This window comes from Manis javanica, chromosome 5 (assembly GCF_040802235.1).
Source record: "Manis javanica isolate MJ-LG chromosome 5, MJ_LKY, whole genome shotgun sequence".
NCBI lineage: Eukaryota > Metazoa > Chordata > Mammalia > Pholidota > Manidae > Manis > Manis javanica.
In genome coordinates, this window is record NC_133160.1 from 52,791,129 (window position 1) to 52,935,307 (window position 144,179).

Consider the following 144,179-nt stretch of genomic DNA (forward strand, 5'->3'; position numbering starts at 1 on the left):
AAGTATGTATAGGTTTTAAACTACTAACTAATTTGCACACACATATTAACATAATAGGAATACGGTGACATAAACAAAGCAAATCTATAATTACCAGCCATCTCCAGTGAAGCCAAGAAAACCATTTAGGCACCCTAGGCATTTGTGAAAATTTATCTATGATATGATGGATATTGTCCAACTGTACTTGAACCATCAGACAAATTAAAGCAGCCCATTTCTGGGATCTGTTCACATCCCATATGTTCTTTTAACCATAGATAGTCTATAGTCATGAGATTTTGGGGTGCTACAACTTGCACCCCTCCCAACTCCTGGTTGAGTTCCAACAGTACAGATCCAGTCAAATTCGTTGTCTCACTGTATGCATATGCCAGCCTAGACATCTCCCTCCTCCTTCTTATGGCAAGTCCAGGAGACGGTGGGCTGGATGCAGCCACAACCGCAGCATCGTCCGGATCCCTGTGGAGGCTTTTTGATGATCATCCCCCGGCACGAGTCCTCCAGAGAGTGCTGATGCCGGAAGCTCCTCCTCATATCGTATCTTAGTTCATTTTCTGGGTATCCAAGCTAGGCCTTGATCTTCTGCGTAGAAACAAACAGACCCTTTGCCCACACTTTGACATGCCCTCTATACCACTGTGCAGAACTCATTGGAGGTCAGCACACAGTAACTGCTTTTTTTTTTTTTTTTTTAATTAAGAGAAAGGAATATTATCAGAAAAGAGTACCTCCATAGCTGATCATCTGACACCCTTTAAGTGATCAACATTAAGGATATTTAAAGCATGCGTTGATCTTTGATTTACCAATAGTTTTATCCTGTTAAGGAGTAATCCCCCTTTTCTTTCTTTCTTTTTTTTTTTTTTAATTTTTAATCTACACTTACCTGAAGAATACTATGTTTACTATGCTCTCCCCTATATCAGGTCCCCCATAACAACCACATTACGGTTACTGTCCATCAGCTTAGCAAAATGTGGTAGAGTCACTACTTGTCCTCTCTGTGTTGTGCAGCCCACCCTCCCCTTTCTCCCTCCCCCCCATGCATGCTAATCTTAATACCCCCCTTCTTCTTCCCCCCCCTTATCCCTCCCTGCCCACCCATCCTCCCCAGTTCCTTTCCCTTTGGTACCTGTTAGTCCATTTTTGGGTTCTGTAATTCTGCTGCTGTTTTGTTCCTTCAGTTTTTCCTTTGTTCCTATACTCCTCAGATGAGTGAAATCATTTGGTATTTCTCTTTCTCCGCTTGGCTTATTTCACTGAGCATAATACTCTCCAGCTCCATCCATGTTGCTGCAAATGGTTGGATTTTTCCACTTCTTATGGCTGAGTAGTATTCCATTGTGTATATGTACCACATCTTCTTTATCCATTCATCTACAGATGGACATTTAGGTTGCTTCCAATTCTTGGCTATTGTAAATAGTGCTGCGATAAACATAGGAGTGCATCTGTCTTTCTCAAACTTGATTGCTGCGTTCTTAGGGTAAATTCCTAGGAGTGGAATTCCTGGGTCAAATGGTAGGTCTGTTTTGAGCATTTTGATGCACCTCCATACTGCTTTCCACAATGGTTGAACTAATTTACATTCCCACCAGCAGTGTAGGAGGGTTCCCCTTTCTCCACAGCCTCGCCAACATTTGTTGTTGTTTGTCTTTTGGATGGCAGCTATCCTTACTGGTGTGAGGTGATACCTCATTGTAGTTTTAATTTGCATTTCTCTGATAATTAGCGATGTGGAGCATCTTTTCATGTGTCTCTTGGCCATCTGTATTTCTTTTTTGGAGAACTGTCTGTTCAGTTCCTCTGCCCATTTTTTAATTGGGTTATTTGTTTTTTGTTTGTTGAGGCGTGTGAGCTCTTTATATATTCTGGACGTCAAGCCTTTATCAGATCTGTCATTTTCAAATATATTCTCCCATACTGTAGGGTTCCTTTTTGTTCTATTGATGGTGTCTTTCGCTGTACAGAAGCTTTTCAGCTTAATGTAGTCCCACTTGCTCATTTTTGCTGTTGTTTTCCTTGCCCGGGGAGATATGTTCAAGAAGAGATCACTCATGTTTATATCTAAGAGGTTTTTGCCTATGTTTTTTTCCAAGAGTTTAATGGTTTCGTGACTTACATTCAGGTCTTTGATCCATTTTGAGTTTACCTTTGTATATGGGGTTAGACAATGGTCCAGTTTCATTCTCCTACATGTAGCTGTCCAGTTTTGCCAGCACCATCTGTTGAAGAGACTGTCATTTTGCCATTGTATGTCCATGGCTCCTTTATCAAATATTAATTGACCATATATGTTTGGGTTAATTTCTGGGGTCTCTAATCTGTTCCACTGGTCTGTGGCTCTGTTCTTGTGCCAGTACCAAATTGTCTTGATTACTATGGCTTTGTAGTAGAGCTTGAAGTTGGGGAGTGAGATCCCCCCTACTTTATTCTTCTTTTTCAGGATTGCTTTGGCTATTCGGGGTCTTTGGTGTTTCCATATGAATTTTTGAATTATTTGTTCCAATTCATTGAAGAATGTTGCTGGTAATTTGAGAGGGATTGCGTCAAATTTGTATATTGTTTTTGGCAGGATGGCCATTTTGACGATATTAATTCTTCCTAGCCATGAGCATGGGATGAGTTTCCATTTATTAGTGTCCCCTTTAATTTCTCTTAAGAGTGACTTGTAGTTTTCAGAGTATAAGTCTTTCACTTCCTTGGTTAGGTTTATTCCTAGGTATTTTATTCTTTTTGATGCAATGGTGAATGGAATTGTTTTCCTGATTTCTCTTTCTATTGATTCGTTGTTAGTGTATAGGAAAGCTACAGATTTCTGTGTGTTGATTTTGTATCCTGCAACTTTGCTGTATTCCGATATCAGTTCTAGTAGTTTTGGAGTGGAGTCTTTAGGGTTTTTTATGTACAGTATCATATCATCTGCAAATAGTGACAGTTTAACTTCTTCTTTACCAATCTGGATTCCTTGTATTTCTTTGTTTTGTCTGATTGCCGTGGCTAGGACCTCCAGTACTATGTTAAATAACAGTGGGGAGAGTGGGCATCCCTGTCTGGTTCCCGATCTCAGTGGAAATGCTTTCAGCTTCTCGCTGTTCAGTATAATGCTGGCTGTGGGTTTATCATATATGGCCTTTATTATGTTGAGGTACTTGCCCTCTATTCCCATTTTGCTGAGAGTTTTTATCATGAATGGATGTTGAATTTTGTCAAATGCTTTTTCAGCATCTATGGAGATGATCATGTGGTTTTTGTCTTTCTTTTTGTTGATGTGGTGGATGATGTTGATGGATTTTTGAATGTTGTACCATCCTTGCATCCCTGGGATGAACCCCACTTGGTCATGGTGTATGATCCTTTTGATATACTGTTGAATTCTGTTTGCTAATATTTTATTGAGTATTTTTGCATCTACATTCATCAGGGATATTGGTCTGTAATTTTCTTTTTTGGTGGGGTCTTTTCCTGGTTTTGGTATTAGGGTGATGTTGGCTTCATAGAATGAGTTTGGGAGTATTCCCTCTTCTTCTATTTTGTGGAACACTTTAAGGAGAATGGGTATTATGTCTTCTCTGTGTGTCTGATAAAATTCCGAGGTAAATCCGTCCGGCCCCGGGGTTTTGTTCTTGGGTAGTTTTTTGATTACTGTTTCAATTTCTTTGCTTATAATTGGTTTGTTTAACTTTTGTGTTTCTTCCTTGGTCAGTCTTGGGAGGTTGTATTTTTCTAGGAAGTTGTCCATTTCTTCTAGGTTTTCCAGCTTGTTGGCATATAGGTTTTCATAGTAGTCTTTAATAATTCTTTGTATTTCTGTGGAGTCTGTCGTGATTTTTCCATTCTCATTTCTGATTATGTTGATTTGTGTTGACTCTCTTTTTCTCTTAATAAGTTGGGCTAGAGGCTTATCTATTTTGTTTATTTTCTCAAAGAACCAGCTCTTGGTTTCGTTGATTTTTGCTATTGTTTTATTCTTCTCAATTTTGTTTATTTCTTCTCTGATCTTTATTATGTCCCTCCTTCTGCTGACTTTAGGCCTCATTTGTTCTTCTTTTTCCAGTTTTAATAGTTGTGATGTTAGACTATTCATTTGGGATTGTTCTTCCTTCTTCAAGTGTGCCTGGATTGCTATATACTTTCCTCTTAAGACTGCTTTCGCTGCATCCCACAGAAGTTGGGGCTTAGTGTTGTTGTTGTCATTTGTTTCTATATATTCCTTGATCTCTATTTTGATTTGTTCATTGATCCATTGATTATTTAGTAGCATGTTGTTAAGCCTCCATGTGTTTGTGAGCCTTTTTGTTTTCTTTGTAGAATTTATTTCTACTTTCATACCTTTGTGGTCTGAAAAATTGGTTGGTAGAATTTCAATATTGTGGAATTTACTGAGGCTCTTTTTGTGAGCTAGTATGTGGTCTATTCTGGAGAATGTTCCATGTGCACTTGAGAAGAATGTATATCCTGTTGCTTTTGGATGTAAAGTTCTATAGATGTCTATTAGGTCCATCTGTTCTAGTGTGTTGTTCAGTGCCTGTGTGTCTTTACTTATTTTCTGCCCGGTGGATCTATCCTTTGGGGTGAGTGGTGTGTTGAAGTCTCCTACAATGAATGCATTGCAGTCTATTTCCCTCTTTAGTTCTGTTAGTATTTGCTTCACATATGCTGGTGCTCCTGTATTGGGTGCATATATATTTAGAATGGTTATATCCTCTTGTTGGACTAAGCCCTTTATCATTATGTAGTGGCCTTCTTTATCTCTTGTTACTTTCTTTGTTTTGAAGTCTATTTTGTCTGATATTAGTACTGCAACCCCTGCTTTCTTCTCACTGTTGTTTGCCTGAAATATGTTTTTCCATCCCTTGACTTTTAGTCTATGCTTATCTTTGGGTTTAAGGTGAGTTTCTTGTAAGCAGCATATAGATGGGTCTTGCTTTTTTATCCATTCTATTACTCTATGTCTTTTGATTGGTGCATTAAGTCCATTTACATTTAGGGTGACTATTGAAAGATATGTACTTATTGCCATTGCAGGCTTTAGATTCGTGGTTACCAAAGGTTCAAGGTTAGCTTCTTTAGTATCTTACTGCCTAACTTAGCTCGCTTATTGAGCTGTTATATACACTGTCTGGAGAGTCTTTTCTTCTCTCCCTTCTTATTCCTCCTCCTCCATTCTTCATATGTTGTGTGTTTTGTTCTGTGCTCTTTTTAGGGGTGCTCCCATCTAGAGCAGTCCCTGTAGGATGCCCTGTAGAGGTGGTTTGTGGGAAGCAAATTCCCTCAGCTTTTGCTTGTCTGGGAATTGTTTGATCCCACCATCATATTTAAATGATAGTCGTGCTGGATACAGTATCCTTGGTTCAAGGCCCTTCTGTTTCATTGCATTAAGTATATCATGCCATTCTCTTCTGGCCTGTAGGGTTTCTGTTGAGAAGTCTGATGTTAGCCTGATTGGTTTTCCTTTATAGGTGACCTTTTTCTCTCTAGCTGCCTTTAAAACTCTTTCCTTGTCCTTGATCCTTGCCATTTTAATTATTATGTGTCTTGGTGTTGTCCTCCTTGGATCCTTTCTGTTGGGGGTTCTGTATAATTCCATGGTCTGTTCGATTATTTCCTCCCCCAGTTTGGGGAAGTTTTCAGCAATTATTTCTTCAAAGACACTTTCTATCCCTTTTCCTCTTTCTTCCTCTTCTGGTATCCCTATAATACGAATGTTTTTCCTTTTGTATTGGTCACATATTTCTCTTAGTGTTGTTTCATTCCTGGAGATCCTTTTATCTCTCTCTATGTCAGCTTCTATACGTTCCTGTTCTCTGGCTTCTATTCCTTCAATGGCCTCTTGCATCTTATCCATTCTGCTTATAAATCCTTCCAGGGATTGTTTCACTTCTGTGATCTCTTTCCTGACATCTGTGATCTCCTTCCGGACTTCATCCCACTGCTCTTGCATTTTTCTCTGCATCTCATCCCATTGCTCTTGCATTTTTTTCTGCATCTCTGTCAGCATGTTCATGATTTTTATTTTGAATTCTTTTTCAGGAAGACTAGTTAGGTCTGTCTCCTTCTCAGGTGTTGTCTCTGTGATCTTTGTCTGCCTGTAGTTTTGCCTTTTCATGGTGATAGAGATAGTTTGCAGAGCTGGTACAAGTGACCGCTGGAAGAGCTTCCCTTCTTGTTGGTTTGTAGCCTTTTCCTGGGAGAATAGCGACCTCTAGTGGCTTGTGCTGGGCAGCTGTGCGCAGACAGGGCTTCTGCTTCCTGCCCAGTTGCTTTGGGGTTTATCTCCGCTGTTGCTGTGGGCTTGGCCTGGCTGGGGCTGTTCCTCCAAAATGGTGGAGCCCCGTTGGAGGGGGAGCAACCAGGAGACTATTTATCTCCGTAAGGGGCCTCTGTGCTCCCTGCTGCCCAGGGGGTTAGAGTGCCCAGAGATCCCCAGATTCCCTGCTTCTGGTCTAAGTGACCTGTCCTGCCCCTTTAAGATTTCCAAAAAGCACTCTCCAAACCAAAACAACAGCAGCAACAATGAGAGAGGGAACAGAAACAAAGAGAAAAAAAAAAGGAAAAAAAAGGAAAAAACAAGTGATTTTTTTTTTTTTTTTTTTTTTGTCCTCAGGTGCCGGTCCCAGGCACCCGCTCACTGGTCCTGCTGCCCTGTCTCCCTAGCACCGGGGTCCCTGTCCCTTCAAGGCTTCCAAAAAGCACTCGGCAAAAAGAGAGAAAAAAAAGGGGAAAAACGCGCGATTTCTTCCGTCCTCAGGTGCTGGTCTCAGGCACCCACCCACCGGTCCCACAGGGAAAAATGCGGGATATTCTTTGTCCTCAGGTGCCGGTCCCAGGCACCCGCTCACCAGTCCCGCCGCCCTGCCTCCCTAGCACTGGGGTCCCTGTCCCTTTTAGGCTTCCAAAAAGCACTCGCAGAAAAGAGAAAAAAAAAACGGGAAAAACGCGCGATTTCCTCTGTCCTCAAGTGCCGATCTCAGGCACCCGCCCACCGGTCCCGCAGGGAGAAACGCGGGATATTCTTTGTCCTCTGGCGCCGTTCCCAGGCACCTCCTCACCGGTCCCGCCACCCTGCCTCCCCAGCAACGGGGGCCCGTCCCTCTAAGGCTTCCAAAAAGCGCTCGCCAAAAAAAAAAAAAAAAAAAAAACCACTCCGGTTTCTCTCCACCCGCCGGGAGCCGGGGGGAGGGGCGCTCGGGTCCCGCCGGGCCGGGGCTTGTATCTTACCCCCTTCACAAGGCGCTGGGTTCTTGCAGGTGTGGATGTGGTCTGGATGTTGTCCTGTGTCCTGTGGTCTCTATTTTAGGAAGATTTTTCTTTGTTATATTTTCATAGCTCTATGTGTTTTTGGGAGGAGATTTCCACTGCTCTACTCACGCCGCCATCTTGGCTCCGCCCTCAACAGAAACCTTTTTATAAAATGCAATTTTATTAAAAGTTTCCTTTGGACATTATTACAATGAATTTGGTCTGTGTTCCAGAAAGTCTAGGGTGAGTGAGAGAGAAAAAACACATCCTGGATCAGGTCCTCCCAAGCTGTGTGATGCCATGAGGTCTCAGGAGATCTGGTTTCCCCAGCTCCTCCCTATCCCTGAACAGGGAAGCTTCGGAGTGTGTAAACCTAGAAGAGCTATATGAGGGAATGCTCTCCCAGGAGGACCCAGGCCTCGGTTTCACTTGATTCAGGGACTGTGTGTACTCAGCAGGTTGCAGGACTTCCGAGGTGCCACACCTGCAAGGCCTGGACAAAGTTAAGCAGGTGCAGTGATGCACCTAAGGGGATGTGCAGGAGGATGGGTGAGACTGCAGAGAGGAGCTGCAAGCTCCAGAGAAAGATTCTAAATCACCAAAGGATGCTACTTTTTATTACTTCAGAAACCAAGGAGTTTTGTCTTCCAGGCCATCACTCTGGTTGTATTCACCAAGTAATTTCACTAAAGATGAGCTCAGAAATGAAAAATAAAATGGCCATTAAAAGTTTTATTACAAAAAATACATGCCTAGTGGCTATTTTTAAATAAAATCCCTTTGAAATTGTATTCTTTACATTCTTTTTTCCTCAAATGATTGGGACTGCTGATAGAGAAGTGAAATTTCACTCTAGAATTATGTTGCTTTTTAATTGCCCAAAAAATGAGGTATGCATTTTAATTCTTCTCATCCAAAAGGACCATCAAATCGAAGACTGTAGAAAAGAAATTGTGAAAATTTCCTCCTTTTACCGCGACATAATTGCCTAAGACTTTTAAAAAAATCAGTTCAATTATTAACCTACAAGAAATAAAACAGATAATGGAAACTGAGATGGTACCTGAAACTCCTAATCACATGGACAGCAACCCTTGCAGGGAATGTAAATTGACGTTTTATGATAAAATGCACCAAGAGAACAATTTATTTGCATAAACAGAAGAGCTAGTGTCACAATTTCATTATCTCTGTCTTTTATGTATATTGCGTATGAATTACTGTAGTGATGCAGAGTCTAAATCCATATAAAGGGAAAACATAAGCTCAGAGCAGCTTACTCTAAGGAGTATCATTGTGTCAACTTGCCATAACCTAATGACATCAGAGGCATAGGCTCTGGAAACTAAAGTGACAGGGCAGGCCCCTGTGTTGCATATAATACTTAGGAGAACTAAGCAACTGGAAAGAGAACCCTCCCCTTGGGGAATGGGCAGCCAGTGAGAGATTGCTTTGGTGATGTAATGCCTCTGCTCCCTGGAGAGTCTTCGGTTAAATAGAAACAAAGGTAAGAATAATGTGTCCTGGAGTTTGTGAATTCCTTCTGCCTGAACAACTCCTGGCATTTTGCAAACATCTTATTGATCTTGGGAGGTGGGCATGATGGCAAGGATTTCAAACATGACACCAGGCTAGAACCCACCAGGCTAGATGGACCACAGCTGCTCCACAACAGCCACATGGCCGTCTCTGTCCCTACGGTTTGCCAGTCTCCCCGGGTCAGAAGGGCTTTGTGCTGGGGTGGGTGGTCTGCAATGTTTTCCAACACTGCCAAGCAATTCTCCAGTTCTTAGCGGATGATGACTATGTGTCCTACAAATCTAACTCAGTTCTGTTGCTACATGGAGACTGCCTCAAATCACAAGGGGCAAGGGCTGACGTCTCTCACCCCCATCTGTGACACCAGTCACAGTCTAGCTGTCGCTTGTGCCTCAGGGCAACTCGCTCCTGATAAATCAGGTCCCCATGACCCACTCCTCAGGTTTGATTAGTTTGCTGGAGAAGATCTTTTAAGAGATACAGACATACAGTCAGAAGAAGAGGCCCACAGGCAAGGTCCAGAGGGTTTGGAGCACAGGAGCTTCTGCCCCTGTGGCCTTGTGTTCTCTAACAGGAAGCTCCTCAGACCTCACTACTCAAGTGTTTTTATAGAGCTTAACCTGAAGCCCTCCTTCCCCCTTCCCAGAGGTCACTGTGGGTCCCAGCCTTCTAATCGCAGGGTCTTTCTGGTGACCAGCCCCACCATGAGGCTACAGAGGTAGCCCACCTTAAGTCACTTTATCAGCATGAACTCAGGTGTGCTCTTGAGGGTCCTATGCACACCAACAGACTCTCCTGTCACTCAGAAAATGCCAAGGGTTTGAGGAGCTCTGTGCCAGGAGCCAGGGACCAAAATCAATGTACTTCGTGTTATACCCCATAGGGGCATCACTGGCCCTTCACAGTGATGCAGGCAGGGTCCACTCCAGCTACGAGAGGGTGGCGAGGGCTCCTGGGTGCCGCCCCAGCACTTGGTCTCACTATCTCCAGGCTCCTCACCTGGTGTACGCCAGCCTTGTTTTAACAAAGCCTGTGTCTGAGCACATCTCTCTCCTGCTTAAAATAAAGCCCTGGCATCTCTTCAATCTTGTCTTTCCAGGTTATTTCCAATGACTCTCCCCAATTCCAGGCTCCAGCCTAACCCACCTTTTCCCTCACACACACCTGCTGTCCCACCTCTGAGACTTTTTTATACTGTGCTCTCTGCTTGCCATGCTCTTCTCTCTTGTGTATGTTCAAATCCTACCCAGTTTCTAGGGAAACCATCCCAGTGTGTGTCCTGGTCCGGTCTGCTACTCCTTCCTCAGGAGAAACTCTCTTTAAAGATAAAAAGAGGGACAGGACCTGGTGTGGTGGTCCTCAAACATTTTTGCCTGTGTACACCTCAAATAATTTCTTGTAAGACCATGTGTCCCCTCACACCTTGTAAACTGACATAAAAAGACATAAAAAGGTATTCATGATAAGTTTAAATATCTGCAAAGACAATCATTTCTGATGCTGTAATTCTCAAACTTGCAAGTGCATCACAGTCTCCTGGAGGGCCAGTCAAAACACAGACTTCTGGGCCTTCTCTTAGTGTCTCTGGTTCAGTGGGTGTGGGGTGGCTCCTGATAATTTGCTTCTGTAAAGTTCCTGGCTGATCTCAATGCTGCTGGCTCAGGAACCATACTTTGAGAACTGCTCACACTTTGAGAATATTGACATTTAAAAATAAAACCGTCATATCACTCTTTTAAACATATACGGTGGAATCTAAAAGCCATAGCAATTTGACAGCCACCATCATCTACTTTTTTTTTTTTTTACATTTTCTCAATTATTTTACTTAGAACAACAAAATAATGTTCAAGGGACACATACCAGCCTGAAATGACCTCACTGAAAGCTTGGATGTTTGTAGAGATAATCTGTTGGAATCAGTACAAATGGAGGCAAAGACATTTAAAAACATTTAGTTATCAGTGTTCTGGGGACTATGACCTCAGTCGTGATAAGGGCTGGATGTCCTATTATATTTATTATTATTATTATTATTATTATTATTATTACTATTATTGTTATTATTTGGAATCATTAATGTACAATTACATGAGCAACATTATGGTTACTAGACTCGTTCCATTATCAAGTTCCCATCACCTACCCCATTACAGCCACTCTCCATCAGCATAGTAAGATGCTATAGAATCATTTCTTGTCTTCTCTGTATATACTGCCAGGGTCAAATGGTATTTCTATTTTGAGTTTTTTGAGGAACCTCCATACTGCTTTCTACAATGGTTGAACTAGTTTACATTCCCAGCAGCAGTGTGGCAACCTCACTAACATTTGTTGTTGTTTGTCTTTTGGATGGTGGCCATCCTAACTGGTGTGTGGTGCTATCTTATTGGGGCTTTAATTTGCATTTCTCTGGTGATTAGCGATGTGGAGCATCTTTTCATGTGTCTGTTGGCCATCTGAATTTCTTCTTTGGAGAAGTGTCTGTTCAGATCCTCTGCCCATTTCTTAATTGGGTTATTTGCTTTTTGCTTGTTGGGGTGAGTGAGCTCTTTATATAATTTGGATGTCAACCCTTTATTGAATCTGTCATTTATGAATATATTCTCCCATACTGTAGGAATGCTTTTTGTTCTATTGATGGTGTCCTTTGCTGTACAGAAGCTTTTCAGCTTGACATAGTACCATTTGTTCATTTTTGCTTTTGTTTCCCTTGCCCAGGGAGATATGTTCATGAAGAAGATATGTTCATGTTTATGTCCAGGAGATTTTTGCCTATGTTTTTTTCTAGGAGTTTTATGGTTTCATGACTTACATTCAAGTCTTTGATCTATTTTGAGTATACTTTTTTATTTTGATATCATTAATGTACAATTACTTGAACAACATTATGGTTACTAGACTCCCTCTATTATCAAGCGCCCCCCACATACCCCATTACAGTCATTGTATATCAGTGTAGTAAGATGCTATAGAATCATTACTTGTCTTCTCTGTATGTACTGCCTTTCCCATGTCCCCCCGCTGCCACATTATGTGTGCTAATCATAATGCCCCATTTTCCCCCTTATCCCTCCCTTCCCACCCATCCTCCCCAGTCCCTTTCCCTTTGATAACTGTTAGTCCATTCTTAAGTTCTGTGAGTCTGCTGTTGTTTTGTTCCTTTAGTTTTTTCTTTGTTGGTATACTGCACATATGAGTGAAATCATTTGATACTTGTATTCTTCCACCCAGCTTATTTCACTGAGCATAAAACCCTCTAGCTCCAACCATGTTGTTGCATATGGTAGGATTTGTTTTCTTCTCATGGCTGAATAATATTCCCTTGTGTATATGTACCACACCTTCTTTATCCATTCATCTACCGATGGACATTTAGGTTGCTTCCAATTCTTGGCTATTGTAAATAGTGCTGTGATAAACATAGGGGTGCAAATGTTTTTTTCAAACTGGGCTGCTGCATTCTTAGGGTAAATTCCTAGGAGTGGAATTCCTGGGGCAAATGTATTTCTATTTTGAGTTTTTTGAGGAACTTCCATACTGCTTTCCAAAATGGTTGTACTAGTTTACATTCCCACCAGCAGTGTAGGAGGGTTTTGTATCCTGCAACTTTCTCCACATCCTTGCCACATTTCCCCTTTCTCCACATCCTTGCCAACATTTGTTGTTGTTTGTCTTTTGGATGCTGGCTGTCCTAAGTGGTGTGAGCTGATATCTCATTGTGGTTTTAATTTGTTCTGATGACTAGCAATGTGGAGCATCTTTTCATGTGCCTGTTATCCATCTGAATTTCTTCTTTAGAGAACTGTCTGTTCAGATCCTCTGACCATATTTTAATTGGATTATTTGCTTTTTGTTTGTTGAGGTGCATGAGCTCTTTACATATTTTGGATGTCAAGCCTTTATTGGATCTGTCATTTATGAATATGTTCTCCCATACTGTAGGATGCCTTTTTGTTCTATTGATGGTTCATGGGAGTTTTGAATGTTGTGCCACCCTTGCATCCCTGGGATGAATCCCACTTGATCATGGTGTATGATCATCTTGATGTATTTTTCAATTCAGTCTGCTAATATTTTGTTGAGTATTTTTACATCTATGTTCATCAGGGATATTGGTCTGTAATTTTCTTTTTTTTGTGGGATCTTTGCCTGGTTTTGGTTTTAGAGTGATGCTGGCTTTATAGAATCAGTTTGGAAGTATTCCCTCCTCTTTTATTTTTTGGAAAACTTTAAGGAAATGGGTATTATGTCTTCTGTAAATGTCTGATAAAATTCAGCAGTGAATCCATCTGGTCAGGGACTTTCATTCTTCCAGTAGTTTTTTGATTACCGACTCAGTTTCTTTGCTGGTAATTGATAGGTTTAGATTTTCTGTCTCTTCCTGTGCCCATCATAAAAGGTTGTATTTTTCTAGAAATTTGTCCATTTCTTCTAGGTAATCCAGCTTGTTAGCATATAGGTTTTCATAGTATTCTCTAATAATTCTTTGTATTTCTGTCATGTCCATCATGATTTTTACTTTCTTATTTCTGATTCTGTTTATGTGTGCAGATTCTATTTTTCCTCTTAATAAGTCTGGCTAGGGGTTTATCTATTTTGTTTATTTTCTCAAATAACTAGTTCTTGGTTTCATTGATTTTTTTCTACTGATTTATTCTTCTCAATTTTATATATTTCTTCTCTGATCTTTATTATGTCCCTCTTTCTGCTGACTTCAGGCTTCCTTTGTTCTTCTTTTCCCAGTTTCAATAATTGTGACTTTAGACTATTCATTTGGGATTGTTCTTCCTTTTTTAAATTGGCCTGGATGCTATATTCTTCCCTCTTTGAATTGCCTTCGCTGCAACCCACAGAAGTTGGGGTGTTGAACAGCTGTTATTTGTCTCCATATATTCCTTGATCTCTGTTTTAATTTGTTCATTGATCCATTGATTATTTAGGAGCATGTTGTTAAGCCTCCATGTGTTTGTGAGCCTTTTTGCTTTCTTTGTACAATTTATTTCTAGTTTTATACCTTTGTGATGTGAGAAGTTGGTTGGTAGAATTTCAATCATTTTTAATTTACTGAGGCTCTTTTTGTGGCCTAGTATGTGATCTATTCTTAAAAATGTTCCACGTGCACTTGAGAAGAACATGCATCCTGCTGCTTTTGGGTGTATAGTTCTGTAAATGTCTGTTAGGTACATCTGTTCTATTGTGTTGTTCAGTGCCTCTGTGTCCTTACTTATTTCTGTCTGTTGGAGTGAGTGGAGTGTTGAAGTCTCCTAAAAATGAATGCATTGCATTCTATTTCCTCCTTTAATTTTGTTAGTATTTGTTTCACATATGTAGGTGCTCCTGTGTTGGGTTCATAGATATTTATAATGGTTATATCCTCTTGTTGGACTGACCCTTTTATCATTATGTAATGTCCATCTTTATCTTTTGTTACTTTCTTCGTTTTGAAGTCTGTTTTATCTGTTAGAAGTACTTCAACACCTGCTTTTTTCTTCCTATTGTTTGCATGAAACATCTTTTTCCATCCCTTCACTTTTAGTCTGTATGTCTTTGGGTTTGAGGTGAGTCTCTTGTAAGAAGCATATAGATAGGTCTTGCTTTTTTATCCATTCTATTACTTTGTGTCATTTTTTTTTTGAGAGGGCATCTCTCATATTTATTGATCAAATGGTTGTTAACAACAATAAAATTCAGTATAGGGGGGTCAATGCTCAATGTACAATCATTAATCCATCTCAAGCCTAATTCTCGTCAGTCTCCAATCTTCTGAAGCATAATGAACAAGTTGTTACATGGTGAACGAATTCTTACATAGTGAATAAATTCTTACATGGTGAACAGTACAAGGGCATTCATCACAGAAACTTCCGGTTTTGTTCATGCATTATGACCTATAAACAATCAGGTCAAATATGAATATTCATTTGATTTTTGTACTTGATTTATATGTTGATCCCACATTTCTCCCTCTATTATTATTATTTTTATTTTTAATAAAATGCTGAAGTGGTAGGTAGATGCAAGATAAAGGTAGAAAACATAGTTTAGTGCTGTAAGAGGGCAAATGTAGATGATCAGGTGTGTGCCTATGGACTAAGTATTAATCCAGGCTAGACAAGGGCAGCAAGACATCCACGGATGCAGAAGATTTCTCTCAAAGCAGGGGGGGTGAGGTTCTGAGCCTCACCTCTGTTGATCCCCAAATTCTCACCTGATGGCCCCCCTGCGACAGTGCCTGTCTTAGGTTGTTCCTCCCTTGAGGAATCTTACCCGTCTCTGGCTAACCAGTCATCTTCCGGGGCCATACAGGGAAATGCAAAGTTGGTAAGTGAGAGAGAAGCCATATTGTTTGAAAAGGTTAGCTTTTTACTTCTTTGCAGATTTATGCCCTGTGGCTTCTGTGCCCAATACTTGTCTCGAGGTATCTTTACCACCTGGAGGAATTATGATACTCGGTAAATTCGATATGAGGCACGAATTCTATTTAAGGGTTGTAATTAGGAAGGAAGAAGAAAAGCTATAGATGTAGCATATGGAAGGAAACATGGGAGGATTGATTATTTCTTTGACATATCTTCTTGTAGAGTACCTTAAGTATATATAGGTTTTAAACTACTAACTAATTTGCACACACATATTAACATAATAGGAATACGGTGACATAAACAAAGCAAATCTATAATTACCATCCATCTCCAGTGAAGCCAAGAAAACCATTTAGGCACCCTAGGCATTTGTGAAAATTTCTCTATGATATGATGGATATTGTCCGATTGTACTTGAACAGTCTGAGAAAAATCAGACAAATTAAAGCAGCCCATTTCTGGAATCTGTTCACATCCCATATGTTCTTTTAACCGTAGATAGTCTATAGTCATGAGATTTTGGAGTGCTACAACTTGCACCCCTCCCAACTCCTGGTTGAGTTCCAACAGTACAGATCCGGTCAAATTCGTTGTCTCACTGTATGCACATGCCAGCCTAGACATCTCCCTCCTCATTCCTATGGCAAGTCCAGGAAACGGTGGGCTGGATGCAGCCACACCCGCAGCATCACCCGGATCCCTGTGGAGGCTTTTTGATGATCATCCCCCGGCACAAGTCCTCCAGAGAGTGCTGATGCCGGAAGATCCTCCTCATATCGTATCTTAGTTCATTTTCTGGGTATCCAAGCTAGGCCTTGATCTTCTGCATAGAAACAAACAGACCTATTGAAACAAACAGACCTGCATAGAAACAAACAAACACTTTGACATGCCCTCTATACCACTGAGCAGAACTCATTGGAGGTCAGCACACAGTAACTGCTTTTTTTTTTTTTTTTTTTATTAAGAGAAAGGAATATTATCAGAAAAGAGTACCTCCATAGCTGATGATCTGACACCCTTTAAGTGATCAACGTTAAGGATATTTAAAGCATGCGTTGATCTTTGATTTACCAATAGTTTTATCCTATCAAGGAGTAATCCCCCTTCTCTTCCTTTCTTCCTTTCTTTCTTTCTTTCTTTCTTTCTTTCTTTCTTTCTTTCTTTCTTTCTTTCTTTCTTTCTTTCTTGCTTGCTTGCTTGCTTGCTTTTTTTAATTTTTAATCTACACTTACATGAAGAATACTATCTTTACTATACTCTCCCCTATATCAGGTCCCCCCTAACAACCTCATTACGGTTACTGTCCATCAGCTTAGCAAAATGTTGTAGAGTCACTACTTGTCCTCTCTGTGTTGTGCAGCCCTCCCTCCCCTTTCTCCCTCCCCCCATGCATGCTAATCTTAATACCCCCCTTCTTCTTCCCCCCCCTTATCCCTCCCTGCCCACCCATCCTCCCCAGTTCCTTTCCCTTTGGTACCTGTTAGTCCATTTTTGGGTTCTGTAATTCTGCTGCTGTTTTGTTCCTTCAGTTTTTCCTTTGTTCCTATACTCCTCAGATGAGTGAAATCATTTGGCATTTCTCCTTCTCCACTTGGCTTATTTCACTGAGCATATTACTCTCCAGCTCCATCCATGTTGCTGCAAATGGTTGGATTTTTCCACTTCTTAAGGCTGAGTAGTATTCCATTGTGTATATGTACCACATCTTCTTTATTCATTCATCTACCAATGGACATTTAGGTTGCTTCCAATTCTTGGCTATTGTAAATAATGCTGCAATAAACATAGGGATGCATCTGTCTTTCTCAAACTTGATTGCTGTGTTCTTAGGGTAAATTCCCAGGAGTGGAATTCCTCGGTCAAATGGTAGGTCTGTTTTGAGCATTTTGATGAACCGCCATACTGCTTTCCACAATGGTTGAACTAATTTACATTCCCACAGCAGTGTAGGAGGGTTCCCCTTTCTCCACAGCCTCGCCAACATTTGTTGTTGCTTGCCTTTTGAATGGCAGCTATCCTTACTGGTGTGAGGTGATACCTCACTGTAGTTTTAATTTGCATTTCTCTGATAATTAGCGATGTGGAGCATCTTTTCATGTGTCTGTTGGCCATCTGTATTTCTTTTTTAGAGAACTGTCTGTTCAGTTCCTCTGCCCATTTTTTGATTGGGTTATTTGTTTTTTGTTTGTTGAGGCGTGTGAGCGCTTTATATATTCTGGACGTCAAGCCTTTATCAGATCTGTCATTTTCAAATGTATTTTCCCATACTGTAGGGTTCCTTTTTGTTCTATTGATGGTGTCTTTCGCTGTACAGAAGCTTTTCAGCTTAATGTAGTCCCACTTGCTCATTTTTGCTGTTGTTTTCCTTGCCCGGGGAGATATGTTCAAGAAGAGGTCACTCATGTTTATGTCTAAGAGGTTTTTGCCTATGTTTTTTTCCAAGAGTTTAATGGTTTCATGACTTACATTCAGGTCTTTGATCCATTTTGAGTTTACCTTTGTATATGGGGTTAGACAATGGTCCAGTTTCATTCTCCTACATGTAGCTGTCCAGTTTTTCCAGCACCATCTGTTGAAGAGACTGTCATTTTGCCATTGTATGTCCATGGCTCCTTTATCAAATATTAATTGACCATGTTTGTTTGGGTTAATTTCTGGAGTCTCTAATCTGTTCCACTGGTCTGTGGCTCTGTTCTTGTGCCAGTACCAAATTGTCTTGATTACTATGGCTTTGCAGTAGAGCTTGAAGTTGGGGAGTGAGATCCCCCCTACTTTATTCTTCTTTTTCAGGATTGCTTTGGCTATTCGGGGTCTTTGGTGTTTCCATATGAATTTTTGAATTATTTGTTCCAATTCATTGAAGAATGTTGCTGGTATTTTGAGAGGGATTGCATCAAATCTGTATATTGCTTTGGGCAGGATGGCCATTTTGACGATATTAATTCTTCCTACCCATGAGCATGGGATGAGTTTCCATTTATTAGTGTCCCCTTTAATTTCTCTTAAGAGTGACTTGTAGTTTTCAGAGTATAAGTCTTTCACTTCTTTGGTTAGGTTTATTCCTAGGTATTTTATTCTATTTGATGCAATGGTGAATGGATTTGTTTTCCTGATTTCTCTTTCTATTGATTCATTGTTAGTGTATAGGAAAGCTACAGATTTCTGTGTGTTAATTTTGTATCCTGCAACTTTGCTGTATTCCGATATCAGTTCTAGTAGTTTTGGAGTGGAGTCTTTAGGGTTTTTTATGTACAGTATCATATCACCTGCAAATAGTGACAGTTTAACTTCTTCTTTACCAATCTGGATTCCTTGTATTTCTTTGTTTTGTCTGATTGCCATGGCTAGGACCTCCAGTACTATGTTAAATAACAGTGGAGAGTGGGCATCCCTGTCTGGTTCCCGACCTCAGAGGAAATGCTTTCAGCTTCTCACTGTTCAGTATAATGCTGGCTGTGGTTTTATCATATATGGCCTTTATTATGTTGAGGTACTTGCCCTCTATTCCCATTTTGCTGAGAGTTTTTATCATGAATGGATGTTGAATTTTGTCAAATGCTTTTTCAGCATCTATGGAGATGATCATGTGGTTTTTGTCTTTCTTTTTGTTGATGTGGTGGATGATGTTGATGGATTTTTGAATGTTGTACCATCCTTGCATCCCTGGGATGAACGCCACTTGGTCATGGTGTATGATCCTTTTGATATACTGTTGAATTCTGTTTGCTAATATTTTATTGAGTATTTTTGCATCTACTTTCATCAGGGATATTGGTCTGTAATTTTCTTTTTTGGTGGGATCTTTGCCTGGTTTTGGTATTATGGTGATGTTGGCTTCATAGAATGAGTTTGGGAGTATTCCCTCTTCTTCTATTTTGTGGAACACTTTAAGGAGAATGGGTATTATGTCTTCTCTGTGAGTCTGATAAAATTCTGAAGTAAATCCGTCCGGCCCTGGGGTTTTGTTCTTGGGTAGTTTTTTGATTACCATTTCAATTTCTTTGCTTGTAATTGGTTTGTTTAACTTTTGTGTTTCTTCCTTGGTCAGTCTTGGGAGGTTGTATTTTTCTAGGAAGTTGTCCATTTCTTCTAGGTTTTCCAGCTTGTTGGCATATAGGTTTTCATAGTAGTCTTTAATAATTCTTTGTATTTCTGTGGAGTCTATCGTGATGTTTCCATTCTCATTTCTGATTATGTTGATTTGTGTTGATTCTCTTTTTCTCTTAATAAGTTGGGCTAGATGCTTATCTATTTTATTTTCTTGAAGAACCAGCTCTTGGTTTCGTTGATTTTTGCTATTGTTTTATTCTTCTCAATTTTGTTTATTTCTTCTCTGATCTTTATTATGTCCCTCCTTCTGCTGACTTTAGGCCTCATTTGTTCTTCTTTTTCCAGTTTTGATAATTGTGATGTTAGACTATTCATTTGGGGTTGTTCTTCCTTCTTCAAGTGTGCCTGGATTGCTATATACTTTCCTCTTAAGACTGCTTTCACTGCGTCCCACAGAAGTTGGGGCTTAGTGTTGTTGTTGTCATTTGTTTCTGTATATTCCTTGATCAATATTTTGATTTGTTCATTGAACCATTGATTATTTAGTAGCATGTTGTTAAGCCTCCATGTGTTTGTGAGCCTTTTTGTTTTCTTTGTAGAATTTATTTCTACTTTCATACCTTTGTGGTCTGAAAAATTGGTTGGTAGAATTTCAATATTGTGGAATTTACTGAGGCTCTTTTTGTGAGCTAGTATGTGGTCTATTCTGGAGATTGTTCCATGTGCACTTGAGAAGAATGTATATCCTCTTGCTTTTGATTGTAGAGTTCTATCTATGTCTATTAGGTACATCTGTTCTAGTATGTTGTTCAGTGCCTCTGTGTCCTTACTTATTTTCTGCCTGGTGGATCTATCCTTTGGGGTGAGTGGTGTGTTGAAGTCTCCTACAATGAATGCATTGCAGTCTATTTCCCTCTTTAGTTCTGTTAGTATTTGCTTCACATATGCTGGTGCTCCTGTATTGGGTGTATATATATTTAGAATGGTTATATCCTCTTGTTGGACTGAGCCCTTTATCATTATGTAGTACCCTTCTTTATCTCTTGTTACTTTCTTTGTTTTGAAGTCTATTTTGTCTGATATTAATACTGCAACCCCTGCTTTCTTCTCTCTGTTGTTTGCCTGAAATATGTTTTTCCATCCCTTGACTTTTAGTCTATGCTTATCTTTGGGTTTAAGGTGAGTTTCTTGTGAGCAGCATATAGATGGGTCTTGCTTTTTTATCCATTCTATTACTCTATGTCTTTTGATTGGTGCATTCAGTCCATTTACATTTAGGGTGACTATTGAGAGATATGTACTTATTGCCATTGCAGGCTTTAGATTTGTGGTTACCAAAGGTTCAAGGTTAGCTTCTTTAGTATCTTACTGCCTAACTTAGCTCACGTATTGAGCTGTTATATACACTGTCTGGAGATTCTTTTCTTCTCTCCCTTCTTATTCCTCCTCCTCCATTCTTCATATGTTGTGTGTTTTGTTCTGTGCTGTTTTTAGGGGTGCTTCCATCTAGAGCAGTCCCTGTAGGATGTCCTGTAGAGGTGGTTTGTGGGAAGCAAATTCCCTCAGCTTTTACTTGTCTGGGAATTGTTTAATCCCGCCATCATATTTAAATGATAGTCGTTCTAGATACAGTATCCTTGGTTCAAGGACCTTCTGTTTCATTGCATTAAGTATATCATGCCATTCTCTTCTGGCCTGTAGGGTTTCTGTTGAGAAGTCTGATGTTAGCCTGATTGGTTTTCCTTTATAGGTGACCTTTTTCTCTCTAGCTGCCTTTAAAACTCTTTCCTTGTCCTTGATCCTTGCCATTTTAATTACTATGTGTCTTGGTGTTGTCCTCCTTGGATCCTTTCTGTTGGGGGTTCTGTGTTATTCCATGGTCTTTTCGATTATTTCCTCCCCCAGTTTGGGGAAGTTTTCAGCAATTATTTCTTCAAAGAGACTTTCTATTCCTTTTCCTCTTTCTTCTTCTTCTGGTATCCCTATAATATGAATGTTATTCCTTTTGTATTGGTCACATAGTTCTCTCAGTGTTGTTTCATTCCTGGAGATCCTTTTATCTCTCTCTATGTCAGCTTCTATACGTTCCTGTTCTCTGGCTTCTAGTCCTTCAATGGCCTCTTGCATATTATCCATTCTGCTTATAAATCCTTCCAGGGATTGTTTCACTTCTGTGATCTCCTTCCTGACATCTGTGATCTCCTTCTGGACTTCATCCCACTGCTCTTGCATTTTTCTCTGCATCTCATCCCATTGCTCTTGCATTTTTCTCTGCATCTCTGTCAGCATGTTCATGATTTTTATTTTGAATTCTTTTTCAGGAGGACTGGTTAGGTCTGTCTCCTTCTCAGGTGTTGTCTCTGTGATCTTTGTCTGCCTGTAGTTTTGCCTTTTCATGGTGATAGTGATAGTTTGCAGAGCTGGTACAAGTGACCGCTGGAAGAGCTTCCCTTCTTGTTGGTTTGTGGCCTTCCTCTACTGGGAGAATAGCGACCTCTAGTGGCTTGTGCTGGGCAGCTGTGTGCAGACAGGGCTTCTGCTTCCTGCCTGGTTGCTATGGGGTTTATCTCCACTGTTGCTGTGCGCGTGGCCTGGCTGGGGCTGCTCCTCCAAATGGTGGAGCCCCGTTGGAGGGGGAGTGGCCAGGAGGCTATTTATCTCCGTAAGGGGCCTCTGTGCTCCCTGCTGCCCAGGTGGTTAGAGTGCCCAGAGATCCCCAGATTCCCTGCCTCTGGTCTAAGTGACCTGTCCTGCCCCTTTAAGACTTCCAAAAAGCACTCTCCAAACCAAAACAACAACAGCAACAATGAGAGAGGGAACAGAAAAAAAAAAAAAAAAAAGGGAAAAACACACGATTTTTTTTTTTTTGTCCTCAGGCGCCGGTCCCAGGCACCCGCTCACTGGTCCTGCTTCCCTGTCTCCCTAGCACCAGGGTCCCTGTCCCTTCAAGGCTTCCAAAAAGCACCCGCCCACCGGTCCCGCAGGGAAAAACGCACAAAATTCTTTGTCCTCAGGCGCTGGTCCCAGGCACCCGCTCACCAGTCCCGCCACCCTGCCTCTCTAGCACCAGTGTCCCTGTCCCTTTAAGGCTTCCAAAAAGCACTCACCAAAAAGAGAAAAAAAAAGGGGAAAAACGCGCGATTTCCTCTCTCCTCAGGTGCCGGTCTCAGGCACCCACCCACCGGTCCCACAGGGAAAAACGCGCGATATTCTTTGTCCTCAGGCACCGGTCCCAGGCACCCGCTCACCGTTCCTCCTGCTCTGCCTCCCTAGCACCAGTGTCCCTGTCCCTTTAAGGCTTCCAAAAAGCGCTCACCAAAAAGAGAAAAAAAAAGGGGGGGGGAGAAACGCGCGATTTCCTCCTTCCTCAAGTGCCGGTCTCAGGCACCCACCCACCGGTCCCGCAGGGAAAAATGCGGGATATTCTTTGTCCTCAGGCGCCGGTCCCAGGCACCTGCTCACTGGTCCCGCCACCCTGCCTCCCTAGCAATGGGGTCCCTGTCCCTTTAAGGCTTCCAAAAAGCAGTTGCCAAAAAAAAAAACCGCTCCGGTTTCTTTCCACCCGCCGGGAGCCAGGGGGAGGGGCACTCTGGTCCCGCCAGGCCGGGGCTTTTATCTTACCCCCTTTGCAAGGTGCTGGGTTCTTGTAGGTGTGGATGTGATCTGGATGTTGTCCTGTGTCCTGTGGTCTCTATTTTAGGAAGATTTTTCTTTGTTATATTTTCATAGCTCTATGTGTTTTTGGGAGATTTCCACTGCTCTACTCATGCTGCCATCCTGGCTCTGCCTCTACTTTGTGTCTTTTGATTGGTGCATTCAGTCCATTTACATTTAGAGTGATTATTGATAGATATGTACTTATTGCCATTGTAGCTTTGGATTTGTGGTTACCAAAGGCTCAAGGGTAGCTTCTTTACTATCTAACCATCTAATTTCAACTCACTTAATACACTATTATAAGCACAGTCTGATGATTCTCTGTCTCTCTCTCTTCTTTTTCTTCCTCCTCCACTCTTTATATGTTAGGTGTTTTATTCTATACTCTTTTGCATTTCCCTTAACTGCTTTTGTGGATAGCTGATTTTATTTTTTGCCTTTAGTTAGTATTTGTTTGGTCTGCTTCTTTGCTGTGATTTTATTTTCTCTGGTGACACCCATTTAGCCTTTAGAGTGCATTCCACCTTTAAAATACACTGTAGAGGTGGTTTGTGGGAGGTAAATTCTCTCAGCTTTTGCTTATCTGGAATTTGTTTAATCCCTCCTTCAAATTTAAATGATAACCTTGCTGGATATAGCATTCTTGGTTCAAGGCCCTTCTGTTCCATTGCATTAAATATATCATGCCATTCTCTTCTGGCCTGTAATGTTTCTATTGAGAAGTCTGATGATACCCTGATGGCTTTTCCTTTGTAGGTGATCTTTTTTTTCTCTCTGGCTGCTTTTAATACCCTGTCCTTGTCTTTGATCTTTGCCATTTTAATTATTATATGTCTTGGTGTTTTTCTCCTTTGGTCCCTTGTGTTGGGAGATCTGTGGGCTTCCATGATCCCAAGTTTGGGAAAGTTTTCAGCAATTATTTCTTTAAAGACACTTTCTATCCCTTTTTCTCTCTCTTCTTCTTCTCGTTCCCCTATAATATGAATATTGTTCTATTTGTATTGGTCACACAGTTCTCTTAATATTCTTTCATTCCTAGAGATCCTTTCATCTCTCCCTGCCTCAGTTCCTCTGTATTCCTGTTCTCTGATTTCTATTCCATTTATATTCTCTTGCACCTCATCCAGTCTGCTCTGAAATCCTTCCATTGTTTGTTTCATTTCTGTTATCTCCCTCCAGAGTTCATCCCTTACCTCTTCAATATTTCTCTGCAGCTCCATCAGCATGGACATGACTTTTATTTTGAATTCTTTTTCAGGAATATTGGTTATATTGGTCCCAACAGGTCCTCTGTCTGGCATTTGAGTGATTTTGGACTGGATCAGGTTCTTCTACCTTTTCATGGCAATGGAGGTGATCACTGGTGAGTGGTGCATATGTCAGCTGGGAAAACAATGTCCCTTCATGCCTTCTGGTCACCTTGCCCTTATCTGCTGCCTGTGCCAGTTAACCACACACAGGGAACATTCTCTGAATTAATCCCCTGAGCTGACATGGATGGGGCTGCCCTCGGGATAGCTTAGGGCACTGCCAGGGGTTGTAGGTGCATTGTGTGTGTTCTTCTGTGCAAATAGCATCTCTTCATACCTTCTGGACTTTGCACCAGCTTCCTCTGCCTGTGTTAGGAAGCTATGTCCAGCAAACAGCCTCTGGGTCTGGCCTGGTTAGCTGTACACTCAGAGAAGACTCTGTGTGTTTGCTGTGGGTGGGGCTGATCCCCAGCTGGTCTGCTGCAATGGTGGTTCAGCTGGTTTGCTTGCAGTGCCAACAGGGAGGAATGAACGGCAGGCTGCTTATCACTGTGAGGTGCTTTGCAGCTGTGTTGCCACCCAGCAGGTTAGGGCACCTGAAGTTCCTTAAAGTTCACAGCCTGCTGGGCTGAGTGTGCCAGGATGATTTTTTCCACCTGTTAAATCCTTGTCCTTTTATGACTTTTAAAGTGCCCATTTTTCTATTGTCCCAGGACAGCCGGCATTGGGAACTTGTTCAGTCTTAGTCTCAGATTTTACTTTTCTGTTCTTCTAATATCCAGTACACCATGCAATGTGTGTCTGTGTTCCCAGTGAAGATTACTAGTGCAGATTACTGGGGCAAATGGTACTAGGGCTTCCCAATGCAGATTACTAGACTACTAACCCTAACCCTAATCCTAACCTCTCTTTCACTTGTTCTGTGCTTCCACTCCTTCCCCACTCTGACTCATTTCCTCCTGCCAGTGAGGTGGTGTGGGGGGACTGCATGGGTCCCGCTGAGTTATGGCTTTGTATCTTACCCTTTTTGTGAGATGTTGAGTTCTCACTGGTATAGATGTAGCCTGGCTGTTGTACCATATCTTGTGGTCTCTCTTTTATGAAGAGTTGTGTTTGCTGTATTTTCAAAATATATATGGTTTTGGGAGGAGATTTCTGCCACCCTGCTCACGCTGCCATCTTGAGAAAACCACCACCATCATCCACTTTTTTTTATATCATTAATCTATAATTGCTTGAGGAACATTATGTTTACTAGGTCCCCCCATTCACTAAGTCTCCCCCAAAAAACCCCATTTCAGTCACCCTCCATCAGCATAGTAAGATGTGGTAGAATCACTACTTGTCTTCTCTGTGTTGCACAGCCCTCCCCATACTCCCCCCTCCCCACATAATACATGCTTTTTCCCCCTTCTCATCCCTCCCTTCCAACCCATCTTGCACAGTCCCTCTTCCTCTGGTAATTGTTAGTCCATTATCAGGTTCTGTGATTCTGCTGCTGTTTTGTTCCTTCAGTTTTTTTCTTTGTTCTTATACTCCACGTATGAGTGAAATCATTTGGTACTTGTCTTTCTCCACTTGGCTTATTTCACTGAGCATAATACCCTCTGGCTCCATCCATGTTGTTGCAAGTGGTAGGATTTGTTTTCTTCTTATGGCTGCATAATATTCCATTCTGTATATGGACTACATCTTCTTTATCCATTCATCTACTGATGTACAATTAGGTTGCTTCCATTTCTTGGCTACTGTAAATTGTGCTGCAATAAACATAGGGGTGCATATGTCTTTTTCAGACTGGGCTCCTGCATTCTTAGGGTAAATTCCTAGGAGTGGAATTCCTGGGGCAAATGATATTTCTATGTTGAATTTTTTGAGGAACCTCCATACTACTTTCCACAATGGTTGAAATAATTTCCATTCCCACCAGCAGTGTAGGAGGGTTCCCCTTTCTCCACATCCTCACCAACATTTGTTGTTGTTTGTCTTTTGGATGTTGGCCATCCTAAGTGGTGTGAGCTGATATCTCATTGTGGTTTTAATTTGCATTTTTCTGATGACTAGCGATGTGGAGCATCTTTTCATGTGTGTGTTGACCATCTGAATTTCTTCTTTGGAGAATTATCTGTTTTCAGCTCCTCTGCCCGTTTTTTAATTGGATTATTTGCTTTTTGTTTGTTGAGGTGCGTGAGCTCTTTATATATTTTGGATGTCACCCATTTATCAGACCTGTCATTTATGAATATATTTTCCCACACTGTAGGATGCCTTTTGGTTCTACTGATGGTGTCCTTTGCTGTACAGAAGATTTTCACTTTGATATAGTCCCACTTGTTCATTTTTGCTTTTGTTTCCCTTGCTCATGGTGATATGTTCATGAAGAAGTCACTCATGTTTATATCCAAGAGATTTTTGCCTATGTTTTTATCTAAGAGTTTTATGATTTCATGCCTTACATTTAGGCCTTGATCCATTTCTAATTTACTTTTGTGTATGGGGTTAGACAGTGATCCCGTTTCATTCTCTTACATGTAGCTGTCCAGTTTTGCCAGCACCATCTATTGAAGAGACTGTCATTTCCCCATTGTATGTCCATGGCTCCTTTATCATATATTAATTGACCATACATGTTTGGGTTAATGTCTGGAGTCTCTATTCTGTTCCACTGGTCTGTGGGTCTGTTCTTGTTCCAGTGTCAAATTGTCTTGATTACTGTGACTTTGTAGTAGAACTTGAAGTTGGGGAGAAAGATCCCCCCATTTTATTCTTCCTTCTCAAGATTGCTTTGGCTATTTGGGGTGTTAGGTGGTTCCATATGAATTTTTGACCTATTTGTTCCAGTTCGTGGAAGAATGCTTGTGGTAATTTGATATGGATTGCATTGAATCTTTAGATTGCTTTGGGCAGGTTGGGAATTTTGACAATATTAATTCTTCCTAGCAAAGAACATGGCATGAGTTTCCATTTGTTAGTGTCCTCTTTAATTTCTCTTAAGAGTGTCTTGTAGTTTTCACTGCCTTGGTTAAGTTTATTCCTAGGTCTTTTATTCTTTTTGATGCAGTTGTGAATGGAATTGTTTTCCTGATTGCTCTATTAGTTCATTGTTAGTGTATAGGAAAGCCACAGATTTCTGTGTGTTAATTTTGTATCCTGCAACTTTGCTGTATTCCGATATCAGTTCTAGTAGTTTTGGAGTGGAGTCTTCGGGGTTTTTTATGTACAATATCATGTCATCTGCAAATAGTGACAGTTTAACTTCTTCTTTACCAATCTGGATTACTTGTATTTCTTTGTTTTGTCTACTTGCCATGGCAAGGACCTCCAGTACTATGTTGAATAACAGTGGTGAGAGTGGGCATCCCTGTCTTGTTCCCAATCTCAGAGGAAAAGCTTTCAGCGTCTTGCTGTTCAGTATGTTCTTGGCTGTTGGTTTATCATATATGGCATTTATTATGTTGAGGTACTTGCCCTCTATACCCATTTTGTTGAGAGTTTTTATCATGAATGGATGTTAAATTTTGTCAAATGCTTTTTCAGCATCAGTGGAGATGATCATGTAGTTTTTGTCCTTCTTTTTGTTGATGTGGTGGATTATGTTAATGGATATTCAAATGTTGTACCATCCTTGCATCCCTGAGATGAATCCCACTTGGTCATGGTGTATGATCCTCTTGATGTATTTTTTAATTCAATTTGTTAATATTTTGTTGAGTGTTTTTGCATCTACGTTCATCAGGGATATTGGTCTGTAATTTTCTTTTTTGGTGGGGTCCTTGCCTGGTTTTGTTATTAGGGTGATGCTAACTTCATAGGATGAGTTTGGGAGTATTCCCCCTTCTTCTATTTTTTGGAAAACTTCAAGGAGAATGGGTATTATGTCTTCTCTGTATGTCTGATCAAACTCCGCACTAAATCCATCTAGTCCAGTAGTTTTGCTCTTGGGTAGTTTTATGGTTACCGATTCAATATCTTTGCAGGTAATTGGTCTGTATAGATTTTGTGTTTCTTCCTTGGTCAGTCTTGGAAGGTTGTATTTTTCTAGGAAGTTGTCCATTTCTTCTTGGTTTTCCACCTTGTTAGCATATAAGTTTTCATAGTATTCCCTAATAATTCTTTGTATTTCTGGGCGTCCGTCATGATTTTTCCTTTCTTGTTTCTGATTCTGCTGATGTGTGTTGATTTTCTTTTTCTCTTAGTAAGTCTGGCTAGAGGCTTATCTATTTGTTTATTTTCTTGAAGAACCACCTCTTGGTTTCATTGATTTTTTCTATTGTTTTATTCTTCTCAATTTTATTTATTTCTTCTCTGTTCTTTATTATGTCCCTCCTTCTGCTGATTTTAGGCCTCATTTGTTCTTCTTTTTCCAATTTCGATAACTGTGACTTTAGACTACTCATTTGGGATTCTTCTTCCTCCTTTAAATATGCCTGTATTGCTATATACTTTCCTCTTAAGACAGCTTTCACTGCGTCCCACAGAAGTTGGGGCTTCATGTTGTTATTGTCATTTGTTTCCATATATTGCCTGATCTCTGTTTTAATTTGGTTATTGATCCATTGATTATTTAGGAGCATTTTGTTAAACCTCCATGTTTGGGGAGCCTTTTTGCTTTCTTTGTACAATTTATTTCTAGTTTTATAGCTTTGTGTTCTGAGAAGTTGGTTGGTAGAATTTCAATCGTTTTGAATTTACTGAGGCTTTTTTTGTGGCCTAGTATGTGGTCTATTCTGGAGAATGCTCCATGTGCACTTGAGAAGAATGTGTATCCTGTTGCTTTTGGGTGTAGAGTTCTATAGATGTCTGTTAGATCCATCTGTTCTAGTGTGTTGTTCAGTGCCTCTGTGTCCTGACTTATTTTCTGTCTTGTGGATCTGTCCTTTGGGGTGAGTGGTGTGTTGAAGTCTCATAGAATGAATGCATTGCATTCTATTTCCTCCTTTAATTCTGTTAGTATTTGTTTCACATATGTTGGTGCGCCTGTATTGGGTGCATACATATTTATAATGGGTATATCCTCTTGTTGGACTGACCCCTTATCATTATGTAATGTCCTTCTTTATCTCTTGTTACTTTCTTTGTTTTGAAGTCTATTTTGTCTGATATTAGTACTACAAAACCTGCTTTTTTCTCTCTCTTGTTTACATGAAACATCTTTTTCCATCTCTTGACTTTTAGTCTTTGCATGTCTTTGCGTGAGTCTCTTATAAGCAGCATATAGATAGGTCTTGCTTTATTATCCATTCTATTACTTTGTGTCTTTTGATTGGTGCATTCAGTCCATTTACATTTAGGGTGATTATTGAAAGATGTGTACTTATTGCCATTGCAGGCTTTAGATTTGTGGTTACCATAGGTTCAAGGTTAACTTCTTTACCATCTTACTGTCTAACTTAACTCACTTATTTAGCTATTATGAACATAGTCTGATGATTCTTTATTTCTCTCCCTTCTTATTCCTCCTCCTCCATTCTTTATATGTTAGGTGTTTTATTCTGTGCTCTTTTGTGTTTCCTTTGACTGCTTTTGTGGGTAGCAGATTTTATTTTTGCCTTTAGTTAGTATTTGATTGGTCTGCTTTCTTTGGTGTGATTTTATTTTCTCTGGTGACATCTGTTTAGCCTTACGAGTGCTTTCATCTAGAGCAGTCCCTCTAAAATACTCTGTAGAAGTGGTTTGTGGGAGAAAAATTCCCTCCACATTTGCTTATCTGGGAATTGTTTAATCCCTCCCTCATATTTAAATGATAATCGTGCTGGATACAGTATTCTTGGTCTAAGGCCCTCTGTTTCATTGCATTAAATATATCATGGCACTCTCTGCTGGCCAGTAAGGTCTCTGCTGAGACGTCTGTTGATAGCCTGATGGGTTTTCCTTTTAAGGTGACCTTTTTTCTCTCTCTGGCTCCCTTTAATATTCTGTCCTTGTCCTTGATTTTTGCCATTTTAATTATTATGTGTCTTGGTGTTGTCCTCCTTGGTTCCCTTGTGTTGGGAGTTCTGTTGGCTTCCTTAATTTGAGAGACTATTTCCTCCCCTAGTTTGGGGTAGATTTTGGTGATTATTTCTTCAAAGATACTTTCTATCGCTTTTTCTCTCTTCTTCTTCTTCTGGTACCCCTATAATGTGGATATTCTTCCATTTTGGTTGGTCACACAGTTCTTTTACTATTCTTTCATTCCTGGAGATCCTTTTATCTCTCTCTGCATCAGCTTCTCTTTATTCCTATTCTCTGATTTCTATTCCATTAATGGTCTGTTGCATCTCTTCCATTCTGCTTTTAAGTCCTTCCAGAGATTGTTTTATTTCTGTATTCTCCCTCCCAACTTTATCCGTTAGCTCTTGCATTTTTCTCTGCAGCTTCATCAGCATGGTTATCACCTTTATTTTGAATTCTTTTGCAGGAAGATTGGTTAAGTCTATCTCCCCAGGCTCCTTCTCAGGGCTTGTCTCTGTGATTTTGCTGTGGGTCAAATTCTTCTGCCTTTTCATGGTGATATAGATAGTCAAAGGCAGTTTGCATGTGTGTCAGCTGGGAAAACAAAGTCCATTCCTGCTTGCCAGTCGCCCTCTTCTTCTCTGAGAATGGCAATCCCTAGTGAGCGTGGCTGGCCTCAGGCTGCTGCTCTGTTATGGTGGGGCTGCACTTGAGGGTGAAAGGGCAGGAGGGTGTTTATCGCTGTCAGGGGCCTCAGAGCTGCACTGTCACCCAAAGGGTTCGGGCGCCCGGAGTTCCCCGGATTCCCATCTTCTGGGCTGTTTTGCCAGGATGCTTCTGTCCAGCTGTGAGGCTCCTGTCCCTTTAAGACTTTCAAAACGCACTTGCTTTTCTTTTGTCCCAGGGGCACTGTCTGTGGGGACCCACTCTCAGATTTTACTGTTCCATTTCCCTAGTATCCAGCACACCACACACTGTGTGTCTGCACTCCCAGTGTGGATGACTAGGGCTGCGTATTTAGCAGTCCTGCACTCCCTCTCCCTCCCTACTCCGAGTCCTCTCCTCCCATCAGGGAGCTGGAGTGAGGGGCATTCAGGTCCCGCCATGTCACGGCTTGTATCTAACCCCCTTCATGAGGTGCTAAGTTATTGCAAGTGTAGATGTAGCCTGGCTGTTTTACTGTATCGTCTGGTCTCTTTTAGGAATAGTTGTATTTGTTGTATTTTCAAAAATATATATGGTTTTGGTAGGAGATTTCTGCTGCCCTACTCATGCCACCATCTTGCTGATCTCCATCATCCACTTTTAAAAATACGAGAATAAGCTCATCTTGAGTATAGGAAATTTTTTATTCTTCCTTATTCTCCTTGAGCTTTCATTTCCATTCTATTTCTTCTGTTGCATTTTGTATTACTATAATATATTTTATTCTTATAAGTATTTTTGATCAGCCTTTCATATATCTCTCTGCTATAAATATATGTATAGTAATTGAAATAGAAATCCATTTAAACTTCCTGTAACTATTAGGCTCTGGGTGTGTAAAATGTTTACTTTGGATTGAGTGTTTTTTACAATTAATAGTATATAATTGAGCAGAACAACACATATATATTTCCTAAAGCTGAAAAGTAAAATTTTACTGGAAATGTATCTCTTAGCGAGATGGAAAAATCTTCAATTAATTATTGAACTTTTTTATTAATACTACAAATTGCTGGAATGATATAAGCTTCTACATAAATCCTATTCCTACTTTTATTTTTTATGGTGTCTTGCCTGAAGGGGATTGCCCCAAGGCAAGTTTGCTCTGGAGCTGGTGAGACAGAATAACAGAACTGTTGGGGTTAAAAGCATTTATGCCAAGCTTTATTCTCACAGTGGCAGGTTAGTGTGAGAATCATGTCTGCCTCTGAGGCATTTGCAATCCATCTCTGTCTTTGCCACTGTGTAGAGCCCTGGGTGGAGTTCTTTATATAGTAACATCAACAATAATGGCTCATTGCCACGGGTGTGGAAGCATTAGTCCATGCAGTAGGCCAATTACATCATCAAGTAGATTAAGGTCAGGTGAAGATCCTGGCCATAGGAACTTCCATCTTCCCTACATATGGACACAAGCATTAAAAATATTGTTTACATGAATAAGTAGGTAAAACAAGATGAAATTTGTAACTGAAATTTTACTTAATTCTATGAATACCTTTCAAGTTACAGATTAAAATCACACAGGGAACTAACAACTAAAATTATTTGCTATGATCTAAAATGTGATTAGGTTCTCCTTCAATACAGTTGAAAGCAATGAATTAGAACACATGTGGCTTGCAAAAGGATTTGTTACCCAAATATATGAGTCATTCTCTTTTTTAGTCTTGACACCATTATTTCAAATTGTCCCTTTCTTTGCTGCACTAAAGGTTTTGTTTTATTTATTTGCTGGGTGTTTTTTGTCTCTTTTTTGGCTTTTTAAAGTATCTAGGACAAGGGATGGCAAACTAAGGCCAGGTGGTGCTGGCCAAATCCTGCCCAGCCTGCTTTTGTACAGCCTCAAGCTTAGAATGGTTTTTACATTTTTAATGGATTGTAAAACACATAACACATACTTGCACACATACACAAATGGAAAGAGATAGTATATAGCCCAAAAATCTGAAATATTTACTATCTGGCCCTTTACAAGTTAACTTTTACAACTCCTGATCAAGGACAGGGCAGCCTGGTAAAAGTTAGAAGGGTGGGTATACACCTTCATTTGTAAAGTGAAAGAATGGCTTTTGTGCAGGGGTGTAGGGAAAATGGAGGTTCGTATGGACAGGACCCTCACCTGACCCTAATCTACTTGATGATGTAATTGGCCTACTACGTGGGCTAATGCTTCCACACCCACTGGCAATGAGTCATTATTGCTGGTGTTACTACATAAAGAGCTACCCCCAGTGCTGTGTCTGGAGGCACAGACTGAGATGGATTGCGAACTTGCAGAGGCAGACGTGATTCCAGCACTCAGCCTGCCATTGTGAGAATAAAGCTTGGTATAAACCCTTTTACCTTCAAGTTTTATTGTTATTTGGTCTCACCAAATCCAGAGTGAATTTGCCTGGGGGCAATCCCCCTCAGGCAAGACAAGGGGGTCTATCTTGATCCAAGGTTCTCAAAATGATCAATTTTAGATAAGTACATATGGAAGATTTGAATCTGGAAAATGATTCCCTATTATTGCTTCATAAAACTAGTAACTTAAAACAATAACAATCATTTACTTTGCTCACAAATCTATAACTTGGGCAGTGCTCAGAGGGGAAAGTTGTTTCTCTTACATATGGCATTAGCAGGAGTGGCTTGACTAAGGTCTGGAAAATGTGTCTCCAAGTTGACTGAGTCCCTCATGTGGATGTCCAGTTGTCAATGGCCACCAACTGGAGCTCAGTCAGGGCAGAGGCCAGAGACTTTAGGTCCTGTGCAGAAAAGAGTTAATTCAACAGGCCTAACGGCTCTCCTTCAGGCCTACTTGCAAGGCTGTGTTTGACTGGCATTTGGGAATTTGGATTTTAGGAGGGTCCCCACCTTGTGCTGGCCTAGATTCTTGGTGCATATTAGGCAAAGGATGTCTACATGACCAACCCACAATAAATACATTGAGCACTGTAAGACTACATTTCACACATGTTGCCACAGCTCATTGCTGGAGGAATTAAGCTTGTCCTGTGAGACTCTTCTGGGAGGAGGCTTTGGAGGCTTGTCCCTTGTTTCCTCTGGACTTACCCCCATCCAACTCTTCCATTTGCTTGCTTTTGCATTGTGTCCTTTCACTATAATCCAGCTTAGCCATGACTATAACCATACGCTGAGTCCAGTAGACCTCATAGTGAATCACCAAACCTGGGGGTGGTCTTCAGCCCCCAACCCAGTTCCTTTTCATATGAGTCTCTCCATGGGAGAGCTTTCTCACAGCATGGTGGCTGGGTTCCAAAAGTAAGCACCCAAAAGAGAGAGCTAGGTGGACCTGGCCTCAGAGGTCATGTAGCATGACTCCTGCCAACTCTGTTAGTTGAGATATTCACAAAGGCCCACCCAGGTTCAAGGGAAAGATACATAGAGTTCTCCTTCTAATGGGGATGTGGCAAGGCTCCAGAAGAGCATGTGGATGGGAAACATTTTTAAGGTATTTTTTGTTTGTTTGTTTGTTTAAGCTATTTTGGAAAATAAAATTAACCATATCCTTAAGACCATCTATATCCACATGACCTTTGCAGTATCTCAGAATACCTCTGGATTAGATTTCCCAGTTTAAAACTACTGACATAATGAATAAAGCATTGGCTTTTGAGTCAGAAAGACTAGATCTGAATCATGACTCTGTCACTTCCTGTGTATCTGGAGAGGGATGCCACTTGCTATCTCTAAGCTTCAGTGATCTCTGTTATAATTTCTATCTCAAAGTTGTTTGAAGAAGTGCATGAAGTTATTTCTGTAAAACTATCAACCACAGGGTTAGGATCAGTGCAGATGTTTCCCTTTCCAGTTGCCCTGCTCCCAACGTTCTGTCTACTGTGGCACTAACAACTTCTACTGCAGCACTTACAGTTTTGAACCATGCTCTGTAGTTATTTACATACAAGTTTACCTCCCCTAGTAAACATAATCTCCTTAAGGGCATCAGCTAGGTCTTCTCTCTTCAGTCCCACCACTTGCTACTCACCCCCACACACATACATGTACACAACTCCTAGCCCAATACCTTAAACACAGCAGTCATTTGGCAAATCTGTGAGGAGTGCCAATTTATGAACATTTTCCACTGAACTTAGTTCAGTGTAATCACAAAGCTTGCTCAATCTATACTTATTGATTGGCTCATTGCTAAAAATCCACATGCCAGCCACCACCTTGAATTTCACCAAGGGCAATGCTAGAGATATGTGCTCCACAGGAGTGCACAAGCATGTGCATGCATGCCACAAATGCCCCCTAAGGGGTTGTGCTAGAAAGGCCTTTTGGTCCCTGGTGTGCCTGTGATTAAGAGGAGGTGGGGTGAGTTGGCACCCCTCTGGCCTGCTAAAGGCTGTATGCATCGTGGTCAAGCCAAGTAGATGGAGTCAGGTGGTACTTCTCTTGATAACCCACCTTTGCTTTTCTTAAACTGTGGTAAAATATGTATAAAATTTATCTTAACCATTTTTTTATTTTAGATTTGCTTTTTTGGGTATCATTAATATACAATTACATGAGCAACATTATGGTCACTACACTCCCCCCACTATCAAGTCCCTACCACATACCCCATTACAGTCACTATATCTTAACCATTTTACAAATATTTTTTATTAAGGTATCATTGATAAACAATCTTATGAAGGTTACACATGAGTAATATTGTGGTTACTACATTCACTCATATTATCAAGTACGCTCCACATGCCACCTTAGAGTCACTGTCCATCAGCATAGTATATCTCTTCTTTTTCTTTTTTTTAGTAAGTATCATTGATATACATTCTTATGAAGGTTTCACATGAAAAACATTGTAGTTACTACATTCATATATATCAAGTCCCCCCATATCCATTGAAGTCACTGTCCATCACTGTAGTAAATGCCACAGAGTCACTAATTATCCCCATGGGTCTTCCTTGGGACCCACACACACACCGTGTATACCAATCATAATACCCCTCAATCCCCTTCTTCCTCAATCCCCACCTAACCTCTCCCACTGCTCCGCTTTGGTAACTGCTAGTCTCTTCTTGTAGTTTGTGAGTCTGCTGCTGTTTTATTCCTTCAGTACTGCTTTGTTGTTATACTCCACAAATGGGGGGAATCATTTGGTATTTGTCCTTATCCCCCTGGATTATTTCACTGAGCATAATACCCTCTAGCTCCATCCATGTTGTTGCAAGAGGATTTTTTTCTTCTTATGGCTGAATAATATTCTATTGTGTATATGTACCACATCTTCTTTATCCATTCATCTACTAATGAACACTTAGGTTGCTTCCATTTCTTGGCTATTGTAAATAGTGCTGTGATAAACATAGAGGTGCAAATGTCTTTTTCAAACTGGGCTGCTGCATTCTTAGGGTAAATTCCTATAAGTGGAATTCCTGGGTCAAGTGGTATTTCTATTTTGAGTTTCTTGAGGAACTTCCATACTGCTTTTCACAATGGTTGAACTAATTTACATTCCCACCAGCAGTATCAGAGGACTCCCCTTTCTCCACAACCTCACCAGCATTTGTTGTTGTTTGTCTTTTGAATGTTGTCCATCCTAACTGGTGTGAGGTGATATCTCATTGTGGTTTTAATTTGCATTTCTCTGATGATTAGTGATGTGGAGCATCTTTTCATGTGCCTGTTGGCCATCGAATTTCTTTGGAGAAGTGTCTGTTCAGATACTTTGCCCATTTCTTAATTGGGTTGTTTGCTCTTTGTTTGTTGAGGTGCATGAGCTCTTTGTCTATTTTGGATGTCAACCCCATATCAGATACGTCGTTTATGAATATGTTCTCCCATACTGTAGCCTTTTTTGTTCTACTGATGGTGTCCTTTGCTGTACAGAAGCTTTTTAGTTTGATACAGTCCCACTTGTTCATTTTTGCTTTTGATTCCCTTGTTAGGGGAGATATGCTCATGAAGGAGTTGCTCATATTTATATTCAAGATAGTTTTGCCTATATTTTCTTCTAAGAGTTTTATGGTTTCATGACATACATTCAGGTCTTTGATCCATTTTGAGTTTGCTTTCATGTCTGGGGTTAGACAATGATCCAGTTTCATTCTCTTACGTGTAGCTGTCCAGTTTTGCCAATACCAACTGTTGAAGAGGCTGTCATTTCCCCATTGTATATCCATGGCTCCTTTATCATATATTAACTGACCATATATGCTTGGGTTAATATCTGGACTCTCTATACTGTTCCACTGGTCTATGGGTCTGTTCTTGTGCCAGTACCAAATTGTCTTGATTACAGTGGCTTTGTAGTAGAACTTGAACTTGGGAAGCAAGATCCCCCCTGTTTTATTCTTCCTTTTCAGGATTGCTTTGGCTATTCTGGGTCTTTTGTGGTTCCACACAAATTTTAGAGCTATTTGTTCCTGTTCATTGAAGAATGCTGTTGGTATTTTGATAGGGATTGCATTGAATCTGTAGATTGCTTTAGACAGGATGACCATTTTAACAATATTAATTCTTCCTACCCAAGAGCAATGGGATGAATTTCCATTTATCAGTATCCTCTTTAATTTCTCTGAGGAGTCTTTTGTCGTTTTAAGGGTATAGATCTTTCAATTCCTTGGTTTGGTTTATTCCTAGGTATTTTATTGTTTTTGATGCAATTGGGAATGGAATTGTTTTCTTGATTTATCTTTCTTCTAGTTCACCATTAGTGCATAGGAATGCAACAGATTTCTGTGTATTAATTTTGTTTCCTGCACCTTTGCTGAATTCAGATATTAGATCGAATAGTTTTGGAGTGTGTTCTTTAGGGTTTTTTATGTACAATATCATATAATCTGCAAACAGCGAGAGTTTGACTTCTTCCTTACCAATCTGGATGCCTTTTATTTCTTTGGGTTGTCTGATTGCCATGGCTAGGACCTCCAGTACTATGTTGAATAAAAGTGGGGAAGGTGGGCATCCTTGTCTTTTTTCTGATCTTAGAGGAAAAGCTTTCAGCTTCTCACTGTTAAGTATGACATTGGTTGTAGATTTGTCATATATGGCCTTTATTATGTTGAGGCACTTGCCCTCTATACTCATTTTCTTGAGTGTTTTTATCATGAGTGGATGTTGAATTTTATTGAATGCTTTCTCAGCATCTATGGAGATGATCATGTGGTTTTCATCTTTCTTTTTGTTGATGGCATGGAAGACATTGATGGATTTTTGAATGTTGTACCATCCTTGCATCCCTGAGATTAATCCCACTTGATCATGATATATGATCCTCTTGATGTATTTTTGAATTTGGTTTGCTAATATTTTGTTGAGTATTATTGCATCTATGTTCGTCATCGATTTGGTCTGTAGTTTTCTTTTTTGTGGTGCCTTTGCCTGGTTTTGGGACTAGAGTGATGCTGGCTTCATAGAATGAGTTCGAAAATATTTCCTCTTCTATTTATTGGAAAACTTTAAAGACATGGATATTATGTCTTCTCTAAATGTCTAATAAAATTCAGTGGTAAATCCATCTGGTCCAGGAGTTTTATTCTTGGGTAATTTTGTTCTTGTGTAGTGTTTTGATTAACAATTCAATTTAATTGCTGAAAATTGGTCTGGTTAGATTTTCTGTTTCTTCCTGGGTCAGTCTTGGAAGGCTGTCTTTTTCTAGAAAGTTGTCCATTTCTCCTAGGTTATCCAGTTTGTTGTCATATAGATTTTCGTAGTATTCTCTAATAATTCTTTGTATTTCTGTTGTGTCCATCATGATTTTTACTTTCTTATTTCTGAATCTGTTTATGTCTGTAGATTCTCTTTTTTTCTTAGTAAGTCTGGCTAGGGGTTTATCTATTTTGTTTATTTTCTCAAAGAACTAGTTCTTGGTTTCATTGATTTTTTTCTACTGATTTATTCTTCTCAATTTTATTTATTTCTTCTCTGATCTTTATTATGTCCCTCCTTCTGCTGACTTTAGGCTTCATTTGTTCTTCTTTTCCCAGTTTCAATAATTGTGACTTTAGACTATTCATTTGGGATTGTTCTTCCTTTTTTAAATTGGCCTGGATGCTATATTCTTCCCTCTTTGAACTGCCTTCACTGCAACCCACAGAAGTTGGGGTATTGTGCAGTTGTTGTTATTTGTCTCCATATATTCCTTGATCTCTGTTTTAATTTGTTCATTGATCCATTGATTATTTAGGAGCATGTTGTTAAGCCTCCATGTGTTTGTGAGCCTTTTTGTTTTCTTTGTACAATTTATTTCTAGTTATATACCTTTGTAATCTGAGAAGTTGATTGGTAGAATTTCAGTCTTTTTGAATTTACTGAGGCTCTTTTTGTGGCCTAGTATGTAGTCTATTCTGGAAAATGTTCCATGTGCACTTGAGAATAGTGTATATCCTGCTGCTTTTGGGTGTAGAGTTCTGTAGATGTCTGTTAGGTCCATCTGTTCTAGTGTGTTGTTCAATGGCTCTGTGTCTTTTCTTATTTTCTGTCTGGTTGATCTGTCCTTTGGAGTTAGTGGAGTGTTGAGGTCTCCTAGAATAAATTCATTACATTCTATTTCCCCTTTTAATTCTGTTAGTATTTGTTTCACATATGTAGGTGCTTCTGTGTTGGGTGCATAGATATTTATAATGGTTATATCCTCTTGTTGGATTGACCCCTTTATCATTATGTAATGTCCTTCTTTGACTCTTGTTACTTTCTTTGTTTTGAAGTCTATTGTCTGATACAAGTACTGCAACACCTGCTTTTTTCTCCCAATTAGTTGCATGAAATATCTTTTTCCATCCCTTCTCTTTTAGTTTGTGTATGTCTTTGGGTTTGAGGTGAGTCTCTTGTAGGCAGCATATAGATGGGTCTTGTTTTTTTATCCATTCAGTGACTCTATGTCTTTTGATTGGTGCATTCAGACCATTTACATTTAGGGTGGTATTGATAGGTATGTACTTATTGCCATTGTGGGCTTTAGACTTGTGTTTACCAAAGGTTCAAGGGTAACTTCCTTACTATTTAAGTGTCTAACTTAACTCACTTAATATGCTATAACAAACATAATCTAAAGGTCTTTTTTTAACCCTTCCTTTTCTTCCTCTTTCATTCTGTATATATTAGGTATCATATTCTATACCCTTTCTCTATTCCTTTTCATTACCTCTGGTGACAGCTATTTAACCTTAGGAGAACTTCCATCTATAGAAGTCCCTCCAAAATACAGTGTAAAGATGGTTTGTGGGAGGTAAGTTCTCTCAGCTTTTGCTTATCGGGAAATTGTTTAATCCCCCCTTCAAATTTAAATGATAATCTTGCTGGATAAAGTATTCTTGGTTAGAGGCCCTTCTGCTTCATTGCATTAAATATATCATGCCACTCCCTCCTGGCCTGTAAGGTTTCTGCTGAGAAGTCTGATGATAGCCTAATGGGTTTTCCTTTGTATGTGATCTTATTTATCTCTCTGGGTCCTTTTAATAGTCTGTCTTTATCCTTGATCTTTGCCATTTTAATTACTATATGTGTTGGTGTTGTCTTCCTTGAGACCCTTGTGTTGGGAGATCTGTGTACCTCCATAGCCTGAGAGACTATCTCCTTCCCCAGAATCGGGAAGTTTTCAGCAATTACTTCCTCAAAGACACTTTCTATCTCTTTAACTCTCTTCTTCTTCTTCTGGTGTCCCTATAGTATGAATATTGTTCCATTTGGATTGGCCGCACAGTTCTCTCAGTATTCTTTCATTTTTAGAGATCCTCTTTTCTCTCTGTGCCTCACCTTTATATTCCTCTTTCCTAATTTCTATTTCATTTATTGTCTCCTCCACTGTATCTAATCTGCTTTTAATACCCTCCATTGTGTTCTTCAATGATTGGATCTCTGTCCTAAATTCATACCTGAGTTCTTGAATATTTTTCTGTACCTCCATGAGCATGTTAATGATTATTATTTTGAAATCTCTTTCAGAAAGATTCATGAGGTTGATTTCATTTGCATCTTTCTGAGACGTATTCATCATTTTTCTTTGAACCAGGTTCCTTTGACCTTTCATAATTTGTGGTGCCCTCTAGTGCCCAGAAGCTCTGCTCTCTGGAGGTTTTCAGCCCCTGGAGCAATGTCGGGAGTCGTAGGGGAGTGGTGTTGGTGCTTGGGCGAAGGAAAGAGCTGTTTCCTGCTTCCCGGGTGCTATGTCTGTCTCCACTGCCAGAACCAGTGGGCCAAACACACAGGTCTAAGCCTCTATGCTTTGTGTTTGTAGCTTCCATAGGCAGGGCTTCCCTCTGCCTGCCCTGACACCTGGGCATGGATTGCCGGTTTGTGAGCCTGAGCCAGGTGCAAGCTAGCTGGTAGGAAGACACAGCAGGCTGTGTGTCATGGTCGGGGGGCCTTGAGGCTGCATAGCCAGTCAAGGGGATGGAGCTCCTGAAGATCATTTAAGCTCCCAACCTGCTGGGCAGAGTGCACCCAGACAATTTTGTCTACCTGTCCTTTCTCCTATACAGTAAGCTCTGTGAAATCCTTGCCCCTTTAGCAGCCCTCTTGCTTTTAGGAAGTCTCTCAGGCTTCCCACCCAGATAGGCCAGATATGAATCCCTGTTTTCCACAAGCAGCTGGAATCTCCATCTCTCCAGGTATTCCTCCTGTCTTAGCTTTCCAACTCCACTAAATCACCAGAGCACCATGCAATGTAGGTTTGTACTCCCAGAGCAGATCTTGAGAGCTAGGTGTCCAGCAGTCCCATGCCTCCACTCCCTTCCTGCTCTCTTTCTCTTCCTCCCACCAGTGAGCTGTGGTAGGGGAATGGCTCAGGCCCTGCTGGGTCACAGCTTTGGTACATTACCCTGTTCCATGAGGTCTGCTCTTTTCTCCAGGTGTATGCAGTCTGGTGCAGCCTTCTCTCCTGTTGCTCTTTCAGGATTACCTGTATTGATTATATTTTCATATTATATGTGGTTTTAGGAAGAGGTTTCTGTCTCACCTCTCAGGCCACAATCTTTAATCCCAGCGTAGTATATCTTAACCATTTGTAAGTGTACTGTTCAGTGGCATTAAGTACATCCACATTGTTGTGCAATTATCACTATCATCCTTCTCTAGAACTCTTTTTATTTTGCAAAACTCTATGCCCATGAAACAATTCCCCATTCCCCTTCCCCTAGGCAACCACCATTCTACTTTCTGTCTCTATGAAATCAAACACTCTGGGCTCCTTGTACAGGTGGAATCAATCATTCAGTATTTTTCTTTTTGTGACTGCCTTATTCACTTGGCATAATAGCTTCAAGGTTCATCCATGTCGTAGCATGTGTCACAATTTCCTTTTTAAGGCTGAATAATATTCCATCGTGTGTGTGTGTATACACACCACATTTGGTTTATCCATTCATCCACCAATGAACTCGAGTTTCTTCTACTTATTTTTGTTCATAGCTATTGTGAACAAGGCTGCTATGGATATGGTTGCACTGTCTTTTTTTTTTGTTTCTATCTCTTTATCTAAATATTCTCTTTCCCCCAGTTCTAGTCTATTTCTAATTCTCTTAATTTCCAACATCAACTCCTTCAACTTCTCAAATATAGCAAGGACACAAAGTTCATTCCCACTAGAACTGAGATATACAGAAAAATGTAGCTACTTTTGCCTGTAATTAATTTGATCTTATTCCTTAGCTCTGAAGCTATGAAAGTATTGGAGGAAAATTAATAGGACCTACCATGTTTAAGTTTATTTTGATATGATTATGTCACTCATTTTAGGACTCAATTTTTTTGGATAAAAATGCTCACTCCTTCAGGACTGACTACACTTTTGTGGTGATGGACTTTTGTTCATTGGGGAAGTGGTTACATGAGTACCTTTGTCAACATTCAAACTATGTACTTAAATCTGTGATTTTATTGTATGTAAATAATAGTCAGCAAAGTTAATTACAAAAGCTTTTAAAACCTCTGTCTGTCAGATAGCCTTTCCCTCCCCTTGCTTCTCTCCTAAAACAGCTCCTGCATGTATGAAAAGAGAGATCTTTGTGTCCTGGGCTTATCCTAGAACAGAGAGTCTAATAAGAAGAGGAATGTTGAATATAACAAGACAAGGAAATGGGTGAGACCTACATTTGCCTCCCCAAGAGGGGAAGAGGAAGGGTTCTTTAGCTTGGTATGATCCAGGTAACAAAATCTGGTACTTTCCCCCTGGATTGTCCCAGTGTAGCCGTGCTCCAGGGTTCTTTCTTTACGGTCATTCATTTCCTGGTTGACAAATGTTTTCACCTGCACCATGGCAGTATAACCAGCCAGTTCAGAGACTTGTTTGGCATCTTTCTGAAGTGCCTAACTAGCACATTTTTTTACTGTCCCCATGGTGCTGGGTGGAGGGTGTGACCCTGGTTTGGTGCTTGTGTCTGGGTGTCTGCTGACTGCAATCTGCTGGTGTCTAGATGGGCTTCCTTTTCCTCCTGGTGCTAGGAGCCTCAAATGCAGAACCTGACAGCAGCTGGTTCAGCAACTCCAGGGCAGACAATGCAGAGACAGTGCAGGGTTTGGGTGGGGGGCTCCTCGCTTACCAACATGGCCTCATCTCAGTTCTTGCTGCAGTATCCGGGCTTCTCACCACTTTCTCCATCTCGTTATGAGGTCTTCCCCAAGCCCTGCTGCAGGGCCACTCAACCAGTACTCACAGAGGGGCCCTGTGGTGAGACCACCAACTCTCAGTTCAGCTTATGCACCATGAAGATGCTGAGGGCAGCTCAGAAAAGCTGAACTCAAGGCCTCTCTTGTCCTGATCAGACTGCTTTACTTTTCTATGACTGTATCAAAGAGATCATGTACTAAAAGACCAATGCCCATTAGTAACTTCCAAGCAGGGTTTAGGATTAGTTGCTTGAGGCCCAGAGTCCAGTTATGAAGCTCGTAGAATTTACTAATTTACTCATTCATCAAACACTTTGAGTGGCTTCTGTATGCCAGCACCATGTGGGTGTTAGATGTACGATAGTCAGCAAAGCTGACCCTGTCCTGTCTTCATGGACCTTACAGAAGAGGAAAAAACTGACAATCATATGATCACACAAATGAGTAACTACACCCTATATGAAGCTCCATGAAAAGATTCCAAGGTTCTATCTCCATTAGAATATAAGCCTCACAAGAGTTTTGTGTATTTTGTCCACAAATGTATCCCTACCACCTAAAAGGTGGCTTGGCACATATTACATACTAAATGAATATTTGTTGAATGAGTGAGTGAGTGAGTGAATGAATGAGTGAAAGCTATGAGACTATTTCCAAGGGGTTAGGGTGAATTCCCTGAAGTACTATCTTGGCTGATGTTAAAGATATGGAAGTCAGTTTTCTTAGCTCCAGTTCTACTGAATGAATTCACATTAACCAAACCATCAGGAGACTAATTTATACACCACATTACACACTATTTTTGCAGTGGGAAGTATATCTGACTTAATATTTCCCTAGGAAGCACCCAAAAAAAATTCCAAGGGGAACTATCTTTAGCATTACTAAAATTATGTTGAGTTGAGCAGTAGAGAGCTCTCAGAAGGTTAATATGTCAGAATTTGGAATCAATAAATTGGAAACTACATACATTTAAAGGACACTCATTCAAATCATTCATACAACTTAAATAAAATCACTTTTCTACCAGGCACATGCAGATCAAAGTTCCTCCCCTCTCTTGATAGTTCTGAGGAATCACAGCAACTTGGAATTATTTCTTTTCCTAGATCCCAAGCTGTCAGCTATCCTAACGTGAAATCCTAGTGCCCTTTGATTTTTGAGAGGGCTCTCATTTTTTGCTTTTGGCAGACTGTGAACCTATTCTCAAGGCAGTTTCCTCATTGAGCATGTGCCATTATACCTTCCTCCTTGTTCTTGGCATCCTTTTAAATCAAGAGTCTATGAGGGATTTTGTATGCCTCTTACAGGAAGGCCCCCATGCATCCATCTGTACTCTCGGGGTAACATTTATTTATGGATATGTGAGTGTGTTTCTGTGTGGCTCTCTTGTGCATCTGTATGAATTTATAGTGTGACAGCAAAGTCTTGTGCTTTACTTCACAAGCTCCTTGTGAACATTCCCCTCACTGTTTAGGCACACCACTCAGCCATGGATGCATACATATACATATCTAGGTGTTCAAAGTGCATACACATATTTGCTGGCACAAGTCCTTTGGGGGCACTTTGAGAATAGCTGGCTGTCCTGAGATAATAATCTGTTTAAGCCAGATGCAAGTTGAGTCAAGGGAGAATCTAGAAAGCTGGGCTCTGCCTGGACACAGACAATCTGTCATTTGCTGAACCCTGGAGAAAAGAAGGGAATGCGTTAATATATATATGAGTGCTGGCAGATCTCAGAAGAGTATTTTGCTCACAAAAACTGAAAATAGCATGTGGAAATAGGACATTGGAGCCTTATGGAAAAGAATTAAAGGGATTTTGTAATAAAATGCAGTTGGGAAGGTAAGGGACATCTACAGTCCCATATGGGTCTGAAGCACTGTGGAGCCAAAGGGTCATTTTTAGCTCATCAAACATCGTAAAGTTAATCTCTTAAAAATGAAGATTTCCCCCTCACCCCCCACCTCCTTCACAAAACAGATGTTCCTGGTCACAGACTTCCATATCAACAATAGGACAACAAATTATTTCCTTCATGTGATAATGTGGAACTTTCACAGACACCCTAGGTCCCAATCATTTTCCTATGAGATCTGGGAAAGAACTGTCAACCAGGCAGCAGGGAAGAGTTCAGAGCAGGCTTGTGCTGGGTGCTCTGGCCCCAAGCCCTCGGAGGTCAATGCACTGGGCTTGCAGAATCACCACCTCTGGCCTGCCCTCCCTCCTTTCTTCCCTCGGAGACTTCGCATTCTCATGAGTGCTGAATGTGCCTTAAACATTTCCTTCAAAACAAAAACTCGTTTCCGTCACCACATACTAACTGCCTCCTGTGACGCAGTCGTAGTCATCAGGGCTGCTGCCTGCCCAAAAGGTGCTTTTAGACAAATTAGAAAAGGGGTGCCTTACACTCTACCTTTGTCTATTTAAAAATTATCATACTAGAATGATCTTTTTTGCATAAGACCATTTAAGGCCATCTGCAGGGAATCATTTATGATGTCTAGGATGTGAAAGGTGCCCTCTTAGAGTTAAAAGTTTGGGCCCTAAAGCCAAACAGTCTGGATCCAAACTCAAGCATTGCCTCTTCTAGCAATCTGATGTTGGATAAATGGCTTAACTTCTCTGAACACAGAGCTTCTCCTTTTTATAAAATGGGGAAAATACACCTATCAAGGGTGTTGTAAAGCACTCGGCATGACACTCCTCAAATTGTGTGTGGGGTGCAACAAAAGGACAGGAGTACACATATATTAACAGCACACATGGTGTGAATTAAAAATAGGATTTATTGAGGAAAAACTTACAAGCACAGAAGGAGTGTTCATGAAACTCTGAGGTCCCATAGTCCCCCAGAGGGTTGTGTGGAAGTCGGTGCTGGAGGGCAGACACACCATGGGAAGATCTCAGAAGACGGACTCTCCACTTTGGTGCTCTACACGCATTTGGGGAAAGCAGCGCAGGAAATCTGGATGACTCTGTAGTAACGGAGCTTCCTGAGCTGTGAAACAGCCTGTTAGAGTGGGAGGCTCCAGGGCTCAGCCTCTGACATCAGCCTCTTCCTCCCCCATCGAACTACCCAGCTGAGCTGGCTTCTTGCTACAGAGGGGGAGGAAATGAACCTCCAGGACCGTATGATTTTCTCTGAGGATATCATGCAAGAAAATATGTGAGGAAACTGAGGCATTTGCTTTCCCATGGCAAGGGCCAAACTCACCTTTTCCAGCTTCCAAGGCCAAGGGTCTTTCTTCTTGGCCATACTGCCTCAACTAACAAGTCAGCCTAGAAATCATTGAACCAGTTTAATTGAAACAATTGCAAATTTCTTAGGGTTGCAAATCAAAAAAGATATTAGAGATAATGTGATTCAATCCTACATTTGTGGCTAAAAAAGTAAGACTCAGAGTGGGTGGTTTATTTGGTTACCAGTAAGAGGTGGCAGAGCAGGACTTGAGCCTCCTTCCAAGTTCATTTCCTTTTAAGTTGTCATGAAGTACAGTTTAACCTTTCTTAGCACACAAGTCACAGAGATCCTGTTAAAAAGGGCTTTATAGCTATGGGAAAAAATACAAATAAAGTTAGGAATTAGAAAATAGCTTAGCACACACACATAGGAAACTATAATTCTTTTTTAAAAACATAAAAATCAGAGCTACAATAATAAAGAAAAGACAATAGTTTCCTATGTAAAGCAAGAAAGCAAGGAGACCCAAAGATAATTAATTTGGTTTAAAGCCTTTGATTTCCATAAACAAGGAGCAAAAGCTAAATAATTTACCTAATAATGATCAGGAAAACACTACTTATTAAAATCTTTGAAATGTAGTGAAAGATTTGTTCAGAGAAAGAGTTGTAATCTCAAAACCTTTTTAGTTTAAAAAGGATGAATGTGAAGGAAGTGCTTATTCAACAAGAACGAAAAGACTTTTTAAAAGCTAAGGAAAGTAGAGGAAGGAATTAAAAATAAAAGCAGAATATAATAAAGCAGAAAACAAAACCAGTGGCATTGACTGTTGGCAGTCCATACTCCACATGTTTCTTGCACTCGTGCACATCTCAGGAGCAGACCCAGAGGCTGCTTTAGTTTTAGACTATCTTTTCAAGAATGTTTATGTAGCAAGCAGCTTTGGAAGACAGAAAGGATGCCTCTACCTGGAACCACAGGCAGGCATTCTTACAGTCCATTTTAAATGATTCAGGTTCCCTGAGATCAGGATTCTGATTCCTCTCCCTTAACCCAACCCACTCTGTAAGCAGGGGTCCTCCAGACGAGTAGTGCAAATGCTGATATTCTCTCTCCATCCTGGAGGCTTGTGCATTCTGCCAGCAGAGTGACCTATTAGTTTGCAAATAGGAGAAAATCTCAGACTCTTTTGAGGTCTTAATTTTGGTAAAGAAATCTAGAGCTGGATCACTGAAAAAAAAGAAAACAGCAACCACATGAATATTCCATGAAGGTAGCCTAATCAAGAAAAACAGGGAAAAATACAAATAAAGTTAGGAATTAGAAAATAGATTAGCACACATTTATAGAAAACTATAATTCTTTCTAAAAAACATTTATTTATTTTATTGAGGTATAATTGATATATAAAATTAGTTTCAGGTGTAATATAATGATTCCGTATTTGTACATAGGAAACTATAATTCTTGTAGAATTATTTGTGTAACTATGTACTAATATTTTGAAAAGCTGAGTGTAATGGGTAATTCATGAGAAAAATGGAAAATACCAAAATTCATTCCAAAAGAGGCAGAAAACCTAAACAGGACAATCTCATGCAAGAAATTGAAAGGGCAGAGCCAAGGTGTTGGTCTGCTCAGCAGATTAGCCATGGTCTCTCAGTGCTTGCCCACTTGAGTTTCCCTGGCTCTCGGTCAAAGATTGACAGCCTCATCAGCCACAGCCATGGCTCTGCTTGGAGTGGTCAAATCTGCCAGCCTTGACTCCAAATATTATGATATGATAAGATGATCATAATAATTGTATTTTTTTCATGGACAAAAAAGAGAGACTCCTCTAAGGCTGCTAACCCAATTTCAGTGTGTGTGCTGGTGGGGAGAGGGTCTTCCCACTCATGACACCAAGCAATTCTCGAACACCACTGGAGTGTCCAAAACTTTAACTCAATTCTGACACCATCTGTCCAAAGACAGCACCAGATTCCCCAGATTAAGGGCTCTATCCTACAAAACTGTCCCGCACCCCCCATCCCAGATACCAGTTGCAAGTCCCAGACTGTTCACCATGCTTCAGACCTACCAGCTACAGATTGGAGGTTCCCACTACCTCCTCATTATGTTTGATTAATTTGCTATAGTGGCTCACAGAAATCAGGAAAACACTTACGCTTACATAGGGCAGGGTCCCAAACAGAGGAACTTCTATCCTCATGGAGCTTGGGGCCTGGCTTAGTGGCATGGAAAAGCATTCTGGTTCCCCAAACGTGGAAGCTCTATCCAACAGACAAGTGGGATACAAAAAAGAGAGCAAAATGCTCTTCTCTCGGGATTTTGCGAGGGCTTCTTTGCATTGTCATGATTGACTAAATCACTGGCCATTGGCTGATTCAACCTCTCCCCAGCCCTTGGGTGGGATTGAAAAATCTCTTATTAACATAACAACACACCCCTTTCACTTTTAATGGCTCTCAAGCTTTTCCAGGACCTGTGGATGAAGACCACATATACCTGGGAAATATGGGAATGACCAAATACACATTTCTTATAAGTCATTATATCACCAAGATGAAAAATTATTCTTAATAGTACACATACATATTTCTTTTGAATCCTTTTTTTATTTTATGCAGTTTTCTTTATTTAGAAAATAACACTTGCTTTGGAAATTGATTTGACAAGCACAGTAAAATCACCAGATTTTTGGTACATATCAGTGCATCCCTTTGTTTCAATCTGCTGCCATATAAGATGACTCTTGCCTGTATATTCCACACATTACAACAGAGCAGTGGTTCTCCAACCATCAGCATAGCAGAGAACTTGTTAGAAATGTACCCTCTTGAGTGTGTGTCCCTCCAGCCCACCTACTGACGCAGACACTCGGGGGCAGGAACCAGCAAATTGTATTTCAACAAACCACTCCAGCGATTCGAATACCTGCCCAAGTTTGAGAAGTATTGCAATAGATTTCGTTCATGCGATAGAATTGGCTTTTATCAGAGCCTGCTCCTGCTGGTCACATCAAAACTGCTCAGGAGGAAAAAATTCCATTCCTTTGCAGCCCCCCTCTCCCTATAAATAGTGAGCACTTGCTCACCAGCAGCTGGAGTTTCGGCCCATCCTCAGAGCTCTCCAGGCTCCGTAAAAGCTGCCGCGGAATAGCAATTGCTGAAAGACCAAGGATAGTCATACGTGCTGAGGGAAAATTCCGACACTCTTTAGGCTTTGCTCAGTAAGATTATAAAGTGGTGTTGCAGTAGCAGATTAGCAAAGCAAGCGTTGCTCCACGGTGTTTTATTTTGTTTTGTTTTTTCATGAGGAAAGTTAAGATGGAACTAACTCACTGCTACAGCCCCTACTTCTAATTAAATGTGGGATTTAAAGAGACAGCAAGATCTAACACGGAGGCTACAAGCAGGAAAGAACAGAAACCGGAATCCTTTCACTGTCTCTGTTATTAATTCACCCATACGACCTTGAGAACATTACTTAAGCTTTTAATTTTTGATATTTTTGTGTGTGAAATATGAGAGATAATAACCCCTCCTTCCTTTATCACAGACAGGTAGGTGGATTGATTACATAATCCAGAAAAGAGGCTTTAAAAGAAAAGAGCCGCAGGCAGAGTTGGCCCAGTCCCACCTCCTCCCAAACTCAGGCAGGGATCAGGAAGGGCCAGCTCAGCATGCATCTAGGCTGAGCAGCTGCATGGACACCACCACCAGGGCACCAGGACAGCACAGTCCTCAGCCTCCCCTCTGACTTTAGGAGTGGTGGGGAGAGGTGGGAGGTGCTTTTTCCTGATCCTGTTATCCCACGGCTAACCAAAATAAGTGGTGTGAGCCCAAAATAGGGGTACATGCCTAAAAAATGCAGGATTTTGTAAATCAAAGGACACAGGTTGTACTCCTGTCACTTCCTGCACGATCTCTCCCCCAACACAAGCCCTTCCAAGAGTCTGTGGTCTGCCCCCATTTCCTTCCATTAGAAGGCCCTTGGAACCATGCCTTCTCTTTGCTGGTCCTTTATGCATCCTGGGTGCTCAATACATGTTTACTGAATGAAATAAAAAAGAAGAATGAATGGATTAATTCTTTCTCTTTGAGAGAGGGCTTGACACACATTTTATCCTACTTTCCCATTTCTTATGGCTGACAACATTTCCCTGCATTCTCCCGGCTGTGGACTGCCTGGGGCCAGTGCTTTTTGAGATACAGGATTTTGTCGGAATGAGGATCCTTAGCTGTTACTCAGACAACCTTCCTTTCCGTAGCATACCAAGTCTCAGAGAGAAGAAATGACCTGGATCTATGCTTTGTCTAGAAACTTCATTGTTAATATGTTAAGTGATTGATAATCAGTATATTGAAGGACTTAGAAACTTTTAGAAGCAAAGACATTTGCAATATAAATAACATCTGGGCATTGTGAAGAATAAAGAGCATACGCACGCACAAGGCAGCATTTGCTCCTGTGTTAATACAACTGAATTCAATGAGCCAGTCACAGAAAGCAAAAGGTAACCTTTTGAAAATAGGGTCGATGTAGTTTGGCTCCCACAGACCTGTTTGAGTCCTTTACAGGGTTACAGCAGCCCTTCCCGGAGCTCCAGGGGAGAGCGAATGTGCCCTCAAGGCATACAATCAAGACTTTCAGAGCTGTTCTCCATCTATCTATCACTCATTTGTGCTAATCAGTGTATGAGGGAGACCTTGGTCCTTAGAGATGACAAGGCTGGGACTTGGCTAGAGGAGCATCCTGCTCATGTGGACCAGTCAAAATTAGGGAAATAATTTAAGGCTTAAAATTAAGTCCACTGTTGGGAAGAAAGAACTTTCCTCTGCCCTTCAAGTTTCTTCTAGCTGGCCTAAGAATCAAATTGATGTGAGACATATTAACAGAAGGAATAAACAAAGTTTAAGTATATACATGCAGGCAAGCCATAGACATGGGTTCCAAAAACAGGGAGAATGAGGCATAATATGTCATCCTGAACTAAGGAGAAGGAAGTAGGGGGTGTGAGACTTCAAACAAAAAAGGAAGTAATTCACAGGAATTTGAAAAAAGCAAATGTTTGGTAAAAAAATTACATGATGGGCCACACAGAAATTATGTGTCACAGTGAGAAAATCAACAGACTGTCACATTCCTCCCTGTCTACCACACTTAGTTTATATTATAATATAGCATCTATGGTGATAGCTCTCCTCCTGGGGCACTTCCTCCATGTAAATTCTTTCTGTGCAGTTCGGGCATGGAGGACTGTCAGAGTCTTTTGGGCCTTGATGATTTTCAGTCCAAAATAATGCGCATGTCACAATAGCACATCTAGGGGTAGCCTGCCCTTGGTCCCTACGCCACCCAGCAGGGCGGGTTTGAGCATAATTCTAAAATGTACAAGACTGTTCTGTCCTTGCTGTCTTCCTTGTCTACTTTCTTTGCAGAGGTTGTCTCATCAACTGCATACCTTACCCTCTAGGGCCTGGCACCAGGCCCTCTCCAAAGCCAACTATACTTTTCTACCTCACACTTGATCTGCCCTCCCAAACATAACTTGCTTCTCCTGTATTGATGTCACTTGTGCAAAGTTAAAGGTTGCTATTTCAAATCCACTGACAATAGACCAAAAGAAGGGCTAGATAGTCAGAGAGAATGCCTCCTTCTTCTGATAGCAAAGTGAGACCACATCCAATCATACCACTTACTCTTCTCAAGTGAAGTGCAGGGCCCACTCTTCTCCCTTGTAAGGATATGTGCAGAAGGCCTCAAGCAAATAACAGAAAAGTCCTGGCATGTCCTCAAAACATAATTTTTCATGATAATACCACCACCATTTGTACACTGTCTATCAGGTATCAGGCCCTTCAAATATTTCCACCACCCTATGAGGTGTTACTACCCCCATGTTACAGATGGGAAAACTGAGGCTCCAAGACATTAGTACCAGCTCCTTAGTGATAGAGCTTGGATCTGAACCTGGGTCAGCCTGACTTTAACATCTATATCCCTAACTCGTACATTTTTACATTCAGCTGGACTCTGAGACAGCAGACTCATTCCAAGCGGCACTGATGGCCAGACAGTATCTTAATGTCGGGGGCTGGACAAAGCTATAGGGGTGGCCTCTTCCTTCTCTTCTGCATCTGACATTCTCACCTGTGTGGAAGCTGACTTCCTGCACCTTTCCTCTCCCACTCCCCACTCCCTTTAATCTCTCTACCTTTCATGGGTAGTTTCTGATCAAAAGGAGTTGATGGCTCTTTATAACTATCCTTTCAGTTTTCCTTTTTTAAAAAATGGGGAAAAAAACAAGTTCATATTTTAGCATGTGACTGCATGATTTGCTATAGTAAAAATATGAAACCAGAACAAAGAATGTAAAAGACAGAACCCTTAGAAGGGACACACCAAGCCTGTCCAACCATTGCAAAGCTATTTTACATGTTGAAGAAATCATGAACACCTCTAGCTACTGTGCCCTTGAAAGGCTCTCTGTAACTGTCCCAAGCAGTGGGACATTCTCTGTGCTCCTCTTGCACATAACACCCTTATGAATGTCCTGGCACTGACAGAGAAAAATGCTGGGGCAGTGGAACCAGCCTTAACTTGGAATCAGTCAAGTATTTAACTACTGAGCAGCCATGCGGAGTCAGTCAGCCTCTGTGGGCTGCAGCTCCCCATCTGTCAAGTGACTTCCAAATGCTGGTGCCAGGTGGGCCATAACCACATCACCTGAGGAGCTTTTAAAAGTTCTACTCTACTCTGTAACCCTGATTGAGTCTCTCTCAGATGAAGCCTAGGAATTGACATATTTTTAAAAATTCCCTGGGAGACCCCTGCCCATAGCCAGACTTGGGAACGATTTAAGTAGGTAATATCTATCATATCTTCCAAACTCAAAGAACTTACATTTTCCCTTATTCCACTAAGAGCAGCTGACAGCACCTCCAAGGTTCCTGGTATCACCAAGTGCACTCCAAACATGAGGTAAAAGGGATATTGGTCTCTATTGCAAACCAAAGACCCAGAGGATGGGCTTTGATGACTATCTGAAATCAAGCAGGGAGGGGCTTGGCTAAAAATGGGGTTTAGCTCTTGCCTATATACATGGAAGATAGTGTGCAGTTTACTGGAAACAGACATGATCTGTAACATGTTCTTCACAGATCCTGCTAGAAAGAATGTCTCCCTGTCTAAACAAAGCAACTTCCTTGCTTTCAAGTTTATTGACAAACAGAACCAACTTAAGAGTTTATGTTTTTATATTTGAACATTCTTGCTGAGCAAAATCTCTGTGATGATAACATCTTGTGGGGAAGAGGTTTTAGATAGCAAAATGCCAGACACTAATTCTTATCTTAGAGAATTTTTTAAAGAAAGAACTTGTATTACCTTTATGGGGTGAATTGTGTCCTCCCCTCTGCCATGAAAAGATATGTTGGAGTCTGAATCCAAGTACCTCAGAAGACAACCTCATTTGGAAACAGGATCTTTGCAAAAGTAATCAATTTAAAATGAGGCTACGAGTGTGAGCCCTAATTCAATATGACTGAAACCTTATAAAAAGGGGAAATTTAGACACAGGGACAGGCATTCATGAGAGATCATGTGAAGACACACATGGAGAACATGCCATGTGGCTGGAGTGATGCCTCTCCAAGCCAAGGAAACCAAGAGACAGCTGGCAAATGCCAGAAGCTAGAGAGAGACAAGGAAGGTTCCCCTGCGTGTTTCAGAGGGAGTGTGGGCCCTGCTCTCACCTTAACTTCCGGCTGCTAGCCTCTAGAACTAGAACTATGAAATGATACACTTCTGTTGTTTTAAGCCACTCAGTCTGTGGTACTTTGTTACCACCAATCCATTATGGATACAATTATCAACCTAGATTTTTAAATAGTAACAATAACAAAAATAAAGGGCTACAGATGAAAGAGTCAAATGTCTGTAATATTTAATATATTAATTTGGTTGAGCATATATTTAAATCTCACATTATATACAAAATATCTTAATTCAGAAACATTGCAATCCAATCTCACATTATATGACACAATATTATTCAGACTCTTCATAAACATTTTCAACATCACTGGGGCCTTTTGGGGATCATCTAACACAGTTTTCCAGAGCACATTCTTCTCCTGCCTAAAGCACTTTAAAGTCCGTACCAGACACTGTCATTGGAAGTGCTATCTCATTTTGTATTTGTCCACTTAATTCAGATTCATCATGGCTACAAGTATAACTATTTACCTCTATTGCTTTTAAGTGATCTTTAAGAGTTCATTTACAATGGTATATATATAACACTTAACAATTGTGAGGTCCTCCTTCAAGAAATAATAATAAACCATCTGTTAAATCTCTTTGCCTCCTTCTTTACCAATTCTATGAGGAGACCCTCTGTTCAAGCTCCCCAAATTAGGGCTAATTGAAATTGTTTCAGGGTACAGAGAACAGTTTCTTATTAAAATAACAAAAAATTTTAGAAGAGCTCCTATATAAGGAGACCTCTCTGCTCTGTGAGGCCTGACTTGGAGGCAATAAAAGCTTTGGCTTCAAAATAATGCCACAAAGACCAGATATGTGGGTGGAAATGCCTGAAACTACCTAGTGGTAATTTCAGTGATGAAATGATTATTTTCAGGGATGAAACCAAAACTGAACCTATTATTTTTTAAGTTGTATTTTCATGTTTATACTTAGATAAGCAGGAAATCCCTGAGGAAGCTTTTGAGCCACCAATTAGTTATGATGTGCTTGGACCTAGGTTTTGCCGATGAATTCTCTCCCCCATGTTGATTCTAGCCTCTAGAATTCAATGCGTGGAGGTGTTGACATCAGCACCGCCCCCCAACCCCTCTCTGCTGCATGTAGATCTGCAGGAATGTGCCTTCAGACAGGCACAGACCTGCCCAATCAGTCATGAGTGGCATGACTTTTTCTGAAGCCTCAGCCCAGCAGATGCAAAACTGAGGCAGGCCATGACAGCTTCTACCCTGCTCTCAGAGTCTGCCACACCCCTGGCCCTCCTTCCTCATCTCCCTCTGATGGCAGCTGCTTTTCCTCAAGCACTAACTAGTATTCAAGATAGACATTTAAACTGTACTTCTCATTCATTTTCCCTGCTTTGTTTCCTGGAATTTCAACATATTTTTTTCTACCGAACATTGTGGGTTAAATAGGTTTTTTGTGGACTACTCTGGGAACATTGTTTCCAGTGAAAATGCTTTCTGTGTTGGAAACAAACATGGGGAGCATGACCTCTTTGTAGAGCGGGGACTTGCCTGTCTGGCCTCCTGTATCAAGAGTTAAAGGCTACCAGTACTCTTTTCAAATCGGGGCAGCCTGTATTTTAAAATATGTCTCAATCTAGAATGGAAAACTATGAATCTGGCCACATGGGGGGTATTCTGAGAAACAGACTGTTTTGATTTTTTTTAAATCATCCTCTTTTTAACTGGGAGGGGAAGTGTAGAAATAAAGTGCTGTGATTGCCTTTTCCTCTTCAGGAAAACAGCAGCCCGCTGAGGAGAAGGTGATAGGAAGTGATTAAAGTGTTCATTCACTTGACAAAGATAATCTACTTAATTAATTAAATCCTTCAGCAACAGTCTACTAAACACCTCTGTCCATGTGCTGGGCCCTGTTCTAGGTATTCCAGCGAAAACAGGCAAAACAAACTAGGTCTATGGGGAGACTGACACTAGGTAACAGAATAAAACAAATACACAAAACATGAAAAGTAGGGACAAATACTGGGATGAAAATTAACCCGGGCAAGTATTAAGCAGACGTGTGGCTGTGGAGCTCCTTTTGGTTGGATGGCCGAAGGAGGCCTCCCTGAGATGGGACTTTTCTACTAAGACAGAAACCCAGCTATAAGAAGATACAGGCAAGAGAATTCCAAGTCAAGGGAGCAGTGTGTGCAAATGCCCTGACGTAGGACAGAGTTCTACTTTATTCCAGGAACAAAAGGGTCAGTGTGGCTGGAGTGCAGCATCTGAGAAGGAAGGAAGGGGATGTGAGCATTGCTTGCAGAGGTGGCATGGGACCAGATTATGAGGGCTTTGTAGCCTGGGGAAGATGTCTGCATCTGCTCCTAAGGGCAAGGACAACACTGGAAGGCTTTAAGCAGGGCAATGGCTTGTGTGATCTGACTTGAAAGGCTACTCTCCTACTCCATGAGAGGGCAAGAGTAGAAGCAGAAGCATTAATCAATATAATGACAGTCAGGACAGTGGTGTCCATTAGGTACTGTGCACTTAACATGTGTCTGAAACTTCTTAAAGTGTGTTACCTGCATGATATTGATTAATGCTCACAACCACTCTATGGAGTCGTAATTATGAGAATATCCATATTACACATAAAGGAAATAAAGCCTAGAAAAGTAAAGAAACTTGCCTCTAGCTGGAAGGGTTTTCTAAAAAATAATCTCCCTTCATGATGGTACACGTTAATAATAGTCATTATAGGAAAACTTTTTTAAGTGAGCAAACAGAAAAAATTAAATAACTTGAGATCATATTACCCTGCCTTAACATTTTGGTGTATTTTTCCAAATGTTGTGCTTTGCAAATATGTTATCTACTGTCCTCTAAAGCCTATGACTGCTTTTCTATACATAATTCCTAGAATACAGATTTCTTACATTTTTATTACTAGTTCTAAGAATACTGTCTACAAATCCATCTTGAATGACAGTAGGAAAAAAATGTTGAACTGTAATACATAGAAACAATATACTATTGGGTAGTTAACTAATATAAATTTTTAAGAATGGAGTTAATCGAAAAATTACAGAATATTATATAGCCTATAAGACCATTTTGTCTACCCTTATATATTTTGAAGTGTCTGAAAGGACATATACCACATTCTTTAGAGAGATTACTGCTGCTTGTTAGGGTTTCAATTGAGTTTTACTTTCTTCTTTCTGATACTTTATCTTTCTAACATCTCTACAATGAGTGTTTTTCTTCTACAAGTAATAAAGTAACTGGTGGCTTAAGAATTGTAGCTTAAGATCAGATTTCTTAAAAAATTTAATGAAGTTCTCCAAGGAGTATTTTTCTGTCCTCTTCTATGCCCACAGCTCAAAAGTCATCTGTCAGATGTAAATGGCTCTCATGATGGCCATATCCAGCCACCTGCTCTGCTGGGCCTGTTTGGATGGGTCCCTCACTGGCAGAGAACACGTCCTGGTGATCTGCCTGCACATGTCCCCCAGACACCTCCACAGCCAGCATTCTGCTGGGTACCAACAGAAATTTCTGCCCTCCACCTCAGCCATCATAGCCAGAAAAGCAAACTGAACAACTTGAGCCCAAGTAGTACATCATCTCAAATAAGGGGGATCACTTGGGACACCTCCATATGAGTGTACTCCAGAGATAAATTCAAAGCTCTCTGCCATCTGAGGTCAGCTATGTATATGCTCTTGCGGTTTTGTCCTTCACAAATCCAGCTTGTGTGGCACCATGAAATTTGACATAGAGCTTCCTCAGAACTTTCCTTTACTCAGACATCTTTTAGAACTGCTTCTCCACCATGATTTTGTTATTTCCCTTGCCTCTGTATGTGCTTCTTCATGGTTTGGGCAGCTATGGCTCCAGGCCCACTACCACTAGTTATGTGACCTCAGGCAAGTGATCAAGTTATTTAAACTCAGAGGTTCAGGTTTCCTCATCTATAAATGGAGGTAATAGTGTGTAAGGTCATTTCCAGGATTAAATGAAATCACAGGATGAAGCTTCTGGGATACAGTAGATAGTCTCTAAATGTCATTCTCTTCTCATTTCTCTCCTGTCCTCCCATGCCCACCCTCTAAAAGTTCTCATTACTCTGTACGAGATGTGTGGTATGGTTGAAGGCCCAGTAGGCCTTGATTTGAGCCCCATTCAGCCATGTTTTAGTTGCGAGTTCCTGGGCATGTCTAAACCACTATGGTCTGGGGGATTACGATCAGATACGAATAAAATCATAGATACCAAATTATTTTCTATTCAGGATAAAGCTTTCCAAATACTAGAAAAAAAATGACAAGAGAAATAGACCAGTGGATGAAACTGAACTTATAAATAACATAAATCCACTGTATAAATTTTCAATAAAACTATTTTGAAATAGGAAAGTTAATTGCAAAATACCCAAATCTTATACAGGATTGGTGGGAGGCAAAAGAAAATTGACTTGCCCCGCTCTTGTATCTCATACAACTAAGAATGATCTTAGCCTGCTTCAAATCACCACCTTTAGCCACACCTGAATGGGTAAAGATTTGAGGGAGAGGTAGTCCAAAGAGGAGTACAGGTAATATGGGAGAGGTGCCCCACCCTCACAGCTGAGCAATAACTAGGCTGCTCGCTCTGATGGGAAACCCATGCTCAGCCCAGGGTTGAGGAATGTCCAGATGCCAAGTAGGGAAGAGATGCCTGAAGCTTGCAGAGGACCTGCCCCCACAGCAGGGCTGCTCCATTAGCATTGTTCTCCAAGGAAACAGGGCTAGGCCTGCCCACAGGGTTGCTTCTTTATGGTCCTCTATCTTGAGTATGGGAACATTTGAGCTGGGCTTTTTAAATTTGGCAGAAAGATATTCCAAAATGTTGGCCACAGCATCTTTTCCTGGGAATTGATATATAGACGCAGCAAGGAGGATCAATAGGACCTTAAATGACCTAAAAGGACACTGAGCATTCAGGAAGACTGCAAGGCAGGTCCCCCAGCACAGTACATGCAGAGAAGGGATGGCTTTGTACCAAGCTTCTCTGGGTGTGGTCAACCTATGGGTTGAGGGAGTAATTTCAATGCCAGGTATCCCAGAAACACTGATCAATGCTGATTGTTTGTGGCTTGAGTTAATAGGGCCATGTGAATATTTTCATTGCTAGATATTGAGTTTAAAATCAGAGCCCTTTTGGGGCAATGAGGAGGACACTTTGCTCTCCAGGCATGTTACAGTAGATGGCACCTGCACCTCAAGGTGAAATTTCATAGCTCATCATAGCACAAGGCCAGCCTCTCTATTCCCTCACAGAAGAAAAATATCCCTGAGCTTGGTACCCAGAAAAACATGGGCAGCTCTACGACAGCCCAGGACATCTGTGTCTTAATAACTTGGTCACTTTACCCAAAGTATACAGTAGCCTAAGGAAGGTTAGGCCACTGTTGACAGCCCATGAAGAAAAAATGAGGTGCTTCTCCAAGAACCTGGGAACCACTTCACTCTCAGAAAGTTAAACTAGCAAAATCTGCACCCACAACAGATTTGACTAGAATTCAGCAGCAGTAAACCAAGACAGTGACTGAAGAATATGGAGATACCCCAAATTCATATCAACATGGCTTGACTGTAATAGCAGAAAGGTAGGAACAGAATGTGATTATGTGCAAATCTGCCTAATTGGCTGTGTAGGATGCTACGTGGGGTTTGAAGAGACACAAGCATGCAACAAAAGAAGCCCAAAGCCTAAGAAACTGGCAGGGTTATCTACAGAGGGATGGGTGGGGCCGGGAGGCACATCATGCTTTCAGGACATTGTGTCAGGAGTACTTCTCTTAGGGACCACACAACTAATTTCATTTATTCTGATAGGATGAGTATTCCAGGTTTTTGGTCATAATTCAGGTATGTACATCAGTCTCTGGGGGCTGGTTAATGTGAGTCCACTTAAGGAAGGTCAGGGTCTGAGCCTTGATGAATGTTGTGATATTTGTGATAAATAAGTCAGCTGGAAATAACTCTTCCATTCATTCTGTGTAAAGTAAGGCCAAAGAGTACACAAAGTAGCCACTCTCTGCAATGTTAGCTTTTGCATATGACTGACTACAGGATGCAATCATCTTAATTAAAGCCCAAGAAAATAATTTTTTAAAGCAATAAGATAAAATACTTAAACACATTTGGTTTTGATGGTAGTTGTATTTTTTTCAAATTTTTGCATCCTACTGCTTTTTGTGAAGTAATTTCTAAAGCAGTTGCCTCTGAAAATTATTTTCAATTTCTCTCTCTCTCTCTCTCTCTCCCTCTCTCCCTCTTTTTTCAAATTACATCACTCAGCAGCTTCACCAGACCCAAGCCTGACAGGGGTTTTCATATTCCATGATGCAAAGACCAAAAGAACCAGGCACACAACAGAGGAAGAATACTTGCCCAGAGTGGACCTAGACAAGGTCTGGGCTGCATTCTTCCTTCCCCATGTTCCAGAGCATCTGAATTTAGTTTACTGGATGTACTACAATGCCATTAACAGGTTGCAAGAACAGGAATTAAGCAAAGAGAAAAAAGGAAGCTTAATGTGCTGCGAGGTGTTTTAATGCCATGGCAACTATGATGTCTTCTCTATTATTTAATTCACTTCCTCAGGCCAGGTTATTCTGCCCTCTCCTGTACTTCCTGTTGCCATAATCAAATCAAGCCACCCTGAATCCATGAGTCCTTTTCACCGCTGCAGTCATGTCTATTTCCAGCAGAATGAATTTGCTCCCTCCCTTCCTGGGCTCCCAGACCTTCATTTGGTGCCCTTGACGTTCAAGTTGCTCTTCATCATGCTCCACATGCTGTAAATGCTTCCCTTTCATCCACGTCTCCTCCCCCACTTCCTTCTCCTTCCTGCTGCTCCTCTCCCTGCCTCTCCCTCCCGCTTCTGCAGATGTCGCTAACACAGTTAGCCACTTGATTAGTGACTCAGTGATTCAGAATACAAGGACTTTGCTTCTCCTGAGGCCCACGCCTGTCTTCCCAAAGGAAAATAAGGCCCCTTCCTGGCCCCCAGATCCCAGTGCCCTTAAGTTGAGATGACTTGGGACTCAGATATTCAGTCAGAGTTGCCAGAGCTTCTTCCCCTTTCTTTTCTTCTGTGCAAACCCTTCTGGCTCTTGGTGCTCCATTTAGCTTTTTCCCAGGGAAGGTGGACAGAGAAGATTTGACCTTAGAATGTGTGTAGCCCAACTTCCTTGCTTGCAGAAGGGAAAACTAAGGTCCAGAGAGCTTAATTGTCCAGTTACATGGCTAGTTCCTAAGGAACCGAAACAAATGGGGGGAAAATTCAATCGAATTGGCAAACTTGGTGGGGAAAAAGAACTTGTTAAGGAATGAGGAGTACCAAAATGAGACTAGAAGAGTCCCTTCACCCATTCCACACTTGTTCCCCTGCTGGCAATCATAGAACACAATCACAGCAGAGCCATAGGTCCACCAGGACATCTGCAGAGGCTCCTGCTTCCCAGGATCATGGAAACCCAGAAAACCTACCTCCTGGGCCCTCCAGCCCTACCAGCAAGGCAGGATAAGGAGTCAGTGACAGACAGCACTAGTGAATTCTGTATGAGTTTTAGATCCACTAGGATTCTCACAATTGGCTTAGCATTCATAGTGGTAAACTGACAGAATTGTTTCCCCTAAATGTAAGAAGGTGTATACAGTTCAAGATGCCTATAAAGATATATTTATTGCAAAAGCATCAGTCTCTAAGTAAGCACCAATCTTCTGTGGGGAAATACATGAGCAGTAAAAGGAATAAACTAACTCAGTATTTTGCTGCACCAGAAGAGGGACTTAGGCTTCCCAGCACTGAGTGTAAAGAGACGGAAATGTCCCTGGATGCAAAGGAAGCAAGCCTGAGCAGCTCGGAAAAGCTGCTCCTTGGAGTGAGCATGGCAAGTCCCATACCAGGACTGGGCTGGGTGTCCTGTGCAGTCCTGTTGCTCCCTGGGAGGGCCTGTTTGCGCTCTGGGATCTTCTGAGTTAGGAGCCCAGCGACGCTGCTGCTACACATTGATATGCAGAGCTTTACAAATTTTCTAGCCATGACCACATTGGTGGGGACAGAGTATGATAGAGGAGAATGGCAGGAAGCAAGTGGAAAGAGGGTTTGTGGAATGAGCTCTCAATGAAGAAAACTAGGAAAGAATGTCATGCAAGCAGATTTGGCTGTTTTTTTAAATCAGAAATAAAATCCTGTTTCTGTGGTTCATGTTTTAAGAGGATGTAACCTGAAGTGGCTCTTTCATCTTCCACTGCAGGAACGCCTACTCTGTGTGGCTTCAGAGCCGTTATCTCTACTGGAGGACTTCAAGTGGATTAAACTTAAGCCAGAAGATTTATGAGAGGTGTAGGCTGGGCTGGAGGACATCAGAGAGATCTAGCCTAAACTGGGACCTTCAGGTGGTCTAGTCTAAGCTGGAGGACCTGAGTGGTATACATCCTGAGCTGGGGACGTCAGAGTAGTCTAACTGAAGCTGAGGGAGCTTATACCAGAGTAGCCTAAGTCTCTTACCTCTGGGGAGAGGAATCTGGCCTGGCAGGGGTGGCCAGCAGGGGCCCTCTGCAGATGAGCAGCACTAGGACCCAAGTTTCCCAACTCCCTCCAGAGCCCTTCCCTCTATTTCTAAAACAGACACAGGGGTTTGAAATTCCTGCCCATCCCCCACCTCCCGTATGGAATAAGCATCTCAAACATTGTTCTCTTTCTCACAAAGGAAAAACTGAATTTAAGAAGAAACACAATATTCTATAACAATACCTGGTTTTTAAGCACAGAGCCAAAAGCAAGGCGTGGTCTCCCGGATACTTGAAAGTACTTTGAATCCCCAGTCTCATTCGTTGTTCAGAAACAAAATGGAACAACTTTCTTTGCTCCCTCCTGGTCCCTCTTCCCGTGGCAGTAGCTGTTCTTGGCAGATGCCCAGTGCGGCACCCGGTAATTCTACCGTACATTGTGTACATTTGCATCCATTTAACCAGCTATTTACAGCCCCCTTTTATCACCACCTGTAAGAAGCAACGCCATTATTACACTAAGTGTCTGGGCCGGAACCGGGGGCTCCATGATTTTCTCCACGGGAAGAGCTGAATCTGTGGAGTGGTTGGCACTTGGAGAAACAGGGAGACAGCTGGGGATACCACACGTACAGGGCGGGAGGAGCGAGAAGGAGGCGCGCCAGACGGAGGGTCCTTCCTCGTTAGCTCCGCTCGGCGGCTCCTTCTTCATTACCACCACCGCGAGGAGGAACCTGCAGGGCCTTCCGTGCGGCTAGTTTCCTGCCTGATAAAGAGGCGCTGCCATTTGGATTTCCTGAATTTCTGTATCACTCAAGACGCCCGACGATCCCGAGGAGAATGGGGACGGGGCGCCCGGGGGTGGCAGCCGCAGTCCAGTGGATCGGGGCTGGACGTCACCCCCTTGAGTCTGGGAAACCTGCTCGCGGATGTGATGCGGAGACGCGGGGACACCTGCGCTTCCCTGCGTGCCGCACTCGTGCAGCTCCGGGTGGCAAACGGGGTGAAGTGGGGGCGAGGGCGAAAGGAAGTTGAAGCGCTGGAGCGTCAAAACGCTGCCTTATCCTCTCCGCTCTTTGGAGGCGGCCCCGAGGGTGGGCTGGCGGGCACTCCGGGGAGGACTACCAGGTTGCCCCTGGCACACTTGAAGGTCGGAAGTTGTGAGCCCCCCGAGGGCGGGCGCCCGGCGGTCCCAAGCGCCGGCGAGAAGCCCGCGGCTGCAGGACGGCGTGGAGCACTCGCAGCGCACCAAACCGCGCAGAAGCAAAGATAAACCCTGAAGGGGCCGGGGACTGGCCGTCTGGAGCGCAGAGTCAGCGCGTACCCCGAGCGCCTTTCGGTTTAAGGAGCCTTACTTTGGGAAGGGACAGGGAACTGTCAATCAGCGAGAGAGGGAGAGCCCCGGCGCTGGGTGATGTCAGCGGATCATCTGCTCGATAACAAAGAGGGGGTGATACAGGAGAAAGTTGCAGCGGCGGCGCGGCCACAGCGGCACCCCGGAGCCTCGGGCAAGTGGGCGAAGGGAGTGGGGGACGACTGCCGCCAGCCTAAGGCCAAGGAATTGAAAGGGCTCTAGGGGGAGGCAGTGCGAGCCAGCCCCGACTGCCCCTCCTCTTCCTCCTCCTCCTCCTCCAAACTCGCTGGGTTCAGCCCCAGCGCTCGCTCAGCCGCCGGGAGCACCCGGAGGGACGGGAGGCAGCCGCGCGGCCCGGAGCTGGGCAGGGTCCCCAGCCGCCATGGATAGCGACGACGAGATGGTGGAGGAGGCGGTGGAAGGTACAGGCATTTCTCTGGGGCTGCGGGAGGAGGCGCCTAGGGCTCGGAACGCGGAAGGAGTGGCGGGCTGCCTCCGGCACGGCGCCCGGCCCCGCGGCCGCCGCTGTCCCTTGCGCGGGTGGCCCCTCTAACCGGCTCGGGCAGGGGCCGGACAGCTACGGCCATGCCGCCGGGAGCGCGCACTGCGCGGCCGGACGCAGGCCAGAAACCGGGCGCCGCCGGGCCGGGGCCCCGGGAGGGCACAGACGCTCCATCGCGCCCGGCCACTGCCTGCATCCGCCCTCGGAGTTGCAAAACGTGCCCCGCACTGTGGCCTTCCCCCTTTCAGGGTTGGAGGATGTGGTGCGCCAGAGGACAGCCCCTGAGACTGGTGGTCTCCACGGAGCAGCCCTCCGCCTGGGCCCCCCCGGAGCCCCTCTCGGGCGGTCAGCCCTTTCCTTCCGCTCGCCGCTGCCACCCGCCGTGACCGCGGCCGTGTCCGGGTCCGTCCCCCGGCGCAGCGCACAGGGCCGGACCAGGCACGTGGCAGCCGCGGCCGTAAGCGGTCGCTCCTCTGAAAGGATGGAATCATTGCAGGGGAACGGCAGACTACGATCCCGACCCGGGACTCGAACGAACGCCGACCTGGAGGCGGTAGCCTTCCCTTCCGCTGCCCTCGAGCGAACTCAGTGGAGCCGCCCCTCCCCCTTCCTACTTCCCAGCGCGGGTGCCGCCGCCACGCTGTGCAGGCGCGCCGCAAGCCCGGCCGAAATTGCTGGGTGGCACTTAACTTTCTGAATTCCATGCAGTTGGCTGTGGGTGATATCACCGCCTTGGTGTCGTGTTTCTCCGCCCCTTCTCTTCCAGCGCCCCTCCCCCGACTTTTCTTGCCACTTTGTTTTGCCGAGTTTCTCCACCTCTTTTTTTTTTGCTAGTTCTAAAAAGCGAAGTGGGGATGTTATACAATCTAGTTTGTATCATGAGATGTTCTGATGTTATGATTTTGTAACAGCGAATCCTGGAAAATACTCTTTAGTGTGTTTATTTATTTGATCCTTCCCCAGACAGTACGTCGTGATGTTTTGCAGTGTTGTGTGGTATTTTTCCAGAATATTTTAAACCACTGTCTAAGTAAATAATTTTTAGCTTTTGGTTGAATCTGGTCCCTATCTAATTTGTATAAACAAGTTCTCATAGATCGTAAAGGAAAACAAAGTGGGAAGCTGTACAAATGCACAAGGATATGTAGTTATAGCTACCTTGGGAGGAGAAACAAATTTTTATGTTTTCATAAAATATAACTGATTCCTTTTGCAATGCTTCCGAGGCCTCAGGGTGAGATTAAGTATAGTAATATTTCTGAATTCTCTAAAAGGTATCCATCCTAATATGACTGTTAAAACTTACTTCTCCATCCTGCTTCAAAGAGTGTTTGTTGGGGCTGTTGATTTAATTTCACAGTGTTATAAACTCCCAGAACTGTTTACCTACCTAATAAGTAAAGCCATTGTTGGAGCTTATTGGGGCCCAAAACGCTGATTGAGTCCCTCCATTGGAAGTCTGCATCCAGTTCCAATTATTGACTTCTTTTGCCTTCCTGTTATGAAAAATAAGTGAAAATTGCTTTCCTTAATTTATTAGGGCTTGCTCTCACTCTTCAAATGAGACTTCTTAAACTTCTACTTGTAAAAATTTAATGCAAACACTTAATCATCAGCAGTGCCCCTTGAGTTAAACTACCTCCCGCTTTGAAGCTGTTTAGAAACATAAGGTCCATGGTCCCTAAGCTTGTTGCAGAATGTGAACAAGCAGCTTTAGAAATGTGGTGGGTGTTTTTGAGACTTCCCAGTGGATAGAAATCAAGAAAGTTCTTTATATATACAAGAGTAGTTCTGTTATATAAGATGACCATATACTTTATTGTCCAAAATCAGAATATATTTGAGAATGAGAGGGGTCAGTGTTAATACTTAGGCTGGGACAACTAGCCTAAACTTTGAATGTTTGGGGCAATCTGGAACAAATGGTCACTGAGTTGTACCTAACAGTAAACAATTAGAGTAACACACAATCTTTCGAAGGCCTTAGAAACATCTTAGGCTCAAACTTGTGCACTCTCTAGAGCATGCATGTGCACACACAGTAAACTGCCCCAGTGGGCTTTTCTCTAGCCATTCTTGGCCTTTTTAGTGTCATTTGTAATAGTCTTTACTTACCATCTAATACATGCATGGGGGACTGATATAAGGCTTGTCTGAATATCTTGGTGTGGAAATACCAAGAAAACTAACCTGTTCTCAGTGGTCTCATTGTCTTAGCTGTTACACTCATTGCTGTAACTGTTTAGTTGTTATTGTGTGCAGGCTGTGTACTAAAAATTTCACACATATTATTCATTCAGTTTTATGATGTGGGTACTAATACCCTAATTTCATAGAGGAGGGAGAACTGAGGCATAGAAAAGTCAAAAACTAATTTGAGGACCCTCTGGGAGGTAGGATTCAGGCTTAGACCTCCAGAGTCCTACTCCACTGTACCAAACGATTTCCAAGTTTTTTTATTTTGTATTTTTAATTAGTCAGTTGAACATATGAACTACTTGGCAACTGAGTTTATAAGCAACAGTTCAATATTATGTTGTGGCCACTTGTCATCGATGTAACTCTCAAAGGTTGTGCGATAGTTCAGTGACTTTCAGAAAAATGTATTTGGAGAAGGAGAATTTCCCACCTCTGAACAGACATCCTTTCCCTTCTTTTCCTCCCTCCTTAGCAATTTACTCTGGGGGAAGAAATTGGTCTCTTCAGGGCTTGAATTTAAATGTCTTCTGTCACCTCTTGTACATTTTGGTTCACTGTCGCTTGAGTGAGATTCTAAACTCAAGAGAGGCTGAATCCCCAAGGGGTGGTGGGTAGGAAGGAGTGTTTGTGTGTTTGAAAAGGCAGGTTCCTTTGGGAAAGCAGCACGCCCTGGGCCTCAGAGGCCTGAGAACTCCTCCTGAGCTCCTGCTGTAGCTTTTTCAAAACTCTTGGAGGCTCACTGGTTTAGTGGGCAGTGATGTTTAGCTTTGGGAACAGAAATATTTATTACTATACCTATTTCTTTGTCTATTCATGGATACAGAGATGAATACAGTGTAGTTCCTAATATAATTTCAAATAAATGTATCATATCTGAGCAGATGAATTATAGTGGTTGAGAGGAAATAAAAAGTACTTCCAGTTACAGTAAATAGGGAATGATTTCCCAGAAGAGGCAGTATGGTGTTGATTTGAATTGAGAGGGGAACTGTGTGAGTGAAGACAGAGGTTTGAAATTATGCAGGCACCTTCAGAGACTAACCATTGGGCTTGCTGTAACAGGCAGCCTAGAAACACACATATGGAGGCTAAGGCAGGGGAATGGGGCTGTCTCAGTCCGAGGTTGTGGACTTCATGCTGGAAGCTGTGGGAAGCCGTGGGGCTCTTTAGAGCTCGAGAGGCTGGGGAGCAGGGCTCTGCCTGGGAAGATGAGTAGGCAATGGTTGAGCAGGTGAGATGCAGCTACAAGTTCCTTTGCTATAGTCTAGATATGCAGTTATGAGGGCAGGACAAAACAGAAAGGCCTGAAACACAGAGGTGACATTGAGGAGGAAGAATACTGAAAAGGGGGAAATACCAGAATCTCCAGAACTAAGGAGCCAGAATGAAAACAAGTGGCTCAGTGTTCCACTGCTCCAACCCCCTCACAATATTAAGGATATTTTTAACAGTCCCTCTAATATCTGATCCTTCCTGTCTCTGCTAAGACTGCTCGTGCTCAGTACTTTGGAAAACTGCATGCTAAGCATACTGGTAGCTCCCTCTCTGTGTGGGCCACACATTGAAATTATGACCCTCACAACTGATCACTGAGCTCTTGCAAAGAATTACTCTCAAAAATCAAATTATGTTTTTAACAGCCAGTACAAATGTATCATCATAAGGGCATGGTGATGAAAAAACAGAATAAGTTTGGTTTTTAATTATTATAAAATTATTTTAAGGGCTTCTGTAAAACCAACAATACCTGTAAGTGCTCTTGTTCTGAGGCAAGGCATGCACATATGTGCGCTCACACGCACACATGCATGCCCCACTCCCAGACCTGCTGTGAGTAAGCCTGAGGCAGTAAGCAGCAGGTGTCTGATCCAAAGGGAATTTCCTTTGCCAGGATACATCATTACGGCATGAAACACAGGCCCGGCTCTCATCAGGTTAAGGAGAAAGCTCAGAGGTAACTTGAGGGGAAAATTTTTACTTTCTGTTCAGTAGATAATGATCTTTAGAACAAAGTGAAAAAGTAGACTTGTGAAACTGGTGCATTTTTTCCCTTTCTCTAACATCTATAAACATTTAAAATCATGCTGCAGACACACAGCACATGAGCTGGCACAGCATAACCAACACAGAGTGGTCATTCAAAGGAGTTTTCCTTGTTGTCTGGGTCTGGTGGTCAACCTCAGTTTAGTGGGAACTGGCCTGGAAGGTGCTTTTTGCAAATTGACCTCAATCAGAGCAAGGAGTATTAGCGTTTTTCTTCCTGTTAGGGAGCACTTGGAAGGGATAAGAGTTTGCAGTCAGGATATGCTGTTTGAAGATCCTGGTGGTTCTATGAAAACTCTCTTAACTACAAAGCCTTCTCCCACTTCTCTATGGCGACCTGAGGATACCTACCTCTTTGGAGGTACATTCTGCCACCATCAGCAGGGAAGAAAGGCTGTTCTGCTAGTTTGCTCTTATCCATAGAAAAAAGGAATAGAAAGATTTGGGGCAGGGGCTTTCAGCATTCATTAACACATCTGGAGTGGTTAATGTGTTTGTGGGCAGGCAGCATTGACTTCCTCATCCAGAAGATTGGAATCTGGGAGGTTATTGTGAGGTTTAATTTCGATCACAAGAAAGCTCATAACCCGGTGCCAGCTGCATGGAAGGTACGCAGACTTTTTCATCTCTGTATGTCAATGTCCCTATCCATTAAGTTGACTATAACTGACCAGACAAATATTACATGATCTTAGTGTCAAGTGGCATGTTAACAAGAGTTGTACCAGCAGCTCTTCCAGCACAGATGTTGAAAGGAGATATGATGGCTTGGCCAGCAGTCTCTCCTCCTCCCTGCATTTCCTTCTATGGAAAGTATTTCCATTGTTGTGATTGTTTTGGTTGTGGCTGTTGTTCTAAATATAATGTTCTACTGCTGGAAAACCACTCGAGCCTATTAAATATACAAGGTGGAAGTCTTGAATGACCACAACTCTTACTGTCCAGTTCCTTTTAATCAATCACATCCTGTTAATTGATCACATCATCCTCCTTTTGGAAAGACGAGAAGAAAAGAGAACGAGCCAACAAGGGCCCCGCCATGGTCGGGTAGAGGAGGCGTCAGGACTCGCCCACAGCGAGCAGCCTGAACACCTGTACAACGGCAGGACGCGTCCTGCTTCTTGAACACGTGATGTCACCACAGGCGCAGCCATCTTGCCGCAGCCCTTCATGGCTCTCTCCCCCGAGCCTCAGAGGGTGATGGGATGCCTTTCACTGGCCTGTTGAAAGAGGCATCCACACACGTAGAGTGGATGTTCATGTTTTTGCTTTCATCTCACTTGAGTACTGTCCCTCAAGTGCTTTTGGTGAGTTATATGACACTTTCAATTTGCTCTGATATCTAAGTTCCATTATTGAGGGCGCACCTGCAGTGTTTTATTCAGAAATAGGGCAGCACTGCTGTGCGGAGGCAAGGAAACAGTGTTCATGTTTTTCACATTTCTCTTGATCTAAAGTAGAATAACAAATTTAATCGAACGTAGTATTTTGAAATATGTGAGCTCAGAGAAAGCATTTTCAACAAATTAGTAAATACATCAATATACACCTAAAATAATTATTCTGATATTCCAACCTAAGTCAAAAGTAAAATGCTAAATTCCTAGGAATGTTAATAGCTAAATGTAATTTTATCCCAACAAATTTCATAAAAGAAAGCTTTCAGCTTTACACTGAGTGGTTTTTTTAATGAAAAGAAAAAAGTAGATTCAATTTATTTCAATGAGAGAAATGTCTTCAGTAGATATTTAGAAAATAATTGTTCAAGTTATTTCATATGACTCAAGTGTCATTGAATTATGCCACATACAGTTGGTTTTTGAGCAAGGAGAAAGCATTGATGGCCTTATTTCCTCCCAACTATTAATTTCCTGGCCCTTGACAGAAAAAATTTATGTTAACAAGAAAGGAACCTTATCAGTTGTGATTTATTTAAGGAGGCATGTTTTATCATGATATATTCTAGGTAACTCATTCTATACAGAGTCTGATGTGGCAATGGTACAGTGTATTTGTTCATTGTAATTTTATGTTTATGTAAACAATAACACAAATAAGGAGTTTTTTATTCCTTATTAGAGTGCTTACTTACCATCTCTTCTGAGGGATGATACTCCTTTATCACTTTACTGTTGAGGAGACTAAAGCATTTACTATGGTGGTATGGTTTGTGTTTTATTTTATGTCTGTGAGCCATCTGGAAGCCACATTTAAGTGTTTAATGTCCCTGCACTGCACACAGTGTTTAATGCTTTTATACCTTTCTCATTCATGACTCAGGCTGTTATTAACCCAGGAAAAAGCCAGTAGATTAACTACTGCCTTCATTTTCACTTACCTCTGCAAAATTAGCTCGCCAGAATAAGGGAGACACCATTAAGGTGATTTCTGGGTTTTGTGGAATATACAAATAGTTATTTTAAAAAACCCAAACACTGACTATGAACATAAATACCACTTGGCGACCCAGGAAGAACCAACAATTTAAAGATCACAGTGTGACAACTGCTCCTGATGTCCAAAATCATGGCTCAAATGGCCATGTGGAGATTTCTGATCACATTTAAAGCCACAAGCCCTCTGAACACAGTGGTACAGGGGATATGATAGTGTTACTGCTCAACATTCAAAGCTGAAAGATTTTGTAAAGTAATGAATTAAGTTCAAGCTTAAGCTTAAGTTCAAGCTTACAATGACTCTGAGGTTCATGTGTTAGTACAACAATGTTTATAAATTAGGGCAGTTTTAGACACATGACTATGTCCTTTGTTATTTGAGTGTAACAAACAGCATTGGGGTTTTTTAAGTCAACTGGCTCGCAGTTCTCCATACCTTATTGTATAAGGATATATAAAATCATATTGTATACTTAGTTCTCGAATTAGGTGACTTAATGCAAAGACAATGTATCTTTCTAATAGAGCATAAAGATGCTCTCATAACCGCATTTCAGCTTGACATGCATGAAAGTTTTGGAGTCATTAATCCCGAGTAGGAGAAGCATTATGTGGCGAAGTACTTGGTAAACTGAAGCATGTGCTGCAGATGTTCTGATAACAACACTCAGTCTCCAGGAACACACAAGCTTATTTTTGGTTCCTTTCTATGTGTCTTAAGTCCCTTTGTTGTGGACCAGCCCATTCACAAAGTGTACATAATAGTCAAGTTGATACTGCTGATACAGGCAGAGAAACCTTGGCATTTCCTTGTCCCCTCAGGCCTGGAGGGGCATGTGAGCACTGGTGTGGTGGCAGAGGAACATTGAAGAGGTTAAGGTTTACACTGTGGTTCCCTTTCCCCAGGGCACCTGGATGATGATGGATTACCTCACGGGTTCTGCACAGTTACCTACTCCTCCACGGACAGATTTGAGGGGAACTTTGTTCATGGAGAAAAGAACGGACGGGGCAAGTTCTTCTTCTTTGATGGCAGGTAGTGCTTGCAGTTTTGCTTTGTTTATGGCAGGGGTACCAAATTACTTTATTGAAGGAATGATACAAATGAAAGAATTTAGGTGAATGTTTTGGTACAACTTATAAAAAGGGAAAAGTAACCCCAACATGTGTGTCCTGCTTGGGGATGGGGCAGCTACCCCTGTGGCCATGGGGGAGCCAGCCTAGAGCTCAGCTCCAGCATCACTGCCTCCTAGGGTGTCTTGTCAAAGCAATATTCTGCTGCGCCAGACTCAGGGCCCCCATCTTGCACAAGTTAGTTACATGGTCTTTGGTGGATCTCACTTGCTCATTCAGGCAGTGAGTCTCAATGAAATCACACAAGGCGGGATCATTTTTGTTAGCAGCCAGTTTGGCCAGTTCCCGAAGTAGCTAATTCCCCATTTTCCAAGTGCAGTGCACGCCCACTCTCCGAGTCGTCGCTCTGGTTTCTTTGTGTCCTGGAAGAGGATTTGGTCACCTTGTTGGTTCTGCAGCTTCTAAATTTTCCCAGCATATCCCCCTAACTCATGAGATGGGTCAATAAAATATTTTGCAACCTTTTCAAAGCCACATGATCACGGTGCAAGGCAGTGAGACACAGGAGGTGTTACAGCTCCAGACTCGCAGTGTTTGAAATGCTTGTTTTGGCACGACTGGTCATTATGTGTGATACCTTAATGCTGGGGTCCAACGGATATTTTCAGGGCTCTCTGTATTTCACTTTCGCCTCCTGCATGAGAACACAGTGAGGCAGAAGTTGCCTACCCTCTTAAGGCCGGTGACAATGATTGAAAAAGTTTTCTCTTTCAAGGAGAGATGGAGTTGCCCAGCTTTCCAACAATGACTTTTAAACCATGTCAGCTTCAGAAATGAAGAGTGGCCATATGAATTTCTCAAGCATTTAGAAGGAATTCAGAGTCATGGAAGGGGCACTCCTTCCTGACCAGTTGATTGGGTAATACCAGAGTGGTTAGCTAGAGCAGGTGATAGGATCCTGTGGGGTATAGCCCCACTCACTAAGCTCTTGACATTGGTAGTAAAGCAAAACTAAACTTGGGAATTCCCCTGGGGAAGGGAATGTCTAAGCTGACAGTTGAAGGGTGATCATAGGGACTGACTTGTGAGCCAGAATCCCTTTTTGGTACATGGAGTGCGTTGTTTTTAAAGATACTAACATTTCCTCAGGCTCTTGATAATCTAATTAAGGAGGGATGAGGAAAACAAAAACTCATCACAGGATTTTTGTGAAATTTCATTTTGATTATTAATTGCAGCCTTCTCTTTCCTATTGTCCTTAGTCCCACATCCCATGTCTTTTTAGCAGAGCTTTGCCTACAAATTGCACATTTTAAAGCTCAGATATTTTACTTCCTGTCTTTTTTCCTGCTGTGAATACCTGGTAGATACCAGAGGCACATGAAGGACTCTTTCAGGATTTGGCATGAGTGACTTATCTCATGACCCCTGTAACCTGTCCAGAGGGAAACTTCTCCTGCCTCATTCCCTTGGCAGTTTGTTTATGGCTCTTTTCCAGAAAGTGTTACTTTTTATCTCATGCTGCAATTATTATTTTATTCATTCAAGAAATATCTATTTATGTAAATGTATTATTTCCCCTACAGGACAGAGGTTTCTTGAGGGCAGAATCTGTATCAATTTTATCTTCTATGCTTCATAGCACTTTCCCTTAATTTGATACTAAAAAAAAAACATTCTTACTGAATGAGTATAAAAGGTGTAGGAAAGAATAGAATTCACCCAGAACACACACACACACACACACACACACACACACACACACACACACACACTCATGCTTTAAACCTAGGATTTTGATGAACATACCCAGTAATTGATTGACTTTGGGAAAACAGTCCAGCAGGTGTGGTTGAATTTAGTGTTGGTAACCTCCATGCTTCACAGACCTGATCCACAGAGTACTATAGAGTTAGACTGAGCTTCCAAACCAGTGTGCCAAGAATGAGCTACATGTTAGCCTCCAAGATACTGATCCTTTCCACCCTAGGGTAGCTGAGTGGGGCCTGAGACTAACCGAGCACCTCCTTCCCTCTGTCAAACTAGTTACTTCTGGCTCCAAGCAGCTTCTTCCATAACCCCTATGTGCCATACAAGAGGAAGTTGGCTTGCATGCCATGACATGAGAAAGCTGAAGCACTTTCTGTTGAAGCACTAGGCCAGTTACTATCTATGGGATAGAAATAAATTCATTGACTTTTTTTGAGACTCTAATTCCCTAGTTTTCATACCTACCACTTAAACAGCTATAGAGATAGATGTAGGTCAAATAGCAGACTCAAAGAATGGTGGTATTAGCAAGGTATTACCGTCTTTCTTAAGACCAATACTGATCAAGTTATGACATTTGCTGAACAGTTTTACCATAAAAAATTAATAAGATAGATTTTTAAAAATTTTTTAATAAAAATTGTTAAGATAGATAAGATTTTCATATGAATAAAAGGCAGTAGAATCTAGGTCTTTCTGTGGGGGACTGCAGTATTTGGTTGTGGAGAAGTCAGTTGTTTCGACATTAGACAGCACCTTAAATTTTTTGTCTACTAATTTTTCTTCGTATTACTGTTCCCAATTTTTAGGTTCTGATATATCAGGTAAGATAAAATAGGGACCCTGTGCTTTTTCTACCAATCAGGAGGCTTTGGTCTGGAAAAATTACTCCTGAAAAAGCTGAGATCAAGATTTTGAACAATAGATGAAGAAACAAAGTTGCTGTTAGAATTTTAAAAAATTGTTCAAACCTACAGTGCTGGCTTATGTTCCCATCAGAGAATTCTTTGCAACTGTAGGAAACTGTGTTTGGAAAATCACAAAGTGTAGTGACAGAAGATTTGGCCTGATACCTTCCAATCTTATATAAAACCTAAAGCTGGGTGTGTGATTTTTTTTTAGCCCACTTTATTGAGGTATGATCCACATACAAAAAGTTCTACATACTTAGTGTATACAACTTGGTGAATTTGGAGTTAAGTATATGTTTATGAAACCATCACCCTAATTTATGCCATAAACTGTGTATGTGATTTATGAGGTTTCAAATATAAATTTATATCAAGAAAATTCTAGAATCCATTTTCCCTTTCCATAGAATATGATAAACCTGAATAGGAATTGAAAATATTCAGGTCACCAGGAAAAATGGCCCTGTCAAGTTTTTTAACCAAGTTCCTAGATAGAAGCAGAAAATTTTATTTTAATATTACATGTGTAGCAAATAATTGGTAGAATAAAAAAACTTCAAAAAAATACAGAAATGTAAAAAGTGAACATGCTCCCTCTTCTTTTTTTACCCCCACCACCAGGTCACAGAGGGAACCACTGTTGTCAGAGAGAATTTAGGCACTTTAATTAAATATATTCAAGTTAAAATAAGGAAATAGCTACCTATTTCTAAATCATTTTAGGTAACCAAAATTTTAGATAGCTATATAACTTTACATAAAACTTTAGCCATACAAACATTTACATAGCTAAGTAAGGCCTTTTTACTAATATCTCAGCTTCAGAATTTTTGCTAGTTTTGAGATCTTAGCCAACAGTTAGCCTTTACTTCATTATATGAGAAAATGTAGAACAGAAAAGCTGTTATTACAACCAGCTTATTAAATCAGTAAACCAAAAGTCAGACCACTTATCCTTTTCCAGTTTATCCAATAAATGAGGAATAAATGGGAAAACTGACCTTATTTTTTAAATTGTCTTTTCAAGCAGCTATTATTTTCCATTTTCTCCCCTTTTTAAAGAAAAGAAGGAAATTGTCCTAAGATAAAGTAATTGGAACTTAACATCTGCTGTGGTTCTGAGATCGAGGCATTTAGGCATTGAGGAGAAAGGAGTCCTGAGGCTCTGTAGTGTGGCTCTGGAGTCTCTCTGGCACCTGTGAATTCGCTGGAGTGCTGAGGAGTATTACGAAATGTTTAGCATGCAAAATACTGTGACATACACATCTCTCCTTTGTATACTAACCCCCAATTCTGGATGTTCATTTCAATGATTTTTTTCCTTAATTGTTCTCTTTTCACCCAATTAAAATAAATCCTTTTATTTCACCCAAATAAAAGGATCACTCTGTGATCCTTTTATGCCTTTAAATTTATGGATATAAAGGCAATTTAGCAGCAATTCTTGAAATCTGATAATGGTAACAGGTATTTCAATGCTGACTAGCTTCAGGCCGTGTCACATTCAGGAATCATGTGATTTTTAGCTCGATTATGAGATATAGATGAGTTCATGCATTCACTTATTTTTTTTTATATTGATGCTTCAGCTTGACATGCCAGTTAGATGTCAAAGTATTATGTACTACTCGATGACTTCATTCTCCATCCCATTTTCTGACACTGATTTGTTAAACTAATGTGCCCATTTAAGAGGGCTTCTTGGCATTTATCGTTGCCCAAATAACCTATGTGAGGCTGTGCATCTGATGATTTCAAGCAGCTATTATTTTCCATTTTCCAGTGAGGAAGGCTGACATTTTCCAGGTCTATGTGGGCATTCTTTTGGCCTTTAGAAAGTGCTTGGTCACACGTTAGAGAAATTGGAGTTGGAATGGGCTTCTAAAGTCATGTATTCCAATTTCCCACACGAGGCAAAGGTCCCATCTTTGTTCCTGATAGCCATCCAGGTTTTGTTGGAACCAGGCTGAACAGATATATTCATCTGCATTCTAATGAACAGTTCTGATTCAGGCAAAAATTTTTGTGACATACAAGAAGGCAAAAGAAACGGTTAACTTTGAATACCTACAATTTGTTTAACACTGGACACGTTGCCATCATAACCATCTGTGAAGTAGATTTTATGATCCTTTTTTACCCATGAAGACCCTGAGGCACAGAGTGGTTAAATAACGTGCCCAGGGTCACCTAGTTAGTGAAACTGGAGCTGAGATTCAAGCGAAGGTGACTTCAATTCCTGAGCCACCCTCTTTTCACTGCATCTACTAGCCTTCCCTGACCAGAAGCAAGGAAATCACTCTGATGCTGACTGCCTTTCTTCCATGCTTTCATTTCACTTGAGGTTGCTTGTTACATATAACTTCAAGTTCAAAGTTCAACAAAAGTTCAAAGGAGTCCTCAGGTGAATTCATTTACTTTCTTATTAGAGCTTGCACAGCTTGGTAAGAGCTTTGCAGATTCATGGAAGATTTTCCAGAGCAGTCAGCTCTGAAGAGCCCTGTTCTAGCAAGTTGGTCTCCCCGAACTTGTTTCCTGACTTGTGAGATGGGGATAATTACACCTGCTTCTCTGAGCTGTTGTGAAGATTTGATGAGAAAACTTATGAAGACCTTGTAGATGGAAAGAACCTAGCAGGCACTCATGGAAAAACATGGCTTTTTTTTCTATTACTGTTATTTTTCTGTTACTGTTATACTTTTTTCTCCAGCTCTGTTGAGATACTCTTTACATACACCATATGTAAGTTTAAGGTGTAAAACGAGTGGTTGATGCATGTATATATTGTGAAATGATTACAATAAGGTTAGTTAACACCTCTATCGCCTCACATAATTACTTTGTGCATGTGTGGTGATAATATTTAAGACCTACTCTCTAAGCAATTTCTAGTATATTATACAATATTGTTTAGTTATAGTCAACATGCTGTACAATGGAGCCTCAGAACTTATTCATCTTATAACTAGAAGTTTATACCCTTTGACTAAAGACTCCCCATTTCACCCATCCCCCAGTCCCTGGCACCACCACCATCCCACCCTCTGTTTCTATGAGTTAGGCTTTTCCAGATTCCACATGTAAGTGAGATCATACGGTATTTGTCTTTGTCTGACTTATTTCACATAGCATAATGCCCTCAAGGTCAAGGGTAGATTATTACTTTTCATCTTTTATTATTGCTGTTACTATTATTAGTTGATAACAATGGCTAGCAGTTTTCTTTGGATTTATTTTTAGAGAGGAAACTAAACTTCACTAATTGCTCTTCAAATACTTAACTGTTATCTTGAGCCATTATAATAATCAGATCCTATAGACTCACTGATCTTCTATTAAAGGAACTTGGAGTATAGCACATGATATTACATGGAAGCACTGTAGTGCTCCAGTCAGCTTTCTTATCAGCCTCTAGAAGAAGTTGAAGCTTCTGGCTGGATGCAGCCCTAGCACGTGATTAGGGCTCATTGTTGATGCTTTCCTTCTTTATGTGGTTTTCAGTATTTTAAGAGATTATATATAATATAATATGTCAATTATATATAAATTTTTAAAAGAAATAATATTATATAAAATAATTTCTAAAACAATGTTTAAATACTAAGAGCCACAGTTTTGATTACAGATGGGAATTTAAAGATGAATTCAGTTAAAATGCCCCTCTTAGTTCTTAGATTGGGATCTTACTGATTCCAAAACATGAAGGAAAAGCTGAAACTGTCAAGTCTCCTAAGAACACTTTTGTGTTTTCAAATATTAAAGAGAATTTTTAAATGAATATGCAATGATGTTTGAATAGAAGGCCAATTATTAGTCTAGCTAAACAATTATAAAAATTCTCCTATTTCTATGCGAGTTGGATTTCCTAATTTAATTTATTGCTAGAAATTTAAGTACAAGAGCTTTGATAAAACAGGTAAAAATGGTCTATAGAGAAAAAAATTTTATTAAAATTGGTGTTTCAATGTTCTTTACATTTTCCAGTTACTTGATTCAGATGATGGTGCCATTAAAGTCAAACTGTTGAAAGACCATTTTCGTAGTTTCTTAACATACTAAAGAATCTGCCAAGTTGTTGAAAAGGACTTAACAATATACAAGTCAAGAACATTGTGTATATGATGATATATGATCCCTTTTGTTAAAACAACAAGTGGTGGAAAAATGCATAATATATAAATGGAAAAAGGTCTTAAATGGTACATGCCAAATTAGGTAAGAGTGCTGGGAATTTCTACTTTCTACATCTTTGTAGTGCTTGATTTGTTTTTTGTTTGTTTGTTTTACAAGGATATAACTTTTTTCACATGAACATATAACTTTTCCCAATCAATGGACCACTTGTAATTATTCTAGAGAAGAATTTTTCTTGCTTTTTTTAAAAAGTAGATTTAAACCACTTTTGTACATTTCTTTGACTGTATATTCCATAGCTATTTCCCCGATACTGCTGTTTTAAGCCCAGTTTCTCAGTAGAAAGCTCATATCATATGAATGAATGCACATGCTTAATAATAATAATAGCTGTTATTTATTTGAATCATCACTATGTCCCAGATCATCTGTTAAGCACTTGATATGTATCAACCTATTTAAGCCTGATAATGACCCTATTAGGAGCTGCAGTTCACAAGTGAAGAAATAAAGCATAGAGTTTAAGGAAGTTTCCTAACTTACAGACAATATGTACATAAACTTCATATAAAGGATACTCCCTGCAATTGAGTAAAATTTTTAACATTGTGGGGGTGAGCCAAGATGGCGGCTTGAGTAGAGTAGCAGAAATCTCCCAAAACCACATATATTTTTGAAAATACAACAAATACAACTATTCCTAAAAGAGAGACCAGAAGACACAGGACAATAGCCAGACTACATCCACACCTGCAAGAACCCAGCGCCTTGTGAAGGGGATAAGATACAAGCCCCGGCCCGGTGGGACCAAGGCCCCTCACCCCAGCTCCCGGTGGGAGGAGACGAATCAGAGAAGGGAGAGAGAAGGAGCCCAGGACTGCTAAATACCCAGCCCTAGCCATCCGCACCAGAGCACAGACACACAGTGCGTGCGTAGGGTGCTGGATACGAGGGAAACAGGACAGTAAGTCCTGTGAGTGGGTCCCCACAGCTGGCACCCCTGCGACAAAGAAAAGTGAGTGCTTTTTGAAAGACTTAAAGGGACAGGGACCCCACAGCTGGATGGAAGCATCCTGGGACACTTAGCCTAGCAGCTGGGAATCCCAGGGAACTCCAGGTCCCTAAACCCCTGGGTGGCAGTGCAGCTCAGAGGCCCCTCACAGCAATAAACAGCCTCCCACCTGTCTCCCCTCCAATGCAGCTCTGCCATATTGGAGCAGCAGACTGAGGCTGGCCACGTCCATAGCAACCGTGGAGCTTAACTCCACAGCAACTGCGCAGCTTAACTCCACAGCGGCCAGGCAAGAATCAGAGGCCCAGTCTTCGCACAGCTGCTCAGCACAAGCCGCTAGAGATTGCTGTTCTCCCAGGAGAGGAAGGCCACAAACCAGCAAGAAGGGACATTCTCCCAGCTGACACACAGCACCAGCCCTGCACAAATACCTCTATCACCATGAAAAGGCAAAATAATTTGACACAGACCAAAATCACAGAGTCAACCCCTGAGAAGGAGATAGACCTAACCAATCTTCCTGAAAAAGAATTCAAAATAAAGGTCATAACCATGCTGACAGAGCTGCAGAGAAATATACAAGAGCTAAGGGATGACGTCTGGAGGGAGATTACAGAAATGAAACAATCTCTGGAAGGATTTATAAGCATAACAGATAAGATGGAAGACGCCATTGATGGAATAGAAACCAGAGAACAGGAACGCATAGAAGCTGACGCAGAGAGAGATAAAAGGATCTCAAGGAATGAAACAATATTAAGAGAATAGTGCGAGCAATCCAAAAGTAACAATATCCGCATTATAGGGGTACGAGAAGAAGAAGAGAGAGAAAAGGGATAGAAAGTATCTTTGAAGAAATAATGGCTGAAAACTTCCCCAAACTGGGGGAGGAAATAATCGATCAGACCACAGAAGTACACAGAACTCCCAAAAGAAGGGACCCAAGGAGGACAACACCAAGACACATAATAATTAAAATGGCAAAGTTCAAGGATAAGGACAGAGTTTTAAAGGAAGCTAGAGGGAGGAAAAAGGTTACCTACAAAGGAAAACCCATCAGACTATCAGCAGACTTCTCAACAGAAACCTTACAGGCCAGAAGAGAATGGCATGATATATTTAATGCAATGAAACAGAAGGGCCTTGAACCAAGAATACTGTATCCAGCACAATTATCATTTAAATATGAAGAAGGGATTAAACAATTCCCAGACAAGCAAAAGTTGAGGGAATTTGCCTCCCACAAACCACCACTACAGGGTATTTTAGAGGGACTGCTCTATATGGCAGCACTCCTAAGGCTAAACAGATGTCACCAGAGAAAATAAAATCACAGGAAAGAAAGCAGACCAACGAAATACAAACTAAATGCAAAAAATAAAATCCGCTTCCCACAAAAGCAGTTAAAGGAAACACAAAGAGCACAGAATAAAACACCCAACATATAAAGAATGGAGGAGGAGGAATAAGAAGGGAGAGAAATAAAGAATCACTAGATAGTGTCTATAATAGCTCAGTAAGTGAGTTAAGTTAGGCAGTAAGATACTAAAGAAGCTACTCTTGAACCTTTGGTAACCACGAATTTAAAGCCTGCAATAGCAGTAAGTACATATCTTTCAATAGTCACCCTAAATATAAATGGACTGAATGCACCAATTAAAAGACACACAGTAATAGAATGGATAAAAAAGCAAGACCCATCTATATGCTGCTTACAAGAAACTCATGTCAAACCCAAAGACATGTACAGACTAAAAGTCAAGGGATGGAAAAAGATATTTCATGCAAACAACAGGGAGAAAAAAGCAGGTGTTGCAGTACTAGTATCAGACAAAATAGACTTCAAAACAAAGAAAGTAACAAGAAAAAAAGAAGGACATTACATAATGATAAAGGCCTCAGTCCAACAAGAGGATATAACCATTATAAATATGTATGCATCCAACACAGGAGCACCAGCATATTTGAAAAATACTTAAAGAACTAAAGGATGAAATAGAATGCAATGCATTCATTTTAGGAGACTTCAACACTCCACTCATTCCAAAGGATAGATCCACCAGGCAAAAAATAAGTAAGGACACAGAGGCACTGAACAACACACTAGAACAGATGGACCTAATAGACATCTATAGAACTCTACATCCAAAAGCAACAGGATACACATTCTTCTCAAGTGCACATGGAACATTGTCCAGAATAGACCACATACTAGGCCACAAAAAGAGCCTCAGTATATTCAAAAAGATTGAAATTCTACCAACCAACTTCTCAGACCACAAAGGTATAAAACTAGAAATAAAGTGTACAAAGAAAACAAAAAGGCTCACAAACACATGGAGGCTTAACAACATGCTCCTAAATAATCAGTGGATCAATGAAAAAATTAAAATAGAGATCAAGGAATATATGGAAACAAATGACAACAACAATACAAAGCCCCAATTTCTGTGGGATGCAGTTGAAAGCAGTCTTAAGAGGAAAGTATATAGCAATCCAGGCATACTTAAAGAAGGAAGAACAATCCCAAGTGAATAGTCTAACCTCACAATTATCGAAATTGGAAAAAGAAGAACAAATGAGGCCTAAAATCAGCAGAAGGAGGGACATAATAAAGATCAGAGAAGAATAAACAAAATTGAGAAGAATAAAACAATAGAAAAAATCAATGAAACCAAGAGCTGGTTCTTTGAGAATATAAACAAAATAGATAAGCCTCTAGCCAAACTTATTAAGAGAAAAAGACGATCAACATAATCAAAAACGAGAAAGAAATAATCATGACAGGCTCCACAGAAATACAAAGAATTATTACAGACGACTATGAAAACATATGTGCTAACAAGCTGGAAAACCTAGGAGAAATGGACAACTTCCTAGAAAAATAAAACCTTCCAAGACTGACCAAGGAAGAAACACAAAATTTAAACAAACCAATTACGAGCAAAGAAATTGAAGCAGTAATCAAAAACTACCCAGGAACAAAACCCCCGGGCCAGATGGATTTACCTTGGAATTATATCAGATGTATAGAGAAGACATAATACCCATTCTTAAAGATTTCCAAAAAACAGAAGAGAAGGAAATACTCCCAAACTCATTCTATGAAGCCAACATCACCCTAATACCAAAACCAGGCAAAGATCCGACCATAAAAGAAAATTACAGACCAATATCCCTGATGAATGTAGATGCAAAAATACTCAATAAAATATTAGCAAACAGAATTCAACAGTATATCAAAAGGATCATACACCATGACCAAGTGGGATTCATCCCAGGGATGCAAGGATGGTACAACATTCGAAAATCCATCAACATCATCCACCATATCAACAAAAAGAAAGACAAAAACCACATGATCACCTCCGTAGATGCTGAAAAAGCATTTGACAAAATTCAACATCCATTCATAATAAAAACTCTCAGCAAAATGGGTATAGAGGGCAAGTACCTCAACATAATAAAGGGCATATATGATAAACCCACAGCTAACATTATACAGAACAGTGAGAAGCTGAAAGCTTTTACTCTGTGATCGGGAACAAGACAGTGATGCCCACTCTCCCCACTGTTATTTAACGTAGTACTGGAGGTCCTAGCTATGGCAATTAGACAAAACAAAGAAATACAAGGAATCCAGATTGGTAAAGAAGAAGTTAAACTGTCACTATTTGCAGATGACATGATATTGTGCATAAAAAACCCCAAAGACTCCACTCCAAAACTACTAGAACTGATAATGGAATACAGCAAAGTTGCAGGATACAAAATTAACACACAGAAATCTGTGGCTTTCCTATACACTAACAATGAACCAATGGAAAGAAAAATCAGGAAAACAATTCCATTCACAATTGCATCAAAAAGAATAAAATACCTAGGAACAAACCTAACCAAAGAAGTTAAAGACCTATACCCTGAAAACTGTAAGACACTCTTAAGAGAAATTAAAGAGGACACTAACAAATGGACACTCATCCCATGCTCTTGGCTAGGAAGAATTAATATTGTCAAAATGGCCATCCTGCCCAAAGCAATATACAGATTTGATGCAATCCCTATCAAATTACCAACAACATTCTTCAACAAACTAGAACAAATAGTTCAAAAATTCATATGGAAACACCAAAGACCCCAAATAGCCAAAGCAATCCTGAGAAGGAAGAATAAAGCGGGAGGGATCTCACTCCCCAACTTCAAGCTCTGCTACAAAGCCATAGTAATCAAGACAGTTTGGTACTGGCACAAGAACAGACCCACAGACCAGTGGAACAGAATAGAGACTCCAAACATTAACCCAAACATATATGGTCAATTAATATACGGTAAAGGAGCCATGGACATACAATGGGGAAATGACAGTCTCTTCAACAGTTGATGCTGGCAAAATGGGACAGCTACATGTAAGAGAATGAAACTGGATCATTGTCTAACCCCATACACAACAGTCAATTCGAAATGGATTGAAGACTTGAATGTAAGTTATGACACCATAAAACTTTTAGGAAAAAACATAGGCAAAAATCTCTTGGACGTAAACATGAGCAACTTCTTCATGAACATATCTTCCCAGGCAAGGAAAACAAAAGTAAAAATGTACAAGTGGGACTACATCAAGCTGAAAAGGTTCTGTACAGCAAAGGACACCATCAATAGAACAAAAAGGTATTCTACAGTATGGGAGAATATATTCGTAAATGACAGATCTGATAAAGGCTTGACATCCAAAATATATAAAGAGCTCACACACCTCAACAAACAAAAAACAAATAATCCAATTGAAAAACGGGCAGAGGACCTGAACAGACAGTTCTCCAAAAAAGAAATCCAGATGGCCAACAGGCACATGAAAAGATGCTCCACATCACTTGTCATCAGAGAAATGCACATTAAAACCACAATGAGATATCACCTCACACCAGTAAGGATCGCCATCATCGAAAAGACAAACAACAACAAATGTTGGCGAGGGTGTGGACAAAGAGGAACCCTCCTACACTGCTGGTGGGAATGTAAATTAGTTCACCCATTGTGGAAAGCAGTATGGAGGTTACTCAGAATGCTCAAAATAGAAATACCATTTGACCCAGGAATTCCACTTCTAGGAATTTACCCTAAGAATGCAGCACTCCAGTTTGAAAAAGACAGATGCACCCCTATGTTTATCGCTGCACTATTTACAATAGCCAAGATATGGAAGCAACCTAAATGTCCATCAGTAGATGAATGGATAAAGAAGACGTGGTACATATACACAATGGAATATTACTCAGCCATAAGAAAAAAATGGATCCTACCATTTGCAACAACATGGATGGAGCTAGAGGGTATTATGCTCAGTGAAATAAACCAGGTGGAAAAAGACAAGTACCAAATGATTTCACTCATATGTGGAGTATAAGAACAAAGGAAAACTGAAGGAACAAAACAGCAGCAGAATCACAGAACCCAAGAATGGACTAATAGTTACCAAAGGGAAATGGACTGGGGAGGACCGGTGGGAAGGGAGGGATAAGGGCGGAGAAAAAGAAAGAGGGCATTACGATTAGCATGTATAGTGCATGGGGGGCACGGGGATGGCTGTGCAACACAGAGAAGACAAGTAGTGATTTTATAGCATCTTACTACATAGATGGACAGTGACTGTGAAGGGGTATGTGGGGGGGACTTGGTGAAGGGGGGAGCCTAGTAAACATAATGTTCTTCATGTAATTGTAGATTAATGATAACAAAAGAAAAAAAAGAGAAAAAATTTTTTTAACATTGTTAAGTTCCTCTCAACCTTTTTTCTCTCTCTCTTTTTTTATTTTGGTATCATTAATATACAATCACATGACCAACATTGTGATTCCTAGATTCCCCCCATTTTTAAGTTCCCACCACATACCCCATTATAGTCTCTGTCCATCAGCATAGTAAGATGCTTTAGATTCACTACTTATCTTCTCTGTGCTATACTGCCTTCCCCATGCCTCTGCCATGTTATGTGTCCTAATCATAATGCCCCTTATTCCCCTTCTCCCTCCCTTCCCACCCATCCTCCCCAGTCCCTTTCCCTTTGGCAACTGTTAGTCGATTCTTGGGTTCTGTGAGTCTGCTGCTGTTTTGTTCCTTCAGTTTTTGTTTTGTTCTTAAATTCCACAGATGAGTGAAATCATTTGGTACTTGTCTTTCTCCACTGGGCTTATTTCTCTGAGCATAGTACCCTCTAGCTCCATCCATGTTGTTGCAAATGGTAGGATTTGTTTTCTTATGGCTGAATACTATTCCATTGTGTACCACATCTTCTATATCCACTCATCTGCTGATGGACACTTAGGTTACTTCCATTTCTTGGCTATTGTAAATAGTGCTTCAATAAGCATAGGAATACATATGTCTTTTTCAAACTGGGATCCTGCATTCTTAGGGTAAATTCCTAGGAGTGAAATTCCTGGCTCAAATGGTATTTCTATTTTGAGTTTTTTGAGGAACGTCCATACTGCTTCCCACAATGGTTGACCTAATTTACATTCCCACTAGCAGTGTAGGAGGGTTCCCCTTTCTCCACATCCTCACCAACATTTGTTGTTTTTTTCTTTTGGATGGTGGCAATCCTTACTGGTGTGAGGTGATATCTCATTGTGGTTTTAATTTGAATTTCTCTGATGACTAGTGAGCGATGTGGAGCATTTTTTCATGTGCCTGTTGGCCATCTGAATTTCTTCTCTGGAGAAGTGTCTTTTCAGATCCTCTGCCCATTTTAAATTGGATTATTTGCTTTTTGTTTGTTGAGATGTGTGAGCTCTTTATATATATTGAGTGTCAACCCCTTATCAGATATGTGATTTATGAATATATTCTCCTATACTGTAGGATGCCTTTTTGTTCTACTGATAGTGTCTTAAATAAAAGAGGGGAGAGTGGGCATCCCTGTCTTGTACCTGATCTTAGAGGAAAAGCTTTTATCTTTTCACTGTTAAGTATGATGTTGGCTGTGGGTTTGTCATATATGGCCTTTATTATGTTGAGGTACTTGCTCTCTATACCCATTTTGTTGAGAGTTTTTATCATGAATGGATGTTGAATTTTGTCAAATGCTTTTTTTAGCATTATGGTGATGTGCATGTAGTTTTGTCCTTCTTTTTGTTGATGTGATGGATAATGTTGATGGATTTTTAATACTGTACCATCCTTGCATCCCTGGGATGAATCCTTCTTGATCATTAGTGATGATCTTTTTGATGTATATTTTAATTTGGTTTGCTAATATTTTGTTGAGTATTTTTGCATCTATGTTCATCAGGGATATTGTTCTGTAGTTTTCTTTTTTTGTGATGTCTTTGTTTGGTTTTGATATTCGCATGATGCTGGCCTCATAGAATGAGTTCGGAAGTATTTCCTCCTCTTCTACTTTTTGGAAAACTTTAAGGAAAATGGGTGTTAGGTCTTCACTATATGGTAAAATTCAGCAATGGTGCCATCTGGCTCAGGGTTTTTGTTCTTAGGTAGTTTTTTGTTTAATTTCATTGCTGGTAATTGGTCTGTTTAGATTTTCTGTTTCTTTCTGGGTCAGCCTTGGAAGGTTGTATTTTTCTAGAAAGTTGTTCATTTCTGCCAGGTTATCCAGTTTGTTTGCATATAATTTTTCCATAGTATTCTCTAAAAACTATTTGTATTTCTGTGATATCCATAGTGATTTTTCCTTTCTCAAATCTGATTCTGTTTATGTATGTACTTTCTCTTTTTTTCTTGATAAGTCTGGCTAGGGGTTTATCTGTTTTGTTTAATTTCTCAATGAACCAGCTCTTGGTTTCATTAATTTTTCTATTGTTTTATTCTTCTTAATTTTATTTATTTCTCTTCTCTGATCTATATTATGTTCTTCTTTCTGCTGACTTTGGGCCTCATTTGTGCTTCTTTTTCCAGTTTCAACAATTGTGAATTTAGAGTATTCATTTAGGATTGTTCTTCCTTCTTTAAATAGGCCTGGATTACTATATATTTTCCTCTTAGAACTGCCTTGCTGTTCTAAGTGTCCCACAGAAGGTGGGGCATTGTGCTGTTGTTTTTATTTGTTTCCATATATTGCTTGATCTCTCTTTTAATTTGGTCACTGATGTATTGATAATTTAGGAGCATTTTATTAAGCCTACATGTGTTTGGGAGCCTTTTTGTCTTCTTTATATAATTTATTTCTAGTTTTATACCTTTTGATGTGAGAAGTTGGTTGGTAGAATTTCAATCTTTTTGAATTTGCTGAGTCTCTTTTTGTGTCCTGTATGTGTTCTGTTCTGGAAAATGTTCCATGTGCACTTGAGAAGGATGTGTATCCTGCTACTGTTGGGTGGAGTGTTCTGTAGATGTCTGTTAGGTCCATCTGTTATAATGTGTTTTTCAGTGTCCCTGTCTACTTACTTATTTTCTGTCTGGTTGATTGTGCTTTGGAATGAGTGTTGTGTTGAACTCTCCTAAAATGAATGCATTGAATTCTATTTCCTCCTTTAATTCTGTTAGTATTTGTTTCACATATGTAGGTGATCCTGCGTTTGAGTGCATAGTTATTTATAATGGTTATATCCTTTTGTTGGACTGACCCCTTTATCATTATGTAATGTCCATCTCTCAACCTTCTTTTCTCAAAACAAAACCATCCCAGTTCCTATTTCCATTCTTTCATTTAGGAAAGACCACTTGAAGATGTGCAATGTTTGTATGTTAGGGGAGAATCCATGGATGCATGATGCCTGCTTTGTTCCTATGAAGGGCTCATAATCTAGTGGAAATCAGAACACATAAGTTGATCACTAGTAAAAACATGGAAGATAATAGAGTGGTAGCAATACTCCTGGACTAGACTCCAGTGAGGAACATGGACTGCAGTGGCAGAGGTCACGACAGGCTTAGTGACAAGGAGGGCCTGTGCAGAGGACCAGTGGGCTTTGGTTAAGCCAGTGATGAGCAGACTGCCTCCAAAACACAACTCTCAGTGCACTTTCAACAAGATCAGAAAGCTACCTCTTTGCAGCTATCTCTCAAATATGACCAGATATTAATGTTTTAGTGGCTATGAAATAGTGCCATTTTCTCAGAGTTTATTTCTTTTTTGAGTAGAAAAATGCCAGAGGTTTGAGAATATTTGTTATTGTCCCAAGGTTATTTTTGTTTTGAATGATAAAAAAAAAAAGAACATGTGACCTGTAACTTTTTTCCTGAATGTGTGTGTCCTCAGGGATTTAAAAGTTTGGTTACATATGTTTTAAGGGAAGAAGCAAGAAAAGCATAGATATGTAGGTGAGTGATTAGGGCTGGTGAGTGAGCTACTGTAAGCAGATTCTAGAGCAGGAATCAGCAGATTTTCTCTGTATAGGTGAAGATAATAAATATCTCAGGTTTTGAGGGCCACATATGGTCTCTGCTGCAAGTATTCAACTCTGCTGTTATAATATGAAAGCAGCCTTAGAAGATACAGACAGGAATGTGCATGGCTGTGTTCCAGTAAACAAGCCATGGTTTGCCACCTCCTCTGAAGGAAAAGTTAAAAGGGAAGTAGCACCTTTAACACCAACCAGGAAGCTTTCATGGTATTTCCTTGTGACAGAGGATTTCAAGGCCTCATCATTTTGATTGCCTTGGAGAACACAGTTCATATGATAACATGCCCCTTTTATCATCAGATTCTATCCAAGCTACCACAAAAATCTGCAAAGAAAGCTAAGCTGTTTCCTCAGACAGATGCTGGAAATAATGCAGTAAATCTTGCTCTCCAGTGCCTTAAGAATTTGCATTTATGCACCTGATGTTACGTTTGTTCTTAGTATTGTGATACTAATTAAGTATGTTCTTAGTAGGGAAATAGCAGTTTGTTTTTAGTATTGTGATACTAATTAAGTATGGGAAATATGTACAAGTCCATATTACTGTTTAACTGATTCCCAAGACCCATGCCTTGTAGATTTGATCACAAGACTGAGAAGTCTGTCAGGGATAACTGCCCAAACACACACAGTAATGGTTGAATACTGCTAAGAATCCAGTCAACAGGGTTGCCCTATTTCACAAATTAAAATCCAGGGTATCCAATTAAAAATGTATTTCAGAGAAACAACAAAAAATATTCTCATATTCAATATTTGGGACATACTTATACTAAAATATTATTTGTTTATCTAAAGTGCAAACTTTCAGCTGAGCATCCTGTGTTTTATTCGATAGTCCCAAAAATGAAGATATATGATGAATTCATTTTTGCTCTATATATTGCATCATCATGTCAGTTGATTAGTTATCCCTGAAGGTTGTTCTTTTTTTCATTGTAGGAGTCTAATGACAGTTGAATCTCATTAAATTCGACCTCACTGATTTAGAATTTGGATTATTTATGCAAGGAGTATGCTAAAGTGCACTTTATTCTCTTCATGAATTTACAAAGCCTATATATCATTGATAGTACAAACAAACCTGAAAGAGAACTATTTATCTCCTTGGGAGACTACAAATAGTGTAATTACAATGTGATCAGAGGCTATCGTTATCTAGACTGCTTTTCATTTAATAATTACAGATCATTCTGTCATTCATTAAAGCAAGGCAAGACTTTACCATGCTAAGGCAGGTGCAGCCACCTCAGTCCCCACGTCCCCCTTAGTGCCTCACCTGTCCTGGGGACACAGTGTGTGTTTGCCAGTCTCTCCTGTCTTGCTGTGTTTTAGTCATTGTGCTCTCTAGAACCTCACACAAAGTTCACTACTTGGCACTCACTACATGCCTGTTAGTTGAATTCATGAATGAATGCTATCTGCATATATTAAAATACCCAAACTGTCTTTGTTGCTAAGCAATTTACATTTTAAATTAAAAAAAATATGATGTGGTCTTCCCTTTATTCCAAATTTTAGTACACAAAGACAATTTTTGTAAAGTTAGTTTCATTGCATAATTGCCTTTCAGAGGCTAACACTGAAAACATGTTATTGAAATTCCACAAGTGTTTTATGAGGAGAAAAAGAGAGAGAGTTCTTGTGAGATCACCATGAGTGCCCCTGTGAGCTCTCTTCTGAGAGAGCTTCCTTCTGTTCTGGGACTACAGGTCTCTGAGTGTATCCGGCTGCTAACGATGCTAGCGAGGCTTAGCCTGCAGTCTTCATTACTTGCCCACATTTGCCCTGATCATGTAACCAACACACACACACACACACACACACACACACACACACACACACACACGCACGCACACACACAAGTAAACTCCCATATGTCTTACAAAGAGATGAAGAGGGATTCTTTCAATTGCATACCAATTATGGTTGTCACCATAAATAATACATTAGTGACTTAAAACAAGTATGTAGACAGTTACACATTTTAAACCACATTTGTCTTATTAGAAACCACTGTATACAAGCCATCTGAAAGACCCCTTGGAACTCCCAGTGAATTCTGGACCACTCTTGAGGGAAATTAAGCATGAGTGGTTTGTACCTGGAAAGCGTAAAGCCAGAATACCTATTGCCTGATAGTAGTTGGCATCCAGCCTTGGGAACACCCTCAGATGAGGCTTGTCCTCAGTTTCCACCTGTGGCTTCTTTCTTCTGTTTCCTCCAACATAGAAAAAGGATAAATAGGAACCTGGGGATTAGGAATTAAATCTCCCTTTCTGTCCCTAATCCTACTCATATCTCAGGACTATTTTTTCTTAGCAATCTAGGGAAATCAGGAGGATGTGCTGAACACAGGTCAGCATTGAAGCAGAGCTGGGCATGCAGTTCCTGGGTGCACTGCTTTCTTGTAAGAGAGTCTAGTCATGGTCTGACTACTGCCTCTGTTCTCCCTTCTCTCACAGCACCCTGGAGGGGTACTATGTGGATGATGCCCTGCAGGGCCAGGGGGTTTACACTTACGAGGACGGGGGAGTTCTCCAGGGCACTTATATAGACGGAGAGCTGAATGGTCCGGCCCAGGAATATGACACAGATGGGAGACTGATCTTCAAAGGGCAGTATAAAGATAACATTCGGCATGGAGTGTGCTGGATCTATTACCCAGTAAGTCTTGTGGCTCTTCATTTTGCTGGAAAGTAACATGCTTTAAGACAGTGCTTTGACTCTTCACAATAAAGAGTAAGATGTATTCTTTATGTTAGAAAATGTGATCTGTGAAACATAAGAGTCGCAGTAGCTGAAGCCAGCAGTTAATAAGTGTGCCCTCTCACTGATATTCACTAGTGACCGAGATTGTTAATCCTTGGATCTACTATTAATTCCTTTTCATTGTTGTTTTGGAAAGGAATAATTAATCATGATTAAAACCAATTGGGGCAAATTATTTTTAAATATTTTACAACAGTCTTTCCTTATGCCCTGTTCCTAAGGTATTCCAATTGGGGAAAATTGGTTTTATTGTACCACTAATAAAAACAAGAATATATTGCTTTTTAAAGAGATTACTTTGGTATATAGAAAGAGATGGTAGAATATTTCTTTGTTGCTATTAATTTTAGTTTATTTCTCATGTGTAAGAACTCATCCAGGAATTTACCTTCACTTTGGACTTACTAAACTGTTGTTAACTTGATTCTACTTTACAGTCCTACTCCCTATGTTATAAAGTGCTGTGTGGTTTATATTGCTTGAATTAAGGTGACTAAAATTAACTTGCCTTTGAGTAGTTGATAACATTTTATGATATTTCTGGACTTTACTAGAGCAAAAAGATGTGACAAAACTCATGACTGGGGGTTAATGCTCTGACTTTTGTTTGCATTTCAAATACCCCATCTGTTATTAGTGAATTTCCAGAAAATGTGTCAGAAAATAGACCTTACAAAACATTTTATCTAGTGTTTTATTTTGCCTAGATCTTAGGTCAAAATAAAGTTTGTCCTACTCTGAGCTCTATCTTCTCATGATTGAAAAGCATTCACAAAAACAAATGATCTATTACATGTGTAACAAGAAAAGTAGCCCCTGCTAAACTACTCACACATTATTGTTCTTTAAAAATAAGTTATACCTTAGGAACAGGGCATAAGGAAAGACTGTTATAAAATATTTAAAAGTAATTACTACAGTATTTACAGACCTTCTTGGTGTAGGATGTGCAATGATCAAAAGCCCTTTCAATTACTGCTTAGAAGGCAAGCAGGAGAGGGGAGTGGTGGAGGCGCTCACAGCCCAGCACACTGAAACTTTCATCAATGATGAGTAGGTAGGGTGAGCATCTGGCTGGCCCAGGCTAGGGAGCTGCTGAAATGATAGTGGATCTTGGAGTCAGGATAAGGGGAACTCCATGTGGGAGGATCAGTATAGGAAGGAGGCAAAATACGGATTACCAGATTCTCCCACTATCTGTCATCTCACTTTTGACTATGATCAGTTAAAGTCCCTAGAGGTCACAAATGTACTAAGGTGAATGGATCCACCTCACTCAGGGTAGTTGCTTTTTCAAATCTTAATATACAGCTACACTTGAGCCTTTGACTTTAATTACTATCTTATTAAATACTGAGAGAAGACTGCCTTGTAAGAAAGCACTGGGGGGGTACAAGCTTTCACAGCTGACTCACTTGGTAACCCTTGCTTTATGTATGATACCTGCTGGCAGTTGAGGGCGCTGATCACACCTCTCCACCTTCTGGATTGGGAATCAACTAAGAAATAGACATAGGAGCCAGGGATCAGAATGTGGGTTTTATCATGCCGATGCTGGATTGGAGATGTGGTGCGAACCCAAAATCAAAATGGGCTTTTACTCCATCACCCTGTGAACTGAACAGATGGACCAGCTGCAGACAGAGCACTAGAAAGTTGCAGGTTTCCCCTGGAGGAGTAGGGCCTGCCTGGAGGAGCTCCCCAAGGAGGAGACTGGATTGGAGAAGGGAACAGGTACAACCCGCAGGCCCTGCCAGTTCCCAGGAGAGGGTAAGTGAAAATGCAGAGGACCCCTGGAGCAGCACCCTACCCAGTAAAGAGACAGGTGTCAGTGGTGTCAGACATGCCTTCTCACTAATCAAATGAATGACTCCCCCTCCCATGTGGAAGAGCCATTGAGCAGGAGAGAGAAAGCAACAGCTTCTTCCCCAACACTCCTGGACACAGCAGCAAGGACATTTTTTGTGACATGGGGTCAAGACAGGAACACAGGGAGGAAAAAATAATGATTTGCCCTACAGCATTTATAAGCTCACTCTGAGGACAGTTTATTCCTTTGAAAAATTTACCTTGATGAAACTGATGTAAAGATTTTAATTAAAACTTCTTAACTCCTTTTGGAAATAAAAGAAGAATCTCTCCTTTATCATTCTAGACAAATTAAGATTCACTGTCCCCCATCCAAAACCAGAAGTTTAAAGTGTTTAAGGGAAAAAAATGTGAGCCCCTAGGAAGACAGAAATCTGTTATAAATAAACAGTAATGTCGATGGCTTATATTAGTCACAGTATGTAAGAAGCACAAGTGCTCCAACACCTCTCAGCTCAATAATCATCACTGGAAGCCTGACGGCAGATCTTGCAGAAAATATCTCCGTTTATGCTGGATTTATTAAAATTAAGTCAGGGAAGAGAGAGAGAGCAATAATATATCCCTAATGCACTTTCTATCCATAAAAAATGCTTCCAAGTATTTTTCTCTCTATGGAAGTGCTGTGATTCCTTTCTAAATTTGTAAGTTTTTTTTTTAATATACAAAAAGCAATTAAGACCACGGTGAACTGTAGAAATCATGTACCTAATGTTACTTATTCCTGCTGCTTCTCAGTAAGCACATTTGGGACCACTCAGAAGTCACCCTACATCACTGACTATGAGTAGCTTTTCCTAGAATGTTGACTTGGGGAAATAACCAAGCTTTTAGAAGATATCATAGCATTACTATTGTTATGTCAAATCCACAAAGTTCTCAGATTTTCGCTTATACTATCAGGACCTTCTGGGTGGAGGTTGTGGGGAGGAAACATCTCTTACACTCTTAATTAGATTATTCTTTGATTATTAATTAGATTATTTTTTTGGTACTCTAGTTCAATTCAAAGAGTATTTATGGGTCACCTCTGGCCCTCACCAGGATACAAAATTGTGTGATAGCTTCTGCCCCACAGTGTTTAGTGATCCTTAGGAATGAAGCGAATGATGGTTAAATAGGAGACACAGCTGGCTCCACTCCTGGAAGGAGGAAGGAGGGAGCAGTAAATAATGAAGAGTGGGAAGAAAGAAGTCATAAGAAGGAAGAATTTAGCTGTTCTTGTTTCCCTTTTCCTTCATCCACAAAAAGTAATGGCGTAGGATTCTCAGAAAGGCAGTGTCCTCAAGTCCTTCCATTTATTTTTTAGAAAATGCAGACAGCTCTCTTTACTTGTGTACACTAAATTAATTCTCAAATACGTCTGAACTAAAGGTTTTCTTAATAGACCAGAAATGCAGAATTCAATGTGGAGGAGTAAATTCACCTGAGTAGCGGGTAAGAATGTCTGGTTACAGATCCCCATCACATTTGGTATTGACCCAAAGTAACACTTAGTTACATTTCCTTCCAATGTTTGTACCTAATATTACAAACATATTTGTTTCTTAGATTACAAACCAAGATAGAATATGTTAACTTGTCTAGGATCATCAAATGCAATTTAGTTTCTGACTCTCCAAATCCAGCTGATACACCTTCTATGCATAAAACTTCTGCAACTTCTAGCAGTTCATTTGTGTGGGCCGGATGGGAAGAGATGCATCATGTTTGTCTCCCTTGTGTGAGAAGCTCCAAGTTGTTAGACTGTTATGATCCATATTAGTGCTATTAACAATGCAAGTGCACAAGAGAAATTTCTCTTAATTCGTGTCATATAGATAAATACTATATGTAATGTTTACTGGTTTTTGGTTTCTCCTATCAGGATGGAGGCAGCCTGGTAGGAGAAGTGAATGAAGATGGGGAGATGACTGGAGAGAAGATAGCCTATGTATACCCTGATGAGAGGACTGCCCTTTATGGGAAATTTATTGACGGAGAGATGATAGAAGGAAAACTGGCTGCCCTCATGTCCACTGAGGAGGGAAGGCCTCACTTTGAACTGATGCCTGGAAGTAAGTTGACTCTGCTTTAGGTGGGTTGGTCTAATTCCAAAGTGGGTTGTTAGGGCTTAATTTCTTTATTTAATCCATTTTAATGGTGTATGAATCAGCTTTGCTGACATCAGACACCTCAATGGTTTAGAACAGCAAACACAGGTCTGCCAACAAGCTATACGCCAGCTGGTCTAGGTTGGGCTTGGCAGGGCCAGGCTGCACTTGAGGCTTCTAATCAGGTTTGCTCCATATGTCTTAATTGGGCCCAGGCTGAAGGGACAGTGGTGACAGGATCAAGATTTTCTTAGATGTGTCATAGGAAGCAGAGCATGAGCATACACCTACAATGCCTCTTGAAGCCTTAGCTTGGAACTGACACAATATCACTTTCACCTACTTCTCATTGGTCAAAGCAAGTCACATGGCCAAGCCAAATAGCAGTGAGACAGGGAAAAGCACACTGTGTACTTTAGTAGCAGCTGCTGGCCAGTAACATAACAAGGGCATGGCTATGTAATCTAATGCAAGGAAGAAGTGAAGAAATGACAGCAGTAATTCAATCAATTTCAAAAAGTTGTATCTCAGGAAAAAACCTGAAATACAGTTTAATGATATTAAAGAATCAAATTTGGTAGATCTCCAAGTTGGTACAAATTATAAAGCTGATGCAGCCTGAGCTCTGATTGGGAAAGTTAAATGCATATTTAAAGTTAAAGGCATCCCTTCCCTCCTTCAGAGCCCAGCAACTTCATGGAGCACACACCCAATACATGAGTTAGTCCAGTGGAATCCATAGTAGAAAAAATCCTATTTCCTTTTAGAAGTATAGTATGGCACACTACACATTTTTTCTGAGTATAAAGTTATTTGTAGAAAATCTGGAAAACATACCAGTTAAAAATCAAGATTTTGTATATTGAGTGACACAACATAAGAAAGCTGTTTGAATTGGTTTGATTCCTCGAAAACAATATGCGCATATACATATTTCCAATCCAAGTTAAAGTTCCAAGGAGAAAGGAGTAGAAAAGGTAATAAATCTAGGCATTAGTAGGCCTAAATATTTAGCTTTTTGTGGTCTCAGTGAGAATCTCCATGGGATGATTGCCCAAAAATAGGAAATCTAGCATTTGCATTCAGGTCGAACTTGGGTTATTTTAAATGTCTCCATGTTTGTCTAAGTTAAAAATTGAAGCAGTCTAAATGCAATGTGGGATTCTAGATTGGATCTTAGAACAGAAAAAGGACAGTTGTGGAAAAACTGGCAAAATCTGAATAAAGTTTGGAATTTAATTAATATGTTGGTTTCTTACTTTTGACAAACATACCAAGTAATGTGAGAAGCTAAAGTGTGGGATACCGGGGAGGCACTGTCCTCTCTTTGCAACTTTTCTGTAAATTTAAAATCATTCTAAAATGAAGTTATTGTTTTTAAGTGGAACAGTAATTTTTGAACTCCAAAATCTGGTATCTGTGCTCTTCACATATGTTTTGAAAGGAGACAGTGTTACCATGCTCAGAAATGAAGACACTTGGGCCAGAGGAGGATCCCAACTAGTTATTAAAATTTTAACACTTCAGAAGTGGCACATTTTTAGTGGCAAGAGTCCTGAACTTAAGAGTCACCAAATTTGAGTCTCAGCTCCAGCATTTATTGTTCTATGGTCTTGGGCAAGTTATTTATCTTTTCACAATCTGTTTCTTCATTATAAAACATGGATAGTGGCACCTACCATAAAACAGCACAATGGAGCTGATTGTTATTGGTATGTTCTTCTTAGTAAAAGTAAGAAACATATTTTGGGAAGTGAGAGTACTCATTCTCAAAGGAGTGATTATTTTTCTTAGAACTCCTGGTTGCAAGTCACAAACACCCTCTTCAAGTTAACATAAGGCCAAAAAAGGAGGGGAGGTGCTGACTTGCAAGGTTCTGGCAAGCCTTAGTTATTTTCAGGATATGTCGAGCAGTTTAGGTTTGAAATGGGTCAGGATGCATGGCTGCTCTGAGTGACTGGGCAGAACCCAGGCACAGAGCTTGGCGTTAGTGTTCTGCTGTGTCTCTCTCCCCGTCGCCCTGCTTCAGTTACAATTTGAACTGCTGACTGGCCGGCAGATGAGGGCATAAAGGGTCACATGGCCATCTGGTCCAGCTGGTGGAGGAAGGAGGAGGAAACCTTAGCAAACATCCTTCCTGCAGTGCTCCCAGCCTGCCCCTCACCTACCTCTCCCCATACACCCTTTCTCTTTATAGTTCCTAACTGTGCCTGGTTCCCTACTTGTTTCATGCTCATTTTCTAATTAGGCCTCTGGTTGGGATTTCTCCTTGCCTCATCTCTTCACCTCTCCACAGAGGAACTCCTTTCCCTGGCTAATTCCTACTTCATCTTTAAGGCTTGGCCCTCAGTCTCTTAAAATTAATGTTTGTCACATGAATGAATGGATTCTAGTCAAAGGACATAGTACAAACTCTAGAGGAGAGGAGGCAAAGTAAAGGACGTGTTCCGTCTTCCTGTAGCATAGGCCAGCCCTGTGGAATAGAGGAAGGGACAGTCAGCGTTGGAAGAGAAGGCATCAGCTCCTTGAGAACAGGAAGAGGTGTTTCTCCTTCTCGTGGCTGCACAGCCCCGATACCACGCTTTACCTGGATTGGCCCTTGGTACATCTGTGATGAAAGGTTTAGTCTAAGGAAAGGAGACTAAAGTTCTTAGGACAATTCCTGCACAATAAGAATGTGTATTCCACAGACAACTTTGATTTAAGTGTGTGTTTTTTTCTTCTCTGAACTAACTTCCTTTAATGGATTATGTGCCCCCAGATCCATCCCTCATCCTTCTCTTGCCCTGCTTTTATTAAAGGGGTCTCCTGCCCCCTGCAGGCTCTGTGTCCAGGGCCCCTGCGCATTGGCTTCTGTCTGGGTCTTGGCCACAGGAAGGCACTGGACCAGGATGTAGAGAAGGAGGGGATAGAGAGAAGCCCTCCCTGTGTCCAGTGGTGTCTCCTGAATCCCTCTCCCACCAGGAAGGCCCCACATCGTTCTAGCTGCCCTTGGCTCCCCCAGCTCTAGAGCACCACCTCCACCTTCGTCCTTGTGACTTAGGGTGGTAGCTTCCTGCTCCTCCCAGTTTCTTGGCCCCTCACTGCCGCTTTTGGCTTCCCTGCATAGCCAATATCCTGAGTTAAATTCTCTCTCCTTGAAATTCTCAACTGGTCTGTTTCCTGGTTAGACACTGACAGATCTGGATTGTTATCTAACTTTCAGTTTGAGATATTAATTTGGGTTTTTGATTACACACACACACACACACACACACACAGAACAGCACGAGTACCTGGTAACCATTGGTAGTCACTGAACAATTGCTTAATGGGATTATTTGTGGTGCCTTAATGCCCAAAATAATTTACTTTGCAGGAGGAAGCCCTCCAATTCCAACGTATATTTCATTACTTATTAGCCATTGGAGAATCGAATGGCTTCCTTGTGCCCTGGGAGGATTCTCTGAGGCTAATCCTTTGCAGAGAACCAATGGTAGTTCTAGGACAAATGTGTACCTTAGTTTCTGAAGTAAATTACTAATTGGCTTCTACACCACCTTAATAGAAGTAACATCACTTCGTTAATGCTTTATCAAAAGCAGTTCTGTTCTCCCGAATACTGGAGAGGCTGAATGTTTGTTTTTAGTGAAGGAAACAATTGCCAGGGCCGGGTGATTAGAAGCTACACTCTGTGTCTAATATGAAGGAAACTACTAGAAATATTTAAAACCAATATCCATTCTGATCTGACCAGATTGGGATTTCTGTCTCAAAATTTCATGACAAAGCATTTTCTTAATTAAAAATTTTAATTACAGAAGTATCTTTTAAGCCATTTGGGTAAAGTAAAATCAAAAGCAAAAATGACGTTTTAAGGGATACATGAGATGGCTTTTCACTAAGACCTGAAACTAAAAGTCAAGAGCAACTCTAAAAACTATCCATTGATCACTGAAGAATTTATTCTAGTCATTATAACTTGAATGACATTTTTCATCATTTCGCTCTTTCTTGTCCCGTGGATAGAAATGTTTAAAATGCTTTTCCCTAACTCTGTACCTGCACTGAGACTTTTGTTTGCTTTTTAGGTTCAGTGTACCACTTCGATAAGTCGACTTCATCTTGCATTTCTACCAATGCTCTTCTTCCAGATCCATATGAATCAGAGAGGTAATTTTTTCCTGTGGTTTTAATGACAATGTTAATGCAAGGTTAGATAACCCTAGTGCTGGAAGCTAATGCTCCTCCATGGCTCTCTGCTCAGGCCATGTTCCTGAACAGAAAAATATATTCATAACATTCCCATGAAGAGTGTTTTATTCCCGTGTAGAATCTGTCCCTTCTGAGAGTTTTCTACCATAAAGCCTAGAACAGCCCGTGCATCAATCCTAGAATGAAACATCTACATAGAGCAGCTGGGCCAGACAGCCAGCTCTGTGCCCTGCCCAGGTGTCCCCTTTCTGGCGCTCTGGTACCACAGTTTGTGCTGCAGCTACTCGCTGGCCTCTGGGAGGAACATTTCAGTCTTTAAAGCTCTAGCTTAGGCAGGAACCAAAATGTGTCCATTTCTACTCAGCCCAGCTGAAGGGGTGTGGAATACAAGACAATTTCTTTATTTAGTAAAGGAGAAGAGGAGTGATACAAAAAACATATAAGAAGCATAAAAACATTCCAGCTTACAAATTTTTTGATTTGTGAACTCACTCCCAGAGCATCAAGTCCTGTTCCATTTCATCGTATCTAAACTCCAGCTCTTGATTCTTGGTATTGCTTTTCCTCTGGTATCCTGCCTGGGATTCTTATTCCCTAGCAACTGGCCTGTTTATGAGTAAGAGTGCCATCTGCAATTGGTTTTCTCCTTGCCCTGCTCTTTCTTTGTAAGCATGCCTTACAACATGTGACTTGAGCTCCCATCTGAGACATAGGCCTCTTCCCTGGTTTAACTGACAGGGCTGACACCACAATGTCACAGTGCATGAATAGCCTCTCTCTTGACATGAGATTCTGGCCCATTTACAAAGGGAAGAGTTTGGTCTCTTGTATCAGTGTTTTCTGAGCAGCATAACGATACCCTCAGAATTGTTAACGGCTTATGAAGGCAGACATTTTCTCTTCTGCTCATGGTTCTGTAGGTTGGCTGAGGTTCAGCCACTTTTAACTGGGCTCAACTTGGCTAGGCTGGACCAGGCTCATCTCCAGGTTCCAAGTTGGACTCAGATCAGTTTCACATGTCTTCATTCCAAGACTCAGGCTAATGGAACCACAGCCCCCTGGGCATCTTCTTGTGAAGATGAATGGAAACTGGAGAAGGCTGGCAGAAACTTGCCATGCCTCCTAACACCTGAGGCCTGGTGTGAAGTCACATCTGCCCACATTCTCGTTGCAAAGGTGATCATATGGTGTCTTGCCAATGTGTTTCATCCCTGGGCAAGTTCACTGTGGATTCAATGTGACCAAAGAAATGACAATAGAATTTTCTTGGGTGAAAAGGTTATACCCAAATTTATTCCCACGGTGGCAGGTTAATCACTAGAATCCCATCCACTCAGAGCGAGTCTTCGTGCAGCAAGCCAGTCTCTGCCCCTGGGCCTCTCTACCCTTGCAGCCATCTCAGTCTCTGTCCTCGGTGCTGCCACCACTCCAGTCTCCTCTCTGCTCTCCTGTAGCCTTGCAGCCGTGCCACCATATCGCCCAGAGCAGTGGGTGAAGCTCTTTATATAGAATCAATAGCCATGTATTGCCCACATGTGTGTAGTGAGCAAGCCAGCCAGGGCCAGGTGAGAATCCTGGCCCCAGGAACCTTCACTTCATCCACATATGGCCAAGCCCAAAGACAGTCAGGCAGGGATATGGCCTCTTCCTGCTTGGAAGGAGGCACCACGTCATATGGCAAAGTAGCAAGATTTATAATTCTATCACAGGGAAGAATAGAAGCAAGTACTGGAAGCAATAATTCAGTCTTCTAGTACATAAATTAAGTGTAAGATCCACTAACAAAAATTACAGATGATCAGTCCCACCAGAGTCATTACAACACAGTGCCCTTAGAACTGGAATAGCTGTTGATGGAGCAGGTGCTCTCTTATTAAATCCAGTCCAATAATACCATTTTCTTGTAAAACAGTGGTTGGCAAACTTTTTCTGTAAAGGGCCACATAGTAAGTATTTTAGGCCTTGTAAGTCTGTTGTAACTATTCAACTCTGCCTTTATAACATTAAAGCAGTCACAGACAATACCAAACAATTAGGTGTGTCTATGTTCCAATAAAACTTTATTTACAAAAATGGGCAGCAGCCAGATTGGGCGCCCAGGCCTTAGTTACCTGACCTGTTATAAATTCCTTTGTTAGGAAGTGCTTGTTGGATATATTTTATAAACTATCTGTCACTCTTTCATGTGAAAGATTCATCTTGGGGGATAATTAAAACTCTTTTCCTCCTCTTTGGCATTGATAAACTCAGGTATAGCATTAATTAGTTTTGTAAATGTTTTAACTTGTCCAGGAAGCCAGTGAAAATTGTCATTAACTAAAAATATAAAGTTTTTTTTAAAACCTTCTACCAAGCACTGAGTAGCTTTATGAACATATAGTAATAATCCCCTTATTAGAGAGAAAATTTTGAACACCACTCTTAAAAGAGGTGTAAGTACCAGTTATTCAATTTCCAATGCCAAAATATTGTGGTTTAACTATCCTCAACATTTTGTGTATCCTCCCTTCCTTCCTTGTTGGATTATTTTGAATTGAAATTTTGAATTGTGTAGCCATAATGCTATTTTGGTGGTTGATATAAGGAGCAACATATCAAACTAAAAGAATCATTATTTGACTCTTTTTCTTATTTAGGGTTTATGTTGCTGAATCTCTCATTTCCAGTGCTGGAGAAGGGCTGTTTTCAAAGGTAGCAGTGGGGCCTAATACTGTTATGTCTTTTTATAATGGAGTCCGAATTACACACCAAGAGGTAAGTGGGGTAAAAGTGGAAAATCAACATGATTGGTTAAAGGGCTTTGTTTCGAACACCCTTAATTTTCTCATTAGTCCCTTTACTTTAATATTCACTGAAAATATAAGGGAACAAACAGATAGGCTTTTTTGTAAAATTGATGTGATATTGTCTGTTAGTCTTCAGATTGCTATAGTACAAATACCGTAGACTAGGTGTCTTATAAACAACAGGAATGTATTTCTTCCAGTTCTGGGGTCTGGGGAGTCTGAGATCAAGGTGTCAGCAGACATTTTGGTTGTCTGGTGAACCAGAGCCCACTTCCTGGTTCATAGCTGGCCCTCTTCACTGTCACTTGTCATGGTATGGGGAACGAGGGGCATTCTGGGGCCTCTTAGAAGGGTACTGATCCCATTCGTGAGGGCTTTGTCATCCTCATGACCTAATCACCTCCCAGAGGCCACACCCCCTAATGCTATCACACTGGGGATTAGGTTTCAACATATATGAATTTTGCAGCAGATACAAACATTCAGTCTATAGCAGAAATTTTTGAGCTTTTTTCTTATTTGACTCTTTTTCTTATTTTTTTGGAGTTCCACAGCTGTTTTATAGAAACTGGGATAGTGCTATAATTGCTTTGTACTGGACTATACCCAGTCTGAAATATTGAGATCTAATTTGACTCTGTCAATAGTTAATGTATGACCTTGGACAGGATGCTTTATAGAAAGGCCCCCTACCTCTCTTTGTGTGAAAGCCGTACAATAGCCTACATCTAGCCAGGAAGGGTTCTACTGCCAAAAATAAAAAGTTAAAGGGTTGAGATGCCACCTTTGCTATATTTCTCAGATTTCATGTATTTTGTTTTTGTTTCTTTATTTCACAATGAATTTCCTCTAGTGTCTTCATAAGGGCAAAATTTTCTATGCTTTTAGCACAGCTTGGTCTCTCCATCTGGTCTCACTTGTAAGAAGTGTATGGGACTTAAGCTTACCACTCAAAATCCCACATTCATGTCTTCACTTTTTCCATTTATTGCTATAAAAAGCTAAGGGGGGAAATGCCTTGAAATAATCAAGAAATTGCACATTCAGAGTAGTTGCAGAGGCAAAGATAGCTATGCGTTCAGCCCGAGCTGCGGCCTGGCACACAGTGTCCCCTTGTGATGGCCAGACCCCTGTACTGGCAATCCTGAAAGTCCAAGAAATTCAGCACATTAAAGGTGGCTCAAGATATTGATATATAACTTATTTATTCAAACATTTTACAAATAAGGAAACTGAAGCCCAGAGAGATTAAGCAATTTTCCCCAGGGCACAAATACAGTATCTAGCAGAGTTCAAGCAGGGTTTCAAATAGCAGAATCTGGCTCCATGCTGAAATTCACTTTGCTGTACTGTAAAAATGAATGAGGCACCCTCTTTGCCCTCGTGAAATTTAGATTCTGTTGGGGACATGAGGAAAATACACCACTAATGGTAACATAGGTCTGGTACCAAGCACCATATATCAGACGTGACAAGTCTAGAATATTAAAATCCACAAAGATGTTTTTTGCTTCTATCACTGCTGTATCCCCTGCACCTGGAACAGTGGCTGGCCTATGGTAGGCACTCAGTAAATATCTGTTGAATAAATCTCAGGTATGAATAATAGCATGATTGTACTTTACAGGCAAGGAGGGTGGTTTACTCTGAGACAACCGTTTGGATGAAAATGTGATCCTATTTGCTCTAAAAGTCTGTTCTGCTGACATCAGCAGATCCCAGGGTGTGGTTTGGAGTGGGGAAGCCTGTTGGTCACTGCAGGTAGTGAGGACTGTGAACATAAGAAAATGCGCTGGTGATTGGCGCCTGTCTGTGCTGGTCACATTGACTGCCGCCCTGCAACAAGGGTGTAGGACTTCCCTGGAGTGCAATTTTGCATTCCTTATAGTTCTTGTTCCATTTGATCTTACTTTTTTCTTTTGCCTCATCTTCCCTCGGGGTTCAAGGGATTTGGGGGCTGATCAAAGAAAAAGATATGAAATAAAAGGCAATCACACACAACAGCTTTATGATACTGGGTGGCACTGGCACAGAGCCCTCCCAGCATAAGACCATCCAGAGGCCTGTGGCACAGAGGCCACCATCCAGAGGGGGAGGAGGGGAGGGAAGTCCTGGGAAAGAGCGGGATCAGAGAGAGGACTTTAGCTGTGCAGGTGTTGTGCCACAGTGAGGAGTCTCCAAGCCAGTGATCCAGAGGACAGGAGCAATCCAGGGTCTTTATGTTGTGGGGTGTATCTTATCTAGTGCTAACAGATGTGAGGTGAGGTGTCCCCTGGAAAGCAGACTGTAAAAGACTAAAACTGTGTTTTGTTTGGGCTACTTAAAAAAATAATTAGATATGTAAAAATTTGAGTTTGGTGCTGATGGGCTTTTGAGATAATAGGTCTTGGTCTGCAGTGAAAAAATTAACAACCTGGGGACATCTGATTATATTTTTGTGTGTCTTTAAAGGGGATTTTAAGACCTTTTTCTCATATAAGGAAAAATCAGTGAATAGTAAATTGAGCTGCCCTATGCTGCCCACACATACTGTTTGCTCACAGGTGTGCAGAAGGCTCCCTGAAGTTCTTCTCTTGTATGTAGCACTCAAACCATGATGTTTAAGGACAAATGAGTTACTATCTCTGATGTTCTCGAAGCTGTCAGGGGAAGGTCCTCTCCAGAGTTCGCTGTCTTGTTCTCCGCAGGTTGACGGCAGAGACTGGGCCCTGAACGGGAACACCCTCTCCCTCGATGAAGAAACCGTCATTGATGTGCCTGCACCCTACAGCCACGTGTCCAAGTACTGTGCCTCCTTGGGACACAAGGCGAATCACTCCTTCACCCCAAACTGTATCTATGATATGTAAGTCTGACTCTGAGCTGCAGGGGCAGATCTGTGCCCTACTCCTCGGACCCTGAGACAGAGGAGGGCACCTAAAAGGTATTATCCTACCCCAGAGGAAGGCCACTCCCACAGAATGTCTGAGGCTCCTCTCCCCAGGGACCTCGCAGTTATGACTTGAAACTGAGACTCTAAACAGCCCCACTTTCTGGCCTTGGCAGTCTAAGAAATGGACCAAGTGCTCCAAAAAGTAAACACACAATGGAAATACTCTACTTAGTGAGTTCTCTGTTATGGTGGCTTTTTGTCCTTCAGTTGTCCCATTCTGGAAAATTAAGGATAGTGTTATTTGAAATATAAATAAAAATTAAATTATTCTGCATAGTGAGATCAGTGAACCCTTTTATGTCTTGAAAGGGAGAGGAAAATAAAATCTTAAGTAATATAAATCATCTGTTATACCAAATTCATAAAGACAGAATGTAAATCAGTAGTTGCCCAGTCCTGGGGGGAGTGGAGGGAAATGGGGTCCATAGCTTATGAGTATGGGTTTCTTTCCAGGGTAATAAAGTGTTCTAAGATTGAATAGTGGTCATAGTTGTGCTGCCAAGCAGCTGCATCTGGGGAGGTCTCTCCCTGCACACTAGGTGAAACTTCAACCAGATTGGGGAGGATTCTTTGATCGAGAAAGAATTCATGAACAGGTCAGGCGAGTGTAGGAAAGGAAGGAATTCATTAAAGCAAGAGTAGTCGTGGATGGCAGAAGCCATGCAGGCAGCAGAGAGCAAGGAAGAGCAGAGGGAGGAAAGGGAAGCTCACTGAACTGCTCAGCAGATCTCCTGCCAACTCTTGAAGCCAACTCTTGAAGCCAGGGTCACCTGGCGTCCAGTGTCTGATTGAATCTGCACAGCATGGGAACTAAGTCCCTACCACCCCAGAATTTGGGGGCGCCTCAGACCACTGGATGGAGTGAGATTATGTTCTGAGAACTTCCCCAAAGCAAAGAAAGGAGATTTTCCGCAGGCTACTAAAAAGCATGATAGTACAGCTGAAGTCCTGTCTGTGTCACCCAGACAATGAGAACTTGCAAGCCCAAATCAGAGCTCTCAGTAGCCCTTCCTCACTTGTCTGAAGTAGAACAGAGAGAGGGAAGACTTGTGTATAAGTCTAGAAAATTGAATGAAGTAGCGAAGAAACAAGATGCTTACCACTGGGAAAAGTGGTCTCTTTTTAATCTCCCAAGAGGTTTGGAAGTATGTGGAGACAAAACACAGTGAGTTAAGCAGCAAGAAGTCTTTATTTAAGGCAAAGTACACACTTGAAGAAAGGGGAGTGCAGGCAGCCTCAGAGGAGAGGTGTCCTTAAAGGCTTAGGATTCATGTCTTTTAAGGATTTCAAGAATGGGGTAAAGGGCCAAGGGAGTGTAGGCTTGACTTGTGGTCTCATGATGTCTATCTTTGTTGAGAGACATGTCATCATGCAATAGTACGTTCTCTAGATGCTCTGTAAGATAAACTTAACACAAGGAATTTAGTGCTTCCATTCTTCTCCTAGATAGTAGTTACCGTCTAGCAGTGGAAACATACCGTTTAGGACTGCTCACCCAGCCTTGAGATAGAGGCAGTTGTTGATTAGTTATCATACAATATGTTAGGACTCTTACCTCCTAACTCCTGGCTTTTAAAGTGTAATCTTAGCCTTAAGATGGAGTCCCTACTGTTCTTACTATTTATATCTTGGCATTTTCCATCATAGGAAAAAATTAATCATGATCATGCTGCTTGTCCCAAGTCCCTGCTCCAGCTCAGTTGCACAACTGAAAGCCACTGAATTGTACACTTTAAATGGATGAACTTTATGATATGTGTTGTATCTCAACAAAGCTGTTGTTTTAAAAAATCAATTAATCCCACCTCTCTCCTGGGGTTTGAGCCTCCCCTTCCAGCTGCTCATTGAACCTCTTCTTGGAAAGCTCCGTTGATGGGGAACTTATTGGTACCCACACAGGTAGCTGTCTGAACAAACAGAGAGAGATATTATGAAATTAAGTTTTGGGCTCTAATGATTAGAAAGTTCTTTCCATTGAGCCCTGGCACATCTGGCCCTTGGCCCTAACTAGCTCCCTTTCTTTCTTGTGCACTATGTCAATTTCTCTTCCATATGGTAGCCCTATGAATATTTTAGTACTTTTCATGTGCCCCCAAAGTTAAGCATCTCTGACTGTTCCTTACAGGACACTGTTGGGATTCTGTGTATCATTGTCATTGCTGTCCTTAGCTCAGCCTGACAATGCCAGTTCTTCCTGGGAGCCAGGAGCTGCGTGCAACCTTTTCTGCTTAGTTATAACTTGCAGTCCTTCTGTCCAATTGCTTGTTAACATAAGCAGGATCAAATCATGTGCATTTAATCTTTAGGAAAATTGCCAGAATTTGAGCGTCCCCTGTTGCATCCCTGTGATAACTTAAAAATTGTTCTGGCAGTGACTAGCTCTCCTTGGCAGCCAGTAACAAGTACTGAAGCTGCAACTTCTGCTTAAAGGGTGGGCAGAAATGGCAGAGGTCATGTGTCATGTGAAATGAAACTGACACTCTTATTAACTCCAAGGCTCTCCTGGCCAATGTGAATTAGGCCAAAGCATCATTCTAAGATGCAAGCAGCTTAAAAACAACTTTTTAAAGGGTGGTAAACCAACAATAACAAAAGCTACTTAGACTACTCTTTTGAAACAAATTAGCTCTGTGATTGTATTGCAATGACATGATTTTTCTCACCCAAAAGAAGAGAGCACAAGAGATGGAACCATTTGTGCAAAATCAAGTCCCTGTACTTTCTGGGGTTATTTGCTTCAATTCCAATGTGATGAATGAGTCATTTGGGGTAACAGGAACACCACCTGAATAATAATCACATGTAAAATTCAGGTACCGATTCATGGTTTTCATTTGTTGCCAAAGTCAGTGGTATTATTATGCACACTTTAACGTAAACAAAACAACACCCCTGTAAGCGGTTTTAACTGCAACCTAATACAAAATGCTGAATGGGCAGACAGAGAAGACCTACTTTCCATTTATAAATATAGGTAACATGTCACAAGGGACCAAACCCCTACGTGCAGAGGTTTGGTTCAAGGGCTAATTAATTGCACAGCTAACATTTACTGAGCTCTTACTCCAGACTGTTGCTGTGCTAAAGACATCTCATGCATCATCTCATTCAGTCCTCCCTGAAACTCTGTGGGGCACCTGCTGTAACTATCCCAGATGGAAGACAGGCAATTCAGGTCTTAGTCAGAATGGCTGGCTAAGTGTCCTCAGCCATTGTGCCTCAGTGCCACCTTGAAGAACCAACACCTAAAATTGAGTTCTTTCTTTTTACTCTGACCATTTTCTACTCTGAAAATAATGATAGGCAGGAAAATGAAAATACAAGAGGATTATAAGAGAAATCTTAGGCTTCTCCTGCGATTTTTTCAGTGTACAAGATTAACTAGAGCTCCACTTCAGGAGTGCGTTTTTAATGAAATATTTTAATTTAGAGGCTAATACTTGTGATTTTAATAAGGAATTTCTGAATCCCTGGTCCAGGGATCTCCTTTGTGATGGAGCACCATCTGAGAGTTCTGCACATGTACTGCACATGTACGTGCATGCTCACACACGGACACGTGCTCACATTCACAGTAACTAATATCAGTTGAGTCCTTTGTGTCAGGCACCGGGTAAAGTGCTTATATCTGTGACCCCATTTTCTCTAAACAACAACTCTTGTAGGATAAGGATCACTAGTGTTATTGTGATTTTGCAGATAAGAAAAATAAGATTCAGAGACACGAAGGTGAGCTTTGTGTTCAGAGATATGAAGAGGAGGCAGTAATAGTGTGTGGAACCAGGAGTTACACCAAAGTCTTCTGACCCCACATCCAGTGTGCTTTCCAGGAACAATGATACCCAAGTAGTAGGGACATAGAGGCCTTCTTGGAGTGAGAATGAGGTAACTTTGTGCCTCATATGAAATACATCCCTAAACCACCACCAACAGAAGGAGCACCAAGTACTTACTGTCATGCCCCATGTGCCAATCTAAGGGCCTGGAACCTTCCATTTGGTGTCTCAATGTCCTTTGTTCAAATTGTGACTTAAAATGAATGAGATTGATTTGATCAGATGCATATAAAAATAAAGCTAATCTCCGTCTAGCCAATGTCTGACATTCACCCGTTTTGGGTTTCGGCAGCTGTTAGGTAAGCTAAGTCCATTTCTTATTTAGCTCCTGTTCTCCTGCAGGCGGATGTAAAGGTGGAGCCTTTAGCGGAAGGAAACACAGCCACAGCGTTAGCCCCGCCTCTGGTCCTGAGAGGACTCGTTCAGTGACTGGTGGCTGTCCTCTTCACAGGGTGCTTCCCAGGGAAATACTGAAGAAGCACATTGGCAGAGAGGTGTAAACTTCCCTTTTGGAAAGAAATCTTCATCTCCCTTTATGCTAGAAAGTCATACTTCTTCTATCGGTATAGGGGGGAATACAGAGGTTTTAATTTTGTTTTGGAAAATCCTCAGGGCTCTTTCCTAAATTCCAGAAGTACCCTGGTGAAACCTTCTACACAAAGTGCAGCCAGGAAACCTGATGCTACAGGCTAGCTGAGCTGAAATGCTGACAGGCTGCCTTGGATATGATTTTTCATTAAGGACAGATTTTTATTGCTGACATGATTATTGGCTTATAAATAGAGTGATAAATATGCACAACGAAGAAGATAGAGGAGTGCCTTTTTAAACTTTAATGTGCGAATAAATCACCTGGGGGGGTTGTTCAAGTACAGAGTACAGTCGAGCAGTTTGAGGCAGGGCTGAGATTCTGCATGGCGAGCACACTCCCAAGTGAGGCTTGGCTAGCTGATCTAGGGACCCCACTTTGAGGCCCTACCTCTCATGTCCAGGGGAGAGCTTGTGGGTGATTCCTGCATCAGCCCTGATAGCCTTCGCTTCTTCTGTGCTCCTGGTCTGGCCCAGGCCTGACTGTGTGCATCTTGATGTCTAGGTTTGTCCACCCCCGTTTTGGGCCCATCAAATGCATCCGCACACTCCGCGCTGTGGAAGCTGACGAGGAGCTCACCGTTGCCTACGGCTATGACCACAGCCCCCCTGGGCAGAGCGGACCTGAAGCCCCCGAGTGGTACCAGGTGGAGCTGAAGGCCTTCCAGGCCACCCAGCAGAAGTGAAAGGCCTGGCTCTGGGCTTCGGAGACCTGGGACAGAAACTTGGATCTATGCACTACGTTTATCTGACAAGGGACAACCAGGGACTGCTCATGCTGTGACGTCACATCCTCTCCGCGTTAGCAACGACTTTCTAGCATACTAACTAGGTTTGACTCTATTACTCATACCAGATTAAAATTAGCTAGCCTTGCAACAATGTCCTACTGTGAGGGACTGTAGAGCACTTGACATAAATCAGCCTGATGTTCTTGGGTGGTTCCAGGCTAAATCTGTACCACCTTCAGAGATGCCAAATGACTGGACTGAAAAAGGGAAAAGGGGGTTTTCAGCCATTTCTAGTCAGTGATTTTTCCATGATGTTTTTCCTATGGCCAATGCAAAGTGTGTTATCACACTTGGATGTGTGCCATGTGGAGGATAGAGAAGTACTACATTTTTATTCTCTAAATGTAGTATAATTTGCCTTTTAACCTTTGATCTGTATCCTGCAATAGAATGGCTTTGTTTTTTCCTAGCAAACAGCGCTCCATTTTTTGAGTCATGTGATTCACCCCTTGGTCCTATTCTCTATATTAGGTATCTTTTACAAGAGAAAATTTCCAAATGGATTTCATGTCAGTGCCACTGTGTAGGTCTCTCTGGTTCTTTCTGTATCATTGTTTCATTATTATGTCCTAATATAAAGAACTGGCTCATAGGGCCAGGGTATTATTACAGAATTATTACTCTCGCATGTAAACAAAGATATCTTTGCTTTAAGATGTGAGAAGAAGTGAATTTTCTCTGTTTGCATTAAGTTATGGAAGAGTTGTAATATATACTTTAAAAAAGAAAAGAGGGAAATTAGTATTTCTAAGCAGTAATTGCAACAATTTTGCAATATCTTCAAAATATTTGTGCAGTAATTTTTTTTTTCTCCCTGGGTACACATTAAATCTACATAACATAGAGCAGTCTGGCTTTTGGCAAAGTGCATTGAATTCAAAAGTCAAATAACAAACTTGAATTCTAACAGAATTCAAATTCGGGGTTTTTTTTTTTTTTTTTAGTCGCTGCTATTAAGAGAGACATACTGATCACTAGGTACAAATCAAACCTTAATGCTAAAACTATTCATCGTATTTCAAGGCACTCACCTGCTTCCAAGCATTGTGAATGAAAAGTAACACCTGTAGAGTTTAAAAGCCATGATGCCTGTAGCATTTCAGACATTTTGCAAGCCATGTGTAATCACAACTGCAGAAATAAGGAGAAAAACCCTATTTTTTAGTTTAGCTAGCTAGGTATGTAATGGAACTGGGATTGCTCTGAATGAATCCTTGGGGATCCTGCAGGGAGTTTGGGGGTTTTGTAAGCACCCTCCCCACATGCCATAGCCATGTCCTTTGGATGCCTCAGTGATGTAACTGGGAGGGCTGAAGAGAGGCAGCTGCTCTGACCCACAACTGTCAGCGGGGCCACCTATCACCTGAGCCAGTTTGGGCTTTGAAAGAGAGAAAGCCTTCCAAGCTATAGCTGATAGTGAATGCTGGCTGAGTAGAGAAGGCTTGCTGGGAGTAATAGAAGAGGAAAGACAGGCAGAAGGAAGTTTGCTATTTCTTTTCCATTACACATTACTCTTAGGAAGAATTTAACAAAAGTGCTTGATCCTGAGCTGCTCACACTTCCAGTTCAGGTGGCTCCTGGGCCCAGGATTCAGACCTCAAGACAGAAGCAGCCCATCCCTTCTCTGCAAGACCAGGCAGGCTTCCTGGAGCTCCCCTGTGCTCAGCAGTTCCAGAGCAGGTGGCCCAGCAAGCCGTGCAGCTAGGTGGTGGCCATGATTTCAGGGAGATAAGCTGATGGTTCACACAGGAGAAGTTGTTGGGGCTGCCAGAAAGGTCTGCCACAAAGGGAACTGAATAGAGTTTTTAGATTAAAGGCACCAGGATAGGAAAGCTTCTATTGTGTAGAAAGAGACCATTCTATAAACTGTGACAGATGGGCAGAGTCTTGGGACTTGTATTCTGATGGGTGCTTTAATTCAAACTCATCCCAGAGTGAGTGACTGTTTCAGGAGAAAGATGGCTTTAATTAACCCCAGTCAGCTAGGTTGTGGAGCCAGGGCAGGGGGAGGAGGGTGCAAGTCACACTTCCCAGTGCAGCTACTATGCTTTGAATGGTATCATTCCTGAGGGTGATACTGTTTTGGTGAGCTGCAGGGAGTATAGTTTCTGTCCTAATGAGTTACTTTAATTGCCCCAAATGGAATTTTTCCTTTCTCTTTCTTTTTTATATGTAAGGGATTGAAGAGTTGTAAGTAGTGATTAACCAACTAATCCATTTGTCAAGTTAGATATTGAATGAAAACATCAAGTTTAAAACTCAGCAGCGTGTCCATGACCTTCAGACAAATCCAAGGAAATAATACACCCAAGCTGTGCTTCTCTCAGTCTTTCTCCCTCCTCTCCTCCTCTGTCTTCTGGCTCTTCTTTCTCGTGTCCTATCTCTTTCCTTTTTCTCTTGTCTGTGGGAATGCCTGGGAAACAACATCTCTCCCACTCCTTCCCCTTCTCTCTTTCCCTGTTCTGAGCTTCTCTCCTCTTCCTAGTACCTCTCCCTGGCTTTGTGTGTGCCGGTCAGAGCCCTGAGTCTACCTCTCGTTAGGTACTCTGACTGGCTGGCTCTGTTTCTCCTGCTCTCTCTGCGCCCCCAGTCCGCGCAGGTACGTGCACGCGCGCGCACACACACATACACACATTCCCAAACGTTAAGGCTTTGTCATGTGGAATCAGAGCTGGGCTTGAGATTCACTGTATTGTGTAGGTAGGTAAAGAAGTCAAGAGGTTGAAGTTCCATCAGGAATTAATGGGTGAGGAAGTAAAGGCTTATTCCTTGTTTGAGCCAAAGTCTGAGAGGGGAAGCTTTGGCTGTATTTTTCTACTGAATCTTTCCATCCGCTGTGTGTGGAAGGAAGCATGGCAGAAAACACCCAATCTGGGAGTTTCTGCAGCGTAGTAATCACACCAGATGTGGGAAGATTCCACGTGGTGGGTAAGAAGTAACTTCATGCTCTCCCAAAACATGGCTGATCCTGGGGGTGTGCATGACGCCAGTCTCAGGAGATTCACGCAGAGCTGTCTCAGTCCAACTCTTGCATGCCTAGATCTTTCCTTAGCAGCTTTTCTATGATGAAATATTATCTTGTGTTAGAGCTAGGAATAGGAACTAATCTGTAAGAATATGTCCCCAAATGGACATTTGAATGGACTAACAGAAACAACTGTCAGGGCTGAATTTCCTACACAAAGGAATGACCAGTAAAAAGCAACAGGCAAGGCAGACTTGAGTTTTGTAGCACCTGTTCTTAGTTGACCTGCCTCAGCCCGGGGCTACCTGAGAAATAAAGAGGGAAATTGGTTTTTCAAGATCTCTTTGAACCTGTCTGGGGCTGTAATTAAACTTGTTTACCCTCGGGAGGGTTCTTCACACTTGAAAAACGTTACTTATCACCAACGACCTGGAAAGGCCACCATGAAGGCAAGTGTAACCATTTACAACATTTGATTGTAACTATTACAATTGCAGTAACTGTGAACAGCGTTGTCTTCTCAGTGAGACAGTATGTGGCACTTTAGAAACTTTCCTTTAATATATAAAATTTTAAATCACTGCAAAATGCATTTAAGATCTTCCAAGAAAGTAGTTTTGCTTTACTTTATTTTAAAACAGTTGCCTCAAGTTTCTGTCTTAAGAGTAGTGATTTAGAATCCAGGCATCTTTTATTTTAGAAAAACAAGCAAAACTGTGTTGCCAGACTGATAGTTGTAATGTTTACTTGCCACAGATCAAAGGTTCACAAAATATATCAAATTTACATCTACCTGATGTACTCTGGTAGGTTGTTCTTTCTGTAATCTTTCCCTTTAGGAATTTGGATCCTCGGAATCAGTTTTTCATTTTTAAAAAACTAAATTTTAAGTTTTATTTTGCCAAATGTGTGCTTACATATTCAAAGCAATGAAACTATTTCAAGCCATACAACCACAGGGGTGGAAACCCTTTTCACAAATTTTAATGTGTTTGTATGTAAATAGATGTTTGTATGAAATATTTTCATGGTAGAATGAATATATTTAAATGAAGTTGAGTTATTCCAGTGCTATTTAAACAAATTACAAAATTTTTGGTGAGAATTATGAGTCTATTGAGATACAATGCAGATCAATTTTGATTTTTAAAAATCAAAAGCCTACAAATCACTCTGACTCATGGCAACTTCCCTGTGTTGTTGCACCTGACATGGAGAGAGCGTGTAGGCTTCCCCAGTGCCTCAGCCACTTCCTGGTGTGAGTTAGGTGCTCGTGGAGGTGTGTGTCCACCTTTTAGCGACATCACTCTGGGCCTTCGGGGGCCAAGGAGTGAATTAGAGGCATTAGAGACACTGGTGCAGTTATCCAGAGCACATTTCTTTGCAGGGCAGCAGAATCAGAAGCCAGATGTGGCCATGTGACCCTTGGAAATGGGTTTGCTGGCCGCCATCAACCGCCACCCTTACTGCCTAGTCACACGTGTCAGGGAGGCTGCCCACAGTGGAGTTGGGGTTCAGACCCCAGGGTGGGACTTCACGGTTTTGCCAGCAGGCCTGCCTCCTGACCTTCACCTCATAGAGAGGAAGGAGGAGGGAGCAGCTGGCAAGGGGCCCGTTTCTCAGCACAGTGCATTTCCTGTCTCAGCTCTGGGAGACTATGCACTGAAGCATCCAATTTCCAACCAGAGAGAGACGTCCTCAGATAAGGCAAATCCTTGCTTCCTCTGTCTGTGACTTTACACACACCATTGTTAGAAGTCGTTTTAATATCAAGACCAATCACATCCCTAGGACATACCTCCCAACTCTCCTGATATCACTAGAACACTCCTTTATAATGACATTCAACTTGAGAGGGTTGGGTTTTTTTTCCATTTTGGTCCTGGATATAATGAAATGATAAATATTATGACAAATTTTCACTGTGTATACTAGCAATATGTACACACATGCCAATGTATCTTAACATATCACCTTGGTTACATTTTAGGTCACTATAATTATAGTGTGAATTCATGTGTTGGGGAATTTCAGGGACTTTGTAATGCCTGCTTATCATGGAAGGAATTAGGTTGACGGTTCTGTGCTCCCTACTTCAAAAGTTTTCCTCCTGGGTTTTCTATGTTCCTTTTTCTCCTGAAATGCATTTATTAGGTTGTGAGGTATGTTTAAGGATTGTAAGCCAGGGGTATGCTTTCAGCATTTATTGCAACCAAAAGTAACCCCATCACAGTTAATGAGCATCTTTGATTGGTCTTTTGTGGAATTTGAACTAAATCTCTGAGCCTTATTCAATATCTATAATTCTATGATTTTTTTAAATTATGGGAAATTAATGAGAGATGTTTACATGAAAAATGTTTGCCCTTGCTGTGTGATGAATGAGTTTTTTGTAGTGTGTCTGGGTGCATGTGCAAGAGAGTAGGGAAAATGTTTCTGAAACAAAACTTGACAAATATTTGTAATGAAAGTAAATTTAAAGATTGCTATAATTGCGCTATAGAAACAATGCAAGTATTAAACAAAATATACAATCATCTGTCTTTGTCTTCCTTTGGCCATCTAGGGCAGAAAGGCAGCAACATTTTTCTTATGATATGTCTACCTGTATATTTAAATTATTAGGCAAACTTTATATTTTAAATTGTTTAAAAATATTATTAACCATTTATCACTTTCAAAGCATCAGAGTAAGACCTAAGAAGGGGCATAGAAAGGTTGGGAGCTTGTTGTGTATTTGGCATGACTCCACATGCACCCACAAATCCAGAAAAATTAGCCACATCAGCCAAAGGTGACTGACTGACTACATAAATATTAAGAGTATTAAATGTAAATGAGATGATCAGGGAAAAGATGTGAAGGATGGGAAACTTGAACTCATGGTTTAGAGAAGCTATAGGAATTTTGTTACATGTTGTGGTAAACATTCCCAAACTCTCCCCATCAATATTCTCAAAAAACAAAAAGAACAAAAATCAGTGACATGGGGCATAAAAATAGTGTTTTGCTATTCGCTGGCCCTTGTGCTCAGGGCCCAAAGTAGTAAATTTTGGTGAGTTGGGCCAAGCTACATGAGGCAGAAGCAGGTAATGAGACCTCCTGCTTTTATTTTACCTCCCTCAGTTGCCCAGTTCTTGATCTTACCACATTTCCTTCCATTGAAGGAAGGAAGCAGTGGGATTACTAAATCCAAACTGATGCTGGGTCAGCTTCACCATGTGGATGGAGATGCACCCATTAGCTGTGTCTTCAAGGCAGAGTTTCAACCACTAATACACACCATTAATATTCTTCCTTCTTGGTGGGGAGAGATAAGTGAGATTAAAATTTTAATGCAAACTGGGTTGAGTCTAAGAAGCTAAACTCTCAACCTGAAGGATCAGGCAACTTTTCATAGGTTAACTTGGTGCAGATTCAAGGGTTGTTGAATAAGGTAATGTGAGGAAGATTGAGACCAAATTATTTTTGTCTCAGTTACTAAATGTCTGCCTTTAGGTTTTAATGTTCCAAACTGTTGAGCCTGCTAGTTTGTATTGGACTTGAAATTACTTCAGTGGTCATCTCTAGAATTAGGTAACATTCAGGAAGATTTTCTGCTGCAGTAGACATTAACTCAGCATCTGGCTGATCTGGGCTGTTCAACAAGAAAGCTCTGCCCATATTTTAGAAAACAATTATTGCCTTTTATGTAAAAAGATAATGCTAACTCCCCTGCAATATATTAATATGCATTAATATGTTTTTCTTAAAGTTTAGTTTCTTTGTGAAAACCACATAGAAAAAGTTCAATGGATTCATCTAAATTGCTACCAAATTTTTACTTCAAGTATCAGAATACTTCCAGCTTCAAAAACATAAAAACCAATTCAGTATAGCTTAAGCAATAAAGACTTGCTATCTCACATAACAAAATGTGTTGAGTGACCCTAGAGTTGGTTAATCCAGCAGCTCAACTAAGTCTTTTTTATCTTTCTGCCCTGCAACGTTCATTCTGAGTTTGTTAGGTTTCACTTCTATGGTCTCCACCAAGGAGGAAACCTAAACCTATGACTTGCAAAGAGCATGCATGGGAGCACCATGATTATCTGAGTGAAGCATATGACTGTGAAAAAATGTGGATAGACTGAACAAAGCTGGGTTCTCCCAGCAAGGAAGCAAGGAGAAATGACGGTTGGGCTGACCACCCACAGTGTCTGCCTCATATGCCACACAGGTTCGTTTTATTTTCTTCAGAGAAGAAAGGAGGTTTTTCTCCTTAAATGAATAGACTTTTTAATTAATTCAAATCAATTAGAGAATTCTCCAGTAGTGGGTGTAGGAGAAGTACTACAAAGATATATTTACTATGTAGCATTTAGAAGGCAGTTTAAAATGTTTAGATTATTTCTCAAGAGCCATATGATATAGGTACTGATATTACTTCATTGAACAGAGGGGAAAACTGAGGCATAAAGATATCAAGTAACTTGCAATTTAGTAACACTTCACTTAACTAACCTGGAAGTGGTAGAGGCAGAGTATGGAGCCAGGTGGCTGGGCTCCAGGCTGCTCCCTTACCACACTTAGGGGAGCCCTCTCTCCTGCCCTTCACTGCCTCATGCTGCCCGTTCAGGCCATCTGCTAATATCCTTAGTCATTCTTCCCCTTGATCATTAGCTTAGCCAACCTATCAACTGATCTCTCAGACCAGGGTGCTGCCTTGGTCGAATCCATTTGGTACCCAGAGCAGCTTTGTACACTTTTATTCTCACCACCTTTGCTCCAATCCAGAACATCCACACTCTGGCTGGGTTTCTGTCCTAGCGTCTCTGTACCATCTTATTTCTCATTCCTCACCTCCACCACAAACAGCTTTCTCATTGCTGAGCTTTCACTGTTCCTGCCTCCTTGGTGGCCCTCGGGAGGGTCATGTAGAGGAAAGGACCTGGGCTCTGTAGTCAGACTGGTTTTAATCAGCCTTAACACTGTCTGTGTGACACTGCTCTTTAGACTGTATTCAAGCAAACATGGCTAAAACCTGCCCACATGCAGTTGCTTTGGGATTGAAAGATGGAGTACCTCTTCCTTAGTCTGACCCAGCACTGCCCCCTTCCTGTGCAAGCCTTCTCCCAGATCGCCACATGGCTTCCTGCCCCAACTCCTTCCAGTCTGCACTGAAATAAGGCCTTCCCTGACCACTCTCCTCCACGCAGCTTCTCCAAACCACTTTACCTTCCTCTTTGCCCTCCACACCACTTAGCACCATCTGACTTACTCCATAATTTAGTTATCTATCATGTTTGCCTATTATCTTTCTCCTCCATTTCAGTTCCAGCTGGGCATGGATTTTAGTCTGTTTCACTCACTGATGAATCCTTAACATCTGGTACATTGTAAGCACTCAATAAATTGAATGAATGAATGAATGAATAAATGGGAGTTAGTATATGCTAATGGTTAGGAGAAATTTAGTAAATCATCTTAGGTTGAAATCCCAGCTCTGCCATGATCTACCTGTGTGACATAACTTCTTTGTGCCTCACTTTCCTTATTTGTGAAATACACCAATAACGATACCTGAAAAAAATGAAAAAAGATTGAATGTTTGACCCATGGAGCAGGCTCACTAATTGTGTCCCTACTGCTCAGGATTGCCAGCTTTCCAGACAAAGCCTGCCTCCTTCCAAGAAGTCCTCAGCACAGATACCCTGCCCTGGAAGCTGGCCTGTATCTTCAGGACCTGCCTTCACTAGCCCCTTCTGTGCACCACATGGATGCCAACAGGCCATTCCAGGGTATACAGTGCATAGCCTTGGTTGTTTAATGAATGAAACTTCAAGCTCTCCCACTTAGATGGCAGGCTTTTAGGGACCAGCAAGTGTACCTTAGCAATACTCACAAAGCATTCTCCAAATATTTGATGTGACAATGACTGAGCTAGAGTCTTTTCTTAAAATTATGTTCTCAGTTTGCTCATTCATTCAATACATATTTATTAAGCTTTACCATGTAGCAGTCACTGTTCTACAATATGAATGAATCAGCAGTAAACCAAAACAAAGACCCCACCTCAGGGAGCTTACATTTTCATGGGGACCCTGGTCACAGAGCAGTCAGGGAATGGCTGCATGGGCCAGGTGAGTGCTGTGGGGCGAGGCAGGGTGTGAGGAGAGCTGGAAGAGGGATGCAGGGGCAAGAGCAGGGAGACCTCACTAAGGAAGGGAGAGCGCACACCAGGGCATCTGGGGAGAGGCTCCAAGGCCAGCCCTGAGAGGGGGCGGTGTGAAGTGTCCACGAACAGGAGGGAGGCCAAGGCAGCTGGTGAGGAGAGAGCACTAGGTGAGGTCCTCAGAGGAGGAGCAAGATTCCAATTCCATAGGGACCTCCAAAGCCATTTTAAGGACTCCCTTTTAACTCAGAGTGTCATGGGAAGTCAACCAAAGATGTACAATATTATTGTTTGTTTTTAAAAACCAGCTTTGTTCAACTTGGTTTACTACAGATTCCAAAATATCTTTAAAATTCTAATTGCTCTTAGCCCTTCAATTGAAGTGCTCTGACGAGAAAAGCTGTAGGACCAGCTTGCCTGTTCAACAGGACCACTGGTGTTGCAGTGGAGAGCAGACTGGGGTGGGTCTTGGGGTTGCAGGTGATTGCAGGGGGTGGGGGGCCACCCAAGGAGCCACAGTGAGAAGTGGTTGAGTCTTGGATATGCCTTAAAAGAATAGAATCTACTGAGATACGGGGTTGGGTATTTTTTAATGCAGCTTTTATTATTATTCAGGTATGATGAGGCAAACACATCACGAGACAAGTGCCACTGAAATGACAGTTGCTCACTCAGAGTTCCCAAGAGGAGGAGGCCCACAGGGACACAGCCAGGTCTGTCATGAGGCAGGGGGAGAGGGGCACGATGTGGGCAGGAGCCTTTGCTGCAGTTTCTGGGAAGAGGAGAAAGCAAGGCAGGTTTAGCATTGGCTGACCTGGATCCTTTCAGTGGGCCTGGGGCACAGAGGCTGCCTGCAGCTTTCTGGTGCCTGGCCCAGGGGCAGCAGTGCTAGAGCCTGTATGAGGCGGCAGGTTGCGGTAAGGGCTCTGCATTGTTGGCTGGCCTTGGAAAGGCACAGGTTGTTTGCTACCTCTAGGAAGTGGTAGCCCAAGGTCAGCAAGGCCCCAGCTGTCAAAGCACCAGAATAAAAAATATGCTTAATACATTAAGAAGTAAGGAATCAAGCCAACTCTGATTTTTGGTCTGAGAAATTAAAGAATGGAATAATTACTCAGGAAGAAAATATCTTCTGTCACCATTGCTAATACTGAAGGTCTTGCCTGAAATCACTTGCTTTCTCCCAGTTTCTATTTCCTTATCCAAGCAACTCATTAATTTTTTCATGGTCCAGCTCCCTCTAGTGGTGAGGACTTATTCACATACTGTTCACATACTGCCATGAAAATACAAAGCAAAAAGAACTTCACCAGATGATTTAATGTATTTTAAAAGCAAACAAGAACACTGGGCTGATGTTTATTCTTATCTTGAGGTTGCACTTTGACCAACCAAATGAAGACAACATTTCCAGAGCTTTTCAATTTTTAAAATAAGCCCAGATTTCAAAAGGGCTCATAGCACTTTTGGAGCTTACAGTGAACCAAGTTGAGCAAAGTTTGTTCATTTTTAAACAAACAAAAGCATTTTATGTCCTATTGCTCTTTAAAATCTCCATCTGGCTAGAGCACAGTTTTCTGCAAAATGTAGCTTATGAGTTCCTTTGTCCTAAATTAATCTAATCTTATATTTCCCTGACCTATCACTTATTTTTCTTTTTTCTTTAGAAAGAGTCAAACATGGATGGTATGGTAAAAGAGTCATTGATCACCAGGGGAAGTTACCTTCTAGTTAACCATATGTACAGATTATACAGAATTAAATAGAAGTGTGTAGATACCTTCTCCAATGAGCAGCTTTCTGAGTTTCTTCTAGACTCCAGACCTGGCACTGAGCTGAAGCAGAGGGAATACAGTTTCTCCAAAATGAGGAAATCTTAAGTAGCTTGGAATAAAAAATGGAGTCATGTTCAAGCTTACCAAGAGCATGAGACATATACTGGGGGAAATTGTGTCCATTCTGTACCTACTGAAATTCGTTTAAAAAAAGGAAAATCATTTATTCCAATAGAATGGAGATATTAGAGAACTTTCTTGAAATTTCTTTACATAGTAGAGCTATTCAAAATACAGCACTTGGCATGTGTGGGTGTGTGCATGTACGCATGTGCGTGTGTGTGTGTGCGTGTGCATGCATGTGTGCAGGAGCACCACATATCTAGGTAAGACTTACAGCACCCACAGCTATGAGGAGCACAGCCAGAAACCTGAAAGCAAAGGACTTTCAATCAGCCAGTATTTCAAATATCATGCACTTTGCTCTGTGGAACTACCCTGACATCACCCACCATGAAACATCAGATCCCAGCCTCAAAGCCTCTGGCCCAGTGAGATGCAAAAGCCAGCAAGAGAGAGGGGAGGAAGAAGCAATAGAAAAATGCAGCTGGTTTTCTAGAAGTCTCTTTTCCAGGTTTCACCATGGCTCAAAACCTACATACCTCAACAATCTCTGACAACATTCTTAGCCAGTGCTTCTCCGACTCCAGCAGGCAGAATCATCTGGGAGTTTGTTGACCATGCAGATTCTTAGGCCCCAATCCCAGAGATCCTGCATGTAGAGTGGGTCCCCATGGTAGAACACAGAAAGTCTGGCATTTCTGCTTTACAATGCAATCCTACAAGTGATCTCAGAATGATATTCCTGTGTAATTAAGAAAAGATAAAGCTAAGTGGAATATTCTCTGCCAAATAATAATGCTAATTGTTGTTGGAACAATTGCTTCTCCCAAGAACTCAAAAATCACTCTCTGGGAGTCATTTTTAAAATCAGAGCAGGGATAAGAAAAAAATTACTCAAACCAGCAGGACTTAATCTGATAAAATATATTTAAAAGCAATCAGGATGTTTGAAATTTTCTTCAAATTCCACTTGGGGGTTGTTGGGGGAGTGGATGGGGATGTGAATAAAACCCAACTGGCTGTGTGTGTGGATAATGGTTGAAGCTGGGTGATGGATATATGGAGGGTCATTATTGCATTTTTATGTTTCAAAATCTTCACAATAAAGTTAAAGAAAAAATGTAAATAAGGTGGTATAACTCTATACATATAAAAAAACAAATGTCTCAGGGGCAAATAATACTGTCCTAATTCTGCCCAAGTTATTGCCTTACTTGAATTTCCTGGGCCCATTAGCAAACCAATCCCTGTTGTAAGATGGATCTATCTGATGCATTACACACCACATACATAAAAAGGACAACTCCCCTTGTCCTGTTTCCTTGCTCACCAAAGCAGTCTGCCTCCAGGAAGAAAATACTCATCATGCTAGTACATGATCAGATGTGACAGTCATATTCTTTATTATCTGTGACCAACCTAGGATTCTGGTTTTGATTCTGGTCTTGGAAGTTTGGTTAATGAATCTGTCCTGAAAGGTGGAGCTATTCATACATTATGTGCTGACAAAATATCCAGGTTTTGAGCCTTTCTAAAGACCAGGAAAAACATTAAGTGAAGGAAAATTGCCCAACATAATGAATGCTTCCAGATGTAACCTCTGGGAAGAAGCCGGCCAGGTGAATAAACATCCACCCAGCCTGCCGTTGCTTTCAATGAATTTCTGGGGTAAAAACAGTATAGTTTATTGAATGTTGACTATGCAGCAAGCCTGCCGTTGCTTTCAGTGAATTTCTGGGGTAAAAATAGTATAGTTTATTGAATGTTGACTATGCAGCAAGCATTGTACTGAGTACTTTCCATTATCTCACTCAATTTTCACCATTGAAAACATCATGGTGTGTAATTCCTTGGGAAAGATTTCCATCCTAATTGGTTAAAAGAAAAAATGGACTAAGAATGCATGGAAGAGATTGCCCATGAATCTGGAAAAGGTACCTATCTATGTTGAATACACACCATATATAATCTATAATGCCACATTCTGGCTACCATTCCATTGGAGAGATATATGTACATATCTCCATTATTGAGCATTGTTTTCCAAGTAGAATTTCAATGATACCCCCCGTCTCATTACCAAGAATTATAAAGAGTTTGCCATTTAAGGTAACATTACTATAAATGCACTTAACCAAGCATTGGTAAACCAATATTGTCACAACCCTCTGAAAGTGAATGACTAGTGAGGGTGCTGCTCTCAACCTCCCCACAGTGCAGATTGTAAAATCAAGAGACCTGAAATCCATGTGGGTAAAGCATGTGCCTGTCTGACATCCAGTGGCAACTCCTAATTAAATGCTGAACTTCTGTATCTGTCTCATCTCTATCCTTACAAACACACAATTCAAATGTCCTTCCCACACATCCCCTGGGGTACACACACTACATCTTATCATTCTGTTTCACAGAACACTATTTCCTAGTATAATTAAAGGCCCCATTTGTTATTTTAGGTTCTCTTCTCATTGCCTGGACTGACAATCTGGCATCTCTCCAGTGCCCATTCAGCCATGGTAGCTGTTCAGGTACTCTGGACGTGGGACTCAAAGGTGGGAGAACAGTTCACTGGTGGACCCCAGCCCCTGTGTGACCAGGTCAGCCTTTGCAGGGCCTGGAATAATGAAAGGTAGTGAGAAGAGCACATTCAATTTGCGGTCAAAACACCAGGACTCAAGCTTTGTGCCCTTTAGTGTTTTTTCCCCTTTCTAAATGAGTCCAACAAAAATTGTTCCATGTATTTCACAGGCCTGTTTTAAGTATAAAGCAGATGACCCCCGTGGCAGACACTGGACTGGCTCCCCCAAAGCCATTCATAAGCCATTTTTCCCTTGCCTTCCTGTGCCTATGATATTCACATTTCAGGAATCCCTTGCAGCTAGAGCTGACTCCCTAGAGCCAGTTCTGGCCCAGGAGATGTGAAGAGAAGGGCCAGGGTCTCTGGGAGGAGTCTCAGGGAAAGCTGTGTGAAAGAAAGACACACTGTGGTTGGGCTGCCTTCACCTCTTATTCTCCAGTCCCCTGTTTACGCAGCAACCAGAGGGATCTCTTCAAATAGTAAAAGAGACCATGCCACCATCCTGCTGAAACCTTTCAAAGGCTTTGACTGCAGTTAGAATGAAATGCAAACTACTTACAATGGCCCAGCTCCCTGTACCTCTCCAGTATCACTGAGCAGCCAGACCTGCTGCTCCTCAGACTTGCCAAGCACTGTCCCAGCTCCCAGCTTCTCCACCTGCTGAGTCCTCTGCCCAGTGTTCTCCAGCTCCTCACCCAGCTTGCTGTCTTGCCACCTCAGTTTTTAACTCATACACTGCGTTAGAGACACCTCTTGCACCAACCCTCTGTTTCACCACCCAGTTTGTTTCCTGTTATCCCTTATCCCAATCCACTGTTTTTTTGTATTTTTTTACTTGTTAGTTGTTTGTTTTCTGTCACTAGAATATAAGCATCACTGGGGTACAGCCTTTGTGTCTCTTGTTTCTTACTATATCCTTAGTCTCTTGCACAGTGCCTAAAACACATGAGATGCTCATTCAATATTTGCTAAATAAATGAATAGGTCTTCCTTATAGATCTCCACCTTCTATTCATCAAAGCACATTAGACATTAAACAAGAGTTTGTATTGGGCTTAACAAGCACTTAACACAGGGCATGTGTGATGGTTGGGGGATCTCCAGCTAGAAGTAATCAGGGAAACCAACTTGGTAGCAAAATAAAAGAGTAAGGGAGCAACTGTAATTGGCTGAGAGTGGAATGTGGTGGGAAACACCATGCCATACTCATCACCTAACAGCTTTTTGGATTGCCATAACTATACATACCTGAGGTAGTCCTGGGAGAAGACACTTGGATGTGAGGGTGACCAGTCAGTCAAGGTGAAATGTCTCCTTCCTGCAAACTCAGATTCACATGCCAGGGTGAAGTGGCTTCACTGCCCATTTAAATTCCTATTTTTCTTAACTTCTGCTCCTCATAGGCCTCCTCTGTTCAAACCAACTGCTCTGATTCATCTCCTTAGGGTTCCCCATATTGGATAAATTTCAATCCAAGGTTAAGGCAGCAAAGACTTCTGGGAAAAGGAGGCCTCCAAAGTTAGACAAGCCTTGCTCCATCTCTGTCTAGCAACATTCTTTTAGAAAAGTTACGTAACATCTCTAAGAGAAGCAATAATACCTACCTCATAAGGGTTACTGTAAAGATTAAATGAGATAATGTACAAAGCTCCTGGGCAGTATGGAACACAGCAATAAAGCTATAACTAAAACAAACAGGATGGGCCTGGAGGAAATTTAATGAGGAAAAAAGATGGGGGAAAGGTATGACAAGAAATAGATACTGGCCTTCCTCCACAGTTCTTGGCTCAAAACCCTTGGACTTTGCTAGGTGATAAGACAAAGGGAATATTTTTTGTTATAATATTTTATCTTTTTCCCTTTGTTCCTGAAATAGCTTCAGAGCAATAAGGGTGAAATGAGCGTCTTGTTAATAAGAAGCCCCTTTCACCCGCACCTCACTATGTTAATGCGGTGACTTTTGGAAAGCCCCTGGGTAACCTGAGGGTAGAAGGCAGCTGCCCGTGAAAGCAGCCCTGTGATTAGAGGGCTGGGACTTTAAGCGCTACGCACTGACCCAGGGAGGAGAGAGGGGCTGGAGACTGAATTTAATCCCCGAAGCCCAATGACTTAATCAGTTGCGTCTATGTAATGAAGCCTCCAAAGAAATCTGAACTACAGGGTTTAGAGATTTTCAAGGCATGCCGGGAGGGTGGCCCACCCCAAATTCCACAGGGATAGAAGCTCTTATGTTGGGATCCTTCCAGACCTCATATGTATTTCTTCACCTGTCTGTTCACTTGTATCCTTTAATATATTTAATATCCCTTGTTATAAACTGGTAATCAAGCAGGTAAACTGGTTTTACTGAATTCTGTGAGCCACTCTAGAAAATTAATCAAACCCTAGGAGGCGGATGTGAGAATTTATAGCCAGGGGGTCAGAAGAACAGGGGACAGCCTGAACCTTATGATTGGCATCTGAAGTGGAGGGTAGTTTTTCTGGGTTGAGCCCTTAACGTGTGAGATCTGATGCACTCTCTAGGTAGATTGTGGCAGAATTTTGTTAAATTTGTGGGACACCCAGTCAACTGTCCACTGAGAAATGAAGAATTGCTTAGTGGTGTTGGAAAAAACACATCCGAAATGGTATTTGAGAAAAACCTCCAGCAGACCTCATGTTTAACATTGAAAAATCAAGAACATTCACTTTAAGATCAGAAACAAGATGTATGTGTCAACTGTCCCTTTCCTATTTAATATCTCATTGGACATCTTGACCAGCACAAAAAGACAAGATAGAGGTAAAAAATGTATAGTAATTGGAAATAATGAAAAGTTGTTCTTATTTGCAGGTGAGTGATTATTTATGTGCACCACCAGAAACAATCTACAAGTAAATAATTAGAATTAATAAATATTTCACTTGATTCCTAGATAAAACCAATATACAAAAGTCAATTGTATTTCCATACATTGGCAACAACCAATTAGAAAATGAAAATTTGCAAAGATACTTTTTAAAAGGGACCCCCAACGAAGTTCTCAGAAATAAATCCTTTAAGAAAAAAATTCTGAAACTTCACTGAAAAACCTAAAGGAAAACATGAATAAGTAGAAAGATTTATTCTTGGGAAGGAAGACTCAGTATTGTTAAGATGTCTATTGCCCTAAATTGATTGCTATAGTTAAAGCATCCAAATTAAAATCCCAACAGGGCTTTTCACAGAATTTTACAAATTCAATCTAAAAATCAGGTAGAAAAAAAAAAGATCCAAGAATAACCAAGATTGTGGTTGAAGAGCGAAAGGAATGCCTTGCCCTACCACATATCAAGATTAAAATCTCCAGAAATTAAGGAAGTGTAGTGTCCACCTAGGAATAGACAAATAGACCAATGGAATAAAACAGCCCAGAAACAGACCCATGTATACATGGTGCCTTTATTGATAATAGTTGGTCACTATAGATTGGTAGGGGAAGGGTGAGCCATTTCATAAATGGAGCCAAAACAATTAGAATTAGAAATTCATATGGAAAAAATACAAAATGGAATTCCCATCTCATGCTATATAAAAATCAATTCTAGGTGGATTAAAGACTTCAATATGAGAAAAAACTCATAAAACATTTAGAATAACAGATGAAACAACTCTTTTTAGTTCATGGTAAGAAAAATTTTCTTTAACTAGATACTAAAACACACACCATAAGTAAAATGATTGATGGATTCAACTGTATTAAAATTAAGAACACCTGTTACTTGAAAGACACCATTAAAGAATTAAAAGACAATCCATAAATAGAGAAGAGATATTTGCCTCATATATAATAGTCTAAGGAGTCATGCCCAGAATATTTTAAGAACTAGTAAAAATCGATAAGAAAAAGACAAAGAACCCAATAAAACAATAGGTAAAAGATATGGCCAGAATTTGATGAAATTCATTTTTCACAGAAAATGAAGCACACAAGCAAATAGGAATATGAAAAGTTGCTCATTAGTAAATAAGGAAATTAAAATTAAAATCATTAGAATCTATTTTACTCTCATCAAACTATCAACAGCAACAGAAAAGTTCAGCTGGACAAGTACCAAGTGCTGTTCGGGTGTCTCAGGGCCTTTGCCCATTCCTTCTCCCCTCTGCCTGCTATACTCTTCCTTCAAATCTTCTTATATCCTGTTCTTCCCTTCCTTCAGATTTGCTTCAGATGTTACTACCACAAGAGATTTTTCCTTGACTATCCTATCCAAATAATGCCCCTTCAGAGTCCATCAATTTTTTTCCCTCTTAACCTATTTTACTATTGTCTTCAAAGCAACCTTTAACATTTCACCACATTCATTCTCTCTCTCTCTCTCTCTCTCTCTCTCTCTCTCTCTCTCTGTATGTGTATATATATGTATAAATAAAGACACACATACTTTTTATCAATTGCAGAAACTTTTGAAAGCAGGTGACTGACATGCTGAGTAACTTTCAAATAGCAAACACTTAGGAGAAGAGGCTGATTTTGGAAGAAACATGACATTCAAGTATAAAATACCACAAAGATATGGAAACTATTATTCATAATCAAGGTTACTATGAGCAGAATAAATGAAACTAGTTCCTCCTCCTTTCTCCCATAAAGTTATCATTTTGCAGAACATTTTGGAAACAAGTTGCTGATACCAGGACACTTTATTCATAAATACTTCCATTTATATCTCCTAAGAGTCTCTCACTTAACCTCAGTACAATTAACACAACTAAGAAAGTTAGCAATCATCCCCTAATACCATGTAGCACACAGTCTGTATTCTAAATTTCAAACATTCTTTCTCCTGGAGGTGTCACTCCACATCATATTAAATATATCCAAATGCAGGCACAGTGTTGGTTTATGGAAAAAAATTTTTAGTGACTTAAACCATTTCATTTATAATCAGTTTCTCAGCAAGCATTGTACATGGTCCTTTTAAAGGGAAATAATCTAAATTTCTCTTTTGTTTTCAAATATAATTACTATATTATGAATATTAATATTTTATCAATAATGTCAGCATACTTTTTGGTTTGTAGACATTTAATTAGATGTTTTTAATTTTGCTTTATTTTCATATTTTGGTATCAATCCTTTTTTTTTAATCCACAGCTTAACATGTTCATAGCCTCAGAAAGCTCCTCAGTCCTTGGCACAATGCAGAGGCTGCCTAACGGGCAGACAGAGCCTCCTGTGGACAGGAGGTAGGAGAGGGTGACTCAGCAGGCAGCCTCTAAAATAGGACTAGACTTAAGCCCAGAACCTCCTCCTCCCTGAGGCAGCTGCCATTGCCCAAGTGCCAAACACTAGGCTGAAGTGAGAAGTCCTGAGATTCAGATGGGAAGAAAGGAGGAAAGATAAAAGCTGTTTCAAAGAGATGTTGTTTTCCTGCCTCTATACAACCATCAGAAACTCCACAGTGGGCACAGTTTGGAAGACTTTGATGGCTTCTTTTTTCTTTTTATTTGGTATCATTAATGTACAATTACATGAGCAACATTATGGTTACCAGTCTCCCCCCATTATCAAGTCCCCCCCACATACCCCATTACAGTCACTGTCCATCAGTGTAGTAAGATGCTATAGAGTCACTGCTTGTCTTCTCTGTGCTATACTCTCTTCCCCGTGTGCTCCCCACCTCCCCCATTACAATGTGTGCTAATCGTAATGCCCCTCTTTCCCCCTCATCCCTCCATTCCCATCCATCCTCCCCAGTCCTTTTCCCTTTGGTAACTGTTAGTTCATTCATGGGTTCTGTGAGTCTGCTGCTGTTTTGTTCCTTCAGTTTTGGCTTTGTTCTTACGCTCCACAGATGAGTGAAATCACTTGATACTTGTCTTTCTCCACCTGGCTTATTTCACTAAGCATAATACTCTCTAGCTCCATCCATGTTGTTGCAAATGGTAGGATCTGCCCTCTTATGGCTGAGTAGTATTCCATTGTGTATATGTACCACATCTTCTTCATCCATTCATCTACCGATGGACACTTAGATTGCTTCCATTTCTTGGCTATTGTAAACAGTGCTGCGATAAACATAGGGGTGCATCTGTCTTTTTCAAACTGGGATGCTGCATTTTTAGGGTAAATTCCTAGGAGTGGAATTCCTGGGTCAAATGGTATTTCTATTTTGAGCATTCTGAGGAACCTCCATACTGCTTTCCACAATGGTTGAACTAATTTACATTCCCACCAGCAGTGTAGGAGGGTTCCCCTTTCTCCACAACCTCACCAACATTTTTTTTTGCTGGTCTTTTGGATGATGACCATCCTAACAGGGGTGAGGAGATAACTCACAGTGGTTTTAATTTGCATTTCTCTGATGATTAGAGATGTGGAGCATCTTTTCATATGTCTGTTGGTCATCTGAATTTCTTCTTTGGAGAAGTGTCTGTTCAGCTCCTGTGCCCATTTTTTAATTGAATTATTTGCTTTTGTTTGTTGAGGTGCATGAGCTCTTTATATATTTTAGATGTAAACCCCTTATCAGATATGTCATTTATGATGTATTCTCCCATACTATAGGATGTCTTTTTGTTCTACTGATAGTGTCCTTTGCTGAACAGAAGCTTTTCAGCTTGATATAATCCCACTTGTCCATTTTTGCTTTTGTTTCCCTTGCCCAGAGAGACATGTTCATGAAGAAGTTGCTCATGTTATGTCCAAGAGATGTTTGCCTATATTTTTTTCTAAGAGTTTTATGGATTCATGACTTACATTCAGGGCTTTGATCCATTTTGACTTTACTTTTGTGTGTGGGGTTAGACAATAATCCAGTTTCATTCTCTTACATGTAGCTGTCCAGTTTTGACAACACAAGCTGTTGAAGAGGCTGTCATTTCCCCATTGTAGATCCATGGCTCCTTTATCATATATTAATTGACCGTGTATGTTTGGGTTAATGTCTGGAGTCTCTATTCTGTTCCACTGGTGTGTGGGTCTGTTCTTGTGCCAGTACCAAATTGTCTTGATTACTGTGGCTTTGTAGTAGAGCTTGAAGTTGGGAAGCAAGATCCCTCCTGCTTCATTCTTCCTTCTCAGGATTGCTTTGGCTATTTGGGGTCTTTTGTGGTTCCATATGAGTTTTAGAGCTATTTGTCCCAGTTCATTGAAGAAGGCTGTTGGTATTTTGATAGGGATTACATTGAATCTGTAAATTGCTTTAGGCAGGATGGCCATTTTGACAATATTAATTATTCCTACCTAAGAGCATGGGATGAATTTCCATTTATTAGTGTCATCTTTAATTTCTCTTAAGAGTGTCTTGTAGTTTTCAGAGTATAGGACTTTCACTTCCTTGGTTAGGTTTATTCCTAGGTATTTTATTCTTTTTGATGCATTCATAAATGGAATTGTTTTCCTCATTTCACTTTCTGCTAGTTCATTGTTAATGTATAGGAAAGCAACAGATTTCTGTGTATTTTGTATCCTGAAACTTTGCTGAATTCCAATATTAGTTCTAGTAGTTTTGGAGTGGATTCTTTAGGGTTTGTAATGTGCAATATCATGTCATCTGCAAACAGGGACAGTTTAACTTCCTCATTACCAAAGTTGGTGCATTTTATTTCTTTGTGTTCCCTTTGGTAACTGTTAGTCCATTCATGGGTTCTGTGAGTCTGCTGCTGTTTTGTTCCTTCAGTTTTTGTTCCTTCAGTTTTCCTTCAGTAATGGAGGGCTAGAACCTCCATTACTATGTTGAATAAAAGAGGGGAGAGTGGGAATCCTTGTCTTGTTCCCAATCTTAGAGGAAAATATTTCAGCTTCTCACTGGTAAGTATGATGTTGGCTGTGGGTTTGTCATATATGGCCTTTATTATGTTGAGGTACATACCCTCTATACCCATTTTGTTGAGAGTTTTTATCATGAATGGATGTTGAATTTTGTTGAATGTTTTTTCAGCAACTATGGAGATGATTGTGTGTGTTTTGTCCTTCTTTCTGTTGATGCAGTAGATGATGTTGATGGATTTTCAAATATTGTACTATCTTTGCATCCCTGAGATGAATCCCACTTGATCATGGTGTATGATCCTCTTAGTGTATTTTTGAATTTGCTTACTAATATTTTGTTGAGTATTTTTGCATCTATGTTCATCAGGGGTATTGAACTGTAGTTTTCCTTTTTTGTGGTGTCTTGCCTGTTTTTGGTATTAGAGTGGTGCTCTGGCTTCATACAATGAGTTTGGAAGTATTCCCGCCTCTTCTATTTTTTGGAAAACTTTAAGGAGAATGGGTATTATGTCTTCTCTAAATGTCTGATAAAATTCAGCAGTGAATCCTTTGGGCCCAGAGGTTTTGTTCTTTGGGTAATTTTTTGATTATTGATTCAATTTTGTTGCTGGTAATTGGTCTGTTTAGATTTTCTGTTTCTTATTCATCAGTCTTAGAAGGCCGTATTTTTCTAGAAAGTTGTCCATTTCTTCTAGGTTATCCAGTTTGTTAGCATATAGATTTTCATAGTATTCTTTAATAATTCTTTGTATTTCTGTGATGTCCATTGTGATTTTTCCTTTCTCATTTCTGATTCATTTTATGTGTGTAGATTCTCTTTTTCTCTTAAAAAGTCTGGCTAGGGGTTTTATCTATTTTGTTTATTTTCTCAAAGAACTAGCTCTTGCTTTCATTAATTTTTTCTATTATTTTATTCTTCTCAATCTTATTGATTTCCTCTGTGATCTTTATTATGTCCCTCCTTCTGCTGACTTTGGGCTCATTTGTTCTTCTTTTTTCAGTTTCAATAATTACGAATTTAGACTATTCATTTGGGATTGTTCTTTCTTCTTTAAATAGGCCTGGATTGCTATATACTCTCCTCTTAGAACTGCCTTCTTTGTGTCCCACAAAAGTTGGGGTGTTGTGCTATTGTTTTCATTTGTCTCCATATATTGTATTTTAATTTGGACATTGATCCATTGATTATTTAGGAGCATGTTGTTAAGCTTCCATGTGTTTATGAGCTGTTTCATTTTCTTTGTACAATTTATTTCTAGTGTTTTACCTTTGTTATCTGAGAAGTTGGTTGGTAGAATTTCAATCCTTTTGAATTTACTGGGGCTCTTTTTGTGGCCTTGTATGTGATCTATTCTGGAAAATGTTCCAAATGCACTTGAGAAGAATGTGTATCCTCCTGCTTTTGGGTGTAGAATTCTGTAGATGTCTGTTAGGCCCATCTGTTCTAGTATGTTGTTCATTGCCTCTGTGTCTGTATTTATTTTCTGTCTGGTTGATCTGTCCTTTGGAGTGAGTGTTGTTCTGAAGTCTCCTAAAATGAGTGCATTGCATTCTATTTCCTCCTTTAATTCTGTTAGTATTTTTTTCCCATATGTAGGTGATCCTGTGTTGGGTGCATAGATATTTATAATAGTTTTATCCTCTTGTTGGACTGACCCCTTTATCATTATGTAATGTCCTTCTTTGTCTCTCGTTACTTTATTTTGAAGTCTATTTTGTCTGATACAAGTACTGCAATACCTGCTTTTTTCTTGCTATTGTTTGCATGAAATATCTTTTTCCTTCCCTTCAATTTTAGTCTGTCTATGCCTTTGGGTTTGAGGTGAGTCTCTTGTAGGCAGCATATAGATGGGTCTTACTTTTTTATCCATTCTATTACTCTGATTCTTTTGATTGGTGCATTCAGTCCATTTATATTCAGGGTGACTATCAATAGATATGTACCTATTGCCATTGCAGGCTTTGTATTCGTGGTTACCAAAGTTCAGGGGTAGCTTCTTAACTCTCTGTCTAATTTAACTCAGTTATTACACTTTTATAAACACAGTCAGGTGATTCTTTATCTCTCTCTCTTCTTTTTCTTCCTCCTCCACTCTTTATATGTTAGGTGTTTTATTCTGTACTCTTTTGTGTTTCTCTTTACTGATTTTGTGGATAGCTGTTTTTATTTCACATTTTGTTATTATTTGGTTGGTCTGCTTTCTTTGCTGTGGTTTTATTTTCTCTGGTGACATCTGTTTAGCCTCAGGAGCACTTCCATCTATAGCAATCCCTCCAGAATACACTGTAGAGATGGTTTGTGGGAGGTAAATTCCCTCAACTTTTGCTAATCTGGGAATTGTTTAATCCCTCCTTCAAATTTAAATCATAATCTTGCTGGATACAGTATTCTTGGTTCAAGGCCCTTTTGTGTTTCATTGCATTGAATATATCATGCTATTCTCTTCTGGCCGGTAAGGTTTCTGCTAAGAAGTCTGATGATAGCCTTATGGGTTTTTCTTTGTAGGTGATCTTTTTTCTCTCTCTGGCTGCTTTTAATACTCAGTCTTTATCTTTGATCTTTGCTATTTTAATTATCATATGTCTCATTGTTGTCATCCTTGGGTCCCTTGTGTTGAGAGATCTGTGGGATTCCATAGTCTGAGAGACTATTTCCTTCCCCAACTTGGGAAAGTTTTCAGCAATGATTTATTCAAAGACACTTTTCTATCCCTTTTTCTTTCTCCTCTTCTTCTGATACCCCTATAATGTGATTATTGTTCCATTTGGATTGGTGACACAGTTCTCTTAATATTCTTTCATTCCTAGAGATCTTTTTATCTCTCTCTGCCTCAGCTTCCCTGTATTCCTGTTCTCTGATTTCTATTCCATTAACAGTCTCTTCCACCTCATCCAGTATGCTCTGAAATCCTTACATTGTTTGTTTCATATCTGTTATCTCCCTCCAGAATTAATCTCTTAGCTCTTACATAGTTCTCTGTAGCTCCATCAGCATGCTTATGACTTTTATTTTGAATTCTTTTTCAGGAAAATTGGTGATTTTAGTCTCACCAGGCCCTCTCTCTGGTGTTTGAGGGATTTGGGACTGAACAAGGTTCTTCTGCTTTTTCATGGCGATGGAAGTGATTGCCAGTGTGTGTGTCAGCTGGGAAAACAAAGTCCCTTCCTTCTTGCTGGTCACCTTGCCCATCTCCGCTGCCTGTGCCAGTTGGCCATGTGCACAGGGCAGCCTCTGGGTTGATTCCCTGAGCTGCCGTGTACAGGGCAGCCCTTCGGATGGCCTAGGACGCTGGCAGGGCTTGCAGGCAAGCAGCGTGTGTTCGCTGAGAGAAAAAAGCCCCTTTGTGCCTTCCAGACTCTGCACCAGTCTCTGCTGTGTCGGTCAACTGTGGGCAGTGGGCAGCCTCTGCATCTGACACTGGGAGAAGCCTCTGTGGGTGGGGCTGCTCCCCCATTGCTCCATAGCAATGGTGGATTAGCCGGTTCACTTGCAGTGTGGGTGGGGGGGTGGGGATGAGCAGCAGGCTACTTATTGCTGTGAGGGGCTTCAGCGCTGCATTGCCACCCAGGGGGTGAGGGCGCCTGCAGTTCCTTAATGTTCCCAGCATGCTGGGCTGAGTGTGCCAGGATGATTTTGTCCACATGTTAAACCCTTGTCCCTTTAAGACTTTTAAAGTGTCCATTTTTCTTTTGTCCCAGGTCAACCAGCTGTGGGAACCTGTTCAGTCTTAGTCTCAGATTTTACTTTTCCATTCTTCTAATATCCAGTACACCATGCAATGTGTGCCTGTGCTCCCTGTGCAGATTACTAGGACTGGTTATTTAGCAGTCCTGTGCTTCCACTCCCTCCCCACTATGATTCTTTTCCTCCTGCTGGTGAGCTGGGGTAGGGGGAGTGCTTGGGTCCCACCGGGTCATGGCTTTGTATCTTACTCTTTTTGTGAGATGTTGAGTTCTCGCAGATATATATGTGGTCTGGCTGGTGTACTGTATCTTCTGGTCACTCTTTTAGGAATAGTTATATTCCTGTATTTTCAAAGTATGTATAGTTTTGGGAGGAGATTTCCACCACCCTACACATGCCACCATCTTGAGAATTTGGGTGGCTTCTTATTTGCTTTGTTCCTGTGAAGAATATCTGAACTCAAGCATGTCTCATTTGAATTCAGTTCTTAATGCCCAAAAAGATTCTGGCTGTAGAAAATTTGGGGATGATGGGAAACATAAGATAGAATACAATAGAAAGTGGAGAAGTTTGTATTAGAAACTACTTTGTCAATTGCAGAATAATGATGTGCCACTTATGCTACAATATAATTATAACTGTCTTAAGATGTAAAGGGGACAGGTATAATTATTATCACCATTTTGCAGATGGGGAAACTGACACTAAGAGCAATGTGACATGGCTGGTTGGGGTCTTACCAAGATTCAGCTGGCAGAACTGGTCCTGGCTTGCAATCATGTTACAATAGAAAAAGATGCAGACTTCAGTATTTTAGGTTCATTGTCTTTCTTTAAATTAATGCCGCTTTATTTTGTTAAGCTTAGCAAAGGAGTTAAAAGCAGAGTGACTTCATTTTTACTTTCATGTAACAAAACTCCCAGAAGACACATGTTCTCAGTAAAGCTGGAAGGCAATATCACTATAGCATCATGCTGGGAATGAATTAGTCATTTTCAAGAAGCATGATTCAACCATCACATCCAGAATTTTTTCCCTCTTGAAAGCCCTTGGAGCCAAATTTTTAAAGAATCAAGAGGAATCACTTATGGATCTGAGTGATTTCCAAATGGCAAACACTTTGGGAAAGAGGGCCATTGTGGAGGAAACAAATAACATTCAAATACCAGACACTGAGTACAAAGATGTAGAGGCTATGTATGTAACCAAGGCTATTCTAAGCAGAACTGATTAGTTCTAGCTAGCTCCTCCTCCTGCCCACCACAATATTCTAGGGAGGAGGTTGCTTAGCACGAACCCTCAAGCAGAAGCTCCTGGCTCCACCTTTCCCCACACAGTAAAGAGGAACGTATCCACAGCCACAAAGCTGAAGACACCTGTGCCATTGGGTCGGGTTGGGTCACAGACCCCTGACAGAAATCTTTATGTCAGTAATCTTCAAGCTCTTTAGATCAAGCATCCTTATCAGAAAAAGCATGGGAGCCAATACTTCCAATGCATGTTCATTGGTTCATCTAAAATTATAATCACGAACTACACTGGTAACATTATGTAGATTAAGAAACATACATAAAAGAGAACTTTCAGGGATGAGATTAAATAAATAATATTTTTAAATAACTATTTTATTTCCTTTCACTTGATCCTAAAAAGGCTTTTTATTCTTATACGCACACAGAGGCCTATGTTGCTGGTATTATTCATGAAAGCGGTGGGACTGAAGGTGCTTTATTATTTTGAAAGTCTTGATTTCATGATAAAGCAAGGCAGGGCTCTGTTTCTAAATCCAGTTTTGTTGATGCTTGCTTTTAATGACTATCAAAGGGGAAAAAAGGACAGAAATCCTTGAGACCAAATAGAAAAACTTCATCAACCAGGCCTTTTAGACCCTGATGCTGGGTTTTAAATTCCACCAGCTATACAAAGTTTTTGACTGGAATTCTTTTGCTAGATATCCATCACTCCTTTTCGTTCTTGCAAACTAACCAGGTGTTTTGTTTATGTTTTTAACAAATGGATCCATAGTTTAGTGTAAGTGTCAGTTTGAAAGATTTTTCAACAGACTAGGAAATTCTAGCTTTTAAAATGTTTGGATAGGAGAATTTTTATAGGTGTCACAGACTTTAGGAAAAAAAGCACATCAGACAGAAACATTTCCCAACATCCACCAAAAGAGATAGCTCAAGTGCATTTGTTTTTATAAAAAGAGCTATTAAGTATGAAATGCATTCCTTAGTATGAAATACATTGCAGATGCTTGTATTATAGAAATGGTCAAGAATAGGTACCATGTCTCTTTGTGAAGGAGAAACATGTAGCATTTCTTTCAATTTGATAGGTCTCTTCATTATTCTGCTATGAGACAGCCAGCGCATCTTCTCAATGGCACAGAACATTTCCATAGTCACTCACTGTGTGGTTTTTCTAAAAGCCCACAAGTTTTTCAACAGGCCTCCAGGCACGGTTGGAGTTTTTATCTCCTCCCCTTAAACCTGGACAGGTTTTGGCGATTGACACTTTGGATGAATAGCGAAGGACTTCTGAGCAAAGTTTGAAAAGGCCCTAGGGCTCCTGCAGGTTCATCTTGGGCCACTAGTGCTGAGTGTCTTTGGCCACCACAGAAGAAGCCTGGCCAATGTGGAGATGCCCAAGAGGAGTGAGCTATTCCAGGCCCCGCTGGTGGAGTGTTCCCCTGCCAGCCTGGAGAGATACTCAAGCCAGAACTGCCTGGCTGGACCACTCCCACATTCCTGACCCACCACCACAGTGAGAGATAATAAATGATTGTTTTATCCACTAGGTTTTGGAGAAATGTGTTCTATATATTTACATATATAACTAGATATTAACTCACTTAGTTCTCACAATAACCCTGTGAGTTATTATCAGCTCCCTTTTAAAAGTGAGAGGACAGGCAAGCATCAAGAGTTTGCACCCTCAGAATGTCTGGGATTCAATCCCTAGGGAGTTGGATCTGAGAGTCTCTGGGCAGCTCCAACAGCCTCTTGGACAGAAGAGGACAAATGTAGGGGTCACAGGTGGTGGGGACAGCTGATCTAGGCAGGAGACTAGCTGTGGGAGATGAGGGGAGGGGAAGCCTCAGGTAGGACCTGGAGGTCTCAAGGAAACAGAGCAAGAAGAGTGAGTTTAGGGAAGAGGATTTGGTTGTGCCACTGGTACCTCAAAAAAAGAAGATGGCCCACAAGAATACAGGTGCAAAGTCAAGGCCCTGGAAGTGGGGTCAGGAATCAAGAGCCTTCTGAAGGTGAGATCATAAAGGGGAAGGGTATTCAGCCAGAAGAGAAGAGGAAGAAGGACAAAGGCTTAGGGAGTGTCTATTTTATTTTACACACAACATTACATGATTAAGTTCCCAGGGTTTCCAGAATTTTAAAATGTATGCCATATAGTGTCTGTGGATGTACAAGTAATAATAGACTCCCAGAAGCAGGCAACATTTACTAATCTTTCATTTGCATAAGAAGTCTATGAAAATATACCAGTTCCCCAAATCAGTGAGGATCTCTTCAGTAATTCAGAAGTTCATGCAAACAAGCAGTGTGCAGTCTTGCCCAGGGAAAAGCTTGCACAGACCTAAACTCCTCTCACTTCCTAGGCTAGATGCTATGACTGGCTTGCTCCATGCCTCTCTAACCTGTTAGCATGCTTTCCTGTTGCAGAATCTGGAATGTTGAAAACTCGTAGCCTAAACTCCTTCACAACTTGCATATGGGATGTGGTGTAGGTTCTGCCCTGCATGCTTACCATTTGGGAAGAATGGAAATGCACAGTAAGAGGGTGACAGGGAGAAGGGCCCCTCTTGCCAACATGATGTTGGAAGCCTTCAGCTCTTCTGGGGTGGTGCTGGGGACGTTTTGGTGTCAGATTCTGAGTGTCCGAGGTGCTGAGAGGTGGGGTGCTGTGGACTTTGTACCACAACCCTGGGCATCTCTCCTGGCTGTGGTGCCTTTCTTGGTAGCATCCAAATCTTGCGCTGCAGGTCTACTTTGAGATTCTGTTAACTGCCCAACACCCTGTAATAAGTCCTTTTCATCTTAAATGAGCTAGAAGAGACCTTAATCTATATTAATTCCACATGAGACTTTAGACAGATATTGTTTTACATTCAAACTTTTATACCATTAATTTTATCATGGATTGACAATTCTTTTTATTTAAACTCCTTTATTGCAATCCCCATTTGTCAATTTATTGCAGTGGTTTGGAAGTGAACTCACAATCTCTCTGAGGTACAACTCTACATTAAATGTAAATTTTCTAAATACACCAAATAAGGGAAAGAAATAGGCAGAGTAAATTTGAACATAACCTATCTAACAAAATTAATTCACATCAAATGTAATGATATATCATATTGAAAGTAAAATGATGGAAAAAGGTATATCCTGCAAATATTAATTTTAAAAAGCTTAGATGGTCTTCAAATAACAGAGCAAATAAAATTACCACAGACATTAAGGGATATAATATTCCAGGAGTGCATAGCTATTGTATATGTGTACACACCAAACATTAGAGCTACAAAACATGAAACAACTTTATGTATTTTCAGCTGTTTTATACTACATGATATAGACAATTATGAATTTAAAATATAATCACTGATTGTATTCTGAATATTTAAATGTTTATATAATTTTCCTGGCATATTCACTAGGTTATAGTATTATTTTATTCTGGTATTTGATTTTTTTTTTGAGAGGGCATCTCTCATATTTATTGATCAAATGGTTGTTAACAACAATAAACTTCTGTATAGGGGAGTCAATGCTCAATGCACAATCATTAATCCACCCCAAGCCTAATTCTCATCAGTCTCCAATCTTCTGAAGCATAACGAACGAGTTCTTACATGGTGAACAAATTTTTACATACTGAATAAGTTCTTACATGGTGAACAGTACAAGGGCAGTCATCACAGAAACTTTTGGTTTTGATCACGCATTATGAACTATAAACAATCAGGTCAAATATGAATATAAATTTGATTTTTATACTTGATTTCTATGTGGATCCCACATTTCTCCCTTTATTATTATTATTATTATTATTTTTAATAAAATGCTGAAGTGGTATGTAGATACAAGATAAGGTAGAAAACATAGTTTAGTGTCATAAGAGAGCAAATGTAGATGATCAGGTGTGTGCCTGTAGACTATGTGTTAATCCAAGCTAGACAATGGCAATAAAACATCCACAGATGCAGAAGATTTCTCTCAAAACGGGGGGGTGAGGTTCTAAGCCTCACCTCTGTTGATCCCCAATTTCTCACCTGATGGCCCCCCTGCGACTGTGCCTGTCTTAGGTTGTTCCTCCCTTGAGGAATCCTACCCGTCTCTGGCTGACCAGTCATCTTCCGGGGCCATACAGGGAGATGTAAAGTTGGTAAGTGAGAGAGAAGCCATATTGTTTGAAAAGGTTAGCTTTTTACTTCTTTGCAGATTTATGCCCTGTGGCTTCTATGCCCAGCATTTGTCTTGAGGTATCTTTACCACTTGGAGGAATTATGATACTCGGTAAATTTGATATGAGGCATGAATTCTATTTAAGGGTTGTAATTAGGAAGGAAGAAGAAAAGCTATAGAGGAAGCAGATGGAAGAAAACATGGGAGTATTGATTATTTCTTTGACATATCTTCTTGTAGAATAACTTAAGCATGTATAGGTTTTAAAATACTAATTAAATTGCACACACACATTAACATAATAGGAATACAGTTACATAACCAAAGCAGATCTATAATTACCAGCCATCTCCAGTGAAGCCAAGAAAACCATTTAGGCACCCTAGGCATTTGTGAAAATTTGTCTATGATATGATGGATATTGTCCATCTGTACTTGAACAGTCTGAGAGAAATCAGACAAATTAAAACAACCCATTCGTGGGAACTGTTCACATCCCATATGTTCTTTTAACAGTAGATAGTCTGTAGTTGTAAGATTTTGGAGAGCTACAACTTGCACTTCTCCTAATTCTTGGTTGAGTTCCAACAGTATAGATCCAGTCAAATTTGTTGTTTTACTGAAAGCACAGGCCAGCTTAGATATCTCCTTCTTCATTCCAATGGCAAGTCCAAGAACCGGTGGGATGGATGCAGCTACAACTGCAGCATTGCCTGGATCTTTGTTGAGGTTTTTTGATGATCATCTTCTGGTATGACTCTTCCAGAGACTGCTGATGTTGGAAGTTCTTCTTCATATCGTATCTAAGTTCATTTTCTGGGTAGCCAAATTAGGTTTTGATCCTCTGTATAAACACAAACAGACCCTTTGCCCACACTTTGATATACCCTTTATACCATTGTGTAGAACTCATTGGAGGTCACCACACAGGAACTGCTTTTTTTTTTAAGAGAATGGAATATTATCAGAAAAGTATATCTCCATAGCTGATCATCTGACACCCTTTATATAATCAAAATTAAGGATATTTAAAGCATGCATTAATCATTGATTGACAGTTAGTTTTATCCTATCACAGAGTAATCCCCCTTTTATTTCTTTTTTTTATCTTTAATCTACACTTACATGAAGAATATTATGTTTACTAGGCTCTCCCCTATACTAGGTCCCCCCTATAAACCCCTTTTTACAGTCATTGTCCACCAGCATAGCAAAATGTTGTAGAATCACTACTTGTCTTCTCTGTGTTGTACAGCCCTCCCCTTTCTCCCACACCGCCTATGCATGCTAATCTTAATACCCCTCTTTTTCTTCCCCCCTTATCCCTCCCTACCCACCCATCCTCCCCAATCCCTTTCCCTTTGGTACCTGTTAGTTCATTCTTGGATTCTGTGATTCCGCTGCTGTTTTGTTCCTTCAGTTTTTCCTTTGTTCTTATACTCCACAGATGAGTGAAATCATTTCATATTTCTCTTTCTCCACTTGGCTTATTTCACTGAGCATAATGCCCTCCAGCTCCAACCATGTTGCTGCAAATCGTAGGATTTGCCCTCTTCTTATGGCTGAGTAGTATTCCATTGTGTATATGTACCACCTCTTCTTTATCCATTCATCTACTGATGGACATTTAGGCTGCTTCCAATTCTTGGCTATTGTAAATAGTGCTGCGATAAACATAGGGGTGCATCTGTCTTTCTCAAACTTGATTGCTGCATTCTTAGGGTAAATTCCTAGGAGTGGAATTCCTGGGTCAAATGGTAGGTCTGTTTTGAGCATTTTGATGCACCTCCATACTGTTTTCCACAATGGTTGAACTAATTTACATTCCCACCAGCAGTGTAGGAGGGTTCCCCTTTCTCCACAGCCTCGCCAACATTTGTTGTTGTTTGTCTTTTGGATGGCAGCCATTCTTACTAGTGTGAGGTGATACCTCATTGTTGTTTTAATTTGCATTTCTCTGATAATTAGTGATGTGGAGCATCTTTTCATGTGTCTGTTGGCCATCTGTATTTCTTTTTTGGAGAACTGTCTGTTCAGTTCCTCTGCCCATTTTTTAATTGGATTATTTGATTTTTGTTTGTTGAGGCGTGTGAGCTCTTTATATATTTTGGATGTCAAGCCTTTCTCAGATCTGTCATTTACAAATATATTCTCCCATACTGTAGGGTTCCTTTTTGTTCTATTGATGGTGTCTTTTGCTGTACAGAAGCTTTTCAGCTTAGTATAGTCCCACTTGTTCATTTTTGCGTTTGTTTCCCTTGCCCGGGGAGATATGTTCAAGAAGAGGTCACTCAGGTTTATGTCTAAGAGATTTTGCCTGTTTTTTTCTAAGAGTTTTATG

General features: G+C 40.9%; 1 protein-coding gene and 1 long non-coding RNA gene across 2 annotated transcripts; one reads left to right on the top strand and one right to left on the bottom strand.

Annotated features, from left to right (window-relative positions):
• Positions 1-54,433: 54,433 nt before the first annotated feature.
• Positions 54,434-63,418, bottom strand: LOC108387629 (uncharacterized). Its single transcript, XR_001850861.3, has 2 exons — positions 63,032-63,418; positions 54,434-61,525 (listed from the first exon to the last, which is right to left on the bottom strand). It is a non-coding gene; the product is annotated as an uncharacterized lncRNA (long non-coding RNA).
• An 875-nt stretch (positions 63,419-64,293) lies between these two features.
• On the top strand, positions 64,294-116,904 carry SETD7 (SET domain containing 7, histone lysine methyltransferase). Its single transcript, XM_036998603.2, has 8 exons — positions 64,294-64,563; positions 72,188-72,317; positions 92,007-92,208; positions 96,050-96,239; positions 100,346-100,427; positions 103,106-103,223; positions 105,943-106,100; positions 111,117-116,904. Exons 1-8 carry the CDS (start codon positions 64,524-64,526, stop codon positions 111,295-111,297), a joined length of 1,101 nt encoding a protein of 366 aa, XP_036854498.1. The 5' UTR covers positions 64,294-64,523; the 3' UTR covers positions 111,298-116,904.
• The last annotated feature ends 27,275 nt before the right edge of the window (positions 116,905-144,179 follow it).

Coding starts and splice junctions, on each gene's coding strand:
- SETD7 (XM_036998603.2), top strand. CDS start 64,524: ATGGATAGCGACGACGAGATGGTGGAGGAGGCGGTGGAAG. Junction 96,240..100,345: donor CTTTGAACTGATGCCTGGAA/GTAAGTTGACTC, acceptor TTTGCTTTTTAG/GTTCAGTGTACCACTTCGAT. Junction 106,101..111,116: donor CCAAACTGTATCTATGATAT/GTAAGTCTGACT, acceptor CTTGATGTCTAG/GTTTGTCCACCCCCGTTTTG.